This window comes from Heteronotia binoei, chromosome 15 (assembly GCF_032191835.1).
Source record: "Heteronotia binoei isolate CCM8104 ecotype False Entrance Well chromosome 15, APGP_CSIRO_Hbin_v1, whole genome shotgun sequence".
NCBI lineage: Eukaryota > Metazoa > Chordata > Lepidosauria > Squamata > Gekkonidae > Heteronotia > Heteronotia binoei.
The window spans coordinates 60,501,890-60,645,025 of record NC_083237.1 but is presented as its reverse complement, the minus strand read 5'-3'; the positions used below and the strand labels follow the sequence as shown (position 1 = coordinate 60,645,025).

At 49.5% G+C, this 143,136-nt stretch overlaps 1 protein-coding gene across 5 annotated transcripts; it reads right to left on the bottom strand.

The window, feature by feature from the left end:
- Positions 1–26,498: 26,498 nt before the first annotated feature.
- CACNB1 (calcium voltage-gated channel auxiliary subunit beta 1) lies at positions 26,499–131,866 on the bottom strand. Of its 5 annotated transcripts, none has more exons than XM_060256058.1 (14): positions 131,772–131,866; positions 113,252–113,338; positions 77,042–77,161; positions 62,879–63,001; positions 62,581–62,717; positions 60,932–61,008; positions 59,925–60,082; positions 53,864–53,944; positions 51,415–51,473; positions 50,395–50,504; positions 43,535–43,686; positions 38,060–38,155; positions 32,584–32,769; positions 26,499–27,321 (listed from the first exon to the last, which is right to left on the bottom strand). In XM_060256058.1, exons 1-14 carry the CDS (start codon positions 131,856–131,858, stop codon positions 26,869–26,871), a joined length of 1,926 nt encoding a protein of 641 aa, XP_060112041.1. In that variant the 5' UTR covers positions 131,859–131,866; the 3' UTR covers positions 26,499–26,868. The 5 variants fall into 5 exon arrangements, with proteins under 5 accessions (XP_060112041.1, XP_060112042.1, XP_060112044.1 ...); XM_060256059.1 differs by having other exon boundaries at positions 59,925–60,058; XM_060256061.1 differs by lacking the exon at positions 59,925–60,082 and adding an exon at positions 56,120–56,139.
- Between the last annotated feature and the right edge of the window lie 11,270 nt (positions 131,867–143,136).

The window sequence follows — 143,136 nt, the reverse complement described above, 5'->3', positions numbered from 1 at the left end:
ACCAGATCAGCAAAACAAACTGTTCCCTCCAATCTTGGCTGCACAGATGTGCCCAGGGCTTTTTTTTTTGGTAGCAGGAACTCCTTTGCATATTAGGCCACACACCCCTGATGGAGCCAATCCTCCAAGAGCTTACAGGGCTCTTCGTACAGGGTCCAGAGATAGAATTCTAGCAGGGGTTCCTTTGCATATTAGGCCCCACCCCCTGATGGAGCCAATCCCCCAAGAGCTTACAGGGCTCTTAGTACAGGGTCCAGAGATGGAATTCTAGCAGGGGTTCCTTTGCATATTAGGCCCCACCCCCTGATGGAGCCAATCCCCCAAGAGCTTACAGGGCTCTTAGTACAGGGTCCAGAGATGGAATTCTAGCAGGGGTTCCTTTGCATATTAGGCCCCACCCCCTGATGTAGCCAATCCCCCAAGAGCTTACAGGGCTCTTAGTACAGGGTCCAGAGATGGAATTCTAGCAGGGGTTCCTTTGCATATTAGGCCACACACCCCTGATGTAGCCAATCCTCCAAGAGCTTACAGGGCTCTTAGTACAGGGTCCAGAGATAGAATTCTGGCAGGGGTTCCTTTGCATATTAGGCCACACACCCCTGATGGAGCCAATCCTCCAAGAGCTTACAGGGCTCTTAGTACAGGGTCCAGAGATAGAATTCTGGCAGGGGTTCCTTTGCATATTAGGCCACACACCCCTGATGGAGCCAATCCTCCAAGAGCTTACAGGGCTCTTAGTACAGGGTCCAGAGATAGAATTCTAGCAGGGGTTCCTTTGCATATTAGGCCACACACCCCTGATGGAGCCAATCCTCCAAGAGCTTACAGGGCTCTTCGTACAGGGTCCAGAGATAGAATTCTGGCAGGGGTTCCTTTGCATATTAGGCCACACACCCCTGATGGAGCCAATCCTCCAAGAGCTTACAGGGCTCTTCGTACAGGGTCCAGAGATAGAATTCTGGCAGGGGTTCCTTTGCATATTAGGCCACACACCCCTGATGGAGCCAGTCCTCCAAGAGCTTACAGGGCTCTTAGTACAGGGTCCAGAGATGGAATTCTAGCAGGGGTTCCTTTGCATATTAGGCCCCACCCCCTGATGTAGCCAATCCCCCAAGAGCTTACAGGGCTCTTAGTACAGGGTCCAGAGATAGAATTCTGGCAGGGGTTCCTTTGCATATTAGGCCCCACCCCCTGATGGAGCCAATCCCCCAAGAGCTTACAGGGCTCTTAGTACAGGGTCCAGAGATAGAATTCTAGCAGGGGTTCCTTTGCATATTAGGCCACACACCCCTGATGGAGCCAATCCTCCAAGAGCTTACAGGGGTCTTAGTACAGGGTCCAGAGATAGAATTCTAGCAGGGGTTCCTTTGCATATTAGGCCTCACCCCCTGATGGAGCCAATCCTCCAAGAGCTTACAGGGCTCTTAGTACAGGGTCCAGAGATAGAATTCTGGCAGGGGTTCCTTTGCATATTAGGCCTCACCCCCTGATGGAGCCAATCCCCCAAGAGCTTACAGGGCTCTTAGTACAGGGTCCAGAGATAGAATTCTAGCAGGGGTTCCTTTGCATATTAGGCCCCACCCCCTGATGGAGCCAATCCCCCAAGAGCTTACAGGACTCTTAGTACAGGGTCCAGAGATAGAATTCTGGCAGGGGTTCCTTTGCATATTAGGCCTCACCCCCTGATGGAGCCAATCCCCCAAGAGCTTACAGGGCTCTTAGTACAGGGTCCAGAGATAGAATTCTGGCAGGGGTTCCTTTGCATATTAGGCCTCACCCCCTGATGGAGCCAATCCCCCAAGAGCTTACAGGGCTCTTAGTACAGGGTCCAGAGATAGAATTCTAGCAGGGGTTCCTTTGCATATTAGGCCCCACCCCCTGATGTAGCCAATCCCCCAAGAGCTTACAGGACTCTTAGTACAGGGTCCAGAGATAGAATTCTAGCAGGGGTTCCTTTGCATATTAGGCCACACACCCCTGATGTAGCCAATCCTCCAAGAGCTGACAGGGCTCTTAGTACAGGGTCCAGAGATAGAATTCTAGCAGGTGTTCCTTTGCATATTAGGCCACACCCTTGTGATGGAGCCAATCCCCCAAGAGCTTACAGGGCTCTTAGTACAGGGTCCAGAGATAGAATTCTGGCAGGGGTTCCTTTGCATATTAGGCCTCACCCCCTGATGGAGCCAATCCCCCAAGAGCTTACAGGGCTCTTAGTACAGGGTCCAGAGATAGAATTCTGGCAGGGGTTCCTTTGCATATTAGGCCTCACCCCCTGATGGAGCCAATCCCCCAAGAGCTTACAGGGCTCTTAGTACAGGGTCCAGAGATAGAATTCTAGCAGGGGTTCCTTTGCATATTAGGCCCCACCCCCTGATGGAGCCAATCCCCCAAGAGCTTACAGGACTCTTAGTACAGGGTCCAGAGATAGAATTCTAGCAGGGGTTCCTTTGCATATTAGGCCACACACCCCTGATGTAGCCAATCCTCCAAGAGCTGACAGGGCTCTTAGTACAGGGTCCAGAGATAGAATTCTAGCAGGGGTTCCTTTGCATATTAGGCCCCACCCCCTGATGGAGCCAATCCCCCAAGAGCTTACAGGACTCTTAGTACAGGGTCCAGAGATAGAATTCTAGCAGGGGTTCCTTTGCATATTAGGCCACACACCCCTGAAGTAGCCAATCCTCCAAGAGCTGACAGGGCTCTTAGTACAGGGTCCAGAGGTAGAATTCTAGCAGGGGTTCCTTTGCATATTAGGCCACACACCCCTGATGGAGCCAATCCTCCAAGAGCTGACAGGGCTCTTAGTACAGGGTCCAGAGATAGAATTCTGGCAGGGGTTCCTTTGCATATTAGGCCACACCCCTTGATGTAGCCAATCCTCCAAGAGCTGACAGGGCTCTTCGTACAGGGTCCAGAGACAGAATTCTAGCAGGGGTTCCTTTGCATATTAGGCCACACACCCCTGATGTAGCCAATCCTCCAACAGCGTACAGGGCTCTTAGTACAGGGCCTGCTGAAAGCTCCAGGAGGATTGGCTACATCAGGGGTGTGTGGCCTAATATGCAAAGGCCTTCCTGCTACAAAAAAAGCACCCTGGATGTACCCACCAACAACAATGCACACTGACCTTGACAAGGGCACTCCACTGTGCCTTCACTCTGCACCTCTGCAGTGCACATGAACGCTTATACCCAGGCTAAAACTTTGTTGGTCTTAAAGGGGCCTCTGGACTCAGACGTTGTTCTGTTGCTTCCGACCAACACAGAGCCAGTTTGGTGTGGTGGTTAAGTGCACGGACTCTGATCTGGGAGAACCGGGTTTGATTCCCCCCCTCCTCCACTTGCACCTGCTGGAATGGTCTTGGGTCAGCCATAGCTCTGGCAGAGGTTGTCCTTGAAAGGGCAGCTGCTGCGAGAGCCCTCTCAGCCTCACCCACCCCACAGGAGGGAGTTGTGGAGGGAGAAGATATAGGAGATTGTGAGCCGCTCTGATTCAGAGAGCAGGACGGGGTATAAATTCACGGTCTTCTTCTATCAGTCAAGACTGGGTCTTGCCATGATTGTACTTTTCCCGTATTCATACATTTCTGATTTGATTGTTGTCATGGTATCACATCTGGGGTATTTTCATGCCTTGCTTCGATTCTGTCTGTATTCTTTGTAACTTTGTATAAGTAACCGTTCTGCATTCCTTTTCTGAGTTGTGAAGGTCACCGGTTATCTACATGGCTTGAGAGTCTCAGACCGATTTTGCATTCACCTTATGCCACTATCACATTCGTCTTCTCAGCGCGGCTTCCTTCCGATTTCACACTATCTGCCTTGGGGCTGCAGCAAGCATCGGCGTTTTTGTGCAGCAAATAGAAACTGCTAAAACCAAGTTTGTTTGCTGCGTGAAAACACCAATGTTTTCTACAGCCCCGAGGCAGATAGTGGGAAATCGGAAGGAAGCTGTGCTGAGAAGACAAACGCAAGAGCGGCGTAAGGTGAGTACGGAATCGGTCTTAGCTTTTGCTTTTAAGAAGCTGCGTGAACTGTGGGGGAAAGAAGGCGTCTTTCTTTGAATATTAAGTCCGCCAGAATTTAGGCACCTAAGGGGCCTGCTTAATTAACAGCTTTGTATAATCTTTAAAAGTGTGACCTGATCAGAGCAGGTCAGTTTTAGCAAGACCCATCTTGCTGTGAACAGTTAATCATTAGATAAACTCTAATCTGATTTATATCGAAGAAGTGAATCAAAGTGCTGGCGAGAACTTGACACTACCCAGCTGAATCTAACTTCTGGACCTCTAGAGACACACCCCACCCCCGTCAGTGCTTTCCTGATGTGTCCATCTCAGTTGGTATTACAAATTCTCCTTTGTCTTCCATGAATGCAATGCAGAAGAACCCCACAAAGTTCCAGAGAGCTTTGCAGGATCACAAGCTCAACCTTACACATGAAAAGAACAAAAGTCCTGTAGCACCTTAAGACTAACGAAATTTGTGGCAGGGGAGGAACTCAGGGGTGGAGAGCCAGTTTGATGTAGTGGTTAAGTGTGCGGGCTCTTATCTGGGAGAACCGGGTTTGATTCCCCACTCCTCCACTTGCACCTGCTGGAATGGCCTTGGGTCAGCCATAGCTCTGGCAGAGGTTGTCCTTGAAAGGGCAGCTGCTGTGAGAGCCCTTCCAGCCCCACCCACCTCACAGGGTGTCTGTTGTGGGGGAGGAAGGTAAAGGAGATTGTGAGCCGCTCTGAGACTCTTTGGAGTGGAGGGCGGGATATAAATCCAATATCTTCTTCTTCTTCTTCTTCTTCATGAGTCACTGCTCACTTCTTCAGATATGCATGAGGCAGCGCCTGCTCTTCAGATGGTCTGTGATCTTTGCAGTCTCCACTAAGCCCACCTCGAAAGGTATCATTGTCCGATTTATAAAAGGGGGAGGTATACCTCGCAGCCATTCTCCTGAGAGCCAGTTTGGTGTAGTGGTTAAGAGCACGGATTCTTATCTGGCAGGTATGATTCCCTACTCCTCCACATGCACCTGCTGATGTGACCTTGAGTCAGTCACAAGTTCTCACAGAGCTGTTCCTCTCGAGAGCAGTTTCTGTCACAGCTCTCTCAGCTCCACCGATGTCCCAGGGTGTCTGTTGTGGGGAGGGGAAGGGAAAGGAGATTGGGAACTGCTCTGAGACTCCTTTGGGTAGTGAAGGGCGGGCTATCAATCCAGTACCTTCTTCTCTTTCTTTGATGCATGTCTTCCTTATTTCTTTTTCCGCCTCACAATCGCCGGCAGAATTTTGGTCAGGCAGATGGTGCGGCCTAATATGCAAATGAGTTCCTGCTGGGCTTTTTATACAAATAAAAAAAAAGCCCCGGGCCTATCTAACTTCTTGTCCACCTCATGATCTGAGGTGCTATCTGACAAACTCACAAACGCGCCAGATTCAGATAGCAAAGGCACATGAAGAGGCGTTCTCGGTATTGGCTCCGTAATTCCTGAATTGCTTTCTTTGGATGAACAAAAAAGGAGTCAAGTGGCACCTTTAAGACCAACTTAGTTTTATTTAAAACGTAAGCCTTCGTGTGCTCTAAGCGCACCAATTCTGAGCCACTGCCTACCAGCTATGTGTGGCTCTGCTCACTGTGCCGGATCCTTCATCTGATGAAGTGTGCTTAGAGCACACGAAAGCTTACGTTCTGAATAAAACGAAGTTGGTCTTAAAGGTGAAATTGACTCCTATTTTGTTCTACTACTTCAGACCAGCATGGCTGCCTACTTGGATCTTTCTTTGGATGGCTCACTAAAACAGTATCTGCTTGCCTGAACCCTGGGCCGCATCCACATTCTCCCCACTTGTGGGCATCCAGTTGATGTGCCCAGTCTGAGCAAGATGCTGCTGCCTTCCACTGAATCAGGCCTTCAGTCCATCAAGGTCAGTCTTGTCTCCTCAGACTGGCAGCAGCTCTCCAAGTCTCCAGAAGCCTTTCACTAGGCCTGTAGCCACAGCGGGGCCTGTGGGGGTACTGCCCCCTGACGTCTGGACCAAGGCCCCCCTGACTTCCAGGGGGCCTTCTGGGGGGCAGCCTACTTTCCTCATTTTGTCATGGCTGAGCCAGAAGCAGCCGGAGCTGTGAGAGCTGAGCAGTGGAGGGACGGTGGCTCAGTGGTAGAGCATCTGCTTGGGAAGCAGGAGGTCCCAGGTTCAGTCCCCGGCATCTCCAAAAAAGGGTCCAGGCAAGTAGGTGTGAAAAACCTCAGCTGGAGACCCTGGAGATCCGCTGCCAGTCTGAGAAGACAATACTGACTTTGATGGACCGAGGGTCTGATTCAGTAGAAGGCAGCTTCATATGTTGGGGAGGGACGGTGGCTCAGTGGTAGAGCATCTGCTTGGGAAGCAGAAGGTCCCAGGTTCAATCCCTGGCATCTCCAACTAAAAAGGGTCGAGGCAAATAGGTGTAAAAACCTCCGCTTGAGACCCTGGAGAGCCACTGCCAGTCAGGGGAGGGACGGTGGTCAGTGGTAGAGCATCTGCTTGGGAAGCAGAAGGTCCCAGGTTCAATCCCCGGCATCTCCAACTAAAAAGGGTCCAGGCAAATAGGTGTGAAAAACCTCCGCTTGAGACCCTGGAGAGCCATTAATGGGGCTGTGGCTCAGTGGCAGAGCATCTGCTTGGGAAGCAGAAGGTCCCAGGTTCAATCCCCGGCATCTCCAAAAAAGGGTCCAGGCAAATAGGTGTGAAAAACCTCTGCTTGAGACCCTGGAGAGCCACTGCCAGTCAGGGGAGGGACGGTGGCTCAATGGCAGAGCATCTGCTTGGGAAGCAGAAGGTCCCAGGTTCAGTCCCCGGCATCTCCAAAAAAGGGTCCAGGCAAGTAGGCATAAAAAACTTCAGCTCGAGACCCTGGAGAGCCGCTGCCAGTCTGAGAAGGCAATACTGACTTTGATGGACCGAGGGTCTGATTCAGTAGAAGGCAGCTTCATATGTTCAGTGCACAGTGCAAAAGCAGCAGGTGGAGAGGAGGGAGGAGGGAGGCAGAGGCAGCTGCATGGGATGGGATGGGATTGGGGGAATGGATAGAGCTGCTGGCTGCAAAGCGTCAGGGTGGGAAAGAGGAAGGGGGAAGGAAACCCCCCCCCCGCTTGCACGCAAGGTGCAGTCGCTTCTTGACTCCAAAGTAGGCTTGCCAATCCCCGGGCCCCGGGGGTTCTTCCACTTTCCCGGTCTCCATCCCGCCCCCAGTCAGCTGGCCGGCGGGGGGAAGCTCCGCCCCCAAAGCCACCATGTGATTTTTCCCCCCCTCCGGAGGCTCCAGTCTCTGATTGGAAAGGCTTCCTCTTGGGATGGGGTGTCTGTGTTACTTGGAAGAAGTTGGCAGCAACTCGTGAGTAGAGAGGCCAAGCCCTCGCTTCAGAGTCACCAGAAACGGGGTGGGGGAGGAACGTCTGCTGAGCACTTCATTATTTCCTATGTGGAGATCGATTCTCATAGGGTATAATGGGGAATCGATCTGGAGGTATCGGGGGCTCTGGGGGAGCTGTTTTTTGAGGTAGAGGCACCATATTTTCCGTATAGTATCTAGTGCCTTTCCCCAAAGTACCCCCCAAGTTTCAAAATGATTGGACCAGGGGGTCCAATTCTATGAGCCCCAAAAGAAGGTGCCCCTATCCTCCATTATTTCCTGTGGAAGGAAGACATTTAAAAAGGTGTGCAGTCCCTTTAAATGTGACGGCCAGAACTCCCTTGGAGTTCAATTATGCTTGTCACACCCTTGTTCCTGGCTCCACCCAAAAGTCTCCCGGCTCCACCCCCAAAGTCTCCTGGCTCCACCCCCAAAGTCCCCAGATATTTCTTGAATTGGACTCGACATCCCTACTCCAAAGTTCTAGGGTTGGCTGCCTCGACTTGGCTGGTTTCGAAGCCTCCAGGGGCCCACCTCTGCAAGCCCCCCACCCCGTAGATGCAGTCCTCAGAGTCAGCAGCGTGGGCTTCCTGGGCGGGCAGGTGTGTTGCCAGCGTTTAGCAAGTACCAGACTTAATCCCATTCGGCGTGCCATGCTTTGAAGCCCCCGGGAGGAAGCAGGAGGACCACCACTCTCCGCCTTAAATACACAAACAAAACGAACGTGCGAACGGGAGGCTTTTATTCTCAGGCCCAGGAGCCATAATCCCCCGGGAATCCAGACAACAGCTGGGCCACTTCTCTGAATGGCTCTCGGCTGCCTTGGCCCTCGGCCACTTCTGGCACCAGCTGATGCGGGGCTTAGGGGCACGTTTGCCTCTCCATTGTCTGGGCAGAGGGCAAAGGTGGCGTGTAACGTTTCCTCTGCCAAGATTCCGGGCGTGCGGTGGATTCCCTGCAGCCGCAGCTTGGAAGGGATGCGAGGAGCGTCGGGCATTTGGTTCCCTCTCCCCAAACAAAACACGCAAACAAAGAAAACGAAGGAAGAGTTAGGCGCCTCTGAGTTGGAAAGATCCTGGTTCTTTGGCAGCCATAAATGAGCCCTCGTTGGGCCAAACTGTGTCAGGCCGGGCAGTAGGCGTACCTGTTTAAGATTAGGTAGCAGAGACAGAAACTTAATAAAGGACACAGACAAACACAACGAAAGAGGGTTTTTTTAAACCCTGAAATAAAACATGCTTAAAATATTAGCCCTCGGGTCTCATGTTTGACACCCCTGCGCTAGAAGGAAGTCGCATCGTGGCTCTTGAAGCACGGCGACTGCGGAAAACTCTGGAAGCACCTTCTCCAAAACAAGAAACTTTTGAAAATGAAATGAATGGCTACGGCAGCTTTATGGCAAAGGATCTTCAGAAACAGACTGGAAAGGGAAATCGCAGAGCTAGAAGTTATTACAACACAGAGAACAAGGGAATCCCCAGGACTGAACAGGGATATTGGTTTCTTCTCTCACTGTATATGCTAGCCCTGTGTTCTCCCCAATCCCTCGGAAGGGCCATAGGTTCTCTTTATTCTATTTCTCACTTGGAATAATAGATTAGGATAGCAGATTGTAATGTAACTTAATGAATAGTAGACTGTAATGTAATTTGGAATGGTCGATTGGAAAGTATTTCTCTGGTCTGGGATCTAGGGAACTGGGCGAAGGAAGCTCTGGCTCTTTCCTTCCTTCCCTAAGGATAGGGGTGGCCAATGGTAACTCTCCAGATGTTTTTTGCCTACAACTCCCATCAGCCCCAGCCAGCATGGCCAATGGCTGGGGCTGATGGGAGTTGTAGGCAAAAAACATCTGGAGAGTTATCGTTGCCCCCCCCTGCCTAAGGAGATCCCATGGGAGAGATACAAAGAAAGCACCTTTAAGATCAACGCGTGCTAATGTTTTAAGCATGTTTTAAGGTGTGTTTTTTTTTTAAATCGTTAATTGTGTTTGTCTGTGTCCTTTATAAAGTTTATATCTCTGCTACCTAATCTTAAATAGGTGCACACATCGCCCGGTCTGACATGGCTCAAGCTGAAGAAGGTTGAAGTCTATTCGTGTGTCTGAAGATCTACCCAGGAGGAAGTGAATAGTTTTAAATGTCCAGGATTATTCTGCAGAATAAAATTGGTACATTTCTTATGAGCAAATATTGTCACAGTCTCGAGCAGTTCTCTTGACACCCGAGAAGGAGTTTGCAGTGTTATAAAAAAAAAATGTGCAGGCCCTTAAAAGCACCCAATGCGAAAAATGCGGCACCTTTAAAGACTATCAAAAGTTGTGGCAGGGGGAGAGGCTACAGTTTCAGGCTGCAGAAAGGGATTCCGGGACACATCCGACCCACACTCCCTTCTTGGGAGCCGGAGAGGAAACAGTGGGCGGTGCGGCAGGGCCGGGGGGGAGGGGCGGCCAGGGCATGGAGCAGGTGCCAGGGGCATTTACACCAGGTCAGCAACTCCTGCAGCTGCCTACTCCGTCTCTGCTTCAGCATCCCAAGAGCTTTTCGGTCTCTTTGCAAGCCACGCCACTCAGCAACTGCTTGAGAAACCTGACAATTCTCCTGAGAGGTGGCGTGAGAGGCAGAAATATCTTTTGGGCTGATGCTCAGGTCTTCCCACTTCAGGAGGTGCTGTGTGATAAACTTAGCGTGCTATAAAAAGAGAACTCAGCCGAGAGCTGGAGAACCTCACTGGATTCAAAGCAAAGAGCTTAGAAGTGAAATGTGTTTGTTTTTTTTAATTGTGTTTTATCACAGGCCTCAGCTGCAAACATCTGTTGGGATTACAGCTGATCTGGATTTCTCTCTCTCTCTCTGGCTGTAGATGGTGTGATGGTTAAGTGTGCGGACTCTTATCTGGGAGAACTGGGTTTGATTCCCTACTCCTCCACTTGCACCTGCTGGAATGGCCTTGGGTCAGCCATAGCTCTCAAACAGTTGTCCTTGAAAGGGCAGCTGCTGTGAGAGCTCTCTCGGCCCCACCCACGTCACAGGGTGTCTGGTGTTGTGGGGGAGAAGATAGAGGAGATTGAAAGCCACTCTGAGATTCAGAGTATAGGGTGGGAATTAAATCCAACTACTACTACGACTTCTTCTTCTTCTTCCCCTCCTCACTTTTTCTCTCTCAGAATTTATGTTTTTTGCATTCTCTTTTTTAAAATTAAACTTTCAAAGACAATATACAACAAGTGCAGTCAAATATTCACAAAATACTTAACTCTTGAAATCCCCCCTCCCCCGGACAAAAACCTATAACAACACGTCTATACCATTATCCTAGGATTAGATTCAGATAGGCAAAGTTCAGGAGGCAGAAACAACAACGAGACAATATGCCCCAAATAAAAAGCTGCATCATAAACCCTCTACACCCAGAATACACACGAACAGAGTTCAAAAGAGCTCCGCTTATAGAACGCACAGGGTGAACTGACTTTCCAGAAAAGGAAGGGGAAAGGGAAACAAACAAGCAAACAAAAACCATATACACAATCAAGCCAAAATGCAATTTGCTTTTAGAAAAATATCAGCTTACGATCAAATTTGTTTTTTTGGCAAAATGTCAAGGTATGTAGCAATAGGAAACCGTAGCTTCACGAAGGCTTCCTGGGATCTGGGTGTGTGTGCTGCAAAACTGTAAGAGGATATTTTTGCAAGTATAAAATTGTCCCAGAGCCGGATTCTCCAGTCATTGACTGAGGGCATCGTGCGGTTCTTCCAATGTTTCGCAAGGGCCAACCTTGCCACAGTTAATAATAGTGTAAACCAAGGGTGGCCAAACTGTGACTCAGGAGCCACATGTGGCTCTTTCACGCATATTGTGCGGCTCTTGAAGCCCCCACCCCACCCCATCAGCCAACTTGGAGAAGGCATTTCTCTCTTTAAACCACTTCTCCAAGCCAAGCCAGCCAGTGGCTTGGAGAATGAATTTAAAGTTGCTTACTTACCACCTCTCTCTCCCTCCTCCATCTATTTGCCCTTCCTTCCTTCCTTCTGGCTCTTATGTAAAGCAAGTTTGGCCCACCCCTGGTGTAAACCTTTCCATTGTTTCAAGCCCACACTCCACAGGCATACAAATGTACACACAAAGATGTCTTTCATGCAGTTCTATATTTGCAGGGTTCCTGACTGAATTCAGAATCTTCCCTAGTTTTTTGTATGGGGCATGAACTAAGGCTGCTATTTCTGGGTCAGGAAATACCTGGAGATTTTGGGGGTGAGGATTACGTTATGATGTCCTATGAGGAAAGGCTGAAGGAGCTGGGTACGTTTAGCCTGGAGAGGAGGCAGCTGAGACGTGATACGATCACCATCTTCAAGTACTTGAAGGGCTGTCATTCTAGAGGATGGTGCAGAGTTGTTTTCTGTGGCTCCAGAAGGTTGGACCAGAACCAGTGGGTTGAAATTAAATAAGAAGACTTTTCCGCATCTGGAGCAGAGGTCCATCAGTGGCTATTAGTCACAGAGAACATAAGAACATAAGAGAAGCCATGTTAGATCAGGCCAATGGCCCATCCAGTCCAACACTCTGTGTCACACAGTGGCAAATTTTTTTGTGTGGCTAATAGCCACTGATGGACCTCTGCTCCATATTTTTATCTAAACCCCTCTTGAAGGTGGCTATTTCGTTGCTCTCTTTTGTTGAGAACAATGACAATAAATTTATCTATCTATCTATCTATGCTTGAGGCCGCCACCACCTCCTGTGGCAGTGAATTCCACATGTTAATCACCCTTTGGGTGAAGAAGTACTTCCTTTTATCCGTTTTAACCTGTCTGCTCAGCAATTTCATCGAATGCCCACGAGTTCTTGCATTGTGAGAAAGGGAGAAAAGTACTTCTTTCTCTGCTTTCTCCATCCCATGCATTATCTTGTAAACCTCTATCATGTCACCCCGCAGTTGACGTTTCTCCAAGCTAAAGAGTCCCAAGCGTTTCAACCTTTCTTCATAGGGAAAGTGTTCCAGCCCTTTAATCATTTTAGTTGCCCTTTTCTGGACTTTCTCCAATGCTATAATATCCTTTTTGAGGTGCGGCGACCAGAACTGCACACAGTACTCCAAATGAGACCGCACCATCGATTTATATAGGGGCATTATGATACTGGCTGATTTGTTTTCAATTCCCTTCCTAATAATTCCCAGCATGGCGTTGGCCTTTTTTATTGCAAACGCACACTGTCTTGACATTTTCAGTGAGTTATCTACCACGACCCCAAGATCTCTCTCTTGGTCAGTCTCTGCCAGTTCACACCCCATCAACTTGTATTTGTGGCTGGGATTCTTGGCCCCAATGTGCATTACTTTGCACTTGGCCACATTGAACCGCATCTGCCACGTTGACGCCCACTCACCCAGCCTCAACAGATCCCTTTGGAGTTCCTCACAATCCTCTCTGGTTCTCACCACCCTGAACAATTTAGTTTCATCCGCAAACTTGGCCACTTCACTGCTCACTCCCAACTCTAAATCTTTTATGAACAAGTTAAAGAGCATGGGACCCAGTACCGAGCCCTGCGGCACCCCACTGCTTACCGTCCTCCACTGCGAAGACTGCCCATTTATGCTCACTCTCTGCTTCCTATTACTCAGCCAGTTTTTGATCCACAAGAGGACCTGTCCTTTTACTCCATGACTCTCAAGCTTTCTAAGGAGCCTTTGATGAGGAACTTTATCAAAAGCTTTCTGGAAGTCAAGGTAAACAACATCTATCGGGTCTCCTTTGTCCACATGTCTGTTTACCCCCTCAACGAAATGTAACAGGTTAGTGAGGCAAGATCTTCCCTTGCAGAACCCATGCTGAGTCTTCCTCAATAACCCGTGTTCATCAATGTGCCTACTCATTCTGTCCTTGATAATGCTTTCTACCAACTTTCCCGGTATTGAAGTCAGACTGACTGGCCTGTAATTTCCACTCTCCAAAGCAGCTCTTTTGTCCAGGGGAACTGATCTCTGTCATTTGCGATCTCCAGGCTCTACCTGAGGGTTGGCAACCCTATATGCATGCAAGTGCCTGGGATCTCCTTGCAAATACCCCCTTCTCGGGCAAATTTCTCCAAAGCTGTGGAAGCAGGATCCAAGAGATTGTGTGTGTGTGTGTATGTGTGTGCTGAAAGACAGTCACCAGGGAAAGGTGACAAATATCTAATGAAAAATACGAACTCAACGGAATGGCATTTTAAAAATGGTTAAAGGGGTTGCTAGCCAGACGTACAACTGCAGTACTGGCCAGAGTACACCAGGGGGTGCTCAAACACTACAGCTATGCCATTCAGGTGGGTTGCTGTGTTGGTTGAGTCCAGGCACCTTTAAGGCCAACGAAGTTTCATTCTGGGTATAAGCTGTTTGTGTGAATGCACACCATTTGGCTCCTCGTGTCCTGCTATTATTTACCACCGTTGGTCATCGTTGCTGTTGTTAGTTAATAACGGGGACTGTAACCCTTGAAGACTGAGTTGACAACCTGAATGAATATGACTAAATCGACATTGGGAAATTGGTGAGCATAGTATAATATCTGGGGTGTTGAGCATGCGGCCCAGGGGCCGAATCAGGCCACCGAGCAACTGGCTGCCATCTGCTTCCTTCTCCCTCTCTCTTGCTTCCTTCAGCATCACAGCTTGCTTTGCAAAACTTGCTCAATGGCACAGGAGCTACAGAGCAAAGCCTCTATTTTCTCCTTGGCTGAGGCTCCTCCCTTGGGAAGGAAGAGGGAGAGGCAGAGCTTGCTTTGCCAGGCTGGCTCAATCACATAGCAGAACTGGAGGTTTCTGCTTGACCAGAAATTTCTTGGATTGAAGCTACACCAAACTGTACCCTAATCTCACCTGTTCAGCACGAGAAACAAGGGCTCTTCCGGCATTCTCATTTTCGTCTCTCTTCGGCGTCCCCAGTTTAAAGGACAAGGTGGCAGGTGATGGGAAAGACTCCAGCCAGAGACCCTGGAAAGCAGCTGCCCGGTCTGAGTGGACAATCACCTTGGTGAGCCAATGGTCTAATTCAGTGGCTCCCAACCTTTTTGGCACCAGGGACCGGTTTTGTGGAAGACAATTTTTCTGTGGACCCATGTGTGCGGGGGGGCAGTGATGGGGTTTTTGCCCCCCCCAGCCTGCCCCCACGGGGCCTTTAAATGGAGAGATTGGGGCTGTTTCTGCCACCTTCCCCTGCTAGGTGGACAGTCAGCAGAAGGTCAATCTGCCTCCCCCTCCCATTTAAAGACCGCCATCAACCAGCTAATCAGCGGATCTATGAATGAGGGGTAGGCTAAGGTCGCAGCAGCATTGCCCCTTCCACTGGCCCAACCCGGATGGACAAAAGAGGTGGTATGGCCTCACTCCAAGGGTGCCTCCCCTGCAAGGGGGGGAAGAAGGAGGAGGAGAATTGCAGATTTATACCCCACCCTTCTCTCAGGGACTCAGAGCGGCTTACAATCTCCTTTATCTTCTTCCCCCACAATGGACACCCTGCGAGGTGGGTGGGCCGAAAGAGCTCTCCCAGAAGCCACGCTTTCAAGGACAGCCTCTGCAGAGCTATGGCTGACCCAAGGCCATTCCAGCAGGTGCAAGTGGAGGAGTGGGGAATCGAACCCAGTTCTCCCAGATAAGAGTCCGCACACTTACCCACTACACCAAACTGGCTCTCTGGGAGGCAGCTTTGGAGCGAGGCCATGTTGCCTCTTTCGTCTGCCCAGATCCAGGTTAGCAGAAGGGGCGGCGGGGCTATTCTGCCTCGCTCCTCAGCCTGGTTGTTAGCAAGCCACGGACTGGTACTGGTCTGCAGCCCGGTGGTTGGGGACCTCTGGTCTAATTCAATATAAAGAAGCTTCGTCTGTGTTCATGAACATATGAAGCTGCCTTATACTGAATCAGACCCTTGGTCCATCAAAGTCAGTATTGTCTTCTCAGACTGGCAGCGGCTCTCCAGGGACTCAAGCTGAGGTTTTTCACACACGCCTGGACCCTTTTTTGGAGATGCCAGAGATTGAACCTGGGACCTTCTGCTTCCCAAGCAGATGCTCTACCACTGAGCCACCGTCCCTCCCCCTTCATGCTGGGCCTCACACATCCTCCTAAGGCAGCATAGCTCTACAGCAAGTCCTTCGTTGGCAACAAGCACATTTCTCCCACTGGCTGGCACAGAGAGTACTATTATGCCCTCTGCACAGTTTATGCAGAAAGGCCACTGGGCAAGCAGCTGGGGACCAAAATACCTATGGGACCACCTCTCCTCAATGGGCTTTATGCTCATTGGACAAGCTTTTAACTGGAAGCCCCCGGCCCAAAGGAGGTCCGTCTAACTCAAGCAGGACCACAGCTTTCGTGGCCCTGGTGGAACAAGCTCGCAATAGAGCTCAGGCCCTGCGGGATGTTACAGGGAGTGGTTCCATCAGGCTTTGGGGTGAGGCAGCAGGCGTCAAGAATCGTTTGGCCCCCTCCTGCTACAGCGTGCTACACTGCTGTGTCACTGGACTACAATGCCTGCGCTAGATCCAACTGAGAGCAACGAACGGTACCAACTGGAAATGTTACGTGGGATGCGGGGTGTGTACTTTCACGTTTGGTGGATGTGTCCAATTATTTCTCATTTTTTGGTCCCAAGTTCTCACAGAAGTTTATTCCTTTGCGGGCCTCTGGATCCTCCAATTCCCCTTCTAAATTTTGGGAGGATTATAAGATTTCTGATCCAAAAAGAGTGCTGTCTTGTTGGCAGCTGCCCAGTCTACTGTTGCATCAACATGATGGTTGAGGGACCCTCCTTCGCTGATAACTTGGTTAACTAAGTGTTGGGATTGCTTCATTTTAGACAAGATTACAGATAAATCTCTCGTAGGAGGCAGCCTTTCCAGAAATCCAGTTTATTAACCAAATGATCGCCTTTTAAAGACTATTTTTCCGTCAGATATTTATAGCTCTCCTGCGTCTTCTTCAGTGTTGGTTTTACATTGGTTTATGTTCTCGTTTGTTTAAATTTGTTAGCGCACATGATTGTAAATATGTTTTTACTACATGATTTGCTGTGACTGAAATTTTGAAACCTAATCAGCACTGCGTTCAGGGACGAAAAATCTATTGTCCATCCCTGGACCAAAAGAAGCCAGGTTGCGTACGACACGAGCCAGGGCCTTCTCGGTGCAGCGCCAGAACACGGGAACGCTCTCCCGGAGGCCATAAGGGCCCTGCGGGATTTGTCTACATTCCACAGGGCCTGCAAGACCGAATTGTTCCGACAGGCCTTCGACATTTAACCGAGAGACAGCTGCCACTGGGACATTATATAGAGCTCCAAGCAGAGTACCGATGGTCACCATCGAACTTTCAGAACCGCTATACTGTACTGTATTAATACAGCACTATGAAATGTTTTAAATAATTTAAATATGTAATGTTTTATATGTTTTATTGGTTTTTAATGGAATTAATGTGATGTTGTGAGCTGCCCTGAGTCCGCTTGCGGAGGAGGGCGGGATATAAGCTTAACATAATAATAAAAAATAAATAAAATGTTATTTTAAAACAAACAAAACTGGAAATGTGACAGTCCCGGCCTCTCCTTTTTTGTCGTCATGCTGGGCTGGGACTTTATAATAATGGTTTCAGAGCATCATCTTCTTTTCAAGGGTTGTTTTTCGAACGTAGAATTGATCTTACTGTTTCTTCTTAAATTTGGTTTTATATGTTGTAACCGCCCGGAGCCCGCATACAGAAAAGGCAGAGGAGAAATTCCATCAATCGATAATTCAAAGGTAGGTGTCAAGGGGGACTCTAGCCATAGTAGATTGGGAGTACTTTCACTTTCCACTGTCTCTGCTTTGTGCCGCTCCTAACAAGTGAAGCATTCTTGCTGCCTAGTCTCGGGGATGGCCAAGGTCGTCTTTGTCTGATTATGCTCGCACCTACAAGAAGTCCGGAAAAGAACTATGGGGGGGAGGGATTGCTCGCTTCGCGCCTTAAGGTTTGAATGTGCAATGGTTTAGTCCTGAACTATAAGTCGAGGGCATTTGCCTGCCAAAGCCAGTTTTCGCAAGGCCATCTTGCTCTGACCTGTCACGTATCAATAAACAGCTATTCTTGCAATGGACTGTCATTGATCATTGAACTGTTGGGGACTTGACAGTAAGCCCTCGTGCTATGCTATTGGATGAACAGCTACCAGATCGTCAGGCAGAGGCTGTGGATCAAAAGCAGAGATGTTTTGCATGTGGACTTGACATTTCCAGTCAAAGGATCTCATGGAGCAGATAATCTGCTGGGAACGATCTGTTTCAGGGTGAGTCCCTGGAACGTCCATGCCAGGATAGGCGATACTGAAGCCTGATAGACCAACGTAAGCCAGCTTCATATGTTCACAACGGCTGGGGTTCTGGTGTGGTATTTTCAGCACTCAAGACGAGATGATGCTTCCGTGTGTTCACACCTGTGGCTTGTTCTGTGCAGAGTACCGTTGTGGGGGTTTTTTGGAGGGGGGGGGAAGGAATATAAGTGGTATCCTAGCACTCCTAATTTCTTTCAGGGTTTTTCAGCCTTCGTATTCATTATTCCTTACTGTCACACAATAAAGAACACCAAGCGGATGGCATTTTACAAAATACTTTTATTCCCATGGTTATTAGAGCACTGACGAATCAAAACCGTGTATATTGATGAGGCAGAGACCTGGCAGAAGTTCTTCTCAGTTGTCGATTGTCTCTCTCCCCCCTGCCCCAGCACAAAAATGAAGGGGGGAAAAAAGAAACTACAGAAGGAATAAAACTGAGAGATGCAAACATAAAGTGGGGGAGGAAGCCAGGCATTTGCAAACACCTGAAAACAGAGAAGCACGTTCTTTGAAATGCCTTTTCCTTCCCTTTCACAGAAATGTGTTCTAATGATTTTGGAGAAGTCATTCACTACAGAAAAAAAAATCCTCAAATCAACCATAGCACATCTGTCTCTTTGCTAGGCTCAATGAAACCATTAAAAAGGTCAAGGTAGTCCCCTGTGCAAGCACCAGTCATTTCCGACTCTGGGGTGACGTCACATCACATCACGACATTTCCACAGCAGACTTTTTACGGGGTGGTTTGCCATTGCCTTCCCCAGTCATCTACCCTTCCCCCCCAGCAAGCTGGAGACTCATTGTACCGACCTCGGAAGGATGAGAGGCTGAGTCAACCTTGAGCTGGCTACCTGAACCCAGCTTCCACCGGGATCAAACTCAGGATGTGAGCAGAGCTTGGACTGCAGTACTGCAGCTTTACCACTCTGCGCCACGGGGCTCCTAATGAAACCATAACTGATATGCAAAAAAGGCTTTTAAATTCCTCAAAGTTCATTAATTTAGGGCCTAAGTACAGCTTTACCTTGGGTCCATCATGAAAGACCTTCAATCGAATCATTGGGTTTTCTGTATTCTCATTTTCCTCACTTTTGTGTTTGTATCCCTTTGGTTCCTCCCCCCCCCCCCTTTCTGTATGCTTTGCTCCCTCTAGTGGTTGATTCAATATTATATGTTTTGACTTCAGGGATATTCGAACTCGTTCGTTATGAGGGCCAGATCCGACATAAATGAGGCTTTGTCGGGCTGGGCCATGCATGTCATGAAATGTAATGCCAGGAAGTGGAGATATAAACTTTATGAAGGACACAGACAAACACAATTAAAGATTAAAAAAACCAGGAGGCGATGTCTGTGCTGTAGCAATCTTTTCCATGGAGCAGAGGTCCGTCAGTGACTATTAGCCACAGCTTATTGTTGGAACTCTGTCTGGGGCAGTGATGCTCTGTATTCTTGGTGCTTTGCGGGGGGGCGGGGGGGCACAGTGGGAGGGCTTCTTGTGTTCTGGCTCCACTAGTGGACCTCCTGATGGCACCTGGGCTTTTTTGGCCACTGTGTGACACAGAGTGTTGGACTGGATGGGCCACTGGCCTGATCCAACATGGCTTCTCTTCTGTTCACACAGTGTTGGACTGGATGGGCCATTGGCCTGATCCAACATGGCTTCTCTTATGTTCTTATGTGACTCAGAGTGTTGGACTGGATGGGCCACTGGCCTGATCCAACATGGCTTCTCTTATGTTCTAATCTTGAGTATGCTGTTCAGGTATGTATCTACAAAACAAAGTAGGAGTCAAGTTGCACCTTTAAGACCAACAAAGTTTTATTCAGAAGGTAAGCTTTTGTGCGCTCGAAGCACCTTCATCAGACAATAGTATGGAATGGCAAGCAGTCCTAAATATAGAGGAAGTGGGCAGTGAATTAGTATGGAAAATCATGGAGATGTTTGTTAGCAGATTAAAAGAAGCGCAATTTGGAGTCTGGTGATCATTAGTTTATATTAACTGGGCTGCATCAACAAGGGGGCAATATAAGTCAGAACAGCAGATTGATGTCTATGTCATTAGGTGTGAAGTGCCATAAGGAGAGCCAGTTTGGTGTAGTGGTTAAGTGTGCAGACTCTTATCTAGGAGAACCGAGTTTGATTCCCCACTCCTCCACTTGCAGCTGCTGGAATGGCCTTGGGTCAGCCAGAGCTCTGGCAAAGGTTGTCCTTGAAAGGGCAGCTGTTGTGAGAGCCCTCTCCAGCCCCACCCACCTCACAGGGTGTCTGTTGTGGGGGAGGAAGGTAAAGGAGATTGTGAGCCACTCTGAGACTCTTCGGAGCGGAGGGCGGGATATAAATCTAATATCTTCATCTTCTTCTTCAATAAATAAGAGTCTGTTGTAACGTTAGCTCTGGGTTTAAAACGAGGGCATTAGTTTCTCAAGAGGTTTAATTTAAACATGTAACAATTAAATTAAATTAATCTGCTAACAAAGATCTCCATGATTTGCATACTAATGCACTGCCCACTTTCTGTATATTTAGGACTGTTTGCCATTCCATCCTATTGTCTGATGAAGTGTGCTTCTAGCACATGAAAGCTTACATTCTGAATAAAACTTCGTTGGTCTTAAAGGAGCACTTGACTCCTACTTTGTTCTACTGCTTCAGACCAACACAGCTGCCCACTTGGATCTATGTATCTCTAAGTTGCAAACCTACTTTTGATTTATTGACATTCATTACAGAAATCTCATAGTCCATGCTTTGAGCCTAAGACCCAGAGGAAAACCTGAAATGGCTGGGCATTGTGAGCTTTTGTACATAAGCTGCTTTATGTGTTGGTCAGCCAATGGAGAAAACAGAGGCTTTGCTCAGCATCTTAATTGAGGAAACCTGGCAAAGCAAGCTGTGTGGCAGAAGGAAGCAAGAGACAGGCAAAAGGAAGCAGATGACAGCCAGTTGCCCGGGGGCCTGATAGGAGCCCTCTGGGGGCCTGATCTGGCCCATAGGCCACACATTTGATACCCCAGGTCTAGCACTGTCTCCTTGCAGATTTAAAGGACTTTTCCATATTCTTATTTTCCTTGCTTGTAAGTTCCTGCTTCTTGGGGGGTGGGGTTTCTGCTTTGCATGTGTTCTGCTCCCTTTAGTGGGCAATTCACTACCAGTTTATGTCCAGCATATCTCCCTGTAGATTTAAACTGTAGGTTTTGTGCCAAGCATAAACTGCTGTAAGACCAAATTGACCACTAGAGGGGGCAAAATACATGCGGAAGAGGTGTGGGGGGAGGACTCTGAAGAAACAGGAACTTACAAGCAGGAGAATAAGAATGCAAAAAAGTCAGAACTGCAGGTTTTCATGCCACACAAAAAGTGATGTCATATCAAATCAACCACTAGAAGGTGCAGAAGAAGGATTGCAGATTTATACCCTGCCCTTCTCTCTGAATCAAGAGACTCAGAGCGGCTCACAATCTCCTTTATCTTCTTCCCCCACAATAAACACCCTGCGAGGTGGGTGGGGCTGAGAGGGCTCTCATAGAAGCTGCCCTTTCAAGGACAGCTCTGTGAGAGCTATGACTGACCCACGGCCATTCCAGCAGGTGCAAGTGGAGGAGTGGGAAATCAAACCCAGTTCTCCCAGATAAGAGTCTCCACATTTAACCACTACACCAAACTGGCTCTCATTCAAGAGACACTTCACTCCCCCAAAGGAATAGAAACACATGAGCGAGGAAAGTAAGAATGCAGAAAAACTGTTGCGGTTTTCATTTTGGAAACTTGACTTATAGGGGCATGGGGGGTCTGATTTGGACTGCTACATGCTGGCGCTTATGCCTCCCCCTCCACGGCATTTTCCAGGCTGAAATGGCCCTATAGAACAGCTATTTGTCCCATCAGAAAAGCCATGCGTTCCAATGGGCTATCCATAAGTTTCTTCAATGGGACAAATAGCAGATCCCGAAGACCATTTCAGGTCTGGAAAACGGTGCAAGGAGGCATAAGGCACCTTCTCCGTGTGCCCTGGCTCCAATCTGAATCAGGCACCCACACATCTGGGAATTGGATTCTTAGTGGGCAGGGGCGGAATTCTAGCAGGAGCTCATTTGCGTATTAGGCCACACACCCCTGATGTAGCCAATCCTCCAAGAGCTTACACAAAAGAGCCTTGTAAGCTCTTGGAGGATTGGCTACATCAGAGGCGTGTGGCCTAATATGCAAAGGAGCTTCTGCTAGAATTTTACCCCTGCCAACGGGGAACCTGCAACACACATCTGACTCCAAGTTCTTGTGACAGACCTTGGCTATGACTTGAGGACTTTGTAATGTGTAGCAAAGTCTGCAGTTGGTATGTCATGGGAGGTGTTATTACGGCTAATTCTCTGAGCTTTTTCTAGCACAGCTCGCTGCGATTGACTGCAAAAAAAAAGAAACGGGCCAAAACAATCCCATCCCAAGTGACGAAGCTAAGAATAAATAAATGAAATGACACTCCTTTCAAAAATCTGAGAAATGACAAATACATGTAACTTGTGGTTCCAATCTTCGTTGTTCTTCCCCGCCCCCCCTCCCCGCTATAAAGTAACAGAACCCCTTCCCCATAACTCTTGCACAACCAGAACTTTAGGGGGGGGGGGGAAACTCCCTGCAAGTATCTCAGTAACTTATCTTCAGTAGCGCTCTAAGCAGATTGGGGGGCTGGGGGAGAGGGAGAGAGAGACAGAGATGTGAAGTCCATCCTTACAACAAAACCTGAAAGTCATGTACTTCAGCGCTACCTTCATTATCGCTTTCCCTGTAAAGTACCCCTAAGGTGCGACAAAAAACTTTTTCGGGTCAGAGGAATCGGCAGTCCGTTCCTACCTCCAAGTTCCACCGTATACCTCATCATGTAGCTATCAAACGTAATTATGGGATTTGCAGAGATTGCTAGACAAACGTTTCAAGCAATGGGGGTCTGATATAAAATGGCCTGTTGGAAAGTGCCGTGGGTGCACAAGACTCCGGAATGAGGGGTAAAGGTAAAGGTAGTCCCCTGTGCGAGCACCGGTCGTTTCTGACTCTGGGCTGACGTCGCATCACGATGTTTTCACAGCAGACTTTTGACGGGGTGGTTTGCCACTGCCTTCCCCAGTCATCTACCCTTTCCCCCCCAGCAAGCTGGGGACTCATTTTACCAACCTCGGAAAGATGGAAGGCTGAGTCAACCTCGAGCCGGCTACCTGAACCCAGCTTCCCCCAGGATTGAACTCAGGTCATAAGCAGAGAGCTCGAACTGCAGTACTGCAGCTTTACCACTCTGCACCACGAGGCTCTCAAGGTAAATACAGTCCCCTGTGCAAGTACTGGGTTGTTACCAACCCATGGGGTAACATCATATCATGATGTTTTCTTGGCAGACTTTTTACGGGGTGGTTTGCCATTGCCTTCCCCAGTCATCTACCCTTTCCCCCCCAGCAAGCTGGGTGCTCATTTTACCAACCTTGGAAGGATGGAAGGCTGAGTCAACCTTGAGCTGGCTACCTGAACCCAGCTTCCGCCAGGATCGAACTCAGGTCGTAAGCAGAGAGCTCGGACGACAGTACTGCAGCTTTACCACTTTGCGTCATGGGGCTCCTCGGAATAAGGGATGGCAGATTAAAATAAAGGGATGATCCTTAAGGTCAAGGATATCAGGCAGAGATCACCCCCACCCAACAGGGATCACACAACAGGACTAAAAGCATCAGACTGGATGCTGCAGGAACTGTAGACAGTATTTTTTCTCCTAAAGGGACCAGAAAGATATTGTCCACCAGTGCCCCACCCACAAAGGCAAGATGCAGCACACACCAGCCACTCTCAGTAATGACAGTATTCTGACATCTCCATAAGTCAGAAGCCCTGTGTCCAGATTTCCAGCCCATTTCTGAATATGCACTACTTCCCAGAGGGGTTTTCCTGCATTCTCATTTTCCTCAAAGCTCTTGTTTCTTCGGGGTCCCCTGCTCCGTTCTGCAAATGTCTGGCTCCCTCTAGTGGTCACTTCCATATTACGTTGGTTGGTGTCTGACATATCTCCCTGTATGTTTTTATGCCACATAAGCTGTTGTAATATCGAATTGACCACTAGAGGGACAAAATGTGTGCGGATCAGAACACCTCCCCACCCCAAAATACAATTTACACGTGAGAAAAATGAGAATGCGGAAAAGCCCCTAGCCTTAAACCAAATAGCTTGTGTTACCCTCTCTGGCGTACCTGGAGACTGTAGTGGTACATTCCATTAGCTGCACCCTCAATAGAATATGCCACGTTCTTCCCTTAGCTTTAGCCAGACTAAGGTTATACCCTAAGGCCTGAAGGAATGATCTAAGGCCAGGTGTCACTGTTTTCCCTGACAAGAAATCAGTTATCAGGAGCAGTATCTCCTGGAAATCTCTACATTCGTGCTGAAGATAGAAATGCTGTTTGAATGGAGGCTGAGGCAGCTTGCAGGTGAGCAATATAAAACCATCCCCAGCCCACCAGTATCACCCACACTCTTAAAGTGTTGCAGACAGAGGCTGAGAACAGAGCTTTAGACAAGAGGGCAAAGTGCACACCTCCAAGTCTGATGTACATCTCCAGCAAGACATACAGGGGAGGGCCTTCAGATGGTCACAGCAGCTTGCGGGGTTCATGCCACCAAGACGTATGAACACAACAATGACAAAAACCCCACACCAAGGTAGCCAAAAGCTCTCCAACCCAAGCACAGTCAAGGATTCTTGTTTCCATCGTCGAATAAACAACGTGGGGTCAATTGTCCCTCAAAGAGAAGGGCGAAGGGACTCAACTAATAGGAAAGGAAGGAAATGCTTTGTGGGGAGAAGGTGGAACATGAAGCTGCCTTGTTTCAAGCACTTGGGCCCAGCAAATGCCAAAGGTGGGTGGCATTTGGAGATGAAGGTTGCTTGTCACATTCTGCACCATGGTGACATCTTTGAATGAAGGACAATCCCTCAAAGTAAGGAGGCCTCAAGCCCTAAGGGCAGGAAGCAAGTTTTGGCACAAGATGGTGTGTCTGGGTGCCGTGGAATCCGCTGGGGGTACGGCTGACATTCGTGAGGGTGAATGACCACAGCTCTCCCCTGTGGTCTGTAGAGCATTGTAAGGCTCCAAGCTGGTCAACTCATGGTCACAGTGGGTCCAACTGGTCACTATCCCTGCGTCAGTCGCAACAAGGTGGCAGTGATGGCAAATCCAAGACTACAGCTAAGAGCTGTGTGGCACATTCAGCCTGTGTGGCACACTCAACTGTGGCTCTCTCCTAGAAGCCACACAGTCTGGCTCTCTAACTTATGCACACCAAAGATTATGTCATGGGTTAGCCAGGGTTTGGTTAGTGATAGCAAGGACTCCTCAGGAGAAGAGGAGCCCTGTGTAGCCAGCCTTAACAGAAACTGACAAGCAGGAAAATGAGCTGCAGGCTTGTCAAGATTCACAACCAATGGCTGCTGCAGAGTCACTGACAGCCCTGATTCAGGTGGTCATTCCCAGCCCACTAGTATCACCCACACTCTTAAGAGTGTTGCAGACAGAGGCTGAGAACAGAGCTACACACAAGAGGGCAAAGTGCGCACCTCCTGGTCTGATGCCAGCTGCTTGCTGAAAACAAAGATGAGCAGTTGCAGGACTGCTTCTGAACAGCTAGCTGCAAGTGTGACCCTTAGGCATGGGCTATAAAAATGTGCCAAGAAAGGCTGCTAGGCATGGAGCAATAGGTAAGAGAGATGCTAAGCCATTGACTCCACCTTGCCTGCTTCTGGACCCCAGACCCTAGACTGAACGACCCCGCCTTGCCTGAAACTCAGAGCCTGCAAGCCAGTACGGATTGCTGTGAGGCTCACCCTAGCAAATTTGCAAGTCATTTTCATCTCATAGAGCAAAAGTTGGCAAATTACCCGAGTCTCACCAGAAAGGCAAGTTACCTTTCAAAGGCCATCAGCAAAAAAGGAAGAGGCAACAGTGGGATGGGGATGGCACTTGGTGCACCCCTCCCTTCCACTGTGACGGAAGGCAGTACCTGCAATAAAGGCAGCACGATGCTGTCTTAGAACAGTCTGAAAAAAATTCGCCTTCCCAGTTCAGAGCAGCGGGGAGTATTTCCCTCCCTTTCATCCGCTGAATGCCACAAGCCAAGTTGTCACGCATGCTGGAAAGGGGTTTTTCACAATCAGTGTTAAGAGCAGGACAACAGCTGGTTACAGGCACACTCAAGGGAGAGACCCCGACGTCTCCTCCTTTGCCGGCCACGGCACACGCCACACACGCATGCAACCTGCAAAACCCAGGATCTCTTCAGCAGAGAAAACGCATCCCAAAGGGTCATGAGCCGAGGCACTGGAGGACGGTTGGGGCGGAGGGCTTAAGGTGACCAGGACAGGACTTCTTTTATAGGCACTGGAGAAGATCTTGCGGATGACTCGATCCCGCGATTGGAAAACTAGGCTTGGCTCTTGCCCCTGCCTTCCGCACCGCCCTCCCCCTGGTGCTCGGGCCGCTGGAGCGCTATCCCGTAGGCAAATTAAGAGATCTACGGCAGCCTCGATTGGCAGAGGGACGCTCGGCAGCTGTCTGGCCGCAGATGGAGTCGGATGGGAAGGCTCCCAAAGAGTATGTAGCCAAACAGGTATGTCCACTGTGACTCTCGCCACAAAGTGTGGGGTGACCCTAGGCACTGATGGAGACTGGCCCGCTCCCTCTCCAGGCCCACAAGGGGGTCCTGAGCAGAAAGAGGGCTTTAAGGTAGATGTGATTTTTTTCTGTTTTAATGACACTGTGAGAAAAGCCCAGGCAGTGCTGGCTGGTCGGGCAAGGGATGGTCAGAGAGGTTTGTTGGCACAAATGGCGAGGCGCAGGGGAGGGGGAGGGTGGGGGGGTCCCCCAAAAGAGAACAGAGAGGAGGGGAGTCAACTCACAGGCCTGGCTGGTGACGGTATGGTCTCTGGGACACAAGCACCGCTCCCGCCAACTGCCACCTGCTGGAGACGAAGACCGAGCCTTTGGCCGACTGCGTCTCTCCCCAGGGGCCACTGCATTCAAGACCGCCACTGACCCCCCCAAGAATGTGAGTGGGAGGAGGCCTTCTCCCCAGCGGATCAAAACCATGCCCCCCCGGGGCCTTAGTGGATGTAAGCATCCCGCCCCCAGTCCTCAACATCGTTTTGGTTGCGGCCAATGGTCTCCTCCTCCTCCTCATTTTGGCCGTAGCGCTCCCGCCCCTTGCCCCGCCCGCGCAGAGGCCGGTTGTGGTTTTGCCGGTCGGGTTCCTCGGCGTCCCAGGAAGACTGGCGCTGGTGGCGGCGGCCCGTGCCGTGGAGGCTTCGGGGCTCTGGCTCCTCATAGGGATCGGTCTCGATGTCCATGCAGGAATCCCCCGGCTCGGTGTAGGCAGAATCCCGACTGCCCTGGGTCTCCGAGTCAAAGGTGTCCTGGCGGGAAAGGCCCCGGGCGGCCAGGTGGGACGGATGCTGCGCTGGCCGGATCTGGCCCCGCACCACCGGCTGCCCCGAGTAGTTGTGAAGGCCGGAGGGCTCGGTGTTGTGAGGCTCCTCCCCATGCACTAGGTAGGGTCCCTGTTTCGAAAGATGCATTCACCGCACACCATGCACAAGAGAGGGAGAAAAAGACAAAGCGAGGTTAGTGGAGCCAGAGAGCTGCAACAGCAGCAGCAGCAAACAGGTTAGAAGCAAGCTTCCCAAACCGTGGCCTGAAGACCTCTTTCGGTTTCAGACAAATCATGGACTAGCTATGCAGTCCTAAACGCGATTGCATCTCTATCGTTGCTTTCGGGACAGTGCTTGTCCCTTGCCCAGGAGGCTAAGAAGGTGAAGAAAGCATGCATTCGGGTTTCTCGGGAAGCTCTGCCAAAAAGTTTCAGATGGCTCAGCTGATAAGAGGGCAGCTTGAGGAGGACCCCTCTCCTGGGTCTCTAGCGTGTTGCCAGAAATTGGCTTTCAGCCTTGGTTTTTGCCTGCACGGCTTCAGAGGCTGCCGCTGCAGAGCCGGATTGACAATTAGGCCAAGTAGGCATTGGCCTATGGGCTCTACGCCTTTAGGGGCCCTGGGCCAGCTTCCCCTCCCCCCGTTTCCCCCCTGCTTGCAGCCCTCCCAGCCTGCAAGTGCAGCCAGCAACTGAGTCGCTCTTTGCCCGACTCGCCTGGTGCGGCTGCTGGTGGCGTCGTCGCCAAGTTTGCCTCTCTCTGCCTCTCCCCTGCAGCTTAGTCAAAGGGGCTTTTGAGAAGGTGGCTGCAAGCTGCGGCGGGGGCCATGGGCGGTGGGGATGATTCTCTGAGATAATTTGCGAGGGGCCCCCCAAGTTTTCAACTGCCTAGGGGCCTCCATAGGGTTTAATTCAGTGCTGCGCAGCTGGGGTTGGGAAATGAACCGGCCTCTTTCTGATTTGGGTGACATTCCGCTCCTGGGGGAAGGGATTCAAAGAGAGAAGCACGTGTCTTCCAGGGGTCACTGCCCACCATTCATAGGTCTGCAGCCCGTGAGCGAGACAGTGGGATGTAGCATCGAGCAGGAGACGTGGCCTGCTAGCACTGCCTCGTTGGCACCATCAGCCTTCGAACGGCACGACACAGAGGCAACAACGCTTATTTTACAAGGCTGGATTTCAGTGTACACCCGTGGCTGCAAAACGTGCACTTTATTCAAATTATGCAGTCTTGCTCACGACGCACGCAAACGCTGCACAACCAGGCGTCTGCGTGAGTCAGTGAATGGCTGGTGGTGGTGAGGAATCACCGTGTCTATATTTTAAGGCAAGGGTGGCGAAACTTGCTTAACGTAAGAGTCACGTAGAATTAAATGTCAGATATAGGAGAGCTGCAAGACAGGAAGGGAAGGAGGGAGGGAGGGAGGGAGGGAGGGAGGGAGGAAGGAAGGAGGGAGGGAGGGAGGGAGGGAGGGAGGGAGGGAGGAAGGAAGGAAGGAAGGAAGGAAGGAAGGAAGGAAGGAAGGAAGGAAGGAAGGAAGGAAGGAAGGAAGGAAGGAAGGAAGGAAGGAAGGAAGGGGAAGGAAGAAAGGAAAGAAGGAAGGAAGGAAAGGGAAGGAAGGAAGGAAGGGAAGGGAGGAAAGGAAGGGAGGGAGGAAGGAAGGAAGGAAAGGGAAGGAAAGAAGGAAGGAAGAAAGGGAAGGAAGGGAAGGAGGGAAGGGAGGGAGGGAGGGAAGGAAGGAAGGAAGGAAGGAAGGAAGGAAGGAAGGAAGGAAGGAAGGAAGGAAGGAAGGAAGGAAGGAAGGAAGGAAGGGAAGGGAAGGGAAAGAAGACCACAGATTTATACCCCATCATTCTTTCTGAAACAGAGTCTCAGAGCGGCTCACAATCTCCTTTCCCCTCTTCCCCCACAACAGACATCCTGCGAGGTGGGTGGGGCTGAGAGAACTCTTCCAGAAGCTGCGCTTTCAAGGACAACCTCTGCGAAAGCTATGGCTGACCCAAGGCCATTGCAGCAGGTGCAAGTGGAGGAGTGGGGAATCAAACCCGGTTCTCCCAGATAAGAGTCCGCACACTTAACCACTACACTTAACCACTAGCTAAGGAAAGGAAAGGAAGGGAAAGGAAAGGAAAGGAAAGGAAAGGAAAGGAAAGGAAAGGAAAGGAAAAGGAAAGGAAAGGAAAGGAAAGGAAAGGAAAGGAAAGGAAAGAGAAATAGATGGGGAGAGAGAAGAGAGAGGTGGAAAGAAAGCAACTTTAAATGCCTTCTCCAAGCTGGCCACCGGGGCAGTGGGGGCTTTCAAGAGCCACACAATATGTGTGAAAGAGCCACATGTGGCTCCAGAGCTGCAGTTCGGCCGCCCCCGTCTTAAGGAGCAGGCTAAGATACAGTAAGCCCGTCGCTGCCTAGTACAAATGCCTCTTTTTTAGGCCCTTGGGGAGATGAATTTGACAGGCCTCAGACTAGCTTGCGACAGTGGTCTGCCATTCCAAGGAACAAACTCAAGTTCTGGGCTGCTGTGGAGGCCTCCCAGCCAAGATAAGGGGAGTAGTTAGCACAACAACTATTAGTGCACCAGGGAGTGAATTCAGGGCATGCTGGCAAAACTGTCAGCTTTTTGTATTTTTATGGGCACGTGTGAGTGTGTGTGTGTGCGCATCTGGAAGACACGGCGACCTCTGACGACTGACACCTATTGGGAGCCTGGAGGATATTCAGGGAGGTGGCTGAATGAAGCCTGCCTCTGCCCTCCCGACTGCTGGTATTCTTTGGAGGCCTCCCATCTAAGTACTTGGTAGAGCTGATCCTTCTTAGCTTCTGAGATCTGACGAGATTGGGCTTGCCTGGGCTATCCAGGTCAAGGCAGGTCTGGCCCTTCTAAGTGATAGAAGAAGACTGCAGATTTATACCCCGCCCTTCTCTCTGAATCAGAGCGGCTTACAATCTCCTATATCTTTCCCCTCCACAATAGACAGCCTGTGAGGTGCGTGGGGCTGAGAGGGCTCTCCAAGCAGCTGCCCTTTCAAGGACAACTTCTACGAGAGCTATGGCTGACCCAAGGCCATTCCAGCAGCTGCAAGTGGAGGAGTGGGGGAATCAAACCTGGTTCTCCCAGATAAGAGAGCTATGGCTGACCCAAGGCCATTCCAGCAGCTGCAAGGGGAGGAGTGGGGGAATCCAACCCGGTTCTCCCAGATAAGAGAGCTATGGCTGACCCAAGGCCATTCCAGCAGCTACAAGTGGAGGAGCGGGGGAATCAAACCCGGTTCTCCCAGATAAGAAAGCTATGGCTGACCCAAGGCCATTCCAGCAGCTGCAAGGGGAGGTGTGGGGAATCAAACCCAGTTCTCCCAGATAAGAGAGCTATGGCTGACCCAAGGCCATTCCAGCAGCTGCAAGGGGAGGAGTGGGGGAATCCAACCCGGTTCTCCCAGATAAGAAAGCTATGGCTGACCCAAGGCCATTCCAGCAGCTGCAAGGGGAGGTGTGGGGAATCAAACCCAGTTCTCCCAGATAAGAGAGCTATGGCTGACCCAAGGCCATTCCAGCAGCTGCAAGGGGAGGTGTGGGGAATCAAACCCCGTTCTCCCAGATAAGAAAGCTATGGCTGACCCAAGGCCATTCCAGCAGCTGCAAGTGGAGGAGTGGGGGGATCAAACCCAGTTCTCCCAGATAAGAGAGCTATGGCTGACCCAAGGCCATTCCAGCAGCTGCAAGTGGAGGAGTGGGGGGATCAAACCCGGTTCTCCCAGATAAGAGAGCTATGGCTGACCCAAGACTATTCCAGCAGCTGCAAGGGAAGGAGTGGGGAATCAAACCCCGTTCTCCCAGATAAGAGAGCTATGGCTGACCCAAGGCCATTCCAGCAGCTGCAAGTGGAGGAGTGGGGAATCAAACCTGGTTCTCCCAGATAAGAAAGCTATGGCTGACCCAAGGCCATTCCAGCAGCTGCGAGTGGAGGAGTGGGGAATCAAACCCGGTTCTCCCAGATAAGAGAGCTCTGGCTGATCCAAGGCCATTCCAGCCGCTGCAAGTGGAGGAGTGGGGAATCAAACCCGGTTCTCCTGCATAAGAGTCTGCATACTTAACCACTACACCAAAGTCATTGCTTGCTGTAAGCCTGGGGGAGCCCTTGTCTAAATCCACCCGGTTGTAAGAAGAATGAGGCGGCAGATGCGGGCAGGACACAATGCCCAGACTGTGACTGCTGCCCACGGGCAACTCTGCCGCATGATGGGCCAGCCCCTGCTGGCAAATGGCGACAAACTTGGCACCTACAATAGCACCTCAAAAAAGATATCATAGCATTGGGAAAAGTGCAGAAAAGGGCAACTAGAACGATTAAAGGGTTGGAACGCTTTCCCTATGAGGAAAGGTTAAAACGCTCGGGGCTCTTTAGCTCGGAGAAACGTCAACTGTGGGGTGACATGATAGAGGTTTACAAGATTATGCATGGGATGGAGAAAATAGAGAAAGAAGTCCTTTTTCTCCCTTTCTCACAATATGAGAATTCGTGGGCACTCTGTGAAAACGCTGAGCAGTTGGGTTAGAACTGATAAAAGGAAGTCCTTCTTCACCCAAAGGGTGATTAACACGTGGAATTCACTGCCACAGGAGGTGGAGGTAGATACATGCATAGACAGCTTCCAGAGGGGATTGGATAAACCTATGGAGCAGAGGCTATTAGCCACAGCTTATTGTTGGAACTCTCTGTCTGGGGCAGTGATGCTCTGTATTCTTGGTGCTTGGGAAGGGGGGCCACGGTGGGAGGGCTTCTGGTGTCCTGGCCCCACTGATGGGCCTCCTGATGGCACCTAGTTGTTTTGGCCACTGTGTGACACAGAGTGTTGGACTGGATGGGCCTTTGGCCTGATCCAGCATGGCTTCTCTTATATTCTTAGAAGTCAGGGTCAGCCCACAGAATCTGCCCTTCAACCCATCATTTATAGCTCAGAGGCCTCTTTCTGTAGCGTCCCAAGATGCATTTCTCCAAGGATGCGGGGAGTAGGGAAGGGGGAGATGGATGCCTGGATGACGTTCACCGAGCCAGAGGTCCTCCTGATGTCAAATCCCATGTAAGATCGAAAGGGGAAGAGGAATCTTTCGTAAGGCACTCTTCGGGAAAAGAGAATCCAGAGCGGGCTGGAGAGACGTCTCCTTTCCCCGGCAGCAGCTCCCAAAAAAAAAGTCCGTTATGGGAAAAGCGGGAGCCTCATCAATGGGGCTTCCTCGGGCTCATTTCTTCTTTCCGGGACGATTTTTTTTGTGGGGGAGGGACTACAATTCGTGCTCTTCCATTCGGGGGCTGAGGACAACTCCGCTCTGCCCCTGCTCCAGGCTGCCTCTCCCTCCCCAGAAGCCCAGGTTGCGCTTCAGGGAAGTCAACACTTGTACCTGGAGATTGGAGACGGGGGCGGGGCTGGATGCCAGGGCGGCTGTCGCCATGGTGCGTGTCAGCAGCGGATTGGGTGGGTTGCTGCTGGGAGGGTGCGTGGCCTTCCAATAGGCTTCCAGGTACTCGGCCAGGTGCTCACAGGCGTCTTCTAACTGGTTCTCGTCCAGGATGATGTCAAACAGTTCCTGCGACGACAGAGATGGAACGGGCAGGAAAAAGGGCAGAAAAGGGGCCATTAAAATAATTAAGAGGATGGAAGAGCTTCCCTACGAAGAAAGGTTAAAGAGGCTGGGGCTCTTAAGGTTGGAGAAACGGCAACTGAGAGGGTTGACGTGTCAGAGGTTTACAAAATTATTTATTTTATTATATTTATATCCTGCCCTCCCCTGACGGGTTCAGGGTGGCTAACGACAATTAAAACTCTACAATTAAAACAACATAAAATTAAATTATTACAATAAAACCACAATAAGCTATTAAAACGCCTCAAACTTTATTCAATTTTAATCCCTAGATGGCGATTATAAATCCTCGATTACTGCTGTTCACTGTGACGTTATTGGATGTTATTGAGCGCCTTGCATTTCTGTTTGGGTCAGGTTAGGATATTAATGCTGTGGGGTGCTGTGGGATGGTGAAGTACTGGGTTAGATGTTTGGGTCGGGTTAGGCTATTAATGCTGTGGGGTGGTGAAGTACTGGATTAGATGGTGAAGTACCATTAGATGTCAAAAGCCTGTTTAAACAGTTGCGCCTTGCAGGCCCTGCGGAATTGTGGCAAGTCCCGCAGGGCCCTGACGCTTTCAGGGAGAGCGTTCCAGAGGGTAGGGGCCGCCACCGAAAAGGCTCTCACTCTGGTGGTGGACAGCCAAGCGTCCTTTGGCCCAGGAATCGTTAAGAAATTCTGTGAGTTTCATCGTAGCGCTCTCTGAGGCTCATGTGGGGAAAGGCGGTCCAGGAGGTAGGCAGGTCCCAGGCCACGTGAAAAAATTATGCCTGGGATAGAGAAGGCAGAGGAAGAAGTCCTTTTCTCCCTTTCTCATCACTCCATGAAATTCATGAGCACTAGGCTTAGGATAGAGGAGACGAAGGACCTTCACCCCAAAGAGTACTTAACACATGGGATGCACTGCCACAGGAAGAGTTTCTGGCTCAACAGTAGGAAGAACTTCCTGATAGTTAGAGAGGTTCCTCAGTGGAACAGGCTTCCTTGGAGGTTTTTAAACAGAGACTAGATGCCTATCTCACAGCAATGCTGATCCTGTGTATTTCCTGCATTGTGCAGAGGGTTGGACTAGATGACCCTGGGAATCTCTTCCAACTCTGTGATTCTAAGAGGTGGCAGCTACAAGCACAGACAACTTCCAGAGGGGACTGGATAAACGTCTGGAGCAGAGGCCCATCGGTATAGATGGAACACTCTGTCTGGGGCAGTGATACTCGCTATTCTTGGTGCTTGGGGGGGCCACAAGAGGGAGGGCCTCAGAAGTGGACCTCCTGATGACACCTGGTTTTTTGTGTGACACCGAGTATTGGGCTGAATGGGCTATCGGCCTGATCTAACATGGCTTCTCTTACATTCTTATGAGGGGATTGGATAAACATCTGGAGCAGAGGTCCATCACGGTGTAGATGGAACACTCTGTCTGGGGCAGTGATGCTCTGTCTTCTTGGTGTTTGGGGGGCAACAGTGGGAGGGCTTCTGGAGTTCTGGCCCTGCTGGTGGACCTCCTGATGACCCCTGGGCTTGGGCCACTGTCAGGGCCAGCGAGCTCACTAGGCAAACTAGGCAATTGCCTAGGGGGACACGAGGGGTGAGTCTCATTGGGCTCCCCCCCTCCCAGCGCCCAAGACAAACACCTAAATTTGCCTCTCCCCCCTGCCGCCACTGCCAGCTCCCTCCCCTACCTTTTGCCACAGCGCTCTCCAGTCCGCCCTCCCCCCTGTGCGATCAGAGGAGTGTGCTGTGACGAGGACTGGCCCTACCAGCTTCGAGGCAACCAGCATCTGAGTGTTCTTTGAAGAGAGAGCTGGAGGAGGCTTCACTCCCCTCTCGGTTCCGGAAAGGAGGGGGGAGAAGCCTCCTCCAGCGCTGTCTTCAAAGAACGCTCAGATGCTGGCCGCCTCGAAGCTGGTAGGGCCGATCCTCTGTTTGATGTGTGTGTGGGGGGGAGGGGTGGCGAAGCGTGGCACTGCGGAGGGTGGGAGGTGGCAGCAGCGGTGGGGGGGGGGGTGGCGGGCAGAGAGCCTGCCTGGGGCAGCATGCGCTCTATGGCCAGCACTGTGTTGGACTGGACGGGCCACTGGCCTGATCCAACATGGCTTTTCTTATGTTCTTCTGTGACACAGAGTGTTGGACTGGATGGGCCATTGGCCTGATCCAACATGGCTTCTCTTATGTTCTTATGTGACACAGTGTTGGACTGGATGGGCCACTGGCCTGATCCAACATGGCTTCTCTTCTGTTCTTATGTGACACAGAGTGTTGGACTGGATGGGCCATTGGCCTGATCCAACATGGCTTCTCTTATGTGACACAGAGTGTTGGACTGGATGGGCCATTGGCCTGATCCAACATGGCTTCTCTTATGTTCTTATGTGACACAGAGTGTTGGACTGGATGGGCCATTGGCCTGATCCAACATGGCTTCTCTTATGTGACACAAAGTGTTGGACTGGATGGGCCATTGGCCTGATCCAACATGGCTTCTCTTATGTTCTTATGTGACACAGAGTGTTGGACTGGATGGGCCATTGGCCTGATCTAACATGGCTTCTCTTATGTTCTTCTGTGACACAGAGTGTTGGACTGGATGGGCCACTGGCCTGATCCAACATGGCTTCTTTCTTATAGCTTGAGGGAGAAAAGTTACAAATTGTCAGGAATGGGGGATGGTGGTGTTAGGAGCTGGTCTTATTCCAAGGATGGGCATCAGTGGGTTCTTAATATTATTTTAGCACTGTGTTAAGTGGTCTCCCAAACAAACAAACAACACTGTTCTCTGCCCTGATGAGAGGACAGAAAGCTGATTTTAGCAAGGGCTTTTTGCATTGCGGCAGGCCAGAGAAGATAATGATGATATTGGATTTATATCCCGCCCTCCACTCCGAAGAGTCTCAGAGCGGCTCACAATCTCCTTTCCCTTTCTCCCCCACAACAGACACCTTGTGAGGTGGGTGGGGCTGAGAGAGCTCTCACAGCAGCTACGATTTCAAGGACAACCTCTGCCAGAGCTATGGCTGATCCAAGGTCATCCCAGCAGCTGCAAGTGGAGGAGGAGGGAATCAAACCTGGTTCTTCCAGCTATGAGTCCGCACACTTAACCACTACACCAAGCTGGCTCTCAGAGAGAGGGGCTTGTAGAGTGACCACCAAGGGATTCTGGACAGGGCAGCGGGAGCATGTTATCTGATGGAGGTCGGGCTGGCTATTGGTAGAGGGGGCAGGGCAAAATGAGCAACACGTCAGATGAGCTGGAATATCACAAGGAGGCAGGAAAATGGGGGCTAGAGCAACAGGAGCAGATGCCCAGAAAGGAGGGGAGGAGCGGAAGGAGCCAAGCCGCGAGGACACCCCATGTGGTACTGTTGGGTTCGGACAACTTCACTTCCTGGAGTCATCAAATTAATTAAGTATTTGTTTATGCATGCTGATGCTCAGCTAGTCTGTGGTAGAACCTATCAGCAGCGCTGCACGTATTTCCCCCGCCAGAAGCACGTATTTCCCCCGCCAGAAGCACGTATTTCCCCCGCCAGAAGCACGTATTTCCCCCGCCATATGCATATTAACCTGTGCTGGTAAACTCTAATTGGGTAATCAACACATTGGGGATGGACTAGGGAGAAAGCACTGGGTTTCGGTTTATGGTCCTTTGTTAAAGTCTCTTGTCTTCCTTGTCAGCTGCTGTTTAGACCGGAGAGAGTCAACCCGGAGTCAGCGAAGACAGATAGGATGCTGAATCCTTTTCTTGTTTTGTAGAACTCCAAGCAACCCTTTCCTCACTAGACAAGTAAAGACTACCGTATTTTTCGGACCATAAGACACACTTCCCCCCCCCCCCCAAAGAAAGTGTGGTGGGGGAAAGTGTGTGCGTCTTATGGAGCGAAGGGACGATAGGACGTACCTTCCTCCGGGGGGGGGGGGGGCGATCCGCTGCCTCCGCCTCCGATCCCGGCGCTTCCCCCGCGCCTGCCTGCCTGGCTCCAGCACTGGGATCGCTCCACGCTGCCCCCACCGCAAACCCAGCGCTTTGCGAGCGCCGGCTGCGGAGGGGGCAGCGTGCTTCCTCCGTGCCTGTCTGCCTGGCTCCATCTCTGATGCTTAAAGCAAGCGCCGGGATCGGAGGGCGGAGGGAACGATCCTGGCGCTTGCTGTAAGCGTCAGAGCTGGAGCCAGGCAGACAGGCACGGAGGAAGCACGCTGCCCCCTCCGCAGCCGGCGCTCGCGAAGTGCTGGGTTTGCGGTGGGGGCAGCGTGGAGCGATCCCAGCGCTTGCTGGAAGCAGAGCTGGAGCCAGGCAGGCGCGGGGAAAGCGCCGGGATCGGAGGCGGAGGCAGCGGATCGCCCCCCAGGAGGAAGGTGTGTCCTATGGTCCGGAGCGTCTTATGGACCGAAAAATATGGGTACTTTGTTAAAGCTTCAACAAGAGCGCCTGGCTGTTTTGCAGTGGGGCTCAGAGGCTCTCACAGCAGCTGCCCTTTCAAGGACAGCGGGCGTCTATTTATCGATCGGTTGGCCTCCCCACTACTGCTCTGTTGCTCTACTGCGCTGCGAGATGCTGTATTGCGGTACTATTTTGTATTGCGGTACTATTTTGTCACATCATCTCGCTGCGCTTTGATGAATGTTGCAATTGGTTTGATTATGATTTTTTTTGTGATTTTATTTCTATTCGCTGTGCTCCGCTCTGAGCCCCCAATGGGGGAAAGGGTAGAATATAAATAAACAAATAATAATAATCAAAGATTTCAGGTTTTCACGGCTGGTAACATCATTGGGGTTTGTAGAATCTTTCGGGCTCAAGTGCCGTGTTCTACTGGAGAAAGTTTTCCTTCCAGACGTTTCGATCTCAGCTGCGGAGAACATCCTCAGTGGTGTTGCAGCCGGAGCAGGCGCTCTGACCTTCTTGGCTGCTGTGAACATCCTCAGTGGCGTTGAGCCGGAGCAGGCACTCTGACCTTCTTGGCTGCTGTGCATTGAGTGAGGCCAGAGCTGCTGCACACCCCCTCCAGCCTAGAAATAGCAGCTCTCCAGCAGCCCTGGCCTCACTCAATGCACAGCAGCCAAGAAGGTCAGAGCGCCTGCTCCGGCTGCAACGCCACTGAGGATGTTCTCCGCAGCCGAGAACGAAACGTCTGGAAGGAAAACTTTCTCCAATAGAACACGACACTTGAGCCCTAAAGATTCTACAAACCCTAATAATAATAATAGTTTACTCTATATAACTCTGCTAACGAAATCTTAACAGGTACTCACCGGAGGGCACTGCGCCAGTTTGTCCGATGCCACCATCTGCACGTTCAGGTGCTTTGCCTGGGATTTGCCCCTTGACTTCACCAATCTCTGCAGCACCTGTGGGGGGGGGGGGGGGAGAGAGAGAGAACGAAAACGTTAAGATTCCCCAGGAGGGAATGAACTGGGACCAAACTAGACCACAAGAGAGTGAGAGGAGGTTATTGCCCCCAGTCAGTGACAAGGTGCACCTCTCTTGACAAGGAAAGGCTCAGACGGCGTCTGAAAAACCCTGCGCGCACTCACCTGGGAGGGAGTCCCACTGTGTTCAGTGGGACTTGCTTCCGAGTAAAGGACAAAGAAAGGGGGTGTCATGATCCTGGGCCTAGTGAGGCCTACAGAGAAGCCTGCCTAGGAGTTGCAAAAGAGCCTACATTTCCCAGGATCCCTTCTGTCCCTCTGATTGGGTAGCAAGGTTTTTGGAGGGAATCTGGCCCAGAGAGGGGTGGGGCCTGGGAGGAGAACATAAAAAGCCCAAACCCAAGCCCAAGCAGGGTGTGTTCTTTTCCTGAAAGGCTGAGCTGGAGGTAGGCTGCAGCCTAGAGAGCTTGCAGCAGGGGAAAGATCCCTCATCCAAGGCAAGGGGTGAGTGTTGGTTATAGAGTAGGGACTATATAGTTAAATGCATTAGGGCTTTTGTTTCTTTGCACTAACCTTTACTGTTTTCACATTCCCTTTGGCACTAAATTGTTGTTACCCACTTATTATTTGAGCACTGCAAATAAACTGTTGTTGTTATACTCCTTGGGTCCTCACGTCACCTTGGTAACAGTTAGGAGGTATTATTAATAAGGAAGACGGGTGGTTGGTTGCTCTGGGCCCTCCACACAGCCCCTTACCAGAGTGGTGGCAGCCAGTAGAAGCCCTGCTAGGCCCGGCTGTGTGACAGGGGGAAAGGGGAAAAACTCAACCCAAATCTAAACAGTGAAATAGAGGGTCAAGTTGCCTGTTAACACAATTCATAAAATGTATCGCATTTAATATAAAACGTATACAAAATGAATGTTAAAACAGTGTCTGAATGTCAGACTGCATAGAATATGCAAACCATATACAATTTCACATATAATTTTGATGTATAATTTTGAGGGGAGGGACGGTGGCTCAGTGGTAGAGCACCTGCTTGGGAAGCAGAAGGTCCCAGGTTCAATCCCTGGCATTTCCAAAAAAGGGTCCAGGCAAATAGGTGTGAAAAACCTCAGCTTGAGACCTTGGAGAGCCGCTGCCAGTCTGAGAAGACAATACTGACTTTGATGGACCGAGGGTCTGATTCAGTATAAGGCAGCTTCATATGTTCATATGTACTTCCAATCACTGCAATAACCATATGCGTTTCGGCCCCTAAGGGCCTTCCTCAGTGGTCAATATATAAAATGTACAAAGACACATTAAAAAAGGTAAAGGCAAGCACCAGTCGTCTCCAACTCTGGAGTGACATTGCTTTCACAACGTTTTCATGGCAGACTTTTGACAGGATGGTTTGCCATTGCCTTCCCTGGTCATCTACACTTTCCCCCCAGCAAGCTGGGTCCTCATTTTACCGACCTCAGAAGGATGGAAGGCTGAGTCAACCTTGAGCTGGCTACCTGAAGCCAGCTTCCGCTGGGATCGAACTCAGGCCATGAGCAGAGAGCTTGGACTGCAGTATTGCAGCTTTACCACTCTGCGCCACGGGGCTCTTACAAAGACACACACCCAGGAATAAAAATGATAATCGGCCAGGTGTTGCTTCTGCTATGACATGTGGTTACTTAAAATCATATAAAGTCAGTCATAGCTGGATGGTCCTGAAGGCTTCACCCACATATCAGAATATTCACATCAGAATGGAAAAAATATCCACACTGATTCTACCCAAGCGCAGCACAACTATGTTGCCAAATGGCTTCCTATCCTCGAAAAAATTGACAACTACCCTTATTAGAAGAAGAAGAAGAAGAAGAAGAAGAAGAAGAAGAAGATATTGGATTTATATCCCGCCCTCCACTCCGAAGAGTCTCAGAGCGGCTCACAATCTCCTTTCCCTTCCTCCCCCACAACAGACACCCTGCGAGGTAGATGAAGATATTGGATTTATATCCCGCCCTCCACTCCGAAGAGTCTCAGAGCGGCTCACAATCTCCTTTCCCTTCCTCCCCCACAACAGACACCCTGTGAGGTAGATGAAGATATTGGATTTATATCCCGCCCTCCACTCCGAAGAGTCTCAGAGCGGCTCACAATCTCCTTTCCCTTCCTCCCCCACAACAGACACCCTGTGAGGTAGATGAAGAGATTGGGTTTATATCCCGCCCTCCACTCCGAAGAGTCTCAGAGCGGCTCACAATCTCCTTTCCCTTCCTCCCCCACAACAGACACCCTGTGAGGTAGATGAAGATATTGGATTTATATCCCGCCCTCCACTCCGAAGAGTCTCAGAGCGGCTCACAATCTCCTTTCCCTTCCTCCCCCACAACAGACACCCTGTGAGGTAGATGAAGATATTGGATTTACATCCCGCCCTCCACTTCGAAGAGTCTCAGAGCGGCTCACAATCTCCTTTCCCTTCTCCCCCACAACAGACACCCTGTGAGGTAGATGAAGATATTGGATTTATATCCCGCCCTCCACTCCGAAGAGTCTCAGAGCGGCTCACAGTCTCCTTTACCTTCCTCCCCCACAACAGACACCCTGTGAGGTGGGTGGGGCTGGAGAGGGCTCTCACAGCAGCTGCCCTTTCAAGGACAACCTCTGCCAGAGCTATGGCTGACCCAAGGCCATTTCAGCAGGAGGAGTGGGGAATCAAACCCGGTTCTCCCAGATAAGAGTCCGCACACTTAACCACTACACCAAACTGGCTCTATTACACAAACTCTTATAACAAGTGTTCTGTCTATAAACATATCTTATTGGTTTAAATTTTGAATGAGGTTTATTATTCTATGCCACTTTAGGATATTTTCTCCCCTCTGAGAGGAGGGGAGCCGCTCTGAGCCTGTTGTCAGTCAATGACAGGATTTTCTCTTCCCCTTTTGTATTTTATTGCAACTGCAATTGCTTACTTTTGGTTTTGTATAATTTATTTTCTGTTTTATAAGGAGCACAAGATGTATAAATCTTTAAGCTTTGTGTTGTAATACTTGGTTGTTTGCAATAAAGTTTTGCTGTTGTTTTTTTAAAAAAAACAATATTCACCATTATGGTTCTCTGGTGCAGAATATCTAACATCACTGGATGGGAAGTAACACATAAACATCTGATGTTTGAGAGGCATAAGACATGAATGTCAGATGTTTGAGGCGAGGGATGGAGGGAGGGAGGTGGATGGATGGATGGATGGACGGACGGACAGACAGGGAGAGGTGGACGGACAGGGAGAGGTGGAAAGACAGCAACTTGAACTTTAAATGCCTTCTCCGAAATGCCTTCTGACAGGACAGTGGGGACTTCAAGAGCCACACCATATGTGTGAAAGAGCCACAGTTTGGCCACCCCTGCTCAAGCTGTTCTCTGGACTGAGGGCTAAACCAGACAGAGATCCTTGATGAGATCTCTGCCCTGTTGTGTTCCTCTAAAGATCCGCCCCTCCAGACCAAGGAAATTAACTCTTTCCCCGTGTCCTTTTTTCATTATGTCCATCAGCCTTCTGATGGCACAGTCTGTTCAACAGAGAAAACAAATGGGAAGGAGGCACAGCCAGCGAGAGAGAGAAGTCTCTCTTCAATCTCTTCTCCCCCTCCTTCTGACTTCCTTCAGCTCTCTAACGGGACCGCTGAGTGCCAGGGAAATGAAACTAATAAAACGAACGGCATTTGATCGTAAGTCAATATACCCATTTGATGTAACGGTCATAAGTGAATGTAATTGAATTGAACTGGCCATTTTTCGATTCATTTTTGTCATTAGCTTCCGAACAAACGCATCTAATGGCTTTCTCCTCCCTGCTACGAGGAACCACCAGCTGTCATGGAACGATGTAAGGTAGCTATGGTCTTTCAATAACTGTGGTGTTTCCAGCGTGGGCCTTATCCCTCTCATCCACAATGGATTCCGTAGAATCCTTAAAGCTTCATCTGTCACCAAAATTCTACAGCAGGGGTGGCTAAACTTGCTTAGTTAGAGCCAGTTTGATGTAGTGGTGAAGTGTGCAGACTCTTATCTGGGAGAACCGGGTTTGATTCCCCACTTCTTCACTTGCACCTGCTGGAATGGCCTTGGGTCAGCCATAGCCCTGGCAGAGGTTGTCCTTGAAAGGGCAGCTGCTGTGAGAGCCCTCTCAGCCCCACCCACCTCATAGGGTGTCTGTTGTGGGGGGAGAAGATAAAGGAGATTGTGAGCCGCTCTGAGACTCTGATTCAGAGAGAAGGGTGGGGTATAAATCTGCCCCCACTTCACAGGGTGTCTGTTGTGAGGGGAGTATATATAGGAGATTGTAAGCCGCTCTGAGTCTCTGATTCAGAGAGAAGGGCGGGGTATAAATCTGCCCCCACTTCACAGGGTGTCTGTTGTGAGGGGAGAAGATACAGGAGATTGTAAGCCGCTCTGAGTCTCTGATTCAGAGAGAAGGGCGGGGTATAAATCTGCCCCCACTTCACAGGGTGTCTGTTGTGAGGGGAGTATATATAGGAGATTGTAAGCCGCTCGGAGTCCCTGATTCAGAGAGAAGGGCGGGGTATAAATCTGCCCCCACCTCACAGGGTGTCTGTTGTGAGGGGAGAAGATATAGGAGATTGTGAGCCGCTCTGAGTCTCTGATTCAGAGAGAAGGGCGGGGTATAAATCTGCCCCCACTTCACAGGGTGTCTGTTGTGAGGGGAGAAGATATAGGAGATTGTAAGCCGCTCTGAGTCTCTGATTCAGAGAGAAGGGCGGGGTATAAATCTGCCCCCACTTCACAGGGTGTCTGTTGTGAGGGGAGAAGATATAGGAGATTGTAAGCCGCTCGGAGTCTCTGATTCAGAGAGAAGGGTGGGGTATAAATCTGCCCCCACTTCACAGGGTGTCTGTTGTGAGGGGAGAAGATATAGGAGATTGTGAGCCGCTCGGAGTCTCTGATTCAGAGAGAAGGGTGGGGTATAAACCTGCAGTCTTCTTCTTCTTCACATAAGAACCACATAGAACAAATGTCAGATGTTTGAGAGCCACAAGACATGAACGTCAGATGTTTGAGAGCTGAAGGGAAGGGAGGGAGGGAGGCAAACAGATGGGAGAGAGGTGGAAAAACAGCAACTTTAACTTGCGATGCATTTTCCAAGCCACCAGCTGGCATGGTGAAGCGAGATAAAGAGACAAATGCCTTCTCCAAGCTGGCTGATGGGGTGATGGGGGCTTCGAGAGCCACACAATATTTGTGAAAGAGCCACATGTGGCTCCTGAGCCACAGTTTGGCCACCCCCTGTCCTATGGTCATCTTAAAATGTCTCCCTTTGGAAAGCAGTGTGAATAGCAGAAGGGGACTCACCTTGGGGGAAGATATCTTGATGTAGACAATGATGGGTGCCAGCGACGTCTTGGACAGCTGAGCTGGGTGGTTGATGGTGTCAGCATCCAGGGCTACGAGCTGCAGCGTGCGGGCCAACTCGAAGATGCGCTCAATTTCACTTTGCACTTCAGCTGCCAAGGCAGGAAGCAGAACACAGGGAAGAAGGAGACAGGGTCAGTGCTGCTGCAGAAAGGAGTTACGGACCGTTCAGACATGTTTTTGCTAATCTAGATTCTGTTCACCACCAGGATTTCACTTCTGCACTCACCTGTAACCTACTCTGGTTCTCCTCAGTGGCAGGCTGAGTATGAAACTACAGCTATCCCTTGCGACACGTACGGGAACTAGGACAGAGGCTGAGCTAGAAAAGGATGTAGTAGCCAACTCTTCGTATCCTGTGGGATACCGGTTGTTCTAATGGTTTCTGAACCAGAAATCAGCCTGACCCAGAGACCTGCGTTTGTCATAGGCAACACCGGGGGTGGAATTCTAGCGGGAGCTCCTTTGCATATTAGGCCACACCCCCCCTGATGTAGCCAATCTTCCAAGAGCTTATAAAAAAGGGCCTTGTAAGCTTTTGGAGGATTGGCTATATCGGGGGTGTGTGGCCTAATAGGCAAAGGAGCTCCTGCTAGAATTCCACCCCTGGGCAACATTACCCTGAGGCAAAGCGAGGCAGCTGCAGTAAGCAGTGAAATGGGATGCCGTTAAAGGAGACAAAGTGGGAGACAGGTCGGTTCCACCCATGGGCTATAATCCACTAGGAAGTTCTCATGCCACAGAAATGAACTGCCACAGAAATGAACCAGAGCTACTCAAGAGCATGACATTGCTGTTGAGAAGCTTCAACGCGTTTTCTGTATGGGAACTTCTGGAGCAGGGAGCCGAATCAGGCCCTCGGAGGGCTCCTATCAGGCCCCCCGAGCAACTGGCTGTCAACTACTTCCTTCTCCCTCTCTCTTGCTTCCTTCTGCATCACAGCTTGCTTGGCCAGGTCTGCTCAATCGCACAGGAGCAAAGACTATTTTCTCCACTGATTGAGGCTCCTCCCTTGAGGAAGAAGGCGGAAGGGAGAGTGTGCTTTGCCAGGCTCTCTCAATTGCACAGCAGAGCTACCGAGCCCAGCCTCTCTTCCTTGGATCCCATGGCAGAAATACAAAGGAAGCACCTTTAAGACCAACAAATGCTAACATTTTAAGCATATTTCAAGGGTTTTTTTAAAAAAATATTTAATTGTGTTTGTCTATGTCCTTTACAAAGTTTATATCTCCGCTACCTAATCTTAAATAGGTACACACGTGGCTCGGCCCAACATGGCCTGGCCCAACAAGGTCTCACTTATGTCAGATCCGGCCCTCATAATAAATGCGTTCAACACCTCTGGTCTAAATCCTGCACTTTCTTAATGCAGTCTTTCCCATCCGAGGAGTACAACAAGCAGTGCCAGAACACAAGACAGATCCACAAATCCTCCTACAGGGAATGAGAGCATACAATTAATTCACTTCTCAACAGAGGGCTATTCCACATTGTCATTTTCCTTTCTTGTGTGTCCCTGTTACGTAGGAGTTTTCTCTGCACGTTTTGCTCCCTCTAGCGGTCGATTTGATATCGTTTTATGTCCCGCATCTATCTCTACCTGCGGATTTAAACTGCAGGGTTTTATGCTGGGCGTAAAGCAATATAATATCGAATTGAACACTAGAGGGGGCAAAACAAAGTGCAGAACGGAGGAAAAAAACACCGAAGCAACAGGAACACAAGCGAGGAAAATGATAATTTTCACTGAGGCCTGAAACTGTTTGATTAGATTTTTCAAAACATTTTCCAATTAGGTTACAACAGAGCTAACAGATCCCCTACTCTTAACTGATGCTAAGTAAATTACTCTTTGCAAACAAGAGTTTTAAATTTAGTTTTTCATTACAATTCATTACAAGTAAATTACTCTTTGCAAACAAGAGTTTTAAATTTAGTTTTTCATTACAATTTCATTACAATTTCATTACAATTTCATTACATTCCAAAGTATGATTCATATTACAAAAGTATTACTCTATGTTTTGGCCTCAAATTCTTATGGATATTTTAAAAAGTATTTTACAGCCAAATGGCTTCTTTTAAATTTTTTGGGGGAAATTATTAAACACAACCATGATTTTGAAATTTTACAAAGTGCATAACTTTCTCAGATTTGAATTGTTAGATTCTGGCAACTGAAAGGCTCTGAAAAATGAATACCTTTTGTGACTCACTGTTTTTCATTTTTCAGATAAAAATTCAAAATGAACAACAAGACATCCTGTTTTGGCAAAACCAAAACATATGTCTTTGTTCTAGCTTTGAATTTTTTCTTTCCTTCTGGAAGAAAAAGCTGTTCAGATGCAAGCCATTCTTATTGATTATCTTTTTTTTTTCCTGTCCAAATTTTAGTGACATTGGTTATCGGGGCATCTGAGAATGCGTGAGGTTAAAGGTTACATACCCAAGACATCTGTAGTATCAGGAGCAGAGAAGGGAAGAAGAGGCGCAGATGGGAGGGAAAGAAAGTTATGGGGAGAGGGGAAAAAAGAGAAGAGTGAGTCATGGTCTTCTCAGAAGTGGTAAAAGGTGCCCCTGAAATCTGACACCACAGCAAAGGGTGGGGAAAAAACACAGGAAATGGCTGAGGAACCCAAACGCTCCTCTCTTGTCATCTGCTTGACAAGAGGTGTTAAGGGCAAGGGTGGAATTCTAGCAGGAGCTCCTTTGCATATTAGGCCACACCCCCTGGTATAGCCAATCCTTCAAGAGCTTACAGGGCTCTTCTTACAGGGCCTACTGTAAGCTCCAGGAGGATTGGCTACATCAGGGGTGGAATTCTAGCAGGAGCTCCTTTGCATATTAGGCCACACCCCCTGGTATAGCCAATCCTTCAAGAGCTTACAGGGCTCTTCTTATAGGGCCTACTGTAAGCTCCAGGAGGATTGGCTACATCAGGGGTGGAATTCTAGCAGCAGCTCCTTTGCATATTAGGCCACACCCCTCTTATGTAGCCAATCCTTCAAGAGCTTACAGGGCTCTTCTTACAGGGCCTACTGTAAGCTCCAGGAGGATTGGCTACATCAGGGGTGGAATTCTAGCAGCAGCTCCTTTGCATATTAGACCACACCCCCTGGTATAGCCAATCCTTCAAGAGCTTACAAATAATAATAATAATAAATCTTTATTTATATCCCGCCCTCCCCGCCTAGGCAGGCTCAGGGCAGCTAACAACATATTCATATAAAAGTTATACAATAGTTTTAAAATCAACATTATCTTAAAAAACCATTCTAATTTACATTTGACACAATTTAACAGTAACAGTGGTGTTCCTGGCGCTATTCTGTCTGTTTGCATGATGGCGAAGTTCACGGAGACAGAAATCGCTTTGGCGGGTCCCTAATCAGCAGTTTGCGAAGGCCAACCTGAAAAGGATGGTCTTGCAGGCCCTGCGGAATTGGTCAAGACTCCGCAGGGCCCGCACCTCTTCCGGGAGCTGGTTCCACAGGCATGGAGCTACGATGGAGAAGGCCCGTTCTGCAATTTCGCCTCCTTTGGCCCGGGGATAGTCAGCTTGTTCTTCCCTGCTGACCTCAGTGCTCTCTGGGGCTCGTATGGGGAGAGACGGTCCCTCAGGTAGGCAGGTCCTCGGCCATATAGGGCTTTAAAGGTAATAACCAGCACTTTGTAGCGAACCCGGTATGTAACTGGCAGCCAGTGCAGTTCACGCAGCCCTGGCTGTATATGCTCCCACTTCGGGAGTCCTAGTAACAGCCTAGCCGCCGCATTCTGCACCAGCTGCAGCTTCCGGGTTCGACACAAAGGCAGCCCCATGTAGAGGGCATCACAGTAATCCAATCTTGAGGTGACCGTCGCATGAATCGCTGTTGCTAGGTCCCGACGCTCCAGGAAAGGGGCCAACTGCCTTGACCGCTTCAGATAAAAAAACGCCGACTTGGCAGTGGCCACTACCGGGGCCTCCATTGATAATGAAGGCTCCAGTAGAACTCCCAGGCTCTTGACTTGGGTGTGTGGCCTAATATGCAAAGGAGCTCCTGCTAGAAATCACATCCCTGGTTAAGGGTATCCTATTTCCATACAAATACAGGAGAGCATGCACTTCAAGCGCCAAAATTAGTACAATCTTGGGGACATTTCCCACATGATCAATTATGACACAGGAGTGTTCTCACAAAAAAAGCGGAACCGCCACCAGTGTTCCCTCTAAGCCGTGTTAGTGTGAGCTAGCTCACAGTTTTTTAGAAGAAAATGATGATATTGGATTTATATCCTGCCCTATACTCTGAATCTCAGAGTCTCAGAGCAGTCACAATTTCCTTAACCTTCTCCCACCCCCACAACAGACACCCTGTGAGGTGGGTGGGGCTGAGAGAGCTCTTACAGCAGCTGCCCTTTCAAGGACAACTACGAGAGCTACGGCTGAGCCAAGGCCATTGCAGCAGCTGCAAGTGGAGGAGTGGGGAATCAAACCCGGTTCTCCCAGATAAGAGTCCGCACACTTCACCGCTACACCAAACTGGCTCTCCGGCTCACACATTTTTGTCTTAGCTCAGGAAAAATAGACCCAGATGAAACTAATTGGTGCAGTAGCTCCCAACTTTAATGCCAGTAAGTCACGAAGTAGGATTTTTGCTCACAAGACTCCACAGCGTAGAGGGAGTATTGACTGCCACACCCTGCATACATCTCCATTATAGATAATTCATCATGTGGCAATTTCACAATGCCGGGCTGAAGGGTGTGAGCTTGTAAGAGTACTGCCAGGAATGAGGAAAGAGGGGGTGATTTGTGCAAGATTATGGGAAATTCAAAGGCGTCTAGGGAAAGTTGCTCTTGGTTGGTTGATACAGAATGGAGCGACGCGGGCTAGGAAAACTTAAAAGGCTCCTCCATCCAAGAAGAAGATGATACTGGAATTATATCCCGCCCTCCACTCCGAATCTCAGAATGGCCCACAATCTCCTTTACCTTCTCCCCCTCACAACAGACACCCTGTGAGGTAGATGAAGATATTGGATTTATATCCCGCCCTCCACTCTGAATCTCAGAATGGCCCACAATCGCCTTTACCTTCTTCCCCTCACAACAGACACCCTGTGAGGTAGATGAAGATATTGGATTTATATCCCGCCCTCCACTCCGAAGAGTCTCAGAGCAGCTCACAATCTCCTTTCCCTTCCTCCCCCACAACAGACACCCTGTGAGGTAGATGAAGATATTGGATTTATATCCCGCCCTCCACTCCGAAGAGTCTCAGAGCGGCTCACAATCTCCTTTCCCTCCCCCCCCCCACAACAGACACCCTGTGAGGTAGATGAAGATATTGGATTTCTATCCCACCCTTCACTCTGAAGAGTCTCAGAGCGGCTCACAATCTCCTTTACCTTCTCCCCCTCACAACAGACACTCTGTGAGTTAGGTAGGACTGAGAGAGCTCTCACAGAAGTTGCTCTTTCAAGGACAGCTCTGTGAGAGCTATGGCTGACCCAAGGCCATTCCAGCAGGTGCAAGTGAAGGAGCGGGGGGAATCAAACCTGGTTCTCCCAGATAAGAGTCCGCACGCTTAACCGCTACACCAAACTGGCTCTCCAGAAGTTAGTGCCATGCGATCACACACAGAATGCAGCTGCTCTCATTCCTGCCTTCCCTGCCCCGGGCTGCCTCCACATGGAGATGATTTGTGGCTGCTGTGAAGACACAGGCAACCAAAAATCCCCACGGCTGTTTCCCCCACACTCTCCTTGCCTCGGTCCACGAAGCCACCATTTCCTCTTCACTCCACCAAAGGGCTATTTAAAACACCCTCAGTGAGAATCGCAGGATCGCTACAGTGTTATAACACTATAATGATCTATTGCAACAGTCCACCGGTTCCTAGCCTTCATTGGGAAAGTAAGCCTATCCCTTTCCTTTGGGAAGTTATAAGGGAAAATGTATAGTCCACATGCTTTGCCTTATAATTTTGCAAGGAAATGAGCCAGAGAATTAATTTTTTTTTAAAAGGTGGAAATTGCAATATATAGTCACAACATTATTGCACTGCAGCCACTTGTGAGTTACTGATTTTTTTTTTTTAAATAGCCCCAAAAGTCCTCTGGTGGTGGGAGGAATGGTGGCTCTCAGGGCTGAACCAGGGTTTTTTTTGGGCAGGGGGGGTGCTGTAGCAGGAACTCCTTTGCATTTTAGGCCACACACCCCAGATGTAGCCAATACTCCAAGAGCTTACAATAGGCCTTGTAAGAAGAGCCCTGTAAGCTCTTGGAGGATTGGCTACATCCGGGGTGTGTGGCCTAATATGCAAAGGAGCTCCTGCTACAGATAAGGCCCTGGGCCGCACACCCCTGATGTAGCCAATCCTCCTGGAGTTTACAGGGCTCTTAGTACAGGGCCTTCTGTAAGCTCCAGGAGGATTGGCCACATCAGGGGGCATGTGGCCTAATCTGCAAAGGAGTTCCTGCTACAAAAAAAGCCCTGGGCTGAAGTAATGCCGCCGATGCAGGTAGGACCCCTTCCGTCCACATGGTGTCCAAGGACCCTTTGATTGCAGTCTTTCTAAAAAGATCATTCCCAACCAGGTTCAGAAGAGGACGCAGCAAAGTGCAGGAAGCCCAAGAAGCTGGACAAGAAGATGGCGTCATGCACGGATGCTCCTGAAAACAGCACTGACACGACTGAGGGAGAACAAAACATCCATGCAGAAACCACTCCAGAGAGAAAAAGAGCAGAGATGGGCAAAAGTCTGAGTTCCTCCTTCTCCCCCCCCCACCCCCCGTGGGATCTCAACACAACCTCACCTAGGCTAGAACGGGTGCTGGAGCGCTCAATGATGGTGTGTTTGCTAGGGTTGTTGAGGACTGAGCGCTTGGCCAGGGAGATATCGGCTGTCACACGTGTGATGGATATTCTGTGGAAGGCAGAGAAAAGTGGGCATCCAACGGAACACAGACAATTCCCCCAGGCATCCCCCAACCTATCAGAGACGTCCAGGTTATCTTTGTTATTGCACTGCCATGCAGGGAACTCTCTTAACATAAACTTGGTCACTTGGTGTTCATTTTTTAAAAGTAAGTTTCTAGAACTTGTGACCGATGAAAAGGGAAGAAGCGCTAGTGAATCTAGCTGTGTATTAATAGAAACTAGGACATCTCACTTTTGGGAGGGGGTTAATTTAAAAAATAAAGGATTTAAGTCCTCATGGTCTAGAAGAGCAGGGAATTATCTAGAAACGGGTTGACTGTGCAACTAAAGAGGATGTATGAAGAAGACGACGACTGCAGATTTATACCCCACCCTTCTCTCTGAATCGGAGACTCAGAGCAGCTTACAATCTCCTTTATCTTCTTCCCCCACAACAGATACCCTGTGAGGAGGGTGGGGCTGAGAGAGCTCTCACAGAAACTTCTGCCCTTTCAAGGACAGAGTCTCAGAGCGGCCTACAATCTCCTTCACCTTCTTCCCCCACAACAGATACCCTGTGAGGTGGGTGGGGCTGAGAGGGCTCTCACAGCAGCTGCCCTTTCAAGGACAACCTCTGCCAGAGCCATGGCTGACATTCCAGCAGGCGCAAGTGGAGGAGCGGGGAATCAAACCCGGTTCTCCCAGATAAGAGTCCGCACACTTAACCACTACACCAAACTGGCTCTCTTGAGTCCAAAGGGTCCCAGGGAGATTAACTCAGTCCCGCTTCTTTCATTCTCTCTGACATTTAGTGAGGTTCTGAAGGCACAAGGATCCAGCCATGAGGATCACAGAGCAGGTAGAAAGTCTCCTATTTCCCCCGCAACCCCCCCGCCTCAAAAGGTCGCTGCTCACACCTGCCATCAAATCGGCGTTTCAGAAAATCGAACAAAGCTTTCTGCATCATGTCCGTCACCTGGGAAGGTAAGGGGGAGTGGGGAGAGGAGGGAAAAGACAGACAGAGAGGAGCAGAAGTCAGTCAGAATCCAGAAGTTGGAATTTGCACGGAGAAAGAAAGAAAAAGAGGGCTTCTATGTGTACGGACGTGGCTTGAGCGTTATTGGTTTGTTTACATTCTTGGCTAACCATTCCTGGCTCTTGATTGCAAGCAACAGGGGTATTCCCAGAACAAAGTAGGAGTCAAGTGTCACCTTTAAGACCAACTTAGTTTTATTCAGAACGTCAGCTTTCGTGTGCTCCAAGCACACTTCATCAGACGAGGAATCGGGTACAGTGAGCAGAGCTACATAGAGCTGGTAGGCAGGGGTTTAGAATGCAAAATGGTACAAATTTAAGATCCAATGACAGAATAGTAAAATTAACAAATTGAGCAAACCTTCGATCTGGGTAGCGTGAGCGTGAGAAAGCAACAAAACAGTAATATGTCAAAATGCGAAAATGTCTATCACTCCGTTATAACAACAGAGTGATGAACGGCCATTCTCACATTTTGACACATTATTTTGACTACCCAGATCAAACGTTTGCTCAATTTGTTAATTTTACTATTCTGTCGCTGGATCTTACATTTGCTCCAGACCAACACAGCTGCCCACTTGGATCTAGGTATATTCCCAATCACGGCTTATGCTGGGATGGCAGGTGGGAAGATAAAGGAGCAGCTGCCCTCCATACCTGAACAATGAAGCTGCTGTATATTGAGCCAGCCCACCGGCCTATCAAAGTCAGTGCTGTCGACACAGACTGGTAGCAATTTCTCCAAGGCCTCACGCAGAGGTCCTCTTTAACGGGAGATGCTGGGGACTGAACCTGGAACCTTCTGTATGCAACTCGGGCATTCTGCCACTGAGCCGTAGGTACTTATATGGAGTCAGACTGTTGGTCCATTATCTCCAACTTTAACGGGAAGGGAATCTCCAAGGTCTCAGGCTGAGGTCTCTCACAACACCTCCTACCCCACCCTTTTGAGTGAAAATGCTGGCAATTGAAGCTGGCGCCTTCTGCATGCCAAGCAGATGCTCTGCCAGAGAGCCAAAGCTCCAACCAATGATACAAGTCATCCCACAACAGTGTAACATGTAATTAGGCCGTGACGGATTTATGACAAGAGTTGCAAAACGTGTAAGAATGATGCTTGAAGGCACCTCAACGAGACGGGCAAACTTTTTTTTAGACTACTTGCCTGGTCCCAATTAAGAGGTGTTTCCCCGACCTCTGGACCAGGGATCCCTCGACACTATTAGTGTGAGCTAGCTTACAGATTTTTAAGACGACTGCAGATTTATACCCCAACCTTCTCTCAGAGCGGCTTACGATCTCCTATATCTTCTCCCCCCAGAACAGACACCCTGTGAGGTGGGTGGGGCTGAGAGGGCTCTCCCAGAAGCTGCCCTTTCAAGGACAACCTCTGCCAGAGCTATGGCTGACCCAAGACCATTCCAGCAGCTGCAAGTGGAGGAGTGGAGAATCAAACCCAGTTCTCCCAGATAAGAGAGCTCTGGCTGACCCAAGGCCATGCCAGCAGGTTCAAGTGGAGGAGTGGGGAATCAAACCCGGTTCTCCCAGATAAGAGAGCTATGGCTGACCCAAGGCCATGCCAGCAGGTGCAAGTGGAGGAGGGGGGAATCAAACCCGGTTCTCCCAGATAAGAGAGCTATGGCTGACCCAGGGCCATTCCAGCAGGTGCAAGTGGAGGAGTGGGGAATCAAACCCGGTTCTCCCAGATAAGAGAGCTCTGGCTGACCCAAGGCCATTCCAGCAGCTGCAAGTGGAGGAGTGGGGAATCAAACCCGGTTCTCCCAGATAAGAGAGCTCTGGCTGACCCAAGGCCATTCCAGCAGTTGCAAATGGAGGAGTGGGGAATCAAACCCGGTTCTCCCAGATAAGAGCGCTATGGCTGACCCAAGACCATTCCAGCAGCTGCAAATGGAGGAGTGGGGAATCAAACCCAGTTCTCCCAGATAAGAGAGCTCTGGCTGACCCAAGGCCATTCCAGCAGGTCAAGTGGAGGAGGGGGGAATCCAACCCGGTTCTCCCAGATAAGAGTCTGCACATTTAACCACTACACAAACTGGCTCTCCTACACCAAACTGGCTCTCCAGCTTGGATTATCCTCTAGCTCACACATTTTTGTCTTAGCTCAGGAAGGATGACCTCAGAGCACACAAATTTATGCAGCAGCTCACAACTTTAACTCCCTGTTCTGATGCTGATTCGATAACACCCTTCCCCAGGGAAGGTCTTGAGAAGCAAACTGACCTCCCCTCCCCCACACTGCCCACCCACTTTAGCACCAATCCCCACCCCTACCCCGTGCACTATCGAGCCCCACCCTAGAAGCCTCACCTCGTAGCCCTTCAAAGAGGGACCCACTAGGATGATCGGCCGCATGGAAGGGACCACATCGTAGGGTGGCACATGCTCCGTCTGATGGGAAGTGGGAAGAAAGTGAGATGTTAGATTTTCTCAGGGTACCTGTGTTACTGGGACAGAACGTTATGAGGCTTCTTCAACCTTAAGGGGAATGCCCATTTCAGAAGCACAGGGAAGGAAACTAGGACAGGGGCAAAGAAAGATGGAAAAGGGTTGCCAGATTGCCCTGGGGTCTCAGCCCTTCAGATCATACTCCCACGTTTGTTTGCATGCTGGACATTCAAGATGAAAGTAACCAGGACTTTTTTTTTGTAGCAGGAACTCCTTTGCATATTAGGCTACACACCCGATGCGGCTAATCCTCTAAGAGCTTACAGGGTTCTTCTTACAGGGCCTACTGTGAGCTCCAGGCGGATTGGCTACATCAGGGGTGGAATTCTAGCAGCAGCTCCTTTGCATATTAGGCCACACCCCTCTTATGTAGCCAATCCTCCAAGAGCTTACAGGGCTCTTCTTACAGGGCCTGCTGTCAGCTCCAGGAGGATTGGCTACATCAGGGATGGAATTCTAGCAGCAGCTCCTTTGCATATTAGGCCACACCCCTCTTATGTAGCCAATCCTCCAAGAGCTTACAGGGTTCTTCTTACAGGGCCTACTGTCAGCTCCAGGAGGATTGGCTACATCAGAAGTCTAGCGTCCAGATCACGTGAAGTGATGGTTTCGCTTTGCTCTGGTAAGACCTCACCTGGAGTCTTGTGTTCAGTTTTGGGCACCACTTTTTAAGAAGGACAGAGACAAGCTGGAACGGGTCCAGAGGAGGGTGACGAAGATGGCGAGGGGTCTGGAGACCAAATCCTATGAAGAAAGGTTGAAGGAGCTGGGCATGTTTCACCTGGAGAGGAAGCGGCTGAGAGGTGATAGGATCACCATCTTCAAGTACTTGAAGGGCTGCCATATGGAGGATGGTGTGGAATTGTTTTCTGTGGCCCCGGAAGGTCAGACCAGAACCGATGGGTTGAAACTAAATCAAGAGTTTCTGGCTCAACATTAGGAAGAACTTCCTGACCGTTAGAGTGATTCCTCAGTGGAACAGGCTTCCTTGGGAGGTGGTAGGCTCTCTTTCCTTGGAGGTCTTTAAACAGAGGCTAGATGGCCACCTGTCAGCAATAAGGATCCCGTGAATTTAGGTATTTGTGAATTCCCTGCATTTTGCAGGGGGTTGGACTAGATGACCCTGGTGGTCCCTTCCAACTCTATGATCTATGATTCTGTGAAGGGCTATCATGTAGAGGATGGTGCAGAGTTGTCTTCTGTGGCCCCAGAAGGTAAGTCCAGAACCAACAGGTTGAAATTAACTCAGAAGACTTTTCAGCGAAACATCAGGAAGGACTTCCTGACCATTAGAGGTTCCTCAGTGAAACAGGCTTCCACAGGAGGTGGTGGGCTCTCCTCCCTTGGAGGTTTTTAAACAGAGGCTAGATGATCATCTGACAGCAAAGAAGATCCTGTGAATTTAGGGGGAGGTATTTGAGAGTTTCCTGCCTTGTGCAGGGGGTTGGACTAGATGATCCTGGAGGTCCCTTCCAACTCTATGATCGGGGGGTGTGGCCTAATAGGCAAAGGAGTTCCTGCTACAAAAAAAGAAGCCCTGAAAGTAACCTACCATTTTCATGGGGTTGGGAGCCATTCTCTGCTGAGAAGTTCACCAGGAGCCAAGGTTCCAGCAGAGGGACAGGGTCTGGGGTTCACATAAACTTCGGCCAGGGCCATCCTTCCACGATCACTAAACCGTTTAGGACAGGGGTCCTCAAACTTTTTAAATAGGGGGCCAGTTCACTGTCCCTCAGACTGTTGGAGGGCCGGACTGCCGTTACTGTACAAGGCCGCGGGCCGTCAGTTCTCCGTCTTCTGCATCTCTCTCCCTTCCCCACACCACACACCCCGGCCTGGGAACTCACCTCACCTCGGTATCACCTCACACTCTGTCTCCGCTGCCTCAGCCCAGTGCCGGAAGTGTGCATTGCTAACGCGAGTTTAGGTCGAACGTCACTTCCGGTCTGATTTTGCCATAACCCGGCGGGCCGCATAAACGTCCTCAGCGGGCCGCATCTGGCCCGCGGGCCGTAGTTTGAGGACCCCTTGTTTAGGAAAAGCTCGCTACTGGGGAATGGTCAGGGCCCACCGGAAACCACCGCCATCGCCAGAGGGACATTTCAGAAGCCTACTTACCGACTTCTGCTTCTGCTTGGCTATGTCCCATGATCGCCATGAATGGGTGGGGTGGGGGAGGGGCACAGGTGGAGCAGGAAAGGAGAGGGACAGGCAAGAGAAAACAAACAAGGCATGCGTGTTACTGACAGCTCACTCCAGCAGAAGCAAAGGCGGCAGAGGAGGGACAAGAAAAACGGGCCCGGAGGACAGCAGTCGAGCAGCTGCTTCGGGGAGCGGGCAAATGGCTCCCCCAGCTGTTGTGGGGGGGAGCCAGCTCTCCTGCCTGAAGGCTAAAGGTCTTTGTTGCAACATCCCTATGAAAATCCATAGGGATGAAAGTATGAAAATACCTGGAGACTTTGGGGATGGAGCCAGGAGAGGGCAGGGTGTGGAGAGGGGAGGGATCTCTGCGTGGTACAGTGCCCTAGTGCGTGGTCCAAGCAGCCATTTTCTCCAGGGGAGCTGATCTCTGCCAGCTGGAGATCAGTCGTAAAAACTGGAGATCTCCAGGCCCCACCTAGAGGCTGGCAACCGTAGCTTCCTCCGGGGTCATTTTGCCTTTCCAGTTCACCCCTGGATATGGGAGAAGACAAAGGGTTGGATCCAAACTAAATTGGAGATTTCCACCTATTCCCCCTGCTGAAAGAGCATGTCCTATCCTAGTAATTATTCTAGCCATTAGATTAGTAATTATACTAGTAATTAATACTAGTAATTATTATTATTAGTAAGAGCTGCCCTTCTTTCTTACAGATGGTACCTGAGGAAGAAAGGGAAGGCCTGTGAAGGCAGACACCAGAACTAGAGGTGGGTAAGGTTGGAGGAGTGAAATTGCTGAGCAGTCGGGTTGGGACAGATAAAAGGAAGTCCTTCTTCACCCAAAAGATGATTAACACGTGGAATTCACTGCCACGGAAGGTGGTGGCGGCTGCAAGCATAGCAGGCTTCAAGAGGGAACTGGATAAGCATACGGAGCAGAGGTCCATCAGTGGCTATTAGCCACAGCGTATTGTCGGAACTCTCTGTCTGGGGCAGTGACGCTCTGTATTCTTGGTGCTTTGGGGGGGGGCACAGTGGGAGGGCTTCTAGTGTCCTGGCCTTACTGATGGACTTCCTGATGGCACCTGGGTTTTTTGGCCACTGTGTGACACAGAGTGTTGGACTGGATGGACCATTGGCCTGAGCCAGCATGGCTTATCTTATGTTCTTCTGTGACACAGAGTGTTGGACTGGATGGGCCACTGGCCTGATCCAACATGGCTTCTCTTGTGTTCTTCTGTGACACAGAGTGTTGGACTGGATGGGCCACTGGCCTGATCCAACATGGCTTCTCTTATGTTCTTCTGTGACACAGAGTGTTGGACTGGATGGGCCACTTGCCAGATCCAACAGGGCTTCTCTTATGTTCTTATGTGACACAGAGTGTTGGACTGGATGGGCCACTGGCCTGATCCAACATGGCTTCTCTTATGTTCTTCTGTGACACAGAGTGTTGGACTGGATGGGCCATTGGCCTGATCCAACATGGCTTCTCTTATGTTCTTCTGTGACACAGAGTGTTGGACTGGATGGGCCATTGGCCTGAGCCAGCATGGCTTCTCTTATGTTCTTATGTCTCCTCAAGCAGTCCAGTTCAAAGCTGGTTCAACCCTTTCTCTCTTGCCTTCTCTAGAACAATGGAGAAAGGGCCACCAGTTAGACCGGCAAGACCCCAGGTGGGCAACTAAACAAAGGAAACAGAGCCAAGGCTGAGCAAAACGTGAGGAGGCTGTGAAAAAATATACTTTGCAAACAATAATTACTAGGATATCACAGCTGAGGAGATAAAATGGCTGCTCTGGAGAGTGGACTCTATGACTTCATACCCTGCTGAGGGCCCTTCCCTCCCCAAACTCCGCCCTCCCCAGGCTCCACTCCCAAAATCTCCAGGTATTTTTCCCAACTCAGAGCTGGCAACCTTAGGGACTGGGGACTCTGAACAATGACATGCTCTTTCAGCAGGGGGAATAGGTGGAAATCTCCAATTTAGTTTGGATCCAACCCTTTGTCTTCTCCCATATCCAGGGGTGAACTGGAAAGGCAAAATGACCCCGGAGGAAGCTAAGATGACTAGGGTTGCCAGTCTCTAGGTGGGGCCTGGAGATCTCCCGCTTTTATGACTGATCTCCAGCTGGCAGAGATCAGCTCCCCTGGAGAAAATGGCTGCTTAGACCACGCACTATGGCACTGTACCACGCAGAGATCCCTCCCCTCTCCACACCCTGCCCTCTCCTGGCTCCATCCCCAAAGTCTCCAGGTATTTTCCTACACAGACCACGCAACACTGCCACCACTGCAAACTGGGAGTCTGGTGCTTCTTAGCAACCGGTCTCTTGGCAACGCTGCCCTTCTTTCTTTTACATGGTACCCGAGGAAGAAAGGGAAGGCCTGTGAAGGCAGACACCAGAACTAGAGGTGGGCAAGGTTGGAGGAGTGGCTAAGAAAAGCTGTTGGAACAACACTCCCTTTTATGCTTATTCCAGGGAGGCTGTGACCTTGCACACGCCCGAGCTCCATGTCCCAACAGGGGACCATTGGTCCACTCTTGCTCCCTACTGGTTTCCTTCTAGACTGTTCAGCTGCAGCAAGATGAGTGAAATGCTCCAACTGTACAGGGAATAGGATTGTCAATCCCCAGGTGGGGCAGGGGATCCCCGGGTTTGGAGGCCCTCCCTCCGCTTCAGGGTCAACAGAAAGCGGGGAGGGGGGGGGGCGGGAACTGACTGCTGGGCACTTCATTATGCCCTTCGGAGACCGATTCCCATAGGGTATAATGGAAAATTGATCTGCAGGTATCTGGGGCTCTGGGGGGGGGGGCCCTGTTTTTTGAGGTAGAGGAACCAAATTTGCAGCATAACATCCAATGCCTCTCCTGAAAAGACCCACCAGGTTTCAAAAAGATTGGACCAGGGGGTCCAATTCTAGGAGCCCCAAAAGAAGGTGCCCTTATCCTTCATTATTTCCAATGGAGGGAAGGCGCTTAAAAGCTGCGCAGTTCCTTTAAACATGATGGTCAACGCTCCCTTTGGAGTTCAATTATGCATGCCACAACCTTGCTCCTGGCTCCACCTCCAATGCCTCCTAGCTCCACCCCAAAGTCTTCTGGCTCCACCCCCAAAGTCCCCAGATATTTCTTGAATTGGACCTGGCAACCCTAGCAAGGAAGGACTTCTACAACTAATTCCCACGTTAAGGGAGGAGGAATGGAGCATACCACTTGCAGCTATTTCAAGGGGCAAAGGAGCAGAATACCTTTCTGGGGTTTGCACTTGGGAAACGGAGGACAGCCGGAGCATCCCATTTTATCTCTCTCGTAGGAGGAACCGCTGTCGCCCTCCCATGGCACAGAAGAAAGGAGGAACGAGGGGAAAGGAGACATACCCGGTTGGATCCGCCCTTTGCGAAGGGCCACACGAGATATGAGTTGATCGCTGACGCTTCCTGTAGCTCAACTCATACATGCACAGAAGGGGGGACCATACCACTGGAACATACCATAACGCCTTGTATGCTCATGCATGCTACAAGTGCAGAATGCGTAACCGCTTTGTTCCCCTGCTCTCCTCTGAGAAGGAACGCCTCTTTCATGTCCCTGGGACTGGCAAACTGCCCTTTCTAGTTGATGCGCCAAGCAATGCAAATATGGCAAGTCACTTGTTCAGATGGACTCTTGGGATATTCCTTTCCTTCTGTCCTGGGTCTAGGCAGAAAGAGCCCCACACACAGGCTGGCATTCCAGAAGCACATGGCAAGCAGGTGTGAGAGGGGGCCAGTGCGCCATTACCTTCTTAAAGAAGGCCATGCGCTTGGTGGCGGAGGGGGGCGTGGTGACGCTGCTAACGCTAGTCTTAGGGGTTCGCTGGTTCTCCTCGGTCGCCTCCTCCTCCTCTTCTAAGTCAAGGGCGTCAGGGTCATAAGCTAAGTTAGTCATGTCCAAGGTACCTGAGGGTGGTGGGGGGAGGAAGGAGGTAGAAAAAAAATAGGGGGGGGGAGAGAGAACACAAACTGAAAAGGCGAGAGAAACCAATGAAAAGGAATGACCAGAAAGGAGAAACCAAAAAACCCAAAAATTGATCAAGGGCAGGGGTCCCCAACCCCTGGGCCATGGACCAGTACCGGTCCGTGGCCTGTTAGCAACCAGGCTGTGAGTTGTATAATTATTTCATTATATATTACAATTCACTGCCACAGGAGGTGGTGGCAGCCACAAGCATAGCCACCTTCAAGAGGGGTTTAGATAAAAATATGGAGCAGAGATCCATCAGTGGCTATTAGCCACAGTGTGTGTGTATGTATAAAATTTTTTGCCACTGTGTGACACAGAGTGTTGGACTGGATGGGCCATTGGCCTGATCCAACATGGCTTCTCTTATGTTCTTATGTTCTTAATATAATAATAGAAATAAAGTGTGCAATTGTATCATCCCAAAACCAGCACCCCCACCCACCCCAGTCTGTGGAAAAACTGTCTTCCACGAAACCAGTCCCTGGTGCTAAAAAGGTTGGAGACCACTGGTCCAGGGGATGAAATGGAAAAATAAATAGAAAGGAAATGCCCATTTGTATTCTGTATGCTAGTGCATATTTCAGGATGGGCGAGTAGGGCAGGGTTTAGGCATTCGGAGGTCTCTTGCAAGATTACTGTGGGAATCTGGCTACAATCGCAATCTTAAACCGTTGCCAAGGGGAGGCCGTTTTCCCTGCTGATGCTTCACACTCTCTTCATTTCGTAAAGCGAGAGGTGAGGTTCCCGGTGGTTACACCGTTCTCTGTTTGGTAGGGCAGCCTTACCACTGGCAGGCGGTGTGGGCCTCCGGGTTCCTGTCACCACGTCTCCCAGACTGGAGGTGGAGTTGTCTCCCGATTTGCTGCAAAGGGAGGAACATTTAGTCAGATGGGGAAAGGAGGAGAGGGAAGGTGGCGTAACCAGGCAAGCGCCGCTTCCCAGAAGCAAGTCTTTCGCTCCCTGGAATGGGCGCAGTATTGCTGAGGAAGTTCGACAATGGGCATTTCTGCATTTTTCTTCTGCTTAGTTCTTGAAGGAAGGTTGAAGACAATTCCATTTTCTTGGAGACTTGGCCAGTGTGAGTTGCAAGAAATAGAAACAAATATATGCTTCTAAGAGCCTGTCAGGGGAGGGTGGGATATAATCAGGTAGGTAGGTAGGTAGGTACAAGATAGATAGATGGGTGGATGATGGATAGATGATAGAAGATAGATAGATGATAGATAGATAGATAGATAGATAGATAGATAGATAGATAGATAGATAGATAGATAGATAGATAGACAGACAGACAGACAGACAGACAGATAGATTGATAGATAGATGATAGATAGATGATAGATAGAAGATTGATAGAAGATTGATAGAAGATAGATGATAGAGAGATGATAGATAGATGATAGATGATAGATAGATAGATAGATAGATAGATAGATAGATAGATAGATAGATAGATAGATGATAGATAGACAGACAGACAGACAGACAGACAGATAGATTGATAGATAGATGATAGATAGATGATAGATAGAAGATTGATAGAAGATTGATAGAAGATAGATGATAGAGAGATGATAGATAGATGATAGATAGATAGATAGATAGATAGATAGATAGATAGATGATAGAAGATTGATAGAAGATAGATGATAGATGATAGATAGATAGATAGATAGATAGATAGATAGATGATAGATAGATAGATAGATAGATAGATAGAGGATAGAGGATGGATGGATAGAGGAAGGATGGATGGATGGATAGAGGAAGGATGGATGATAGATAGATAGATAGATAGATAGATAGATAGATAGATAGATAGATAGATAGATAGATAGATAGATAGATAAGAACAGGGGTGTCAAACTCATTTTGTTATGAGGGCTGACATAAGACACAATCAAAGATTTAAAAAACAAAAACAAAACATGCTTAAAATGTTAGCACTCATTGGTCTGAAAGATGCCTTCTTTGTATCTCCTCCATGGTATCCAGGGAACTGGGCAAAGGAAGCCTTCCTTCCCCAGGGGACCAGGAGGAGGAGGGGCCTCAGCCAATAGAAGGAAAAGAGGCTTGGTTCAGTAGCTCTGCTGTGCAACTGAGACAGCATGGCAAAGCAAGCTCTCCTTTCCCACCTTGGGGAGGATCTTCAGCCACTGGAGGTTTTGCTCTGTAGCTCCTGTGCAACTGAGCAAGCCTTGCAAAGCAGGCTGTGATGCAGAAGGAAGCAAGAGAGAGGGAGAAGAAAGCAGATGACAGCCAGTTGCTTGAAGCGGACTTTTTTGCAATGGGACTTTAAAAAAAAATTGTGTCAATTTCACAGTGTGAAACCAGCCTATGATTCTAAGAGGAGACCCCCTTCTGCAGAGCCCAGGTGATCCTGGGCAATGCAGCGACCCTCTTCTCCTTGGACCCCCATCTCGTCCATCCCCACCTGGAGCTGAGCCGGTGTTGCCGCATCTTTTGCTCCTGGATCATCCTCATGTTCTCCAGTTTGACAGGGCTTGGGATGAAGCCAACTTCACAGCCTTCTTTCACCAGGCGACCGATCCACCAGTCGTTGTTGTATTTCTGAAGGAAAGGGGGCCAAACACAAGTGAAGGAGAACAACATCTCCAGCTTATTTGGGAGGCTGTGGCTACATTTCAGAACTTGTGCAAGGAGTGTCAGGGGTAGGGGATTAACCTCCCCTCAAATGCCATGCCAGTTCCCCCTCCATCAACTGCCCTTACCTCTTTGATATGAAGAAAGTCTTTGGGTTCAAAAGAAATAGACAATCCCTGGACAGGTACATCGTCATTGGGAGAAGGGTTATAGCCGGCGTTCGTCCTCACAGCAAACGCTACTGGCTTGGTCTGTAAGAGAGACGCTATCAGGTGGGTAAAACTGAAGGCGCAGACAACAGCAGGTGGAATTGTGTCCAGGAGACAACCGAGGGAAAAGTAAAACGGCTTTATTGAGATACTGACTTCCATAGGCCAAGATGGTTCTTGTGAAAACTGATTAAATCACTCATAAAATAGATTCCCAAGTACTTTATCTTCTTTTCGTGCTTAAACCCTGAGAGAGGTGCTCTAATACTTCAATTTGATTCTTGTCCATATTTTTCGTTAAAATTTTGGTCTTAGCAACATTCAATCTAAATCCGGATACTCCTCCAAACTCACTTAGTCGCTGCTTTAGAGGAACAATCGATGAGGAGGGATGTTCCAAAGTAATTACAAGGTCATCTGCGAACGCCATAATCTTAAGCTCTATGTTGTTGATTTTGGTCCCTTGAATTTGGGTATCTTCCCTAAGAGGTGGCCTAGCCCTACCTGATTGGAATTTGTATTACAAGGCTTCCTGCATTGCATGGTTGAGAGTTTGGTGCAAGTTGGATAATAGAAAATTATTGACTATTGAAGGGGCCGGCCTGGGTGAAGGTTGGCATAGCTATATGTGGTATCGCGCACCGGTTAAAACTGGCCGCTTTTTTAGACATGAAATAAGAAGATCTCTATACAAGGTTTGGGACGAAATTAAAGATCAATACACTTATACTCCCAAGTGGCTCTCTCCGATAGAAGCTCTGACTCATCCAAACTTGTACAATTGGGACAATCTACAAGATTACACTTACTTGTTGAATGACCAGAATGAACTGATTGAGGAGGAGCTTCCTAAGCTAAGTTGGTGGCTTCAGTGCCAAATTAAATCAAGATTTCGTAAGGACAAGGGAAAAGGCTTCACGAATACGCCGATGGAATTAGATCTTATCTTAGATTCCAAACAGAAGATAATTTCTAAAGTCTATGATTGGCTATTACAAACTAAGATGCAAGATGAGGTGGTGAAAGAAGCATGGATACGTTGGTTGAAGGATTTTGGTTACAGCATAGATTTGGAAGAATGGGAAAAATTATGGAAGCAGAACTTAAAGTTGATTAAGCCAGCAGAATTGAAAGAAAATTTATATAAAATGGTATATAGATGGTATCTCACACCAGACAGGTTGGCAAGAATCTACCCCACGTATTCTGATAAATGTTGGAAATGTCACGAAGCTAAAGGGTCTCTGTTTCATATATGGTGGCAATGTAAAAAGGCTAAAAAATATTGGTCACAGGTTAACATTTGGATTCAAAAAATTTTGGAAGTACAAATTAATCACGTACCGGAACTTTATTTGTTAAATATTTGTAGACAAAACTTACCTCTGTCTAAATTGAAACTGTTGTTGTATATAGTTACTACTGCCAGAATAGTATATGCTAAATATTGGAAAAGTGATAAAACCTCCAGTAGGGATGAATTTATTAATAAGTTGCTGGGCACTGCAGAATCTGATTTAATGTCCGTAAGATTAAGAAATGGTAATGTACAAAAATGTCAAGAGGTTTGGGATCCTGTTTATAAATGGGTTAAAAGTAGAGGCTTCACATTGGAGTAATTATGTTTTTGCTTTTTCTTTGATATTTACACCTCTCCACCTCCCAGTGGTATGGCTGGGCTTAGTTGTAAATGTTAGTTGTTTGTATGTAGATGTTTTGATGTGATTTGTTAGGAATGTATGATTTTTCTTTTTCTTTTTTTGTTCTGTATGTTATGTCTTTTTATTCTCTTTTCTATGTATGTCTATTTTCTTAATAAAAATTCTTCATTGTAGAAAACTGATTAGGGCGGGCTCATGCCCCACACTTATACTCTTTCTATAACCCGGGGGGCCGGATCTGACATAAATGAGACCTCGTTGGGCCAAGCCTTGTCAGCCCAGGCCACGTGTGCACCTATTTAAGATTCGGTAGCAGAGATATAAACTTTATAAAGGATGCAGACAAACACAACTAAATATTTTTTAAAAACTAAAAACTAAATATATATATATATATAGGTTCCGGAATGCCAAAAAGCCCTGGGGAACATCAACAAAACATCTGTTGACTACGCGAGGGAAGCCAGCAGACTTTGTAATGTGTGACCTGGCTACCCGGGTAGAGGTCTTTTTTGAATGGCTGGATATCACACTTTCTTCCACTGGCTGACCGGCAAAGAGAAGCTGGTTAAAATGAACAGATCCCAGCATGAACTGAATCTGGGAGGTCTCTCTCTCCCCCCCCCCCCCCAATCCATGCCCCTGCCAGGCCCTCACACTTAATCTGAGACTGCAGGCAACAGATAGCTCCAAGATTTGCTGAGAAAGGCAAGGATGAAATGCTCTGGCTTGGAGCCCGGGCCTGAATACTAGAGATATTCTGGGTTCCACAAGCCCCTTGCTGTTCTGCCCTGCTCCCCCCTTCTGGGTCATCCTGGCAAGAAGGCACTGGACCGGATTCAAGAGACCAAAACGCTTCAGGCATCTGAACTGTGCAACTGCTGTGGCCGCAGGCTGTGCCAAGTGCCAGGGGGGGAAAAAGGGAGGGGGGGAGCTTGGAGGATAATTAACTAATTGCATCCCTCACAGGAACAAGCCTGTAGCCAAAGCGGGGAATGCTGTGCCAGAGAATGGCTTGAACTGGCAGAGGGGGGTGGGGTATCTAAGTGACCGTTTCTCTGCAGAAAGAGGTTCCTAACACTTGGGAAATTGCACAGGCATTGCCCACCCCCCAACTCTGGTAATACCTTAATTCTGGCACTCTATCCTGATTTAATAATCCGTTCCCACCAACCCCCTCCCACAGTCAGAGGGATAACCTGGGATCCTTGCTCCCCGTGTAGTACTTCTAATCCAGAAACTGTGATCTTCTCCAAGGCATGAAAACACCCCAGGAAGAAGAAGAAGAAGATGATATTGGATTTATATCCCGCCCTCCACTCCGAAGAGTCTCAGAGCGGCTCACAATCTCCTTTACCTTCCTCCCCCACAACAGACACCCTGTGAGGTGGGTGGGGCTGGAGAGGGCTCTCACAGCAGCTGCCCTTTCAAGGACAACCTCTGCCAGAGCTATGGCTGACCCAAGGCCATGCTAGCAGGTGCAAGTGGAGGAGTGGGGAATCAAACCCGGTTCTCCCAGATAAGAGTCCGCACACTTAACCACTACACCAAACTGGCTCTCTATTAGAGCTTTGACTGACCCAAGGCCATTCCAGCAGGTGCAAGTGGAGGAGTGGGGAATCAAACCCGGTTCTCCCAGATAAGAGTCTGCACACTTAACCACTACACCAAACTGGCTCTCTATTAGAGCTGTGACTGACCCAAGGCCATTCCAGCAGGTGCAAGTGGAGGAGTGAGGAATCAAACCCGGTTCTCCCAGATAAGAGTCCGCACACTTAACCACTACACCAAACTGGCTCTCTATTAGAGCTATGGCTGACCCAAGGCCATTCCAGCAGCTGCAAGTGGAGGAGTGGGGAATCAAACCCGGTTCTCTCAGATAAGAGTCCGCACACTTAACCACTACACCAAACTGGCTCTCTATTAGAGCTGTGACTGACCCAAGGCCATTCCAGCAGGTGCAAGTGGAGGAGTGGGGAATCAAACCCGGTTCTCCCAGATAAGAGTCCCCACACTTAACCACTACACCAAACTGGCTCTCTTTGCTGCGACACCATCTTATTACTATACTATAATACAGTGGTTTCTATGCATGGAGGAGTTGCCAGTTGACTGATAACCTCTTTAATAGACATGATACAGGATAGGGCTAAATTATACTGACTGGGGATGGGGCCTACCGGCCCAATTTATATACATCTCTGGATTCCCGCATTAGCACATCATTGGGTCATTCAAACCGATGGGAGCTCGTGATTGGTCTAGGGCTGCAGAGGTTTGGATCCTGCAGCCCTCTGTTCCCAAGTCTCCAAGCTCAGTCCGTATGGCTCCAATGAGCCCGGCAGGCACACCCGAAGTCTTCGCTTGAGTCCACATACACAACATATACCATCACCCATTGTATTTTTATACCATCAGTACACTGAATTGTAGAATGTGCCCAACAGAAGAAGACGAAGCCTGCAGATTTATACCCCGCCCTTCTCTCTGAATCAGAGTCTCAGAGTGGCTTACAATCTCCTTTATCTCCTTCCCCCACAACAGACACCCTGTGAGGTGGGTGGGGCTGAGAGATTTCTCACAGCAGCTGCCCTTTGAAGGACAACACCTACGGCTGACTTGGGCCATTCCAGCAGGTGCAAGCGGAGGAGTGGGGAATCAAACCGGGTTCTTCCAGATAAGAGAGCTCTGGCTAACCCAAGGCCATTCCAGCAGGGGCAAGTGGAGGAGTGGGGAATCAAACCCGGTTCTCCCAGGTAAGAGAGCTCTGGCTAACCCAAGGCCATTCCAGCAGGGGCAAGTGGAGGAGTGGGGAATCAAACCCGGTTCTCCCAGATAAGAGAGCTCTGGCTAACCCAAGGCCATTCCAGCAGGGGCAAGTGGAGGAGTGGGGAATCAAACCCGGTTCTCCCAGGTAAGAGAGCTCTGGCTAACCCAAGGCCATTCCAGCAGGGGCAAGTGGAGGAGTGGGGAATCAAACCCGGTTCTCCCAGATAAGAGAGCTCTGGCTAACCCAAGGCCATTCCAGCAGGGGCAAGTGGAGGAGTGGGGAATCAAACCCGGTTCTCCCAGATAAGAGAGCTCTGGCTGACCCAAGGCCATTCCAGCAGGGGCAAGTGGAGGAGTGGGGAATCAAACCCGGTTCTCGCAGATAAGAGTCCGCGCACTTAACCACTACACCAAACCGCCATCTATGGTCTATGACTTGACCTACTGTTTTATTGTACCGCCTCACATCATGTTGATTTTCGTTGTAATTTTTTATTGTTGTTTTATCCACGTTGTCATTCGCCCTGAGCCCATTTCGGGAAAAGGCAGAATATAAATTAAATAAATAAATAAACTCCAACTGCCCTCGTGTCCGGAAGACGCTAAAATGCAGTGACAGTGAACGGCCAACCGAATCCACTTTGCCCCCTTTCACCTGCTGCTGTTGAGGGTCACTCCTCTCCCAAGGTTGGCCCAAGAATCTGAATGCTGATGTTGTGCTTTGGCCATTCTACTGCACTACCTTCCGTGCTTCAGGAATCCATTCATCTCCCAAGCTACTTCCTGAACCTAAAGGGAGTCCTGCCTTCCAGCCCCAGGGTGGGTAGAGTTGCCATATCCTTGTCAGCTCCAATTTTGGAAACTCCTAGAGAATGGGGGGGGGGGGGGGGGGTGGAGTCTAAGGAGGGCAGGGACCTCAGTGGGATACAATGGCGTAGAACAGGGGTGTCAAACTCATTTGTTATGAGGGCTGGATTTGACCTAAATGAGACCTTGTCGGGTCGGGCCATGTCAGGCTGAGCCATGTGTGTACCTATTTAAGATTAGGTAGCAGAGATATAAACTTTTTAAAGGACGCAAACATGACTAAAGATTTTTTTTTTAAAAAAATAACAAAATAAAACATGCTTAAAACATTAGCACTTTTTGGTCTTAAGAAGAAGAAAAAGACTGCAGACTTATACCCTGCCCTTCTCGCTGAACCAGAGACTCAGAGTGGCTTATAATCTCCTAGATCTTCTCCTCCCACAACAAGCACCCTGTGAGGTGGGTGGGGCTGAGAGGGCTCTCATAGAATATGGCCTTTCAAGGACAACTCCTGTGAGAGCAATGCTGGCCCAAGGCCATTCCAACAGCTGCAAGTGGAGGAGTGGGGAATCAAACCCAGTTCTCCCAGATGAGAGAGCTCTGGCTGACCCAAGGCCATTCCAGCAGGAGCAAGTGGAGGAGTGGGGAATCAAACCCGGTTCTCCCAGATAAGAGAGCCATGGCTGACCCAAGGCCATTCCAGCAGGTGCAAGTGGAGGAGTGGGAATCAAACCCGGTTCTCCCAGATAAGAGAGCCACGGCTGACCCAAGGCCATTCCAGCAGCTGCAAGTGGAGGAGTGGGGAATCAAACCCGGTTCTCCCAGATAAGAGAGCCACGGCTGACCCAAGGCCATTCCAGCAGGTGCAAGTGGAGGAGTGGGAATCAAACGTTCTCCCAGATAAGAGAGCTCTGGCTGACCCAAGGCCATTCCAGCAGGTGCAAGTGGAGGAGTGGGAATCAAACCTCCCAGATAAGAGAGCTCTGGCTGACCCAAGGCCATTCCAGCAGCTGCAAGTGGAGGAGTGGGGAATCAAACCCGGTTCTCCCAGATAAGAGAGCCATGGCTGACCCAAGGCCATTCCAGCAGGTGCAAGTGGAGGAGCGGGAATCAAACCCGGTTCTCCCAGATAAGAGAGCCACGGCTGACCCAAGGCCATTCCAGCAGGTGCAAGTGGAGGAGTGGGAATCAAACCTTGTTCTCCCAGATAAGAGAGCTCTGGCTGACCCAAGGCCATTCCAGCAGGTGCAAGTGGAGGAGTGGGAATCAAACCTCCCAGATAAGAGAGCTCTGGCTGACCCAAGGCCATTCCAGCAGCTGCAAGTGGAGGAGTGGGGAATCAAACCCGGTTCTCCCAGATAAGAGAGCTATGGCTGACCTGAGGCCATTCCAGCAGCTGCAAGGGGAGGAGTGGGGAATCAAACCCGGTTCTCCCAGATAAGAGTCCGCACACTTAACTACTATACCAAACTGGCTGCTTTCTTTGTATTTCTCCCAAGGGATCCAGGGAACCGGGCAAAGGAAGCTCTGGCTCTTTCCCTCCCTCCCCATGGAACCAGGAGGGGGAGGAGCCTCAACCAATGGAGAAAATTGTGGTTTTGCTCTGTAGCTCCTGTGCGATTGAGCAAGCCTTGCAAAGCGAGCTGAGATGCAGAAGGAAGCAAGAGGGAGGGAGAAGGAAGCCGACAAGAGCCAGTTGCTCAGGCGCCTGATAGGAGCCCTCTGGGGGGGTCTGATTTGGCCCTAGGGCTGCATGTTTGTCACTCCTGTCCATAGAGTCCACCCCCCACCCAATGCATCCCTTTTCACCGGGGGAACTGATCTCTGTAGTCCGGAGACGACTCTTTGATTATTGACTGATTATCATATGATTATTTTAAATGGTTTGGATATTTTCTATCGATGTTACCCACCCTGAGCCCGCTCGCAGGAAGGGCGGGATACAAATGGAAATAAATCAATAAAACAACCTGTAATTCCAGGCCTCACCTGGAGGCTGGCATCCCTATGAGATGGGTGGCTTTTCTTGAGCTGGCTCAGTGCCCTTTTCTGCGACGCTTGCCCCAGAATCATGCCAGCCACAAAAGAACAAGTGTAGGGAAATTTGCTGAGTGCCCCCGAGGAAGGGCTGGGGGGTTGCCAGTCCGCAGCGCAGTCCCCTGGCATCCGTGGCATTTCTTTAGAGGGTTTGCTCGCTTAATAAAGAAGACAGCCAAAGCCTCTTCTTCCCTCCTCTGCCTCCCTGATCAATAAATATTACCACGCCATTAGCCAAATGAATCTACTGATGCCTAGCCAGCATGGGGTTTATAGCTCTCCGCAGGCTGGAGCCAAGAGCAAACAGGGCAGAGAAAAACTTGCTCGTGGTAATCGAGGGGAAGAGAGGAAATTGAGACGTTACAGGGTTTCCTCTGGCCATCAAAGGGTTGCCAATCCCCAGTTGGGGGCAGGGGATCCCCCAGTTTGGAGGCCCTCCCCCTGCTTCAGGGTCATCAGAAAGCCGGGGTGGGGGGAGGGAAATGTCTGCTGGACACTCATTATTCCCTATGGAGACCGATTCCCATAGGGAATAATGGAGAATTGATCCACAGGTATCTGGAGCTCTGGGGGGGAGGGCTGTGTTTTGAGGTAGAGGCACCAAATTTTCAGCATAGCATTCTATGCCTCTCCTCAAAAGACCCGCCAAGTTTAAAAAAAAAAAAAATTGGAATGAGGAGTCCAATTCTTTGAGCTCCCAAAGAAGGTGCTCCTATCCTTCATTATTTCCAATGGAGGGAAGGCATTTAAAAGGTGTGCAGTCCCTTTAAATGTGATGGCCGGAACTCCCTTTGGTGTTCAATTATGCTTATAAGAACATAAGAGAAGCCATGTTAGATCAGGCCAATGGCCCATCCAGTCCAACACTCTGTGTCACACAGTGGCAAAAAATTTTATATATATATATACACACACACACTGTGGCTAATAGCCACTGATGGACCTCTGCTCCATATTTTTATCTAAACCCCTCTTGAAGGTGGCTATGCTTGTGGCCGCTACCACCTCCTGTGGCAGTGAATTCCACATGTTAATCACCCTTTGGGTGAAGAAGTACTTCCTTTTATCCGTTTTAACCTGACTGCTCAGCAATTTCCCACGAGTTCTTGTATTGTGAGAAAGGGAGAAAAGTACTTTTTTCTCTACTTTCTCCATCCCATGCATAATCCTGTAAACCTCTATCATGTCACCCCGCAGTCGACGTTTCTCCAAGCTAAAGAGCCCCAAGCGTTTCAACCTTTCTTCATAGGGAAAGTGTTCCAGCCCTTTAATCATTCTAGTTGCCCTTTTCTGGACTTTCTCCAATGCTATAATATCCTTGTTGAGGTGCGGCGACCAGAATTGCACACAGTACTCCAAATGAGACCGCACCATCGATTTATACAGGGGCATTATGATACTGGCTGATTTGCTTGTCGCTCCTTGCTCCTGGCTCCACCCCCAGTGTCTCCTGGCTCCACCCCCAAAGTCCCCAGATATTTCTTGAATTGGACTTGGCCACCCTAGGCCACCAGCAGGAGGGCGGGTCCGGTTATCAGATCCAGGTTGAGAAACCCCTGAAGATTTAGGGGTGGAGCATGAGGAAGACAGGGACCTCAGTGGGGTAAAATGCAACAGAGTCCCCCCTCCTGTTTTTCTAGGGAAACAGATCTTTGTAGTCTAGAGATGAGCTGTAATTCTGGGGGATCCCCAGGTCCTACCTGGAGGCTGGCATCCCTAGCACTTTACCAGCTGCTGTAGTGTAGAAGAAGAAGAAGATATTGGATTTATATCCCGCCCTCCACTCCAAAGAATCTCAGAGCGGCTCACAATCTCCTTTCCCTTCCCCCCCCCCCACAACAGACACCCTGTGAGGTAGATGAAGATATTGGATTTATATCCCGCCCTCCACTCCAAAGAATCTCAGAGCGGCTCACAATCTCCTTTACCTTCCTCCCCCACAACAGACACCCTGTGAGGTGGGTGGGGCTGAGAGGGCTCTCACAGCAGCTGCCCTTTCAAGGACAACCTCTGCCAGAGCTCTGGCTGACCCAAGGCCATTCCAGCAGGTGCAAGCGGAGGAGTGGGGAATCAAACCCGGTTCTCCCAGATAAGAGTCCGCACACTTAACCACTACACCAAACTGGCTCTCAGCTGGGCTACGGTTCAAATCCCACTCTGCCATAGACCTGACCACTGTTCCCTCTAAGTTGCATTAGCGTGAGCTAGCTCGCAGATTTTTTTAGCTTTTGGTTTACGCATTTTTGTCTTAGCTCAGGAAGGATGACCCCGGAGCATACTAATTTATGCAGTAGCTCACCACTTTAATGCCACTGGCTCACAAAGCAGAATCCTTGCTCACGAGACTCCACAGCTTAGAGGGAACATTGGACCTGACTAAGTAACCTTGGGCCAGCTGGTTCATTTCAGCCTAGCCTACCTCATAAGGGTGTTGCGATGACAAAAGGGAGATGCACGGACGCTGCCCTAAATTCTTTGTAAGAAAGAATGATAAACAGACACGGTACTTGAACTCTCAGGGAAACCACGCGTCAAATTATCCTACCAGTACAGTTAGGAGGGTAGAAAGACAGATTCAGTCTACGTGTGTAAATCAAGCACAAACGTGACGGCTGCCCAGGGAACCCTACAGATTCATCGTTTTCTTTCTTTTTTCTTTTTGACAGCTAGTTGCAGCTGACTTATGGCGACCCTGTAGGGCAGGGGTATCAAACATGCAGTTCGGGAGCCGAATTAGGCCCCCAGAGGGCTCCTATCAGTCTCCTGAGCAACTGGCTGTCATCTGCTTCCCTCTCCCTGTATCTTGCTTCCTTCTGCATAACAGCTTGCTTTGCAAGGCTTGCTCAATTGCACAGCAGCTACAGAGCATAGCCTCTATTTTCTCCATTGGCTGAGGCTCCTCCGCCTCCTGGTTTCCTGGGGAAGGAAGGAAGGAAAGAGCCGGAGCTCCCTTTGCCCAGTTCCCTGGATCCCCTGGGAGAAAGACAAAGAAAGAACCTTTAAGACTAACAAGTGCTAATGTTTTAAGTTAAAAAAAAAATTGTGTTTGTCTGTGTCCTTTATAAAGTTTATGGCCGTTTTCCCGCTGAGCTTACCTCTGCGCGGATTTCCCACTAACTGCTCCGAGTAACCAAGTAGAGTCGCGGCTTTTGCATCGCTAACGTAAACTGGTTTTTAGCGGTTTCCATTTGCGACGCAAAAGGTCGGGAACCATTCCAGCAGGTGCAAGTGGAGGAGTGGGGAATCAAACCCGGTTCTCCCAGATAAGAGTCCGCACACTTAACCACTACACCAAACTGAAGAGGGATGTCGCTCCGAGGTAAGCTCAGTGGGAAAACGGCCTATCTCTCTGCTACCTAATCTTAAATAGGTACACACATGGCCCAGCCCATCAAAGTCTCATTTATGTCAGATCCGGCCCTCATAACAAATGATTTTAACACCCCTGCAATAAACCTTTTACTTTTTTAATATGAGAACTGGTGAGTTGGGTCAATAACCAGCAGAACGTTACACCAGCAGCCTGTCTCACACAGAGGCTCACACGGCGTTCCGTTCAAAGTCTGGGCGACAAGACACAGGTTTGCATTCATCTCCTCACCCCCAACCCCCAGGCCCTTTTCTCGAATCTCAAATTGTTCCCTGGAGCGGCTGTATCGCCTTGGGGAAAACATTTAGGCTTCCCATATGTTGAATGTATGTTTCTCTCACTACTCAGGAGATTTCAGAGTGCACCAGTCTGACTGCAAAACACAAAGCGGCAGTGGCGTTTTTCTTCCATTAGACTATTTCAGCCTTAAAAAAAAAAAGCAGAACACTTTATTTGGCTGAACAAACAGTCCGTGTAATGTGAAAGCTTGGGGTTTTTTTTTTTAAGGAACGCAGAGCGCTTTGCTTAAGACCGATCATCATTAACACGATTCTAAAAACGTTAGCCAAACGGAAGCGATACAGTTATCTGGGCAGCTGGTCTGCGGAAGCGCCGCAAGGCTGAGTGATAGGGTCGCCAATCCCCAGCTGGGCGCAAGGGATCCCCCGATCTGGAGGCCCTCTCCCCCATTTCAGGGTCATCAGAAAGCAGAGGGATGGAGGGAAATATCTGCTGGGCACTCCATTATTTCCTATGGAGATGGATTCCCAAACAGCAGGGGTGGCCAAACTTGCTAAACATAAGAGCCACATAGAATAAATGTCAGGTGTTTGAGATCCGGGAGGGAGGGAGGGAGGGAGGGAGGGAGGGAGGGAGGGAGGGAGGGAAGGAAGGAAGGAAGGAAGGAAGGAAGGAAGGAAGGAAGGAAGGAAGGAAGGAAGGAAGGAAGGAAGGAAGGAAGGAAGGAAGGAAGGAAGGAAGGAAGGAAGGAAGGAAGGAAGGAAGGAAGATGGGGAGAGAGAGGTGGAAAGAAAGCAACTTTAACTTTAAATGCATTCTCCAAGCCATTGGCTGCCTTGGCTTGGAGAAGTAATTTAGAGAGATCAATGCCTTCTCTGAGCTGGCTGATGAGGCAGTGGGGGCTTGGAGAGCCACACAATATGTGTGAAAAGCCACATGTGGCTCCCGAGTCACAATTTGGCCACCCCCGCCATAGGGCATGATGGAGAATTGATCCACAGGTATCTGGGCCTCTGGAAAAGCTGTGTTTTGAAGTAGATGCACCAAATTTTCAGCATACCATCTGGTGACTCTCCTCAGAACACCCCCCAAGTTTCAAAAAGATTGCACCTGGATTCTGTGAGCCCCGAAAGAAGGTTCCCCTATCCATTATTTCCAAATGGAGGAAAGGCATTTAAAAGGCGTGTGGTCTCTTTAAATGTGATGGGCAGAACACCCTTCAGAGTCCAGTCATGTATGTCACACCCCAAAATCTCCTGGCTCCACCCCCAAAGTCCCCAGATGTTCCTTGAGTCAGACTTGGCAACCTTACTGAGTGAGGTCAGGGGGCACAGCTGGATAAGAGGACAAAGGGGGGGGGATTCCTGCATGAAACAGGGTTGCCAGCCTCCAGGTGGCAGACCTGGAGATAACCGTGTTGAATTATTTACTTAATAAACAATAATGAACTAGAACCCTCTACTATTAGGCACTGTTGCTGCTTAAATGGATCCATTTATGTAATTAATAAAGAATATGATACAACTTAACATACATCCATATAATATCAAGGTACAAGGATTAACAATACACTTAAAGCATATATGATGGACATTCACAATTTCATTTGTTGGCGTTTATACACACGGAGTCCACCAACACTAAAGAATTAATCCTCTTCTTTACTCTGCAATTTCAAAAGGTGCTAGCGATTCTCTCCAGAGAATCAGTTTGGTGTAGAGAATCAGTTTGGTGTAGTGGTTAAGTGAGCGGACTCTTATCTGGGAGAACCGGGTTTGATTCCCCACTCCTCCACTTGCACCTGCTGGAATGGCCTTGGGTCAGCCATAGCCCTGGCAGAGGTTGTCCTTGAAAGGGCAGCTGCTGTGAGAGCCCTCTCCAGCCCCACCCACCTCACAGGGTGTCTGTTGTGGGGGAGGAAGGTAAAGGAGATTGTGAGCCGCTCTGAGACTCTTTGGAGTGGAGGGCGGGATATAAATCCAATATCTTCTTCTTCTTCTTCTCTCCAGAATAAAAGTGAAAGTGACACGCTTCCAGTACAAAGAGGGGTGTTTCGGTAGCGCCTTCGTCCGACAAATTACTTGGTTATTCTGGAACCAATGCTCAGTTCATTGTGGGCGCAAAATACAGTAAGCAATTTCTCAAGAGGCACTCCTACCGCTAGTGCCCAATGAGCTCTGGGTTCCAGGACTGTTAATCACTGACAGAACGTGGCTTCAACGCCGCATGGGAGAACCTCTTGAGCCTTGTAAAAGTCTAGTCAATATTAGACCACACCCCCTGATGTCACCGTTGTTTCACACAGGGCTTTTTTTTGTACGAAGAGCCCACCAGTAACTCATTTGCATGCTAGGCCGCATCCCCTGATGCCAAGCCAGTGTTCCTGTGCCTTCCTGCTCAAAAAAAAAAGACCCCGCTTACAAGCAAGGAAAATGAGAATGTGGAAAAGTCCCACATTAAGAATCCATTTGTTCACATAATATAGGACACACATACAGCCTGCTTTCGTTGTTACGTTGTGGAGGATATACGATCTAAACCAGACGATAACCGCCGGTCTGTCGTTCCCCACAAACAGTGACCCTTGGGATTGATCCAGACAGGGTTCTGTTCTCTCCTCACCTGCTGAAGCCCAGTCAAGCGCGTGGCTCACTTCAGCATGTACACGTGAACCTATGAAGCTGCCTTCTACTGAATCAGACCCTCCTGGGTCCATCAAAGTCAGCGTTGCCTGCCCAGACTGGCAGCGGCTCTCCAGTTGAGGTTTTTCACGTCTATTTGCCTGGACCCTTTTCAGTTGGAGATGCCGGAGATTGAACCTGGGACCTTCTGCTTACCAAGCAGATGCTCTACCACTGAGCCCCATTCATGGCTCTCCAGGGTCTCCAGCTGAGGTCTTTCACGCCTACTTGCCTGGACCCTTTTTAGTTGGAGATGCCGGGGATTGAACCTGGAACCTTCTGCTTACCAAGCAGATGCTCTATCACTGAGCCACAGCCCCATTCATGGCTCTCCAGGGTCTCCAGCTGAGGTCTTTCACGCCTACTTGCCTGGACCCTTTTCAGTTGGAGATGCCGGAGATTGAACCTGGGACCTCCTGCTTCCCAAGCAGATGCTCTGCCACTGAGCCACCGTCCCTCCCCAATGTAGTATTCTGAAAGCCCTCCCTCACAATTTTCCAAAGACACCTTTGGTTACCTTTGCTTTTTCTAGCTGTGCCAGGGCCTGGCGCTCGGCTTCCTTGCGCAGGGCTTCGCGGTCTTCCTCCAGCGACACATCAGAGTCAGACGGGCGGCTGGTGTAGGACTCAGCTGAACCCTGGAGGGGGAGAGAGAATATGGATGAGTGAAGACTATGCGAGATAGCCAGTCAGAACTATACTACTATTAGGGCCTTCAGTTAAAGCTCTTCTGTAATGCAGGCAGGTCTTGATCGCCTCCGGCTGGCTGCTCGGCCTGTGATGTATGTGTCTTTATATTACGGTGCACTTTTAAGAACATAAGAGAAGTCATGTTGGATCAGGCCAATGGCCCATCCAGTCCAACACTTTTTGTGAGACATTGACCTAGGCCATCAGCCTATCTGGAAACGATGAGAAACCATGAAGAACTACGAGATCTATCTATTTCTTATATATTACATCTATCTGGGGCTTTTTTGTAGCAGAAACTCCTTTGCATATTAGGCCACACCCCTCTGATGTAGCCCATCCTCCTGGAATTTACAGAAGGCCAACAAAGAGCCCTGTAAGCTCTTGGAGGATTGGCTCCATCAGGGGTGTGTGGCCTAATATGCAAAGGAACCCCTGCTAGAATTCTATCTCTGGACCTTGTACTAAGAGCCCTGTAAGCTCTTGGAGGATTGGCTCCATCAGGGGTGTGTGGCCTAATATGCAAAGGAACCCCTGCTAGAATTCTATCTCTGGACCCTGTTCTAAGAGCCCTGTAAGCTCTTGGAGGATTGGCTACATCAGGGGTGTGTGGCCTAATATGCAAAGGAACCCCTGCTAGAATTCTATCTCTGGACCCTGTACTAAGAGCCCTGTAAGCTCTTGGAGGATTGGCTCCATCAGGGGGTGTGTGGCCTAATATGCAAAGGAGTTCCTGCTACGAAAAAACACCCTGCATCTATTTATCTTATACATTACATATCGGCAGATATAGAGCCAAAGAAGTTAATTTTATATATTGTGGTTTTAATAACTGCTTAATGTATTAATTAATAGATTAATGTATTTTCTGAGCCGGTTTGCAGGGAGGGTGGGATACAAATAGAAATAAACAAACAAACAAATAAGTGAGAAGAAGAAGAGAAGAAGATATTGGATTTATATCCCGCCCTCCACTCCGAAGAGTCTCAGAGCGGCTCACAATCTCCTTTATCTTCCTCCCCCACAACAGACACCCTGTGAGGTGGGTGGGGCTGGAGAGGGCTCTCACAGCAGCTGCCCTTTCAAGGACAACCTCTGCCAGAGCTATGGCTGACCCAAGGCCATTCCAGCAGGTGCAACTGGAGGAGTGGAGAATCAAACCCGGTTCTCCCAGATAAGAGTCCGCACTCTTAACCACTACACCAAACTGGCTCTGAGTAAGTAGGAGGGTCTCCATCGCATTTTTATGTATTTAACTTGTTTAGAGTGGGATGGTTTTAGAACTCTCCAGCAATAAATAAAGCTGCTCTGTAAACAACAACTGGGTGGCTGGATCGAAGCGGGCAGCCGTGTTGGTCCGAAGCAGTTGAACCAAGCAGGCGTCAAGTGGCACCAACAAAGTTTTATTCAGAACGTAAGCTTTCGTGTGCTAAAAGCACACTTCTTCAGACGAGGGGAATCATGTACAGTGGGCTGAAATACATACAGTTTGGCCACCCTTGGACTAGCCTCTCTAAGAGCATCTAACAGTTCTTACAGAACAATATGCAAATATAACATGGGATATTTTCTGTGCGAGCAGAGCTGTGATAGCCAGCCCTCTTCCAAAAGTTTCCCCTGCACATATTTGCTCTAGGAAACCGAGAAACGCGCATTACTTTCCCTACATTACTTTGCTGAGCAGACAGGTTAAAACGGATAAAAGGAAGTACTTCTTCACCCAAAGGGTGATTAACATGTGGAATTCACTGCCACAGGAGGTGGTGGCGGCCACAAGCATAGCCACCTTCAAGAGGGGTTTAGATAAAAATATGGAGCAGAGGTCCATCAGTGGCTATTAGCCACAGTGTGTGTGTATATATAAAATTTTTGGCCACTGTGTGACACAGCGTGTTGGACTGGATGGGCCATTGGCCTGATCCAACATGGCTTCTCTTATGTTCTTATGTGACACAGAGTGTTGGACTGGATGGGCCACTGGCCTGATCCAACATGGCTTCTCTTATGTTCTTATGTGACACAGAGTGTTGGACTGGATGGGCCACTGGCCTGATCCAACATGGCTTCTCTGATGTTCTTATGTGACACAGAGTGTTGGACTGGATGGGCCATTGGCCTGATCCAACATGGCTTCTCTTATGTTCTTATGTGACACAGAGTGTTGGACTGGATGGGCCACTGGCCTGATCCAACATGGCTTCTCTTATGTTCTTATGTGACACAGAGTGTTGGACTGGATGGGCCACTGGCCTGATCCAACATGGCTTCTCTGATGTTCTTATGTGACACAGAGTGTTGGACTGGATGGGCCATTGGCCTGATCCAACATGGCTTCTCTTATGTTCTTATGTGACACAGAGTGTTGGACTGGATGGGCCACTGGCCTGATCCAACATGGCTTCTCTTATGTTCTTATGTGACACAGTGTGTTGGACTGGATGGGCCATTGGCCTGATCCAACATGGCTTCTCTTATGTTCTTACGTGACAGAGTGTTGGACTGGATGGGCCACTGGCCTGATCCAACATGGCTTCTCTTATGTTCTTATGTTCTTACGTTCCTTTGCTCCGCCTGGATGTGTGAACTCACGTCTCTCAAGCTTACACTGAAGAAGCACTTTGATGCAATCCTTGCAAATAACTGTTGGAAAACTGAATTCATCTTGCGTGCAATGCCTGCTTCCTTTAGAGATGGGCATCACAAACACGCTCGCAGTTCCATGTTTTTTTTCCCCACGGCTCACTAATGCTCCACTCTGTGCTTAACTACAATGGCGGGAAGTGGCCAGCTAATTGCAGAATGAACTAGTAACCATCAGGACAAAACAACCCTGTACTGAGCATCAACTTCCTGGAGAGGAGGTGGCCAAGAGGTGATAGGATCACCATCTTCAAGTACTTGAACGGCTGTCGTGTAGAGGAGGGTGTGGAATTGTTTTCCGTGGCCCCAGAAGGTAGGACCAGGACCAACGGGTTGAAATGAAATCAAAAGAGTTTCCGGCTCAACATTAGGAAGAACTTCCTGACCGTTAGAGCGGTTTCTCAGTGGAACAGGCTTCCTCGGGAGGTGGTGGGCTCTCCTTCCTTAGAGATTTTTAAACAGAGCCTAGATGCCCATCTGATAGCAATGAAGATCCTGTTAATTTAGCGGGAGGTATCGGTGAGTTTAAGAGCCCCGCGGCTCAGAGTGGTAAAGCTGCAGTACTGCAGTCGGAGCCCTCTGCTCATGACCTGAGTTCGATACAGCAGAAGCTGGTTCCAGTGGCTGGGTCCAAGTTGACTCAGCCTTCCATCCTTCTGAGGTTGGTAAAATGAGGACCCAGCTTGCTGGGGGGGAAGTGTAGATGAATGGGGAAGGCAATGGCAAACCACCCCGTAAAAAGACTGCCATGAAAATGTTGTGATAGGAGCCCTCCGCGTCTGATTCGACCCTCAAATCACGCGTTTGACACCCCTGCTCTATGGCATTGTACCCCGCCGTGGTCCCTCCCCTGGCTTCACCCAGCAGAAAATTCCAGGAATTTCCTTCCCAGATCTGGCAGCCTAGGATAGGCCCTCTCCTATGGGAACGTTGTTTTAAGGGAGCACTCGCTGGAAATTAATTTTTAAAAATAATAAAATCAAACTCTGGAAAATTCACAAAATGCTACAGGCAGAGTAATGGGTGAGGAGTTGTCACTCACTGCTTGTCACGGCACAGGTAATGTCCAATAGGTACCAACAACAACACTTCCGTGGAGGTGAGTGCCCCTATTCAAACCTTCCATGACGATTATATTTAAAAGTGCACTTGACCCATTTTGACCAAGCAGGAAAATCACATTTCTAAAGCGAAACAAAGTATTTCTACATCCACTTCTGTAGCGGTGAAATATTAAGAACATAAGAACATAAGAGAAGCCATGTTAGATCAGGCCAATGGCCCATCCAGTCCAACATTCTGTGTCACACAGCGGCCAAATATATATATATACACACACACACACACACAGACACACACACTGTGGCTAATAGCCACTGATGGACCTCTGCTCCATATTTTTATCTAACCTCCTCTTGAAGGTGGCTATACTTGTGGCTGTCACCACCTCCTGTGGCAGTGAATTCCACATGTTAATCACCCTTTGGGTGAAGAAGGACTTCCTTTTATCCGTTTTAACCTTTCTGCTCAGCAATTTCATCGAATGCCCACGAGTTCTTGTATTGTGAGAAAGGGAGAAAAGTATTTCTTTCTCTACTTTCTCCATCCCATGCATTATCTTGTAAACCTCTATCATGTCACCCCGCAGTCGACATTTCTCCAAGCTAAAGAGCCCTAAGCGTTTCAACCTTTCTTCATAGGGAAAGTGTTCTAGCCCTTTAATCATTCTAGTTGCCCTTTTCTGGACTTTCTCCAATGCTATAATATCCTTTTTGATATCCTTGCAGAAAATGAGAGAACATCCCATCATAAAAGTATCTAATGAGTCTCTAGCTTTTCTCACAACCCAGTCCAGTAAACATTTACTCAGAATTAAGGATATAAGAACATAAGAGAAGCCATGTTGGATCAGGCCAATGGCCCCTCCAGTCCAACACTCTGTGTCAAAGAAGAACATAAGAGAAGTCATGTTGGATCAGGCCAGTGGCCCATCTAGTCCAACACTCTGTGTCACAGAAGAACATAAGAGAAGCCATGTTGGATCAGGCCAATGGCCCCTCCAGTCCAACACTCTGTGTCACAGAAGAACATAAGAGAAGCCCTGTTGGATCAGGCCAATGGCCCCTCCAGTCCAACACTCTGTGTCACATAAGAACATCAGAGAAGCCATGTTGGATCAGGCCAGTGGCCCATCCAGTCTAACACTCTTGTCAAACAGTGGCAAAAAAACAACAACCCAGGTGCCATCAGGAGGTCCATCAGTGGGGCCAGGCACTAGAAGCCCTTGCACTGTTGCCCCCCTCAGCACCAAGAATACAGAGCATCACTGCCCCAGTCAGAGAATTCCATCTATACCCTGTGGCTAATAGACATTGATGAACCTCTGCTCCAGTTGCTTATCCAATCCCCTCTTGAAGCTGTCTATGCATGTAGCTGCCACCATCTCCTGCGGCAGTGAATTCCATGTGTTAATCACCCTTGGCTGATCACTTCCTTTTATTCATTCTAGCCTGACTGCTCAGCAATTTCATGCAAATTCTGCGAGTTCTCGTATTGTGAGAAAGGGAGAAAAGTCCTTCTTTCTCTACCTTCTCTATCCCATGCATAATCTTGTAAACCTCGATCATGTCACCCCTCAGTTGACGTTTCTCCAAGCTAAAGAGCCTCAAGGGCTTTAACCTTTCTTCATAGGGAAAGTGTTCCAACCCTTTAATCATTCTAGTTGCCCTTTTCTGGACTTTTCCCAATGCTATAATATCCTTTTTGAGGTGCGGTGACCAGAATTGTACACTGTACTCCAAATGAGGCTGCACTGATGATTTACAGAGGCATTAAAGTAAGTTCCATGGGATTTTTTTTTTCCTGAGCAGGTACACGGAAGATTGCAACTTTCATTTAATTAAACTGGTAATCTTATCTATTGTTGCTGAATTTCAGAGTCTCCTTAAGCCGGAATGCAACAACCAGTATACGTTCGACATCCGTTCACGTCAATGTTGCACAAAGGTATAATCTTTCTTCTTAAGGAAAATTATTTCTGGATTTCCTATTAATCTATAAAGGTAAAGGTAGTCAGTCCCCCGTGCAAGCACCAGTCGTTTCCGACTCTGGGGTGACGTTGCTTTCACAACGTTTTCATGGCAGTCTTTTTACGGGGCGGTTAGCCATTGCCTTCCCCAGTCATCTACTCTTTCCCCCCAGCAAGCTGAGTACTCATTTTACCGACCTCGGAAGGATGGAAGGCTGAGTCAACCTTGAGCCGGCTACCTGAACCCAGCTTCTGCCGGGATCGAACTCAGGTCGTGAGCAGAGGTTAGGACTGCAGTACTGCAGCTTTACCGCTCTGTGCCCTGGGGCTGCTCTTATTTATCCATAACCCACCATTACTCTGACAAATCTTAGTAGCTGTTTAAAAATATGTCTTCTGGTGGATGGATCCTTAAGATGCGGTCCTCCGTTTTTCCTAGGCAGGGTTCGATTAACTGGGGAGAGAAGAAGGGGCTGAAATGTCATTGCTAATTAGCATTCCCCCTCTGAGGCTTGTCTGAAGAGCTGAAATCACTGCAAAGGCTGAATACCCCGTTGGGAGCCAGACTCCCACAGGGCACCTGTCAATTGAGAGCCACATAAAGACCATTTCTTGGAAATAAAAGGAAACTGGCTAATATCTGTTCACCGGAAGTGGCTTGCTTTGAAAGTGTGTTTCGAGCTCCGACAGATGCTACTCAGTCAATACATGGCAATTTGCCGCCAGTTTCTACAACAGCATATCCTGTTGATGTGAAATGTGCAGGGGGAAAAGGGTAAGAAGGGCATTACCAAACAGAATCCTGAGGAAATGAAGGGCAAAAGCCCAAGAAGCGCATCCTGCTTCTATCCAAATACAAACACGGCAGTGGCATGGGTGATGAGGCTGCAGGGAGCATGACATGGAGAAAAATACTTTCTGTTCCAGTGGCCCAGAGGAAAGAGAGCCCAGAGGCTGGTTATAGGGGTTGCCAATTCCCAGGTAGAGGCAGGGGATCCCCCGGTTTGGAGGCCCACCCCCTGCTTCAGGGTCATCAGAAAGCGGGGAGGGGGAGGAGGGAATGTCTGCTGGGTACTCCATTATTCTCTATGGAGGCCAATTCCCATAGGGTATCATGGAGAATTGATCTGAGGGTATCTGGGGCTCTAGGGGGGCTGTTTTTTGAGGCAGAGGCACCAAATTTTCAGCATAGCATCTGGTGCCTCTCCCCAAAAGTTTCAAAAAAGATTGGACCAGGGGGTTCAATTCTATGAGCCCCAAAAGACGCCCCATCCTTCTTTATTTCCAATGGAGGGAAGGCGTTTAAAAGGTGTGCAGCCCCTTTAATTGTGGTGGCCAGAACTTCCTTTGGAGTTGAATTATGCTTGTCCCAACCTTGCTCCTGGCTCCACCCTCAAAGTCTCCTGGCTCCACCCCCAAAGTCCTCAGATATTTTTTGAATTGGACCTGGCAACCCAAGCGGGCTATATGCCCCCCTCCAACCCCCCCCCCCCCCAAAAAAAAACACTAGGGAGAAAGGCCACTTCATGCAGCCAGGGCAGCATGAACAATAGCGGCTAAAGGTAGAATTATAGAATCATAGAGTTGGAAGGGACCTCCAGGGTCATCTAGTCCAACCCCCTGCACAATGCAGGAAACTCACATATACTGCCCCCTAAATTCACAGGATCTTAATAGCTGTCAGATGGCCATCTAGCCTCTGTTTCAAAACCTCCAAGGAAGGAGAGCCCACCACCTCCCGAGGAAGCCTGTTCCACTGAGGAACCACTCTAAACTCACAAACACCTCCCCCTAAATTCACAGGATCTTCATTGCTGTCAGATGGCCATCTAGCCTCTGTTTAAAAACCTCCAAGGAGGGAGAGCCCACCACCTCCTGAGGAGGAAGCCTGTTCCACTGAGGAATCGCTCTAACGGTCAGGAAGTTCTTCCTAATGTTGAGCCGGAAACTCTTTTGATTTAGTTTCAACCCATCGGTTCTGGTCTGACCTTCTAGGGCCACAGAAAACAATTCCACACCATCCTCCATACAGTAGCCCTTCAAGTACTTGAAGATGGTGACTAAACATGCCCAGCTAAACATGCCCAGCTCCTTCAACCTTTCCTCATAGGACTTGGTCTCCAGACCCCTCGCCATCTTTGTCGCCCTTCTCTGGACCCGTTCCAGCTTGTCTATATCCTTCTTAAAATGTGGTGCCCAAAACTGAACACAATACTCCAGGTGAGGTCTTACCAGAGCAGAGTAAAGCGATACCATTACTTCAAGTGATCTGGACACTAGACTTCTGCTGATACAGCCCAAAATTGCATTGGCCTTTTTTGTCACCGCATCACACCGTTGGCTCATGTTCAGCATATGGTCTGCTAAGACCCCTAGATCCTTTTCGCACATTCTACTGCTAGATGGAAAGGTTCAACTGCAAAGCATGGGGTCCATTCCCTTCTCAGATCTCACAAATCGGCACGCACACTTTGCATCACATACTGTTTTCGTCTGCTGCCACAACATTGTTTTGCACTTCTACCAGCACCCCCCATTGTCCAAAACCAGCAGCGGGCAGTGCTGAGCAAAACCTGCTTACCACACTCTTCCTGATCTACAACACACATTCTTGGAATTAAAATACCCACCTCATATAATAAGGAAACAGATTAACAAAGCCAGAACACTACCATGGGATAACCTGCTACAAGACAGGCCCAAACGAAACAACAGATTTATCAACGGTGGTGGTCACATAAAGCTTTCTGCTCACACTGGTTCAACATATCATTAACGACTGACACAACCTATGCTGGACAATGATACTCCCCTCTCACAGGCATTGGGAGGCAAATCTTTTCCTTAAACGCCTTCTCCCACACAAGCAATAGCTTTCCTAAGTTGGACATTGGGACCACGGCCTGCAACGAATCCTACTTAGCTTCAGGAGGGGGACTCTTCTTGGGGGGCTCTGATTATCATAAAGTTTTTTCCAAAGTGATAAAGCGGGGGGGGCAAGCTTGCTTAATGTAAGAGCCACATAGAATGATCGTCAGATGTTTGACAGCAAGAAGGAAGGAAGGAAGGAAGGAAGGAAGGAAGGAAGGAAGGAAGGAAGGAAGGAAGGAAGGAAGGAAGGAAGGAAGGGAGGGAGGGAGGGAGGGAGGGAGGGAGGGAGGGAGGGAGGAGGAGAAGAAGATGATGATATTGGATTTATATCCTGCCCTATACTCTGAATCTCAGAGTGGTCACAATCTCCGTTACCTTCTCCCCCACCCCAAACAGACACCCTGTGAGTTGGGTGAGGCTGAGAGAGCTCTTGCAGCAGTGCCCTTTCAAGGCCAATTCCTACGAGAGCTATGGCTGACCCAAGGCCATTCCAGCAGCTGCAAGTGGAGGAGTGGGGAATCAAACCCAGTTCTCCCAGATAAGAGTCCGCGCACTTAACCACTACACCGAACAGGAAGGAAGGAAAATAGATGGGGAGAGAAGCGGGAGAAAGAGGTGGAAAGAAAGCAACTTTAACTTTAAAAGCATTTTCCAAGCTGCCAGCTGGCTTGGTGAAATGGTTTAAAGTGAGAAATGTTCCGGTGCTCTTCGGGGGGGTGGGGGGGCGTGGCTCCCCCAGTAGCCAACTTTAGGGTGGCGGGTTGGGAGAAAGAGAGGGACTGCTTGTGTAAACCAGATGCCTGCCCCACAGAAATTAGCCACCTCAGCCTGATGCCCACCAGCATCTGGAATTGAAATCAGGGGAACCCCCGGCCCCGACAGGAGGTTGGGATGCCTAGCAACAAACCAAGATGTCAACACTGAGAACACAACAACCGGACCTAACAACACCAGCTATACCCTCTCAGGTTCAGTCACTCAATCATCTTCCAATGTTAGATAGGCCATCAAATGTCAGCAGTGCCCTTCCACTCTCTCCATTGGATGAACATCACTCCCTAAACGGACATAAATCCAACGTTAAAAACCACAACGCTCAAAAAAGTGAAAACAATTTCATCTTTCAAGCCATTCCATCGCTGACCTAAAACTGGCAGTCCGCAAACAAAGAAGCTTCAAGGGGAAATTGCAATGTGGGATTGCTGAACTTGAACACATTCACAAGTTCAGAGCAATGTCGCTCCCAAGGCCATTCTTATCTTGCTGAAGAGGCTAATTTCTGACTGCAAGCATTTCCCCTCTCCTCTGCTCTAACCAAGCTGATTACAATACGGATTGCCCCTTGCATCCTTTAGAAGCATCCTTTACGAGTGTTCTTTCCCAACTTTCTGATGGGGATATAAAGACTCAGAGATCTTCATTCCTACTTGTGTCTGATGAAGGGAGCTTAGACTCTTGAATACTTACAGCATGAAAATCTTATTGGTCTATCTGGGGCTACTGGACTTGCATCTAACTGTTCTACCGCAGACCAACATGGCTGTTCTCTGAAACAGCCTTCCAAGGAAATCCTGCTGCCAATAGGATGCAATGGAACTTTTGCCAGTTCATCTTAAGGGGAAGCAGCGATGGAATTCTAGGAGCTCCTTTGCATATTAGGCCACACACCCCTGATGTAGCCAATCCTCCAAGAGCTTAAAAAAGTAAAGGTAGTCCCCCCCTGTGCAAGCACCAGTTGTTTCAGACTCTGGGGTGACATCTCATCACAACGTTTTCATGGCAGACTTTTTACGGGGTGGTTTGCCATTGCCTTCCCCGGTCCTCTACACTTCCCCCCCAGCAAGCTGGGTACTCATTTGACCGACCTCGGAAGGACGGAAGGCTGATTCAACCTTGAGCCAGCTACCTGAACCCAGCTTCCACTGGGATCGAACTCAGGTCATGAGCAGAGAGCTTCGACTGCAGTACTGCATCTTTACCACTCTGTGCCACAGGGCCCTTCCAAGAACTTACAGGACTCTTATTCCAGGTCTACGGTAACCTCCAGGAGGATTGGCTACATCAGGGGCGTGTGGCCTAATATGCAAAGGAGCTCCTGCTAGAATTCCATCCCTGAGGGAAAGTGATTCCAAATAGTGGTTGCTTTTACAAATTAGAGCTCAGAGAGAGAAAGAGAGAGAGAGAGGCTGTTTGTGTTAACCAGATGCCTGCCCAACAGAAATTAGTGTGGTCCAGTCAGTGTTCCCTCTAAGCTGAGTTTGTGTGAGCTAGCTCACAGTCTTTTAGCCTCTGGCTCATTCATTTTTGTCTTAGCTCAGGGAAAATGGCCCCAGAGCAAGCTAATTTGCGCAGCAGCTCACAGCTTTTAATGTGAGACTCCACAGCGTAGAGGGAGTATTGGTGCGGACACCTCAGTCTGATGCCCACCAGCGTCTGGGATTGAGTAGGGTTTAGAGCAGCTTCATCTGCGATAAGGAACACAAAACCCCACGATAAGGAACACAAAACCCCGCTTCATCTGCGATAAGGAACACAAAACCCCTGCAATCTGGAGGAGGTGACGCCAAGACAAAAACCTGGGCCAAAATCACCAGCAGTAAATGCCAACTATGCAACAATATAGTTGGGAGTTAAAAAGCAAACTTCTGGTGCAGAGCAAAAGAGGTGAGAGAAGGTGGGGTGGGGATCACAAAGAGCTGATCACCCCCCCCCCCCACTTGCATCCCTGCAAAATCTTCTATCCCTTTTCTTCCCCAGCAAGAATACTGTAAGAATAAAAAGGTAAAGGTAGTCCCCTGTGCAAGCACCAGCCGTTTCCGACTCTGGGGTGAGGTCGCATCATGACGTTTTCGTGGCAGACTTTTTAATAGGGTGGTTTGTCATTGCCTTCCCCAGTCATCTACACTTTCCCCACAGCAAGCTGGGCACTCATTTGACCGACCTCGGAAGGACGGAAGGCTGAGTCAACCTTGAGCTGGCTACCTGAACCCAGCTTCCGCCGGGATCAAACTCAGATCGTGAGCAGAGAGCTTCAACCGCAATACTGTAAGAATACCGATGCACATTTGTTTAGAGCTGTCATGTCCCTTCACAAATGTTTCTATAGGAGGTGAGCATTCTTGAGAAAAAGGACAGAAAGGAGGATCAGATTGGTGGAAGTGGGGAAGACATCTGGGGGGGCTGCGTACAAAGAATCAGAAAAAGGGTGATGGTTTAGGAGGGTGGGGGGCAGTGTTCCCTCCAAGCTGAGTTAGTGTGAGCTAGCTCACAGATTTTTAGCCTCCAGCTCACACCTTTTTGTCTTCGCTCAGGAAGGGTGATCCCAGAGCACACTGATTTTGGCAGTAGCTCGCCACTTTTAATGCCACTAGCTCACAAAGTAGAATTTTTGCTCACGAGACTCTGCAGCTTAGAGGGAACATTGGTGGTGGGGGGGCTTTCCCATGAGGAGCCAGTCACGGGCAGACCCCACCCCGGTGACGCCAGGGGAGAAACTGAAGCAGGCAGGAAACGGTACTTACCCCCTCGGAATCATCATCCAGCTCATACAGGTACATCCCAGCCCACACCTGTGACCAGGGGGGGGCAAGGAACAGCTCAGAGGAAGCGCCAGTGGGGAGGGGAAGCCAGGGCTCAATCTCTCAGAAGCAGCCCCCAAATGCTTGAGAGCCAAGGACGGGCAATCCTGCAGGAGAAGTTGTCCTGCCCCGCTGGTGGAGAGAGGGAGGCAGGGGAACCCAAGGGAGAGGCCTGTTGCTAATACGGCTTTTTTCAGACTTCTGGGCATCGGATCCACAGACCGGAGTTGGAAACAGCTCAGAGACGCTGACGTGCCGGAGAGATGCAATTGGCTTATTCACTTATGTGTCATTTATTAGCCAAACCCGGCGTGTGGCCCAGTTGGATGCGTGTGTGCGTGGGAGGCTCTCAGTGGTTCAGAAGTTGCTTTGGAGGGATGGGGCGCTAGAGGGGCTTGAATGTGGGGGGACAGGGCAGTCCTTTGCATGTCAAGGGACAAAGAATCTTTGGCATGTACGGAAATATTTTGAAGAAGAAGAATTGCAGATCTATACCCCGCCCTTCTCTCTAAATCAGAGACTCAGAGCGGCTTACAATCTCCTTTATCTTCTCCCCCCACAACAGACACCCTGTGAGGTGGGTGGGGCTGGAGAGGGCTCTCCCAGCAGCTGCCCTTACAAGGACAACCTCTGCCAGAGCTATGGCTGACCCAAGGCCATTCCAGCAGGTGCAAGTGGAAGAGTGGGGAATCAAACCTGGTTCTCCCGGATAAGAGAGCTCTGGCTGACCCAAGGCCATTCCAGCAGGTGCAAGTGGAGGAGTGGGGAATCAAACCTGGTTCTCCCGGATAAGAGAGCTCTAGCTGACCCAAGGCCATTCCAGCAGGTGCAAGTGGAGGAGTGGGGAATCAAACCTGGTTCTCCCGGATAAGAGAGCTCTGGCTGACCCAAGGCCATTCCAGCAGCTGCAAGTGGAGGAGTGGGGAATCAAACCTGGTTCTCCCGGATAAGAGAGCTCTAGCTGACCCAAGGCCATTCCAGCAGGTGCAAGTGGAGGAGTGAGGAATCAAACCTGGTTCTCCCGGATAAGAGAGCTCTGGCTGACCCAAGCCCATTCCAGCAGGTGCAAGTGGAAGAGTGGGGAATCAAACCTGGTTCTCCCGGATAAGAGAGCTCTGGCTGACCCAAGGCCATTCCAGCAGCTGCAAGTGGAGGAGTGGGGAATCAAACCTGGTTCTCCCGGATAAGAGAGCTCTGGCTGACCCAAGGCCATTCCAGCAGGGGCAAGTGGAGGAGTGGGGAATCAAACCTGGTTCTCCCGGATAAGAGAGCTCTGGCTGACCCAAGGCCATTCCAGCAGGTGCAAGTGGAGGAGTGGGGAATCAAACCCGGTTCTCCCAGATAAGAGTCCGCATACTTAACCACTACACCAAACTGGCTCTCAAGAAGTCAAGGGCTTGCTGTTCCACAGCCAAAAAGGGGAACCGTGTGTGCGCGCGCACGCATCTCACACAGCCCTGACCTGGAAAAACTAGGCAAGCCCAATCTCACTAGTTCTCAGAAGCTAAGAAGGGCCAACCCAACCAAGTACTTGGATGGGAGACCTCCTTGGAATACCAGGAGTTGGGAGGCAGAGGCAGGTTTTATTCAGCCACTGCTCTGAACATCCTCCATACCCCCCAGTAGGGGCCAGTCCCCAGGAGTTGCCGTGACATCCAGGTGCACACACACACACAAATACAACCACACCCCACAAAAAAAAAAGCTGCATCTCACGCAACTCTGAGAACCACTGCCTTCCATTTTCGAAAACCACTTTTCAGCTCTCACATTTCCAACAGTGAAAAGGAGCACAGCGATGTAAAGGCAGCGGGGAGGCTCCTTGCACCTGAAGAAAATAGCACTGCTAGCAGAACACATTTTTGCGATCCAGCTAGGGCTGCCAACCTCCAGGTGGCACCTGGATATCTCCAAGCAACCAAAATCAGTTCCCCTGGAGGAAATGGCTGCTTTGGAGGGTGGAGTCTATGGTGTTATACCCTCCCCAAGACCCGTCTGAGACTGCACCCTCCCAGGCTCCATCCCCAAAATCTCCAGGTACTTCCAAACCTAGAGCTGGCCCAGATCCCAAACCTAGATCCAGCCCAGAGCGTATGAAAAGCTAAAAGGATCTGGGTAGACACTAGGGTTGCCAATCCCCAGGTGGGGGCAGGGGATCCCCCGGTTTGGAGGCCCTCCCCCCGCTTCAGAGTCGTCAGAAAGCGGGGGTGGGGAGAGGGAAATGTCTGCTGGGAACTCTGTTATTCCCTATGGAGATTTATTCCCATAGAAAATCATGGAGAATTGATCTGCGTGTATCTGGGGCTCTGGGGGGGGCTATTTTGGGGGGCAGAGGCACCAAATTTTCAGTATAGCATCTAGTGCCTCTCCCCAAAATACCCACCAAATTTCAAAAGGATTGGACCAGGGGGTCCAATTCTATGAGCCCCCAAAGAAGGTGCCCCTATCCTTCATTATTTCCTATGGAAGGAAGGAATTGAAAAGGTGTGCGGTCCCTTTAAATGTGAGGGCCAGAACGCCCTTTGGAGTTCGATGATGCTTGTCACAGCCTTGATCTTGGCTCCACCCCTAATGTCTCCTGGCTCCACCCCCAAAGTCCCCAGGTATTTCTTGAATTGGACTTGGCAACCCTAGTGGACACGGTTTAAATATTCCCCACCCACAATACCAGGAACTAACCGCTCTGCTTCCAGACGTAACAGAAAGCGCACACTGGGATACTAGTTTGTACAAACGGTGCACACAAATAAACAGGTCAAAGCTTTTGTGGCTGAAGCACCAAGCAGTTTTCTCCCTGGGCAACCTTGCAAGCAAGAGCACAGCATCAAAACGGTTCCTTTACATTTTGGATGTTAGTAACTGCCCACTAAGCACGCTGGTGCCTTTACTTACATTTTATCCATTTCTTTCCTGCCCTAATCCAAGGGCTGTTCCTCCAGCACTGTGACTTCCCTGAAACCAGCCTGTGTGATTTATCACTAAGCAGGAATTTGAATGTGAGCATCTTTCCTCTAGACCAGGGGTATCAAACGTTTGGTGGGGGGCCAAATCAGGCCCCCAAGCAACTGGCTGTCATTTGCTAGCTTCTCCCTCTCTCTTGCTTCCTTCTGCATCTCAGCTTGCTTTGCAAGGCTTGCTCAATGGCACAGGAGCTATAGAGCAAAGCCTCTATTTTCTCCATTGGCTGAGGCTCCTCCCTTGGGAAGGAAGGGGGGGGGGTAGGCAGAGCTTGTTTTTCAGGCTCTCTCAATTCCACAGCAGAGCTACTGAGCCAAGCCTCTCTTCCCTTTTATTGGCTGAGGCTTCCCACATCCCCTGGGGAAGCAAGGAAAGAGCCAGAGCCTCCTTTGCCCAGCTCCCTGGATCCCATGGGAGAAATACAAAGAAAGTACCTTTAAGACTAGCGAGTGCTAACATTTTAAGTTTTTAAATATATATGTGTTTGTCTGTGTCCTTTATAAAGTTTCTCTCTCTGTTACCTAATCCTAAATAGGTACACACGGGCCCGACACGGCCCGGCCCAACAAGGTCTCATATATGTTAGATTCGGCCTCATAACAAATGAGTCTGACACCCCTGCTCTAGACACTTCATGCTGCCTTACGCTGAACCAGACCGCTCGTCCATCAGGGTCAGCCCTGTCTGCTCAGACTGGCATTGACTCTCTGGGGTCTCAGGTAGAGAAAAGTCTTTCACACCACCGGCTGCCTGGTCCTTTACACAGGAGACGCTGGGGATGGAACTCAGGACCTTCTGCATGCTGAACAGATGCCCTTCCACTGAGCCATAACTCCTCTAAGATAATATTCTCTCCTCCAACCCACAAGAGCTCACATTCCCTCCGGTTCTCCTTTATCCAGGGTGATGGGATCCTAAATCACCTCCCTGCAGTCTTTCCACTCTTCTAAGCCCCTCATAAGGAGCCCCGTGGCGCAGAGTGGTAAAGCTGCAGTACTGCAGTCCAAGCTCTCTGCTCACAACCTGAGTTCGATCCCAGCAGAAGCTGGGTTCAGGTAGCCAGCTCAAGGTTGACTCAGCCTTCCATCCTTCCGAGGTCGGTAAAATGAGTACCCAGCTTGCTGGGGGGAAAGTGTAGCTGACTGGGGAAGGCAATGGCAAACCACCCTGTAAAAAGTCTGCCATGAAAACGTCGCGATGTGACATCACCCCAGAGTCAGAAACGACTGGTGCTTGCACAGGGGACTACCTTTACCTTTTACCTTAAGCTCCTCATCTGTCTTACCCCTTCCAAAATCCTGAAGTTCACTAAAAGAACATAAATGGAGTTTGACAATCTGCATAATTTATTCCAAGTAAAGAATTTCTGAATCCTGGAAGGGTGAGGCTTTTTTAATTTAAAGTCCTGGGTCGTTTTCGCACTCACCTTAATCAGCAGCGACGACCCTCTTCACTGCGCAGGATCTGCGCGGATTTCGCACTAATTGCCGCGGAGCGCCCAGAAGAGCCGGAAAGCCCCGGCGCTTTTGCAGCGCAAACGGAAACTGGTTTTTGGCGGTTTCCGTTTGCGCCGCAAAAGCGCCGGGGCTTTCCGGCTCTTCTGGGCGCTCCGCGGCAATTAGTGCGAAATCCGCACAGATCCTGCGCGGTGAAGAGGGTCGTCGCTGCTGATTAAGGTGAGTGCGAAAACTTTCCTGGATTGTTTCTGCACAAGCGATGAAAATGCCTTTTGAATTTATTTCATGGTATCTGAGCCACAACTGAATGATTTTTACACACCAAGAACTTCAGAGGTAGATTTTATCCTTGTAAGGTAGATTGTTTTCATAACAGGCGGATAAAAAGAATTGCTGATTTGAATCTCAGGTGTGAGGACTGCCAAAGCACCATCTGCTCAGCACCTCTGCCAATGAGAGGGAAAACATGGATCTCCCCTCCCCCCCCCCCCGTTTAATAAGCTTTATTATCAAATCCAAGCAATACGAAAATGGATTAAAGCAAATTATACTAATAAAGAAACATATCGGCAGTACAGTATTATACTTCAAAGCGTTGACTTCAAAAGGAAGAATAACTGAAATAACTGGGGAGGGACGGCGGCTCAGTGGTAGAGCATCTGCTTGGTAAGCAGAAGGTCCCAGGTTCAATCCCTGGCATCTCCAAAAAGGGTCCAGGCAAGTAGGCGTGAAAAACCTCAGCTTGAGACCCTGGAGAGCCGCTGCCAGTCTGAGAAGACAATACTGACTTTGATGGACCAAGAGTCTGATTCAGTAGAAGGCAGCTTCATATGTTCATATGTACTTACGGTCACACTCTAAAGACAATAGGTTCATGTAGGTCAAAACCGAAGTTCCAAAATACAGCAGATGTTCATATGGTCTGTTTTTAGGAAGAACCTTTTCAGTGCTAAGATAATTAACGATAGGAAACCAAGTAGCTGTTCACCTAGATTCCCGTGCTTCTGAGAGCAAATCGGAAACATTAAAAGAAATTTTATGCTTTACAAAGTTTTCCCAGAGTTTGTTTTGCCAATCTGCAATTTTAGGAGGTGATTTATCCGACCAGCATGTTGCTATGGAGGTACGGGCAGCTGAAATAAGAATGTGGACAGTTTCTGTCTTCTGTTTGTTATGAGTGGGATCAGTCCATTTCCCTACAAGAAATATTTCGGGAAGCAAATAGATACAATTTCCGCGATTTCCTGAGAAATTTGGAGCCAGAATTGCCTAATAGAACAGCAAGACCACCACAGATCTTCTGTACAGGGGGTTGGATCTGATTCCCTGGCTGGTGAAAAAGGTACCCACCAAAAAGTCTATGCTGGAGATTGTGGGACTCAGTCAAAAGTGATGTGAATTGGAGCTGTAGTAAGGAAAGGAACTTGGTAAGATTTGAGCGCGAAAGCTGAACCTAAAGAGCCCATCAAGGATACGGTTGCCAGCTTTGGGTTAGCAAACACCTGGAGATTTTGGAGGTGGAGCCTGGGGAGGGTGGGTTTGGGGACGGGAGGGACCCCAGTGTGGTATAATGCCAATAGTTAGGATAGCCAATCCCCCAGTGGGGGCAGGGGATCCCCTGGTTTGGAGGCCCTCCCCCCGCTTCAGGGTCATCAGAAAGCGGGGAGAGGGGAGGGAAATGTCTGCTGGGCACTCCATTATTCCCTATGGAGACCGATTCCCATAGGGTATAATAGAGAATTGATCTACGGGTTTCTGGGGCTCTGGGGGGGGGGCTGTTTTTTGAGGTAGAGGCACCAGGTTTTCAGCATAGCATCCGATGCCTCTCCCCAAAATACGCTCCAAGTTTCAAAAAGATTGGACCAGGGGGTCCAATTCTGTGAGCCCCAAAAGAAGGAGCCCCTATCCTTCATTATTTCCAATGGAGGGAAGGCATTTAGAAGGTCCCTTTAAATGTGATGGTCATAACTCCCTTTGAAGTTCAATTCTACTTGTCACAACCTTGCTCCTGGTTCCACCCCAATGTCTCCAGGCTCCACCCCAAAGTCTCCTAACTCCACCCCCAAAGTCTACAGATATTTCTTGAATTGGACTTGGCAACCCTAAATAGAGTCCACACTTTGAAGCAGCCATTTTCTCCAGGAAAATTTATCTCTGCCACCTGGGGATCAGTTGTAACACAAGGAGATCTCCAGGGTTCACCAGGAGGCTGGCAACCCTAAGTTCAAGTACAACACAAAATCACTAGCGCATAACATGCAACTGAAGAAAGGGAAGGAGGGAAGTACGCCCTTTTAGCACTTCTAAATACAAAAAAAGCCCCCCCAAAGGTGTATGGGGGGGGAGAGATACATATCCTTCAACACAGCACCTAATTATGGGTGATACTATGGCAAGAGTACCAAGTAATCGGTACGCGGAACTCTCTTTCGCTAAAGAAACCCGGGAACACAAATTTAAGACAATGCATTTCCCCGTCACCCGGAAATCTCCCATTTTTATGTCACTACGAAATCAAAATTCAAAGCAACCCGAGGTTAGTCACCTGCAAATGAAACCGGTAATCTAATATTCCAAACTAAACTAAGAACGTCAGAAAGCAGTACGCATCAGGTAGGAAAACGACCGTACCTACTCCAGCAATACTTTCGAATGGTAAGAAGAGATTGACAAGGGATGGAATACTCTATGGACAAGCAGGTACGAACACTGAGAGCAGGTATGGGGACTCAGAAGTTGCTGGTGTATGGGGGCCAAGCCAGGGACAGAAAGGGGGGAGTCTCTCCCTATGGGGGGGGCCTTCCACAGCTGAGAGGGACAAGTGCTCACCAAAACGGGCCTGGAGCCTTTTCCGCTGGGCGTCTCCATGCTGGCCGGGCCTGGCGTTGTGTGGGCAGAGGTAGCTGTGCCCGAAGGCTGTGGGGCTCCGGTTACAAGCATACTGCTACATTTGCAAACTGCTGGGGTATATTTAGCCCAGGGACTGGACATCCCAGAAGTGGGGGCAGAGGGGAAGGGGGGTGAGGCTGAGCCAAGAGTCATTCCGGTTGACTCCTGACTAGGAACTAGAGCTCTGGATTGGGGGGGGGGGGGGAACAGGCCCGTAGTCAGGATTTTTCATTTGGGGGCCCCACAGCCAGGATTTTCATTTGCTGATGTAACTAACACCAATTTGAGCAGACTTCGGAGGACGGTGGAAGACAAGACAGCCTGGCGTGACTTTGTCCATGGGGTCGCAAAGAGTCACTCGACTGTGCGACTGAACAACAACAAAAAATTTTTTGTTTAAATATATTATACCTAAAATAACGAATAAATAATTCAGACAAGTCATTTATCACTCAAAAGATGTTTGAAGTTTATTTTAAAAATGCTAACCATTACCTATGCAATGAATACTATTAATGTTTCTGGTGTATCACTAAGACACTAAGCATTACAGATATAATGAAGGCAAGTAAAAACGTTTTGTCTGTATTATGTTCCTCCAGTTGGCTGGCAACAAACACTGTAGGTCCCCTCCCTTTTTCACACTGACTGGAGATTGAGCTTCTGGCCTTCAAAGTTTATAGATAAGGATTGTAAGGATTGCTGGTTATCACCTTGAAAGCCCTATATGGCCAAGGACCTGTCTACCTTAGAGACCGTCTCTCCCCAGACGTTCCCCAGGCCAGAGGGTACTTAGATCCGGAATGCAAAATCTATTATCGATCCCTGGCCGAGGGAGGCTAGATTGAAATCCACCGGAGAAAGAGCCATCTCAATCACTGCCCCTTATTGGTGGAACCAACTGTCGGAGGAGGTTAGATCCTTGCGGGACCACGCCCAGTTCTGCAAGGCCTGTAAGACTACACTTTTCCGGCTTGCCTTCAATTGATCCTAAAATGCCGATATAGTAATAGGAAGAGTATCCAATAAGTATTGAACACCACGGGAACTGAAAGGATATTATGATATTAGCACCATATGTTTTAAATTGTTCTAGATTGTTTTAATTAATGGCTGAACTGTTGAAATTGTTTAATGTAATTGTTGGCTGAATTGTTATTGTGATTTTTTTGGTTGTGAGCTGCCCTGAGCCTGCCTTGGCGGGGGGGGGGGGGGAGGGGAGCAGGATATGAATCTAATAAACTTAAACTTTAGCATCTGTTTATTGCACCATAGACATAGACAAAGCAGCACCAAACACATGCAAAACGTCTCTTGCAAAGTGCTGGGGACTGAAAGGGTGGGGGAGGGGCATAATGGTTCCAAAGAGATTTGATTGGTAGGGCCAGTAACCCTCAGGCCCACCCCCTTGCTATGGGCCTGGGGGGGAGTAGGAAGCAGAAAAAGCAGCATCTCCTGGGGAGCCAAGCAAGTGAAGCGGAACCCCCCCACCCTCTTGTTGTGGAATGCTAGGAATCAGGACAGTTAACGATTGCGCAGCTTGCTGTTTTAAGTCCAGCTTTCGCATCATAGCTGTTCTCCCCTACCTAACTGGAAAGGGGGGAATTGCCCAACATACCATCAATCATAGAATCATAGAGTTGGGAGGGACCTCCAGGGTCATCTAGTCCAACCCCCTGCACAATGCAGGAAACTCACAAACCGCTCCCCCTAAATTCACAGGAGCCTCCTTGCTGTCAGATGGCCATCTAGCCACTGTTGAAAAACCTCCAAGGAAGGAGAGCCCACCACCTTCCAAGGAGGAAGCCCGTTCCACTGAGGAACCGTTCTAACCCTCAGGAAGTTCTTCCTAATGTTGAGCCGGAAACTCTTCTGATTTAATTTCAGCCCGTTGGTTCTGATCCTACCTTCTGGGGCCACAGAAAACAGTTCCACACCATCCTCTAGATGACAGCCCTTCAAGTGCTTGAAGATGGTGATCCTATCACCTCTCAGCCACCTCCTTTTTAATGTTTTGATGCTAACTCGATGTTTTATTACTGTACTGTTTGCTTTTGAGTTGTTAGCCGCCCTGAGCCTGCTTCGGCGGGGGAGGGCGGGATATAAATAAAATTTATCTATCTATCTATCTCCTCTCCAGGCTAAACATGCCCAGCTCCTTCAACCTTTCCTCATGGGACGTGGTCTCCAGACCCCTCACCATCCTCTATATCAGGGGTCCCCAACTCCTGGTTCATGGACCAGTACCTTCTGGGTACCACCCCCTGCCCTCATGGCATCTCCTCCTCCCTCTGTTCTTCACAATTTTAAGGCCTGCGTTCCCAGGATCTTTAAAGGCCAACCCCCCTCCCACCGTCAATCAGCTGATCGGCAGGAAAAACTGCACCGAAGGCTGGGCTCCTATGCCCCTCTGGTGTGCTCACGATCAGCTCCTTCAACCTTTCCTCATGGGACTTGGTCTCCAGACCCCTCACCATCCTCTATATCAGCACACCCCTCTGGTGTGCTCACGATCAGCTCCTTCAACCTTTCCTCATGGGACTTGGTCTCCAGACCCCTCACCATCCTCTATATCAGGGGTCCCCAACTCCTGGTTCATGGACCAGTACCTTCTGGGTACCACCCCCTGCCCTCATGGCATCTCCTCCTGCCTCTGTTCTTCACAATTTTAAGGCCTGCGTTCCCAGGATCTTTAAAGGCCAACCCCCCTCCCACCGTCAATCAGCTGATCGGCAGGAAAAACTGCACCGAAGGCTGGGCTCCTATGCCCCTCTGGTGTGCTCACGATCAGCTCCTTCAACCTTTCCTCATGGGACTTGGTCTCCAGACCCCTCACCATCCTCTATATCAGGGGTCCCCAACTCCTGGTTCATGGACCAGTACCTTCTGGGTACCACCCCCTGCCCTCATGGCATCTCCTCCTGCCTCTGTTCTTCACAATTTTAAGGCCTGCGTTCCCAGGATCTTTAAAGGCCAACCCCCCTCCCACCGTCAATCAGCTGATCGGCAGGAAAAACTGCACCGAAGGCTGGGCTCCTATGCCCCTCTGGTGTGCTCACGATCAGCTCCTTCAACCTTTCCTCATGGGACTTGGTCTCCAGACCCCTCACCATCCTCTATATCAGCACACCCCTCTGGTGTGCTCACGATCAGCTCCTTCAACCTTTCCTCATGGGACTTGGTCTCCAGACCCCTCACCATCCTCTATATCAGGGGTCCCCAACTCCTGGTTCATGGACCAGTACCTTCTGGGTACCACCCCCTGCCCTCATGGCATCTCCTCCTCCCTCTGTTCTTCACAATTTTAAGGCCTGCGTTCCCAGGATCTTTAAACGCCAACCCCCCTCCCGCCGTCAATCAGCTGATCGGCAGGAAAAACTGCACCGAAGGCTGGGCTCCTATGCCCCTCTGGTGTGCTCACGATCAGCGCTGGGGGCAGCAGTGGCGAGCGACCCACTGAAAAAGCAGCGCCGCTCCTGCCTCCTCCAAAGTTCTTTGAACGCAGCGCTTCACCACCCCTTCCGGGTCTTAAAATTGTGAAGACCGGAAGGAGGAGGAGGCTGGGAAGGCAAACAAGGATTTGCCTAGGGGTGGGGGTGAGGCCAAATTCGGTGCCCCCGCCCTGCCAGCCCTGGGGCCACGGTGGGCTGGCCATGGGGTCTCTGAGTGAGGCAGAGACCTTCACCTACTCCATGGGGGCACAGGGATGGGATGGGGGCGGCCTGGGCCAGCAAAAACCCTAGCACCCCCACCCCACCAGTCCATGGAAAAATTGTCTTCCACAAAACTAGTCCCTGGTGCCAAAAAGGTTGGAGGCCATTGCTCTATATGACAGCCCTTCAAAGATTTGAAGATGGTGATCATTGTAGGACCATAATATTTCAAGGACGAGGTTTCAAGGGTCACTCTCTGTCTCTGTATACAGACTGGCCAGCAGCACTTCCCTGGGAAACTCAAGTTCATCTAAGTCCCTAAGTAGAAGGGAAGAAGAGGAGACTGGATTTATACCCCGCCCATCACTACGTGAAGGAGTCTCAGAGCGGCTTACAGTTTCCTTCCCTTCCCCTCTCCACAACAGATACCCTGTGAGGTAGGTGGAGCTGAGAGAACTCTTGACAGAAACAGCTCTTTGAGCAAAACAGCCTCTGAGAGAGTTATGACTGACCCAAGGTCACTCCAGCAGGTCCATGTGGAGGAGTGGGGAATCAAACCCAGTTCTCCCAGATAAGAGAGCCAGTTTGGTGTAGTGGTGAAGTGCATGGACTCTTATCTGAGAGAACCAGGTTTGATTCCCCAGTCCTCCACTTGCAGCTGTTGGAATGGCCTTGGGTCAGCCAGAGCTCTGTTATCCGGGAGAACCGGGTTTGATTCCCCACTCCTCCACTTGCAGCTGCTGGAATGGCCTTGGGTCAGCCAGAGCTCTGTTATCTGGGAGAACTGGGTTTGATTCCCCACTCCTCCACTTGCAGCTGCTGGAATGGCCTTGGGTCAGCCAGAGCTCTGTTATCCGGGAGAACCGGGTTTGATTCCCCACTGCTCCACTTGCAGCTGCTGGAATGGCCTTGGGTTAGCCATAGCTCTGTTATCTGGGAGAACCGGGTTTGATTCCCCACTCCTCCACTTGCACCTGCTGGCATGGCCTTGGGTCAGCCAGAGCTCTCTTATCTGGGAGAACCGGGTTTGATTCCCCACTCCTCCACTTGCACCTGCTGGAATGGCCTTGGGTCAGCCATAGCTCTGGCAGAGGTTGTCCTTGAAAGGGCAGCTGCTGGGAGAGCCCTCTCCAGCCCCACCCACCTCAGAGGGTGTCTGTTGTGGGGGAGGAAGGTAAAGGAGATTGTAAGTCGCTCTGAGTCTCTGATTCAGGGAGAAGGGTGGGGTATAAATCTGCAATTATTCTTCTTCTTTTTAAAATCCTGGCTACAGGACTGCTACTTTGAAGGGTGCATTCTATGGCATTGGACCTTGCTGAGGTTCCTCCCCTCCCCAAACTTTGCTTGTCACCAGGTTGTCCCACAAAACCTCCAGGTATTTCCCCATCCAGAGCTGGCCAAGCTACAAGAAGAAGAAGAAGATGAAGATATTGGATTTATATCCCGCCCTCCACTCCGAAGAGTCTCAGAGAGGCTCCCAATCTCCTTTCCCTTCCTCCCCCACAACAGACACCCTGTGAGGTAGATGGAGATATTGGATTTATATCCCGCCCTCCACTCCGAAGAGTCTCAGAGCGGCTCACAAGCTGCTTTACCTTCCTTCCCCACAACAGACACCCTGTGAGGTGGGTGGGGCTGGAGAGGGCTCTCACAGCAGCTGCCCTTTCAAGGACAACCTCTGCCAGAGCTATGGCTGACCCAAGGCCATGCTAGCAGGTGCGAGTGGAGGAGTGGGGAATCAAACCTGGTTCTCCCAGATAAGAGTCCACACACTTAACCACTACACCAAACTGGTACCAAGTCACAGCACCTCGGACAAATACACTAGATTGGCTCGCTCAAGGCCATCCAAAGAATTTCACAGCCGCTCAAGGATCTTCAGCCGAGCCTCCACCCCCAACACCTGACATCCCACTGGCTCTCCTGGCCTGCACACTCAGTGCCTCAAAAGACCCCAGGCCCAGCTCGGTATACAACAGAGGTGGCCAAACTGTGGCTCAGGAGCCACATGTGGCTCAAGCCCCCATCAGTCAGCTTGAAGAAGGCATTTGTTTCTTTAAATCACTTCTCCAAACCAAGCCAGTCAACGGCTTGGAGAATGCATTGAAAGTTAAAGTTGCTTTCTTTCCACCTCTCCATTCCTTCTCCAACCCATCTCTTTATTTTCCTTCCTTCCTTCCTGTCTTGCGGCTTTCAAACATCGGATGTTTATTCTACGTGGCTCTTACATTAAGCAAGTTTGGCCACCCCTGGCGTACAAGGAAGACAAGGAGAGAAGAGGAGATTAAGTCATGTTTCGGGTTGTGGGTCACCACACTAGGATCAAAAACTCCTTCACTTACAATGAAACAAACACCGCGTTTCCCCGAAAATAAGACCCTGTCTTATATCTATTTTTTCTCAAGAAGACACACTAGGGCTTATTAGAAGAAGAAGAAGAGGAAGAAGAAGATATTGGATTTATATCCCGCCCTCCACTCTGAAGAGTCTCAGAGCGGCTCACAATCTCCTTTCCCTTCCTCCCCCACAACAGACACCCTGTGAGGTAGATGAAGATATTGGATTTATATCCCGCCCTCCACTCCGAAGAGTCTCAGAGCAGCTCACAATCTCCTTTACCTTCCTCCCCCACAACAGACACCCTGTGAGGTGGGTGGGGCTGGAGAGGGCTCTCACAGCAGCTGCCCTTTCAAGGACAACCTCTGCCAGAGCTATGGCTGACCCAAGGCCATGCTAGCAGGTGCATGTGCAGGAGTGGGGAATCAAACCCGGTTCTCCCAGACAAGAGTCCGCACACTTAACCACTACACCAAACTGGCTCTCAGGGGATGTCTTATTTTTATTAAGTGCAGATAAAAGGTATTTCAGTCTTCCTTACCGCTCCGCGCCGAAATGCATGGTGTGGCTGTGCAGATACGCTGCATAGCCACGCCCGTCGCTAGGTCTTATTATCGGGGTAGGGCTTATATTTAACAAATGCATAGAAATCCTGCTAGGGCTTATTTTTTGGGTAGGTCTTATTTTTGGGGAAACGCGGTAGCAGCAGCACCATCCACCCACTAGGGTTGTCACACACACCCCTGGCCGCTGACAGTGGTTGGGGAGATAGGGTTACTAGCTCCAGGTTGAAAAATTCCTGGATATTTGAGGATGGAGCCTTGGGAGGTCAGGGACTTCACTGAGGTACGATGCCGCAGAGTCCACTGTCCAAAGCATCCCTTTTCTCCAGGGAAACCGATCTCTGTAGTCTGAAGATGGACTGTACCTCCAGGGATTTCCCAGGTCCCGCCTGGACGATGGCATCCCTACCGCCCGCAGAAAGATTCCACCCTCCCCCCCAATTGCTGTTTAATTTCCAGCCTGATTTAGAGTTCTGGAGAACTCTGAAGTTCGCACACTGTCACAAATTTCGCACTGGACCTTTAATCCTGGTTTAGCCCTGTCCCCAAACTGACATTCTACACTAGAATAATAGAATCAGATAAACCAACTCCACGACTTTATGATTCTATGATTTTAGTGTAGAACGTCAGCTTAGGGACAGGGCTAAACCAGGATCAGAGGTCTAGTGCGAAATTGGTCTGTGTTATATTTTAGTTGGTCTTCAGCAAAGTTATCGTCCGGCTCTTGGTTTTGAATTCTGCTATGGACAAATGTGGCTGCCCCAAGGCGCAGAGTGGTAGTTGGAGTACTGCAGTCCAAGCTCTCTGCTCACGACCTGTGTTTGATCTAGGGTTGCCAATCGCCAGGTGGGGGCAGGGGATCCCCCGGTTTGGAGACCCTCCCCCCGCTTCAGGGTCATCAGAAAGCGGGGGGAGGGGAAGGAAATGTCTGCTGGGAACTCTATTATTCCTTATGGAGATTTATTCCCATAGAAAATCATGGAGAATTGATCTGCGGGTATCTGGGGCTCTGGGGAAGCTGTTTTTTGGGGTAGAGGCACCAAATTTTCCGTATAGCATCTAGTGCCTCTCCCCAAAATACCCCCCAAGCTTCAAAGAGATTGGACCAGGGGGTCCAATTCTATGAGCCCCCAAAGAAGGTGCCCCTGTCCATTATTTCCTATGGAAGGAAGGAATTGAAAAGGTGTGCCATCCCTTTAAATGTGATGGCCCGAACTCCCTTTGGAGTTCAATTATGCTTGTCACAGCCTTGATCTTGACTCCACCCCTAATGTCTCCTGGCTCCACCCCCAAAGTCCCCAGATATTTCTTGAATTGGACTTGGCAACCCTAGTTTGATCCCAGCGGAAGCTGGTTCAGGTAGCCGGTTCAAGGTTGACTCAGCCTTCCATCCTTCCGAGGTCAGTCAAATGAGGACCCAGCTTGCTAGGGGGAAAGCATAGGTGACTGGGGAAGGCAATGGCAAACCACCCCGTAAAAAGCCTGCCGTGAAAACGTGATGCGACGTCACCCCAGAGTCGGAAACGACTGGTGCTTGCCCAGGGGACTACTTCTACCTTTTTATGGACAAATGTGGCCGCCCCCCATGTTTTTTGCCTTGAAAGCTGTCCTACGAGGGAGGGCAGAACAGAAATTTTAGAACAAAGCAGGAGTCAAGTCGCACCTTTAAGACCACCGAAGTTGTATTCAGAATTTTAGAAATGAACGAACGGTAGATTATCTGCTGCCCTCTGCTGGGCCAGGCTGAGAAACACAGTTCCCAAAGGAACCGTAAGGAGAGGTGACCTACCCTGGGGTCAAGCGGCTCAGACTCTAATTGGGGCTTACGATTCATCTCCGAGTCAGCCTGAACCTGTCACCTTCCCTTATTCACATCACCCTCCCAGACTGCCTTCTGGTGGGTGTTCGAAAATAACCCTCTGCCACGGCTCATCCCTATTCCCCTCCCACTCGATTGCAGAGCAGAGTTTAAGACGACTCGAGTAAATGTCTTCTGGTGCTCTGCTAGAGGCCTGCTCCAGGAATCTCCTCCATAGCAACCGCCTCCTACGTCATCACTATGGCAACGGCAGTCCGGGTCACTGCTCCACTCCTTCCTCCTCTGTTTCCATGGTCCTAACAGTTCCGTTTACACTGGAGAAGAAGGATGGGGGTTGGGGGGTAGTGTCCCCTCGAAGCTCAGTTAGCGTGAGCTCGCGCACAGATTTTTAGCCTCCGGCTCACACCTTTTGGTCTTAGCTCAGGAAGGACGACTCCAGAGCACACACATTTACGCAGAGCGGTAAAGCTGCAGTACTGCAGTCCAGACTCTCTGCTCACGACCCGAGTTTGATCCCGGCGGAAGTTGAGTTCAGGAAGCCGGCTCAAGGTTGACTCAGCCTTCCATCCTTCTGAGGCTGGTGAAATGAGGACCCAGCTTGCTGGGGGGAAAGCGTAGAGGACTGGGGAAGGCAATGTGATGCAACATCACCTCAGAGTCGGAAATGACTTCCTTTACCTTTTTTTTTTTTTTTTTAGCTCACAACTTTAATACCATTAGCCCACAAAGTAGAATTTTTGCTCACAAGACTGCAGCTTAGAGGGAACATTGGTGGTGGTGGAGAGAAAGAGATTACAAGACCTGGGGTGGACGTATAAATGGTCCCAATCCTGCACCACACCAGGCTGATTTTTTTTTGGGGGGGGAGTGGAAGTTATAGCAGACTTACGGTGACCCCAGGGGGTTTTCAAGGCAAGAGACAAAACACAGATGATTTGCCCTTGCCTGCTCTACACAGCAATCCCAGTTTCCCTTGGTGATCTCCCACCCAAATACTAACCAGGGCTGACTCCTGGTTAGACTAGGCTGAGCTATTTCATTTATTTTATTTTATTTTTAACCCACCCACCCCCTTCCCCTTTTTCAGGATGGTCTTTGCGGATTGCTGATTGATGGATTCGCCTCAGTGACTTTCGCCATCAGCCAACTGACAGAATAGCACCAGAAATGTTTACTGTTAATTTATTGTCAATTTTAAACTAGAATGGTTTTAAGACTAATGTTGATTTTAAAAGTTTGTATAATTATTGTATGGACATGTTGTTAGCCGCCCTGAGCCTGCCTAGGCGGGGAGGGCGGGATATAAATAAAATTATTATTATTATTATTATTATTATTATTATTATTATTATTAATAATTTCCATAGAACAGGCTCAGGGCGGGTTACATCATAAAAACCATCAACAGTAAAAAACCCAGGGGTGGAATTCTAGCAGGAGCTCCTTTGCCTATTAGGCCACATACCCCCTAATGTAGCCAATCCTCCTAGAGCTTACAAGAAAGAGCCTTGGAAGCTCTTGGAGGATTGGCTACATCAGGGGGTGTGGCCTAATAGGCAAAGGAGCTCCTGCTAGAATTCCTTACTTGGCTCTTCGTACAGGGCCTGCTGAGAGCTCTAGGAGGATTGGCTACATCAGGGGGGTGTGGCCTAATAGGCAAAGGAGGTCCTGCTAGAATTCCTTACAGGGCTCTTCGTACAGGGCCTACTGAGAGCTCCAGGAGGATTGGCTACATCAGGGGTGTGTGGCCTAATAGGCAAAGGAGGTCCTGCTAGAAATCCTTACAGGGCTCTTAGTACAGGGCCTACTGCAAGCTCCAGGAGGATTGGCTACATCAGGGGTTTGTGGCCTAATAGGCAAAGGAGGTCCTGCTAGAATTCCCTACAGGGCTCTTCGTACAGGGCCTACTGAGAGCTTCAGGAGGATTGGCTACATCAGGGGGGTGGGGCCTAATAGGCAAAGGAGGTCCTGCTAGAATTCCCTACAGGGCTCTTCGTACAGGGCCTACTGAGAGCTTCAGGAGGATTGGCTACATCAGGGGTGTGTGGCCTAATAGGCAAAGGAGGTCCTGCTAGAATTCCTTACAGGGCTCTTAGTACAAGGCCTACTGTAAGCTCCAGGAGGATTGGCTACATCAGGGGTGTGTGGCCTAATAGGCAAAGGAGGTCCTGCTAGAATTCCTTACAGGGCTCTTAATACAGGGCCTGCTGTAAGCTCCAGGAGGATTGGCTGCATCAGGGGTGTGTGGCCTAATAGGCAAAGGAGGTCCTGCTAGAATTCCTTACAGGGCTCTTCTCACAGGGCCTACTGGAAGCTCCAGGAGGATTGGCTACATCAGGGGAGTGTGGCCTAATAGGCAAAGGAGCTCCTGCTAGAATCCCACCCCTGAAAAAACCCATTTAAAATATACAGAATCTATCCAGGCCAGAGAGATTAGTAATGGCAAAACTAGAAGCGATGGGGCCTTATTGTCCTCTAGGATTCCCATCTGGACCACGTTTTCATTTGGGTTGCCACTCTGGGAACTTTTAAAAATGTTTAAAATGCAGCCGTGGGCAAATCTACTCCTGTATCCACTTTGGCACACTTATTATGCCCCTATCCTAAATGGGTTTATATTCAGATAAATCCCACAGAATCCTCACATCTGCATAAACTGTAGCCTCAGCTTTCAACAGCAAGTGTTGACTCCATGGTGGCGGAAAGTGTCGTCAGGCCATAGTCAACGGATAGTGACCCCATAGGAGTCAAACTCATTTGTTATGAGAGCCAGGGCTTTTTATGTAGCAGGAATTCCTTTGCATATTAGGTTACTCCCCCCCCCCCCGATGTAGCCAATCCTCCTGGAGCTCACAGAAGGTCCTAGAATAGGAGCCCTGTAAGCTCTTGGAGGATTGGCTACATCAGGGGTGTGTGGCCTAATATGCAAAGGAGCTCCTGCTAGAATTAAGAACATAAGAACATAAGAACATAAGAGAAGCCATGTTAGATCAGGCCAATGGCCCATCCAGTCCAACATTCTGTGTCACACAGCGGCCAAATATATATATATATATATATATATATATATATATACACACACACACACACACACACACACACACACACACACACACTGTGGCTAATAGCCACTGATGGACCTCTGCTCCATATTTTTATCTAACCCCTTCTTGAAGGTGGCTATGCTTGTGGACGCCACCACCTCCTGTGGCAGTGAATTCCACATGTTAATCACCCTTTGGGTGAAAAAGTACTTCCTTTTATCCGTTTTAACCTGTCTGCTCAGCAATTTATCTCTGGACCCTGTACTAAGAGCCCTGTAAGCTCTTTGGGGATTGGCTCCATCAGGGGTGTGTGGCCTAATATGCAAAGGAGCTCCTGCTAGAATTCTATCTCTGGACCCTGTACTAAGAGCCCTGTAAGCTCTCGGAGGATTGGCTACATCAGGGGTGTGTGGCCTAATATGCAAAGGAGTTCCTGCTACAAAAGAAGCCCTGATGAGGGCCGGACTGACATAAATGAGACCTTGTCGGGCCAGGCCATATTGGGCAGGGCTGGACCATGTCGAACTGGGCCATGTGTGTACCTATTTAAGGTTAGGTAGCAGAGATATAAACTTTATAAAGGACACAGACAAACACAATTAATGATTTAAAAAAACCACCTTAAAACATGCTTAAAACATTAACACTCAAAGGTCTTAAAGGTGCTTTCTTTGTAGTTCTCCTGTGGGATCCAGGAACTGGGCAAAGGAAGCTCTGGGGATGAGGAGGGGGAGGAGCCTCAGCCAATAGAAGGAAGAGAGGCTTGGCTTAGTAGCTCTGCTGTGCGACTGAGAGAGCCTGGCAAAGCAAGCTATTCCTCCACCCTTTCCTCCCCAAGGGAGGAGCCTTAGCCGATGGAGAAAATAAGAGACTTTGCTCTATAGCTCCTGTATGATTGAGCAAGCCTTGCAAAGCAAGCTGTGATGCAGAAGGAAGCAAGAGAGAGGGAGAAGGAAGCAGATGACAGCCAGTCGCTCGGGGGCCTGATAGGAGCCCTCTGAGGGCCTGATTTGGCCCCCGGGGCCACATGTTTGACACCCCTGGCTTACGCACAGTATAGATACAATGGTCCTTTTCAAATTTTAAAATGTGACAGTAAAGCCAAGGGATGAGGGACAAAAAGGGACAGCAATTAACTTCTACTGTGATTGTCGGGTGGCCGGAGAGCCACTGCCACCATCCCCACCCCAAGTACAGAGCACGGCATGTTGATTCCAGCTGGTAGAGAGGTGGGAACACCTGCACCAGCTTTCCATCTGTCCGTCCAGGCCTGGCGGCTTTGTATAGAGAATACAGTGTGGATTCTGTGCTGAGAGATGAAACGAAGGCTCATCTCCCTCCAAGGCAAAGATGTTTCTCCCCCTTGGCTTACCAAATGCATTTTCCAGACAGAGCGGCTTCGCTTATTTAACAGTCAGGCCAGACACCCAAATGAAGGGCGAGTTACCATGGCAACTTCACTGCTTCCCTGTGCGGTGGTGGCGGGGAGGAAGGGGAGGGTTCGGCTTGGGTTTAATTTGCCGAGGCCAGAAACTGATAGCGACGTTCAAACCAACACTGTGCGTGTACGTGTGTGTGTGTGTGTGTGTGTGAGATCCCTATATTCTTTAGGCCAGATGACACATTTCCCCCGCTTTGAGGACAACTGGAAAACCGCAGCGTCTGCATCCGCTGGAAGAGGGTGCGTTCTTGACTGCAGATGAGTCTACATCCAGCTGGTACAGCCACTGTGCATGTGTGAATGGCTGTGGATAGCTGGACAATATAGGAAGGTGAAGGGGGAGGGACGGTGGCTCAGTGGTAGAGCATCTGCTTGGTAAGCAGAAGGTCCCAGGTTCAATGCCCGGCATCTCCAACTAAAAGGGTCCAGGCAAATAGATGTGAAAAACCTCAGCTGGAGACCCTGGAGAGCAGGGGAGGGATGGTGGCTCAATGGTAGAGCATCTGTTTGGGAAGCAGAAGGTCCCAGGTTCAATCCCTGGCATCTCCAAAAAAGGGTCCAGGCAAATAGGTGTGAAAAACCTCAGCTTGAGACCCTGGAGAGCCACTGCCAGTTTGAGTAGACAATACTGACTTTGATGGACCGAGGGTCTGATTCAGTATAAGGCAGCTTCATATGTTCATATGTTCAACGGAAATTCTCTAAGATTTGAACTCTCATCATCTAAAAGGGCAAATGCAATTCTGGGCTGTATCAAGAGAAGTATTGTGTCCAGATCACGTGAAGTGATGGTATTGCTTTACTCTGCTCTGGTAAGACCTCACCTGAAGTATTGTGTTCAGTTTTGGGCACCACATTTTAAGAAGGATATAGACAAGCTGGAATGGGTCCAGAGAAGGGCAACGAAGATGGTGAAGAAAGGCTGAAAGAGCTGGAGATGTTTAGCCTGGAGAGGAGGCAGCTTGAAGGAGAAGATGAAGATATTGGATTTATATCCCGCCCCTTTCCCATCACCTCTGTGCAAGAGTCAAGCCATCCAGTTTGGTGTAGTGGTTAAGTGCACGGACTCTTCTCTGGGAGAACTGAGTTTGATTCCCCACTCCTCCACTTGCACCTGCTGGAATGGCCTTGGGTCAGCCACAGCCCTTGCAGAGTTGTCCTTGAAAGAAGAGCTTCCAGGAGAGCTCTCTCACCCCCACTCAGCTCACAGGGTGTCTGTTGTGGGGGAGGAAGGTAAAGGAGATTGTGAGTCGCTCTGAGATTCAGAGTGGAGGGCGGGATATAAAACCAATATCATTATCTTCATCAAAATGCCGTTTCTGTATTCTGAAAGCACCTGGGCCCTCCATATGCTGCCGCTTGGGATTTCGAAGCATCCAAAACCGCCTGCCTGCCTGGCTAGCTTTTTTTTTTTTTGAGCTCAAAACACCTTGAAAGAGGAGATGTGATGGGCAAGTTTGGATTAGGCCTTAATTCAAGAATCCCTTTTCGATCTTTCCCTGTAGTTGGTTTTGCCGGGGGGGCGGGGAGAGGGGGAGATAATGGCAGTAGCTATCAGCAAATGGAAATACAATGGGAAGCAAGAGATGCCAAGCGCTATGATGGAAACTAGAAGGAAGAAGGGAGGAGCCTCTCCCCATATGTAGCCCAGAGAGCACTACGTTCAGAGTCCCAAAATCTTCTTAAGATCCCCGGACCGAAAGAAGCTCGATCGTCCACCACCAGAGTCAGAGCGTTCTCAGTAATAGCCCCTGCTCTGTGGAATGCCCTCCCTAAATCAATAGGGCCCAGTAGGATCTGCCAGAGTTCTGCAGGGCGTATAAGACCGAACTGTTCAAACTTGCTTTCAACGGTTAAGGGGAGGTGGCCCTTATCCCACAGCACTGACAATCTCACTGAACTAACGTAATTGAAATAACTGAAACCAGAACATCAACGTTCACCTCAACAAGGATATTATAGCATTGGAGAAAGTCCAGAAAAGGGCAACTAGAATGATTAAAGGGCTGGAACACCTTCCCTATGAAGAAAGGTTGAAACGCTTGGGGCTCTTTAGCTTGGAGAAACGTCGACTGCGGGGTGACATGATAGAGGTTTACAAGATAATGCATGGGATGGAGAAAGCAGAGAAAGAAGTACTTTTCTCCCTTTCTCACAATACAAGAACTCGTGGGCATTCGATGAAATTGCTGAGCAGCCAGGTTAAAACGGATAAAAGGAAGTACTTCTTCACCCAAAGGGTGATTAACATGTGGAATTCACTGCCACAGGAGGTGGTGGCGGCCACAAGCATAGCCACCTTCAAGAGGGGTTTAGATAAAAATATGGAGCAGAGGTCCATCAGTGGCTATTAGCCACAAGAAAAATTTGCCACTGTGTGACACAGAGTGTTGGACTGGATGGGCCATTGGCCTGATCTAACATGGCTTCTCTTATGTTCTTATGTGCATCTTGATCTTTTAATGACTATAAAATGTATGGAAATGATTTTATTGTATATTTCGGGGGGGGTTTTAATTTTATGTTGCTTTTATTTGTTGTTAGCCACCCTGAGCCCATCAGGGGAGGGCGGGATATAAATCTGATTAAATAAATAAATACCCCGCCCTTTACTACCCGAAGGAATCTTGGAGCAGCTTGCAATCACCCTCCCTTCCTCTCCCCAAAACAGACACCCCATGAAGTAGGTGGGGCTGAGAGAGCTCTGAGAGAAGCTGTGACTGACCGAAGGTCACCCCAGGAGTTGCACGTGGAGGAGTGGGGAAATCAAACCCTCTTCTCCAGATCAGTTTGGTGTAGTGGTTAAGTGTGCGGACTCTTATCTGGGAGAACCGGGTTTGATTCCCCACTCCTCCACTTGCACCTGCTGGAATGGCCTTGGGTCAGCCAGAGCTCTGGCAGAGGTTGTCCTTGAAAGGGCAGCTGCTGTGAGAGCCCTCTCCAGCCCCACCCACCTCACAGGGTGTCTGTTGTGGGGGAGGAAGGGAAAGGAGATTGTGAGCTGCTCTGAGACTCTTCGGAGTGGAGGGCGGGATATAAATCCAATATCTTCATCTACCTCACAGGGTGTCTGTTGTGGGGGAGGAAGGTAAAGGAGATTGTGAGCTGCTCTGAGACTCTTCGGAGTGGAGGGCGGGATATAAATCCAATATCTTCATCTTCTTCTATCAGAGTCCACGGCTCTCAACCACTACACCAAACGAGAGGTATTACCCCAAAAAACAGGGGGAGAGGAAAAAACCCTAATTCTGCACCAAAGAAATCTATAGAAGGCGATCAGAAGAAATGTTTTCAAATTGCTCTTTTGTAAAATAAAAAATGTGCTGATGTACATTGACGGCAGATGAAAGACAAAATGAAGGAGGCGTGAGTAAATGGGGAAGGAGAGAGAGGAAAACGATGGAGGAACTAGGGATGTGTACTTGGGAGGGAAGCCCACCCAAGTCCACCGAAATCCGCAGTCCATCTGGCTCTCATCCCTTGAGTAAAACTAGCCCCTTGCACTTGTAACAGTCGGAAAGAAACAGCAAAACTTGCAGTGAAAATGGTGTCCGCTAGGAGGAGACAATCCAAAAATCCCAATACATCACTAATGGAAACATGAAAGGGCCATAGTTTACTTTTCTTCCCACATGCCCTGAACAAAGAAGCAATTAACAAAGTGGGAGGAGAAACAAATTTCCTCACTTAAAAACCGCCACAGCTTCTTCCGGCGGCCTGTTTCGACCCAGTTCCCGCTCCTTCCGCATGCTCTTACCTGCCTGACGAAACTGTTGGAAGTCGTGTCCGAAGAGGTGCTGCCGTCGGAGCGTTTGAAGCGGCTCTTCCGCTTGCTGTACTTCCCCTACGAAGTCAAAGAGGATGCAGAAAATTAGCGGCGATGTACATGCGGCAGGAAAGCAAGATCCGTCGGCAACAAGTGTGCGCAGTTCACTGCTCACCACAGCACTCCAGCTATGGTCTGAACCTAAAGCATTTGGCACAGCTCTCCATAGTATCTAAACTGAACAAAAAATGCATCTTGACCTCGCAGGGTTGTCGGGTCCCCCGTCGGCCACCGGTGGTGGTGGGGAGGGTTATAGCTCCAGGTTTGGAACTGGAGGGACCGCCTTTCCCCATATATGCGCCAGAGGTCGTTGCGATTGGTTATGCAACATCTCCTGACCACCCCTGGCCCAAAGGACATAAGAACATAAGAGAAGCCATGTTGGATCAGGCCAACGGCCCATCTAGTCCAACACTCTGTATCACACAGTGGCCAATAATTTATATATACACACTGTGGCTAATAGCCACTGATGGACCTCTGCTCCATATTTTTATCTAACCCCCTCTTGAAGCTGGCTATGCTTGTGGCTGCCACCACCTCCTGTGGCAGTGAATTCCACATGTTAATCACCCTTTGCGTGAAGTAGGGTTGCCAAGTCCAATTCAAGAAATATCTGGGGACTTTGGGGGTGGAGCCAGGAGACTTTGGGGGTGGAGCCAGGAGACATAAAAGCTCATACCTTGAATAAAATTTTGTTCATCTGAAAGGTACCACTGGATACTAACTTTATTCTATGGGTGAACACAATCAAGCCTATAAACTGGCACGCTTTCACCATTCAGGACTGCCTGATCAGAACTGGCCAGCTTGGGTGTGTTGGAAGAAACAGTTCAGCTGTAGCTAAGGTTGCCAGCTCTGGGTCAGAAAATATCTGGAGATTTTGGGGATGGGGCCTCTTGGGTTAAATGTAAAAAAACCCCAACCATTTGTTTTGAAAGCATAGAAGCTTTACGCAGTATCCCTGATCTTCCACATTTCCCAGTTAAAAGGGAAATGCCGCTCCAACAAATTACAAAGACGACGATTCCGATGGTAACAAGAGAAAGAAATTTTACTTGCAAAAATAGAAGCTGTGACGGAACCGGCCCGATTCTGCCTTCAGACCCAGTCCCGTCAACTCCCTGCTGAGTCGCCAACTCCTGGAGGGAGCTATTTCTCCTCCGCCCACTTGGGCTCGCTGCCACCACCTGCTCAGTCTAGGGGTTCAGATTGAGAGGAACAGGACTCCCAATCCCCCTCTACAGCTCTGAGGCCAGGCCTCAAGGTCCTCTGCCACCCTGTACTTGGGTATCACAGAGACCTCAGCACTTCTTTGGGGAACCCCTGGAGGATTGGCACCTTATCCAACTGCATGCCTTCCCCCCCTTCCCTGGGGCCCCCTTCATAAAGCAGCGTGGTCTAAGCGGTCGGGATCTATGTGGTACAGAGTTTGACTGCCAGCATTCAAAACAGTAAAAAATTTTAATTAAAAGAAAAGAAGAACAAAACAAAAACAGTTGCATGTAAAAGGTTAACACAGCACAGCACCCGCACAGCAAACAGCATGACAAAAAAAAGGTGGTTATAAACGCATCCTACTGTCCCTGGTCTAAACGTGCCCTGCCTTGTGGTTGACTTACGTGGTCTGACTGCCTGGGGTCCTCCTCATCCTGAGTAGGCCTCTCCCACAGTCAGGAGCCCACAGGCTCACAACCTCTCCCTTGGAAGGCCAGCTGCAGACTCCCTCTCTTCCTGCCTACCTCAAATACAAAGAACAAAAGAACTTCCTGCCGCTCTAGGAGGCTTTCCCCCTAGAGGTGCTGGTTTAACTCTGGAAGGGAGGAGGGGTTGGAGGGAGGCTAGGCCAAAGCCTACTTTAGTAGTTTAATGATCCCTCCCAATGAAGCGCCAACATTGACTAAGATGGCGTTTCTCCACAGAAGCACATTGTACATGACACATTCATGGACGCATGTTTAACTTATTGTGAACAGATCAACTTCGAAAACATGAACTTGCTACAGCTCCAAGCCCAAGTAAGAGAGAGAAGAAGAGAGATCCTATACTTGATGAAAACAGAGTCTCAACATCGATGAGAGGGTGGGACCACCTGCTAAGCGCACCCCAGTGAGAATTTCTTGAGCCTTTCCCTCCCAGATTCTCTTGCATGCAGAGTTACAATATCCAGGGGTGGAATTCTAGCAGGAGCTCCTTTGCATATTAGGCCACACCCTCCCAATGTAGCCAATCCTCCAAGAGCTTACAGGGCTCTTCATTCAGGGCCTCCTGTAAGCTCCAAGAGGATTAGCTACATCAGGGGTGTGTGGCCTAATATGTAAAGGAGTGCCTGCTACAAAAATAAAAAGCCCTGGCTATAATCCTCCTTTGCAGCTTTAGAGAAGGGAAAACTGGGGCACAAAACCCTGAAATTTACAATCTGGAAATGGTTCGCGTGCCAAGAGCCCACAAGTGAAACCCAGCGCTAGCAGGGGAGGTTACGGATGCCGGGAGCAACACATTTCAGTCATGGCTGGGGTGGGGGTGGTGTAATCTAATTACTGCTACATCTGTGTATCGTTTTCACATGCTATTTTGGCACGGCGCCCACTCCAGCTTCTGTCAAGGTACGATGATCACTTTAAAATTCACAGCTTCAAATCTGAAAAATGAGTCAACGAAGACTCCTCCTGAACGGATGAGAAATTGCATGCGAAATTGCTAGAATCAAGTGGGGTTTTTTTGTAGCAGGAACTCGTTTGCATATTAGGCCACACACCCCTGATGTAGTCAGTCCTCCTGGAGCTCTCAGCAGGCCCTGTACTAAGAGCCCTGTAAGCTCTTGGAGGATTGGCTCCATCAGGGGTGTGTGGCCTAATATGCAAAGGAACCCCTGCTAGAATTCTATCTCTGGACCCTGTACTAAGAGGCCTATAAGTTTTGGGGGGATTGGCTACATCAGGGGGGCGTGGCCTGATATGCAAAGGAACCTCTGCTAGAATTCTATCTCTGGACCCTGTACTAAGAGGCCTATAAGTTCTTGGGGGATTGGCTACATCAGGGGTGTGTGGCCTGATATGCAAAGGAACACCTGCTAGAATTCTATCTCTGGACCCTGTACTAAGAGACCTGTAAGCTCTTGGAGGATTGGCTACATCAGGGATGTGTGGCCTAATATGCAAAGGAGTTCCTGCTACAAAAAAAGCCCAGGCTAGAATCATATCTTGGTACCACAATCACCTTTCTGGGTCTTTGCCAAGACAACTTTGTACCTTCAATGCTTTTGGAGGGTTTTTTACAGCCCACACTGAATTAGGTTTCCAAAATATTTTGTTCCTTGTACCAGATCTCTTACTAAGAAATTTTAAAACAGGGTTCAAAATTTGATTTTAAAAGCAAAGCAGGCAACGTGACAAGCTGGAGTCACAAAAGAGAGATTTCCCGGAGGCCTGCCTTAAACAGTGCACATTCCCAAATATTTTTGCCACAAAACATATCTCACGCCATACCACAAAATGTATCTCCTGTCACATCAGTGACCTCTTTTACTTATTTTAAATGCTTTTAACCTGCTTTTCTCCTGAGAACAGGATTTGCAAATGACTCGAAAAGAATTTAAAACAGAACCCATTCGATTCATCTTGAAAGCAATAAACTCCACTTCTATGTATATGAAGAAATTGAAATCGGGTTCCGTTTAACAGTCTGAATAACCGAGGAAGATATAATTGAAACGTTTCAGAATATCTGGAATGGGTGTCTTGAAGGCTGAATATACTTTCTGTCTTCTGCCCCTTTATTGGAAATTTATGGACTTAATAGCAATCTTGTATTATGAAAGAAAGTTATTGGGGGAGGAGCAATGGAGATGTTATGCAATGAAGTATTTGTACAACTGGTAATATTGCTACAATTTTGATGTATACTGTTAATGAGTTCTAAATATATATATATATGAATTTTAAGCTCTTGGAGGATTGGTTACATCAGGGATGTGTGGCCTAATATGCAAAGGAGTTCCTGCTACAAAAAAAGCCCTGGCTAGAATAATATCTTGATACCACAATCACCTTTCTGGGTCTTTGCCAAGACAACTTTGTACCTTCAAGGCTTTTGGGTTTTTAAAATATATATATATGAATTTTGATACTGAATATAGTCATATATAGTAGAAATCAAGACACTTTAGTTATTTGTATTTGCATTATATTTGAATGACTAGTGATACTTAGCTGATGTCTAATTTACATAGTCTAGACCAGGGGTGTCAAACTCATTTGTTATGAGGGCCGAATCTGACATAAATGAGACTTTGTTGGGGTGGGCTATGTTGAACTGGGCCATGTCTGTACCATTTAAGATTAGGTAGCAGAGATATAAACTTTATAAAGAGACAAACACAATTAATGATTTTTTTTAAAAAAACAAAAAACTTAAAACATGTTTAAAACATTAACACTCATTGGTCTTGAAGGTGCTTTCTTTGTATCTCTCCCACAGGACACAGGGAACTTGGCAAATGAAGCTCTGGATCTTTCCTTCCTTCCCCAGGGGATGAGGAGGGGGAGGAGCCTCAGCCCATAGAAGGAAGAGAGGCTTGACTCAGTAGCATTGCTGTGCAATTGAGAGAGCCTTACAAAGCAGGTTATCCCTCCTCCCCTTCCTCCCCAAGGGAGGAGCCTCAGCCAATGGAGAAAATAGAGGCTTTGCTCTGTAGCTCCTATGCGATTGAGCAAGTCTTGCAAAGTAAGCTATTATGCAGAAGGAAGCAAGAGAGAGGGAGAAGGAAGCAGATGACAGCCAGTTGCTCGGGGGGCCTGATAGGAGCCGAGCCCTCCAGGGGCCTGGTTTGGCTCCCGGGCCACATGTTTGACACCCCTGGCCTAGACGCTTAGACCACACCCCCTTCCTTCTGTTTCTGCTCATTTTCTCCAGGGAAGCTGATCTCTGCCAGCTCTGCCAGTTGTAAACATGGGAGATCTCCAGGCCCACCAGGAGGATAGCAACCCTAACTGGACACAAGCCTACTGAGGCCAAGTGAAGACACTGAGTCCTGGGAAGAACAAAATAGAAGTCGATTGCAGCTTTAAGACCAACTTAGTTTTATTCAGAACGTAAGCTTTCGTGTGTCCTGTATAAGGAAAAGGATTGCCAGCAGAGCATATTAGGCCTCATGCCCCTGATTTAGCCAATCCTTCTGGAGCTTATAGAAGGCCCTGGACTAAGAGCCCTGGAAGCTCTTGGAGGATTGGCTATCTAAGAGGGGTGTGGCCTAATATGCAAAGCAGCTGCTGCTAGAATTCCACCCCTGATGTAGCCAATCCTCCAGGAGCTTACAGAAGGCCCTGGACTAAGAGCCCTGGAAGCTCTTGGAGGATTGGCTACATAAGAGGGGTGTGGCCTAATATGCAAAGGAGCTGCTGGTAGAATTCCACCCCTGATGTAGCCAATCCTCTAGGAGCTTACAGAAGGCCCTGGACTAAGAGCCCTGGAAGCTCTTGGAGGATTGGCTACATAAGAGGGGTGTGGCCTAATATGCAAAGGAGCTGCTGGTAGAATTCCACCCCTGATGTAGCCAATCCTCTAGGAGCTTACAGTAGGCCCTGGACTAAGAGCCCTGGAAGCTCTTGGAGGATTGGCTACATCAGGGGTGTGTGGCCTAATATGCAAAGGAGTTCCTGCTACAAAAAAAGCCCTGGCTAGAATCATATCTTGGTACCACAATCACCTTTCTGGGTCTTTGCCAAGACAACTTTCAACTGATCTCCAGACTGCATAGGTAGCTGGCTTGTTATTTATTTTGAAACATTTATTCCACTTCTCCAGGAGACAATGGCTGCTTTGAAAGGTGGACTACATGGCGAAATACCGGGGCTGCCAGGTCTGCCCTGGCACCAGCAAGTGATGCGGCCAGATCCAGTTTAGGAAACTCTTGGAGATTTGGGGGTGGAGCCTGGGAAGGACGGGGACTTCAGTGAGGGACAAGAGTCCCCCCTCCAAAGCACCCGTTTTCTCTGGGGGAGCTGATCTCTGTAACCTGGAGATGAGCTGTAATTCCAGGGTATCACCAGGTTCTATCTGGAGGCCGGCATCCCTTCACCGTACCCCGTTAAGGTCCCTTCCCTCCTTCAAACCCACTCTCCCAAGCTTCACCCTCAAACCTCCTAGTACTCCCAAAGATGGCAACCGTAGGCTAAGACGGAAGAACAGACTGAACCGCTTCAGACAGTAGTTCGGTGTTTCTGTACCAGGCTGCTCCTTCCCTTTAAACAGCTCCCTGCAAGCAGAAAAGTAGCACTGCAGGAGACTTGTCCAACCCTTTTCTGTACTCGCTGTGCTAGCTTTCTGTTTCAAGGATTTTTTTAAAAAACCCCACGCCTGGGAGTCCCTTCTAAAACCCGAACTTCCGGCCACATTCTGAGATGACACATTGCATTCTCTATCACAGGGATATCATACTCGTTTGTTATGAGGCCCAAATCTGACATAAATGAGACCTTGTTGGGCTGGGCCGGGCCATGTTAGGTAGCAGAGATATAAACTTTTTAAAGGACAGACAAACACGACTAAAGATTTTTTTTTAACTTAAAATAAAACATGTTTAAAACAGTAGCGTTGGTCTTAAAGGTGCTTTCTTTGTATCTCTCCCATGGGATCCAGGGACCTGGGCAAAGGAAGGTCTGGCTCTTTCCCTCCCTCCCCAGGGAACCAGGAGGGGGAGGAGCCTCAACCAATAGAGAAAATCGAAGTTTTGCTCTGTAGCTCCTGTACAATTGAGCAAGGCTTGCAAAGCAAGTTGAGATGCAGAAGGAAACGAGAGAGAGGGAGAAGGAAGCAGACAGGAGTCAGTAGCTCGGGGGCCTGATAGGAGCCCTCCGGGGGCCAGATTCGTCCCCTGGGCCACATGTTTGACACCCCTGCTGTAACACTTCTTGTCCTCAGGGCTGAGATCTAATCATCAGGAACTTTAAACTGGAATGCCAAGAAACTAAGAGAGCCCTGGGCGGGTGCTCCTGTCCTGTGGATCCATCCACCTACCAGTAGTGGCCAGGAAGATCGTTTCTTCCCCAGGGTTTTCACAGATTTTGCAAAACCCTTCCTTCAAACCTGCGCTTGGCAGCCCTCGGGAGTTCCTAGAGTAGATATTTTGAGTTGAGCTGTCACTTGCGACGCTGACTGGAAAGCTCCGATGCTGTTTTTAGTTCCGCGAATGGCTACCGCTATAGAAACCGTCTGCTTTTTACTTGGATTTAGTCATTATTGCTCATTTCCTCAAGCTGCCTCAAACACAAAAACCTTTCTTTCAAAGGCATACATCCCTGAATGAATAAAACAGGTATTTAAAAAATACAAACTCCCATTTAAGTTCCACACGCCTCTCTCTCTATATAAATAAACACATAGAGGGCTTCCGTTTAAAGAGGACAGAGACGTATCCACAACAATATATCCTTCGGTAGTGTACATGTGTACATACGCACAACCATTCTGCTGTGGACGGTTGCCAACCTCCAGATGGTAGCTGGGGATGACCTGGGAACGCAACCAGTGAGAACCATTTTGGTGTAGTGGTTAAGTGTGCGGACTCTTATCTAGGAGAACCCGGTTTGATTCCCCACTCCTCCACTTGCACCTGCTAGAATGGCCTTGGGTCAGCCATAGCTCTTGCAGAGCTGTCCTTGAAAGGGTAGCTGCTGTGAGAGCCCTCTCAGCCCCACCCACCTCACAGGGTGTCTGTTGTGGGGGAGAAGGGAAAGGAGATTGTGAGCCGCTCTGAGACCTCTTCGGAGTGGAGGGCGGGATATAACTCCAATATCTTCATCTACCTCACAGGGTGTCTGTTGTGGGGGAGGAAGGGAAAGGAGATTGTGAGCTGCTCTGAGACTCTTCGGAGTGGAGGGCGGGATATAAATCCAATATCTTCATCTACCTCACAGGGTGTCTGTTGTGGGGGAGGGGAAAAAAAGGAGATTGTGAGCCGCTCTGAGACTCTGAGATTCTGAGTAGAAGGTGGGGTATAAATTCAATATCATCATTCCCTCTAGGCTGAGTTAGAGTGAGCTAACTCACCGTTTTTTACCCTCTAGCTCACACATTTTTGTCTTAGCTCGGGAAAAACGGCCCCAGAGCAAACTAATTGACGCAGAAGATCACAACTTTAATGCCAGCAGCTCACACGGTAGAATTTTTGCTCACAAGACTCCACAGCTTAGAGGGAGTATCGATTGCAACCGGTCTCCGGGCAATCAGTTCATCTGGAGAAAATGGCCGCTTTGGAAGGTAGAGTCTATGGCATTGCGCCCATCGAAGCCCCTCCCCTCCCCAAACCCTGCCCACCTCAGGCTCCACCTCCCCAAATCTCCAGATGTATCCACCTTGCTTCTGGCGACCACATTTTTTCCTGCATACCAACCACAACAATGCAAAAGTCATGCACACTAACGGCACCTGATGCTTTCCCCACCCGAAGCAGCAAACCTTGCTTGTAGACCGCCAGGGCCGGCCCTAGACTATGCTGACTTCTGTCACCCACCCTGCACTGGTAACACCATGAAGTCACATGGGGGGAGCATCCAATCTGGTGCCCCCAGAAGGCTGGCGCCCTGGACAATTGCCTAGCTTGCTTAACGGCAGGGCTGGTCTTGTAGGACAGGGGAAGGCAATGGAAAACCAGCCCGTAAAAAGTCTGCCGTGAAAACGTCCTGATGTGACGTCACCCAGGATCGCAAACGACTGGTGCTTGCACAGGGGACTACCTCTACCTTTTAAGAAGAAAGAGCACAATAAAATGGAGAGGTTCCGGAGCTCCGCTTCCTCCTGTGAGCTCCTGTCCAAAACGAGGCCTGCTCTTACTGCCCCTTCTTCCCTGCTCAAACCCAACGCTCCCTGCTGGTTGTGGCGCCTCGTCCCTTCCCACACAGAAAGCACGTATCGCCAGGTTGCTCTGCAGAGAGGGGGACAAGGTCCTCTTTTTCACCTGCTTCTCCATGAATCACTCCCCCCACCCATGTCCCCGGGATGCCTCTCGCCCCCCCCCACCCTCTGGGAGAAGCGCGCGGAAAAATCCAGACCCTGCCGAGACACCGTGGGCCTAGAATGAACTAGACGCTTCCCAAGCACGTATCGGGAGTGTGGGGGGGAGAGAGAGGAGGACAGCTGCTCGGGAAGCCAGTTGCTCCCGGAGGCCCCCGCAGACATGGTTGGCGTAGTTCTGAAGCCAGGAGGGGCAAGGCAAGGCAAGGAGGCAGAAGCCGGGTGGGTATTTTTAGCTTTTCCTCCCCCTTGTTCTAATTACGGCACGTGCGTCACTGGAGGCTGCGGCAAGCGGTTGGGATTCACCACCTGGGGGGGGCATGAAGAAGCAGGACAAAGGAAGAGCCTGGAGGAAAGGGGCTGGCTCCTCACCATCTCCCCCCCACCTTTCAAATGCATTCAGCATTGCTCTGGCTCAAGGCTTTTTTTTGTAGGAAAAGCCCAGCAGGAACTCATTTGCATATTAGGCCACACACCCCTGACATCACCATTGTTTCATATGAGGCTTTTTTGTAGGAAAAGCCCAGCAGGAACTCATTTGCATATTAGGCCACACACCCCTGACATCACCATTGTTTCATATGAGGCTTTTTTGTAGGAAAAGCCCAGCAGGAACTCATTTGCATATTAGGCCACACACCCCTGACATCACCATTGTTTCATATGGGGCTTTTTTTGGCAGGAAAAGCCCAGCAGGAACTCATTTGCATATTAAGCCATACACCCCTGACCTCACCATAGTTTTGCACAGGGCTTTTTTGGTAGGAAAAGTCCAGCAGGAACTACTTTGCATATTAGGCCACACCCCCTGACATCACCATTGTGTCACTCGGGGCTTTTTTGTAGGAAAAGCCCAGCAGGAACTCACTTGCATATTAGGCCACACCCCCTGACATCACCATTGTTTCACTCAGGGCTTTTTGTAGGAAAAGTCCAGCAGGAACTCACTTGCATATTAGGCCACACCCCCTGACATCACCATTGTTTCACTCAGGGCTCTTTTTGTAGGAAAAGTCCAGCAGGAACTCACTTGCATATTAGGCCACACCCCCTGACATCACCATTGTTTCACTCAGGGCTCTTTTTGTAGGAAAAGTCCAGCAGGAACTCACTTGCATATTAGGCCACACCCCCTGACATCACCATTGTTTCACTCAGGGCTCTTTTCGTAGGAAAAGTCCAGCAGGAACTCACTTGCATACTAGGCCACACCCCCTGACATCACCATTGTTTCACTTAGGGCTCTTTTTGTAGGAAAAGTCCAGCAGGAACTCACTTGCCTATTAGGCCACACCCCCTGACATCACCATTGTTTCACTCAGGGCTCTTTCCGTAGGAAAAGTCCAGCAGGAACTCACTTGCATACTAGGCCACACCCCCTGACATCACCATTGTTTCACTTAGGGCTCTTTTTGTAGGAAAAGTCCAGCAGGAACTCACTTGCCTATTAGGCCACACCCCCTGACATCACCATTGTTTCACTCAGGGCTTTGTTTGTAGGAAAAGTCCAGCAGGAACTCACTTGCCTATTAGGCCACACCCCCTGACATCACCATTGTTTCACTCAGGGCTCTTTTCGTAGGAAAAGTCCAGCAGGAAATCACTTGCATACTAGGCCACACCCCCTGACATCACCATTGTTTCACTTAGGGCTCTTTTTGTAGGAAAAGTCCAGCAGGAACTCACTTGCCTATTAGGCCACACCCCCTGACATCACCATTGTTTCACTCAGGGCTTTGTTTGTAGGAAAAGTCCAGCAGGAACTCACTTGCCTATTAGGCCACACCCCCTGACATCACCATTGTTTCACTCAGGGCTCTTTTTGTAGGAAAAGTCCAGCAGGAAATCACTTGCCTATTAGGCCACACCCCCTGACATCACCATTGTTTCACTCAGGGCTCTTTTTGTAGGAAAAGTCCAGCAGGAAATCACTTGCATATTAGGCCACCCCCCCTGACATCACCATTGTTTCACTCAGGGCTCTTTTTGTAGGAAAAGCCCAGCAGGAACTCCTTTGCATATTAGGCCACACCCCCTGACATCACCATTGTTTCACTCAGGGCTCTTTTTGTAGGAAAAGTCCAGCAGGAACTCACTTGCCTGTTAGGCCACACCCCCTGACATCACCATTGTTTCACTCAGGGCTTTTTTGTAGGAAAAGTCCAGCAGGAACTCACTTGCATATCAGGCCACACCCTCTGACGCCAAACCAGCCGGAACTGTGTTCTTGCTAAAAAAAAAAAAGTCCTGCTGTTGCTAGGGTTTGCTGGAGCTAGATATGGGTGGGGAGTGTTGTCGTGCAGCGAGCTGGGACAGGATCCGTGAGGGGTCCCCTGTTCCAACACTCAGTGAAATCCCTGAGGAAAAACCACACACCTCGTGTGCAACACTTCCTCTGAGCTGCGGAGTCTTGTGAGCCAAAATTCAACTTTGTGAGCTGCCGGCATTAAGGCTGCGAGCAAGCAATCTGGTTCCTGCAAAAATTCGTGTGCCCCGGGGCCATCTTTCCTGAGCTAAGACAAAAACGTAGGAGCCGCAGGCTAATGGTGAGCTAGCTCACACTCACTCAGCTTAGAGGGAACGCTGCTCGTGGCGAGTCTCAAATAGTTTCTCTTCTCCTATGAGAAGCACCGCTTCGGATGCTCCCAACCAGAACAGGCCAACTGAGTTCAAGAACTCTCTGTTAACTGCCACTTAGCCTAAGAACGAGAAAGAGCCCCGTGGTGTAGAGTGGTAAAGCTGCAGTACTGCAGTCCAAGCTCTGCTAACGACCTGAGTTCGATCCCGGCGGAAGCTGGGTTCAGGCAGCTGGCTCAAGATTGACTCAGCCTTCCATCTTTCCCAGGTCGGTAAAACGAGTCCCCAGCTTGCTCTGGGGGTATAGTGTAGATGACTGGGGAAGGCAATGGCAAACCACCCTGTAAAAAGTCTGTCGTGAAAACGTCGTGACATCACCCCAGAGTCGGAAACAAATGGTGCTTGCACAGGGGACTACCTTGACCTTTAGCCTAGGAACAGAGCTAGAAGGGACCCGCAGGGCCATCTAGTCTAACCCCCTGCACGATGCAGGAAATCCACAACTTCTCCCCCTTCTTCAAGTGACCCTCTGCTCCATGCGTAAAGGTCAAGGTAGCCCCCTGTGCAAGCACCAGTCGTTTCCAACTCTGGGGTGACACAGCAGGCTTTTTATGAGGTGGTTTGCACTTTACCCCCAGCAAGTTGCCTAGAGGAGGGCAAAAAACCTCCAGGATCCCTAAAGCCAAGCTGGCCTTGGGGAAAATTCCTTCCTGACTCCAAAGTGGCAACTGGCATTACCCTGGGCATGTAAGAAAGGGCCATAAGATCCAAGCACTGCTTCATCCCTTTCACGATCTACCTCAATTCACTGAATCAGCAATGGAATTATCTCTCAACTCCAACAAGATCCTCCTTTTAGTTGCCCATCAATAAGTTACAGAGACGGGCATCACCGTTCCTTATATCTGACCGGCAGATCAAGGTAGCCAAGTATCCCTAAATCCTCTCAGGCAGGGCCTTTTTTTGTGGCAGGAATGCCTTTGCCTATTAGGCCACACACCCCTGATGTAGCCAATCCTCCTGGAGCTTACAGCAGGCCCTGTACTAAGAGCCCTGTAAGGAATTCTAGCAGGACCTCCTTTGCATATTAGGCCACACACCCCTGATGTAGCAAATCCTCCTGGAGCTTCCAGCAGGCCCTGTACGAAGAGCCCTGTAAGGAATTCTAGCAGGACCTCCTTTGCCTATTAGGCCACACACCCCTGATGTAGCCAATCCTCCTGGAGCTTACAGCAGGCCCTGTACTAAGAGCCCTGTAAGGAATTCTAGCAGGACCTCCTTTGCATATTAGGCCACACCCCCTGATGTAGCCAATCCTCCTGGAGCTCTCAGCAGGCCCTGTACTAAGAGCCCTGTAGGGAATTCTAGCAGGACCTCCTTTGCCTATTAGGCCACACACCCCTGATGTAGCCAATCCTCCTGGAGCTCTCAGTAGGCCCTGTACTAAGAGCCCTGTAAGGAATTCTAGCAGGACCTCCTTTGCATATTAGGCCACACACCCCTGATGTAGCCAGTCCTCCTGGAGCTCTCAGCAGGCCCTGTACTAAGAGCCCTGTAAGGAATTCTAGCAGGACCTCCTTTGCCTATTAGGCCACACACCCCTGATGTAGCCAATCCTCCTGGAGCTTACAGTAGGCCCTGTACGAAGAGCTCTGTAAGTTCTTGGGAGGATTGACTACATCAAGGTGTGTGTGTGGCCTCATATGCAAAGGAGTTCCCGCTACAAAAAAAGCCCTGAGGCCACACCCCTCTGATGTAGCCAATCCTCCTGGAGCTTAGAGTTAGGCCCTGTACAAAGAGCTCTATAAACTCTTGGAGGATTGGCTACATCTGGGGTGTGTGGCCTAATATGCAAAGGAGCTCCTGCTGCAAAAAAAAGCCCTGCCCTCAGGTATATTCATCTAGCTGGATCACCCACCCACACCCTTCAGAGCAGAAACCGAGCCACATCCCCCCCCCACCCCCGATGCCGTCAGGCTTGCGGGTCCCCTTGATCTGTTGCCTTCCACCACCTCGGTCTGCTCGCAAGACTCACCCACGCTTGGCATGTCTCACGCTACCTAAAATAAACAGAATACATTAAACCAAACTCCTCGCTGGTCTGCTCTCTTCCCATCCCAGTGCAAACCCGTCTAACGATGTCACAACGCTCTGCAGCTAGATCAGGCTTCACCATCTCCCACAGTGCGGAGGCAGCTCTACTAAGGAGCGAGTCCCCATTTTTGGTCACACGCACATGAACACATGAAGCCGCCCTATACTGAATCAGACCCTCGGTCCATCAAGGTCAGTCTTGTCTAATGTTCTGTCTAAGCCAGGGGTGTCTAACTCATTTGTTATGAGGTTCATGTTGAGCTGGGCCATGTTTGTACCTATTTAAGATTAAGTAAAAAAACCTTAAAACATTAGCACTCATTGGTCTTAAAGGTGCTTTCTTTCTGTCTCTCCCATGGGATCCAGGGAACTGGGCAAAGGAAGCTCTGGCTCTTTCCTTCCTTACCCAGGGGGCCAGGAGGGGGAGGAGCCTCAGCCAATAGAAGGGAGAGAGGCTTGGCTCAGTAGCTCTGCTGTGCAACTGAGAGAGCCTGGCAAAGCAAGCTCTACCTCTCCCCCTCCCTGCCCAAGTGAGGAGAAAATAAGAGGTTTTGCTCTGTAGCTCCTGTGCGATTGAACAAGCTTTGCAAAGCAAGCTGTTATGCAGAAAGAAGCAGATGATAACCAGCTGTTTGGGGGCCTGATAAGAGCCCTTCAAGGGTCTGATTCAGCCCCTGGGCCACATGTTTGACACCCCTGCTCTACGCTGTGAAGTCTTGTGAAGCAATAATTCTACTTTGTGAGCTACTGGCATTAAAGTTGGGAGCGAGTGATCTGGCTACTGCATAAATTAATTGGCTCTGTCTGGGGCCATTTTTCCTAAGCTAAGACAAAAATGTGCGAGTTGGAGGCTAAAAAAACTGAGCTAGCTCACACTAACTCAGCTTAGAGGGAACACTGATCTTGTCTACTCAGACTGGCAGCAGCTCTTCAGGGTCTCAGTCAGAGGCCTTTCCTATCACCTACTGCCAGGTCCTTTTTAAGTGGAGATGCCGGGGATTAAACCTGGGACCTTCTGCATGCCAAGCAGATGCTCTGCCACCAAGCCACAGCCCCTGGTCCATTGGGCTTGCTCCCAGGACACTGTTCTTAGGACCACAGCTATGGTTTCCCAAGTCCAATCACCCGCTCTCTATAAGAGAAGGGAACTGTTGATTGTGCTCCGCCAGCGGACCCCCTCCCCCTGGCCCACCTTTTGTTGGATGGTCTAGTGTCTGCCAGCTAGTTTGGTGTAGTGGTTAAGTGCGTGGCCTCTTATCTGGGAGAACCGGGTTTGATTCCCCACTCCTCCACTTGCACCTGCTGGAATGGCCTTGGGTCAGCCATAGCTCTGGCAGAGGTTGTCCTTGAAAGGGCAGCTTCTGGGAGAGCACTCTCAGCCCCACCCACCTCACAGGGTGTCTGTTGTGGGGGAAGAAGGTAAAGGAGATTGTGAGCCGCTCTGAGACTCTGAGATTCGGAGTGGAGAGCGGGATATAAATCCAATATCATCATCGTCATCTAATGCGATTCTTGCAAAGAAAGCTAGACTAGGTGGACCACGGTCTGATCTGCTCTCCTTAGGCAAGAGTGTGGCTGCAAGACCATTTAACACGGATTAGCTACGTTTGAGCTTTTGCGGGATCCTGAGGACTTCTTCTTGCATTGTAAACGTCAAACATAATGACAGCCCTTGTGGATTCTGGTGAAAACAAAAAAGCAAGACAGAACCCAGCCTGTCCTTCCCGAGAACCTTCCGTCTAACTATTCAGGTTTTTTGGGGGGTTTTTTAAATGGACTCTTCTGACACATTGGGGTGGGACGGTGGCTCAGTGGTAGAGCATCTGCTTGGTAAGCGGAAGGTCCCAGGTTCAATCCCCGGCATCTCCAACTAAAAAGGGTCCAGGCAAGTAGGTGTGAAAAATCTCAGCTTGAGACCCTGGAGAGTTGCTGCCAGTCTGAGGAGACAATACTGACTTTGATGGACCAAGGGTCTGATTCAGTATAAGGCAGCTTCATATATGCTCATATCCCTACCAGCGTTCTCTCTGAGCTAAGTGTGAGCTAGCTCAGTGTTTTTTAGCCTCTGGCTCATACATTTGTGTCTTAGCTCAGGAAAGATGGCCCCTGAGTTAACCAATTTATGCAGTAACCAAACTGCTTGCTCGCAACTTGGATGCAGGGTAGCTCACAAAGCAGAATTTTTGCTCACAAGACTCCACAGCTTAGAGGGAGTCTCATACTTCTACTGATTTTACTGGTGGACTCTTCGGCTGGTTGCAATAACTGGAGAAGTAAAAGCTCAGGGTGATCTTCTCAGTTGTCACACCTCAAGAGCCACGTTCCCTCTAAGCTAGGGGCCCCCAAGCCACAGACCGTGGCCTGTTAGCAACCGGCTGCGGAGTGAGGCAGAGACCTTCGCCTACTCATTTAAAGACCCCCATGGGGGCAGGAATGGGGTGTGGGGGCAGCCAAAACCCCAGCATCCCCACCAGTCCGTGGAAAAACTGTCTTCCACAAAACCGGTCCCTCGTGCCAAATAGGTTGGGGGGCCACTGCTCTAAGCTGCAGAGTCTTGTGAGCAAAAATTCTACTTTGTGAGCGACTGGCATTAAAGCTGTGAGCTCCTGCATCAATGAGTGTGCTCTGGGGTCATCCTTCCTGAGCCAACACAAAAACGCGTGAGCCAGAAGCTAAAAATCTGTGAGCTAGCTCACGCTAAGTCAGCCTGGAGGGAACACTGCTCAAGAGATAAAGACAGCCCAAGCTGGACCACAAAAGCTGCGAGGAGCCACCCAAGTTCCCTGCTGTCCGAGTTAATTGGAAACTGAGTCACAGGAGGCGACTGTCTAAGAGAGCACTGGCCAAGCGGCCTACTTTTCTCACCCAGAAACCCAGCTCCAGGCTTTCCGATGCTCTGCCCACCCCACGCAACGACCCCTTGCTGTTTCTCCAGATAGGTACAATCCCCTCCGCCCCTGAAAAAGTCTCTCCGGTCTGGCCTTGCCTTTGTGCTTCTGGAAGGCTGCTTTAATCCCATTTGCTCATCTGCAAGAGAAGGCAGAGCTGCAGCTGTTCAAGGGAAAGTGGAAAAAGAGCTCTCGGCTAGAGAGCAGGCGCTCCTGGGGTCTGGGAGCGGTAGGGTTGCCAATCCCCAGGTGGGGGCAGGGGATCCTCCGGTTTGGAGACCCTCCCCCCGCTTCAGGGTCGTCAGAAAGCGGGGGGGAGGGGAGGGAAATGTCTGCTGGGAACTCTATTATTCCCTATGGAGATTTATTCCCATAGAAAATCATGGAGAATTGATCCGCGGGTATCTGGAGTTCTGGGGGAGGCTGTTTTTTGGGGTAGAGGCGCCAAATTTTCCATACAGCATCTAGTGCCTCTCCTCAAAATACCCCCCAAGTTTCAAAAAGATTGGACCGGGGGGTCCAATTCTATGAGCCCCAAAAGAAGGTGCCCCTATCCTTCATGATTTCCTATGGAAGGAAGGCATTGAAAAGGTGTGCCGTTCCTTTAAATGTGATAGCCAGAACTCCCTTTGGAGTTCAGTGATGCTTGTCACAGCCTTGATCTTGGCTCCACCCCCAAAGTCTCCTGGCTCCACCCCCAAAGTCCCCCAGATATTTCTTGAATTGGACTTGGCAACCCTAGAGAGCAGGGATGGCCCTACACTGTCTGGCACCCTAGACAAGGCTAACATCTGCCCTGCTTTGCACTGGTAACATCGCAGAGAGGTGCCCAATTCGGTACCCCCTGGAAGGCCAGCGCCCTAGGTGATTGCCTAGTGCCAGCGCTGGCTCAATCGGGGACGTCACTTGGGAACGTGCAGGGGAGGGAGCCAACAAGGCCTCGGTGATTCCCAAGGGGAAGGAGAAAGCGAGCTCTGCACGTTACATTCCTTCCAAAGCCCCCCTGTGTCACCCCCAAATACGCAAGCTGCTTTCTTCAGCCGCTGACCACCCCCCTCCAAGCCTAGGGGCTCCACTAGGGATGCTCAGACAGGGCCCAAAGCAGAAATCCAAGCCAGGGGAAAAGACCATCCCTGTCTGGACGGCGCAATTCCTTCAACTGCAGGCAAAGCGGGCCCAGGAAAGAAACTAATTTCGCAAAGCCGAATTCTGCAAGGAGCGGCTGCCGTGCCCGTTGGGGGCCGGCTCCTCCAACGGAACCCCAAAAGAGAAAAGGGAAAAGCACAATTCCTGTCGGGACAGCGCAGTTCCTGCAATTGCAAGCAAAGCGCGCCCAAGGAAAGAAACTAATCCTGCAAAGCAAAAAACCTGCAAGGGGCGGCTGCCGGGGCAGCTCCCGCTTACAAAGCACCCCAGCCTCTCCCCCCGCCCACCCCAAGGTAAGGGAACCAATCCTGCAAAGCCCAATTCTGCAAGAAGCGGCTGCCGTGCCCGTTGGGGGCCGGCTCCTCCAATGGATCCCAAAAGAGAAAAGGGAAAACACAATCCCTGTCGGGACAGCGCAGTTCCTTCAATTGCAGGAAAGAAACTAATCCTGCAAAGCAAAAATCTGCAAGGGGCGGCTGCCGGGTCAGCTCCCGCTTGCAAAGCACCCCAGCTTCCCCCGCCCCCCACCCCAAGATAAGGGAACCAATCCTGCAAAGCCCAATTCTGCAAGAAGCGGCTGCCTGCCGCGCCCGTTAGGGGTCAGCTCCTGTTTCCCGAGCGCCCCCCTTCCCCTAACAAAGCACCTCCGTTCCATCCCAACGTCTGTTTTTTTGCCCCCCCTTTTGCTCGCGCCAGATCGCCCTCTCCCGCCCTCCCCCCGGCCTTCGACTCACCTGGAGGCCGGGATTGTCGAAGACCTCCATCTGGATGTCCTGGCTGGAGCTGTAAGGCGTGCGTGACATGCCGCCCTCCTGCACCATGGAGCTGCCCCCCGTGCGCCCTGGCCGGCTGTCCTTACGCCAGACTCATGGTGGGGTGGTGGGGGGGGAAAAACACACACGAGACCGAGCTGGAGCGCGCCTCCCCCGCTGCGCCCGAAGCCGGGCCGTCTCCTTCAAAGCCCCCGCCTCGCCATGGCTCCCTACTCCCGGGGAGACCCCGCCAGCCGGCGCGCCCCGCACGCGCAACCGCCCTGCTGCGCCCGCCAGTCCTAAGGCATCGCCTGCAAAGGGCTTCCCGGCAACTGGCTGCTGCTGCTGCCGCCGCCGCCTTCGGCTCCCCGGGGGAAGCAAGGGGTGGGTGTGGCCTGAGCCACAGCGGGGCCCAGCAGATGGCGGGGAGGGAAGATGGAGACGCCCGGCCTGCATTTGCAGCCAGCCAGCCACCGTTTTGGAGACCTTGGCGAGGTCCACCTGCCGCTGACGCAGGCTGCCGGAGTCGAGAGGGGAGGCGGAGGCAGGAATCTGGGCCGGCTTCCCATCCAGATCCAACCGGGCTCCCTGTCCGTGTGATGCCTGCCCAGCCGCCCCTAAGCAAACATGGGTGGGAGGGGGAGGGAGTGGAGAAGAACATAAGAGAAGCCATGTTGGCTTAGGCCACGGGTGGCCACGCTTGCTTAACGCGAGCCACCTAGAATACTGAGCCACGCAGAATATAAGGAGAGCCAGTTTGGTGTAGTGGTTAAGTGTGCGGACTCTTATCTGGGAGAACCGGGTTTGATTCCCCACTCCTCCACTTGCACCTGCTAGCATGGCCTTGGGTCAGCCATAGCTCTGGCAGAGGTTGTCCTTGAAAGGGCAGCTGCTGTGAGAGCCCTCTCCAGCCCCACCCACCTCACAGGGTGTCTGTTGTGGGGGAGGAAGGTAAAGGAGATTGTGAGCCGCTCTGAGACTGTTTGGAGTGGAGGGCGGGATATAAATCCAATATCTTCTTCTTCTACTTCAGATGTTTGAGAACTGCAAGACATGGACATCGGATGCTGGAGGGAGGGGGGAAGGGAGGAAGGGGAGGAAAGAAAGAAGATAGTAGGAGGGATGGAGAGACAGAATCATAGAGCTGGAAGGGACCTCCAGGGTCATCTAGTCCAACCCCCTGCACAATGCAGGAAACTCACAAGTACCTCCCCCTCAATTCCCAGGATCCTTATTGCTGTCAGATGGCCATCTAGCCTCGGTTGAAAAACCTCCAAGGAAGGAGAGCCCACCACCTCCCGAGGAAGCCTGTTCCGCTGAGGAACCGCTCTAACGGTCAGGAAGTTCTTCCTAATGTTAACTCTTTTGATTTAATTTCAACCTATTGGTTCTGGCCTGACTTTCTGGGGCCACGGGAAACAATTCCACACCATCCTCTATATGACAGCCCTTCAAGTACTTGAAGATGGTGATCCTATCACCTCTCAGCCGCCTCCTCTCCAGGCTAAACATCCCCAGCTCCTTCAACCTTTCTTCACAGGACTTGGTCTCCAGAGCCCTCACCATCTTCATTGCCCTCCTCTGGACCCATTCCAGCTTGTCTAGATCCTTCTTAAAATGGGGTGCCCAAAACTGAAGACAGTACTCCAGGTGAGGTCTTACCAGAGCAGAGTAAAGTTGATACCATCACTTCACCTGGACACTATACTCCTGTTGATACAGCCCAAAATTGCAACTTTAACTGTATCCTCCAAGCCGCTGGCTGGCCTGGCTTGGAAAAGCAATTAAGAAATGCTTTCTCCAAATCGGTCAATGGGGTGGGGGGTGGGGGCTTTGAGAGCCACACAATATGTATGAAAGAGCCACATGTGGCTCCCAAGCCACAGTTCGGCCACCCCTGGATCAGACCAATGGCCTATCCAGTCCAGCACACAGTGGCCAGAAAACCAGGTGCCATCGGGAGGTCCACCAGTGGGACCAGGACACTAGAAGCCCTCCCACTGTTGCCCCCCACAAGCACCAAGAATAGAGAGGATCACTTGCCCCAGACAGAGTTCCATCAATATGCTGTGGCTTATAGCCACTGATGGACCTCTGCTCCACATGTTGATCCAATCCCCGCTTGAAGCTGTCTATGCTGGCGGCAGCCGCCACCTCCTGTAGCAGTGAATTCCACGTGCTAATCGCCCTTTGGGTGAAGAAGGACTTCCTTTTATCAATTCTAACCCGACTGCTCAGCCGTTTTGTTGATTATATATGCCATTAAATGTCAACAATGTCCTTCAGTTCTCTACATAGGGCAAACAGGACAAACCCTGTGCCAAAAGATAAATGGACACAAATCTGACATTAGGGATTACAGAACTGAGAAATCTGTGGGAGAAAACTTTTAACCTTCCAAAGCGTTCAGTGGGTGACCTCAAGGTAGCTGTTTTACCGCAAAGGAACTTCAAGAACAGACTGGAGAGAGGAACTGCTGAATTACAAATTATTATGAAACTTGGAACAAACACCTCCCCAGGACTGAACAGAGATAATGGTTTTTAAAATCTCATTACATATGCTAAACCCACTCTCCGTGAGTATAGCTAGACATCCACAGTATTCCAATGTATTTCTCTTTTAGAATAGTGTATCAGAATAATGTTTTATATTGACATACTCAAATAAGGGATATTGGCTATTCATCTCATTACATATACCTAACCCATTTTCATTTTATGAACCTATGAAGCTGCCTTATACTGAATCAGACCCTTGGTCCATCAAAGTCAGTATTGTCTTCTCAGACTGGCAGCGGCTCTCCAGGGTCTCAAGCTGAGGTCTTTGCCTGGACCCTTTTTTGGAGATGCCAGGGATTGAACCTGGGACCTTCTGCTTCCCAAGCAGATGCTCTACCACTGAGCCACTGTCCCTCCCCAATGTATGCATTCTTTATGTATTCTTGTTTTCTAATGACAGACTAGAATGATGTTTATAATGTATAGATTGATGCTGATAAGTAAATGAGGTAGCCTACAACTAGGAAATACATGTCCTTCTGTGATTTGCAAAAACACCAATTGGCAGGGCACTTTATTACCTTTTATGGCTATCCAGACCAAATGGCCAAGCCACACTGTTTTATCATGTGACCACAGCCAGTTTGCACTCTTAAACAACAAACTGCATGTATTTCAGCCCACGATACCTGATCCCCTCGTCTGATGAAGTGCGCTTAGAGAGCACACGAAAGCTTACGTTCTCAAATAAAACTTGGCTGGTCTTAAAGGTGCACCTTGTCTCCTGTTTTGATGATGTATACAGTTTTTGTTTCTCCCCACCACGCAATTGTTTTTTTATCCTGGTAATCTTCCTGCAGGATCCACTTAGAACTGGATTGTATGCAAAAGGATCCGAGGTTGCAGGCAGACTCCAAATTACTGGATAGCAATATGCTGCTCAGGGGTCATTTTGTAGGAAAAGAGGTGCTGGAGCTCACAGCGCAACTCATTTGCGAAAGCCATTGGCCTATGCCACACACCTGACATCACCAGAAGATGTACTCAATTATATCCACTCAGCATCAACCCTAAAATGCTTCTTGAATGATAATTATCATACTAAAACCTTACCCCCATCATACTTTTAAAATTACTTTCTCCTCTGTGGCCACAGTGGCTTGAGGAAGATTTCCAGCTGTCTGCTTGATATCTTTTGGTTCTTTTCCATTTTTTTTGTTGGGGGGAAATATTAGAAAGTTTGTCAAATCTGAGAGGTCAGCAAAATTCTCACGGGGGGGGGAGGGTTGAGCAGTGGAGCCCAGAAGCAAGGGTTTTTTTTGGGGGGGGGGGCGATTAAGAAAGGAAGAGCACAATACAATTTAGAGATTCTGGAGCTCCACTCCTGTGAGCTCCTGCCCCAAATGAGGCCTGATGCTGCTCCTTAATCCACTTGAACCACCTTGTTCTCTCAATGATTTATACATTTCCTTCATCGTTACACCCCCCCTTTTTCCCCCCTCCCTTTTTTTCTCCCAAATGGCTTACAACATTCTCCTTTCCTCCATTTTATCATCACAACCAGGGATGGCCAAACTTGCTTAACGGAAGAGCCACAGAGAATAAATGTCAGATGTCTGAGAGCCACAAGACATGGGCATCAGATGTCTGAGAGCCACAAGACATGAGCATCAGGTGTCTGAGAGCCACAAGACATGAGCATCAGATGTCTGAGAGCCACAAGACATGAGCATCAGGTGTCTGAGAACCACAAGGCATGAGCATCAGGTGTCTGAGAGCCACAAGACATGAGCATCAGATGTCTGAGAGCCACAAGACATGAGCATCAGATGTCTGAGAACCACAAGACATGAACATCAGATGTCTGAGAACCACAAGACATGAGCATCAGATGTCTGAGAGCCACAAGACATGTGCATCAGATGTCTGAGAGCCACAAGACATGAGCATCAGATGACTGAGAGCCACAAGACATGAGTATCAGATGTCTGAGAGCCACAAGACATGTGCATCAGATGTCTGAGAGCCACAAGACATGAGCATCAGATGACTGAGAGCCACAAAACATGAGCATCAGATGTCTGAGAACCACAAGACATGAACATCAGATGTCTGAGAACCACAAGACAGGGAGGACGGGAGGGAGAGAGAGATTTAAAAAAGCCACTTTAACTTTAAATGCATTCTTCAAGTCATCAACTGGTTTGGATTGAAAAGTGATTTAAAGAGAGACAAATGTCTTCTCCAAGCTGGCCGATGGGGTGGTGGGGCCTTCGAGAGCCACACAATATGTGTGAAAGAGCCACATGTGGCTTCCGAGCCACAGTCTGGCCGCCCCTGATCACGACTATCCTGGGAAGCAGATTTCCCTGAGAGCCTGCCCCTGGCCCAGATTCACCCAGCAAGTTTTGCATGGCACAGCGGAGACTCCTACCTCTGTTTCCCTGATCCTTGTCTGTCATTCTAACTACTATACCGGGGTGGCCAAACTGCGGCTCAGGAGCCACATGTGGCTTTCAAAGTCCCCGCTGCCCCATCAGCTGATTTGGAAAAAACATTTATCTCTTTAAATCACTTGTCCAAGCCAGCCAGCAGCTTGGAGAATGCATTTAAAGTTAAAGCCGCTTTCTTGCCTCCCCTTCCTCCCTTCTGCCCATCTTCCTTCCTTCATTCATATGAACAGATGTAGCTGCCTTATGAATCAGTCCATCAAAGTCAGTCTTGTCTTCTCAGACTGGCAGCGGCTCTCCAGGGTCTCGAGCTGAGGTTTTTCACACCTACTTGCCTGGACCCTTTTCAGTTGGAGATGCCGGGGATTGAACCTGGGACCCCCTGCTGCTTACCAAGCAGATGCTCTACCACTGAGCCACTGTCCCTCCCCTCCCTCCCTCCCTCCCTCTCTTCCTTCCTTCCTCCCTCCTTTCCTTCCTTCCTCCCTCTCTTCCTTCCTCCCTCCTTTCCTTCCTTCCTCCCTCTCTTCCTTCCTTCCTCCCTCCTTTCCTTCCTTCCTTCCTCCCTCTCTTCCTTCCTCCCTCCCTCCCTTCCTTCCTTCCTTCCTTCCTCAAACATCCAATGTTCATGTCTTGAGGCTCTCAAACATCTGATGTTTATTGAATATGGCTCTAACATTAATCAAGTTACCTCTGCATACCATGCTAGGGAATAAGGGGAATTACAGTGTGCTGGTAAGATAGAACTGTGGTTCTTTAAAAATGGGGGGGGGGGGGGGTTAGAATCGGAACACCCACTTTTTCAATGGGTAAAGTTGGAGTCCAGTGACACCTTTAAGACCAACACAGTTTATTTCTGGGTAAAGCTTTGCCCACCCCATTTCCCCCCTCTTTCGTTATATATGTCTGCATATTTGGTAGTTCTTCCATTCCAAGGTGAAAATGCCCAGTCTGGACGCACTGACCATTCTCTCTCCCTCTTCGCTGAGATTTCTTAAATATTGCCAACTGGCAAGCAAGCTAAATTTACCAGCAGCTCCGAGTGTGACACAGCTTCGTTCCTCTGCAAAATGACAAGACGACGTTTTCACCCCCAGCTTGCTAGACCTTAGCAAAACACGTCCGTAAAAATAGCTGAACTCCTTGACACATTAAGATGAGGTTTGCTATAGCTTAGCTGCTAAAACAGCTCAGGAAAGAGGCATTTGTGAGGAAAGGTTGGCTCTAGACTGTCTTGGAACCTAGGCAAAGCTAACTTCTGTCCCTCCCCGCCCCCCCCGCCACACTGATAACATCACTGAGTCACATCAGCTTGCACAATTTGGTGCCCCCAGAAGGCTGGCGCCCTAAACAATCCCCTAGTCTACCTAGTGGCAGGGACAGCCCTGTGTGAATGGATCTTTCAAGATGGCTAGCTGACTTCTAAATTAATTTAAGATATACTTAGTCCAGTTCTGGAATGGTAGCCATTTTTTTTTTGTATTTGTGTGTGTGCGTGCTTGGAAATTATGGTTGACTTCTGGTGACTCTACTGGGACTTGGACATTTCAGAGAGGCGGCTTGCTATTGCCTGCCTCTGCCTTCCGGCCCTGGTATTCCTGGGAGGTAGGGTTGCCAAGTTTTCCCTCCCAAATGGCTAGAGTGTCTGGGAAAACCACAGAGTTTTCCCAGAAACGCCTAGAGCAGCCGATGCGCAACGTTGCCGGCATGATGACATCACTTCCGGGTGATGTCATTACACCGGCGACGTAGGGGGAGGTTCCCCCCCCCCCCCCCCCCGCTAGCCCAATGTGGATTGGGGATTCTGGATTGGGAGTTATTGTGCTTCTCTGTGTCCTTTATAAAGTTTATATCTCTGCTACCTAATCTTAAACAAGTGCACACACAGCGTGGCCCGATACGGCCCAGCCCAACAAAGGTCTCATTTATGTGAGATCCAGCCCTCGTAACAAATGCGTTTGACAGCCTTGATCTAAATGAATACAAACGTCCGGCTAAACTCCAGGCAGTACACATCCGTGATCTTGCAAAGAGGCCTTAACAAACTTTCCCGCAGAGCAAGCACAAACTGATATTAGAACGGATGGCCCTGATTTTGCCTTCGGCATCCTTAGCTCAGGCGCTCTCGCTGGAGCAGCAGAAGGATGAATTAGCACTGAATTTCCGCTGATCGGTGCTTATCCCCTTGGCTCTCTGGGGAGGTGAGCTCATCCCCGGTGAACACGCGAGCGCCTGTGCGCATGCCAACAGGCTCCTCCTCTGCCATTGTTTCCATCAGGCATCCACAAGGAGGAAACCGCCTGCTTGGTGGCAGCTGCAGCCCAGGATTCCATCGCTCTCTATCGCTTCCCCCGCCAGCAGCCTGGCGCTCTCTAGGTAGCAAGCGACAAATGCGAGGTTGCCACAGGAAAGCAGGAAGGGATAAAAGCGCAGAAGCAGTGGAAAGAAGGGCCCTGCGGGTTAGAAACGGTGCGTGGATAAGTGCGCCACTGAATAGTTTTCATCATGCAGCCCACACGGGAAGCACTGGTTCTTCGCTCTGCGAAATCACAGGTCACAGAGGGGGGGTCTTTAGTAAGTTGTAAAACTTATTTATTGCAAAGCAGAGCACTAACATGGTTCCCGACGTTCTTCTAGCGCAGGGCTGCCCTACCTAGATCAGGGCCAGGGTGGCCAAACTTGCTTAATGTAAGAGCCACATAGAATAAAAATCAGATTTTTGAAAGCCACAAGACATGAATATCAGATGTTTGGGAGCCACAAGACAAGGAAGGGAGGGAGGGAGGGAGGGAGGAAGGAAGGAAGGAAGGAAGGAAGGAAGGAAGGAAGGAAGGAAGGAAGGAAGGAAGGAAGGAAGGGTGGCCAAACTTGCTCAACATAAGAGTCACATAGAATAGACATCAGATGTCTTAGAGCTGCAAGACATGAATGTCAGAGGTTTGAGAGTAAGAAGACAAGGAAGGAAGGGAGGGAGGGAGGGGGGAGGGAGAGAGAGAGGTGGGAGGGAGAGGTGGAAAGAAAGCAACTTTAATTTTAAATGCATTCTCCAAGCTGTTGGCTGCTTGGCTTGGAGAAGGGATTTAAAGAGACAAGTACCTTCTCCAAGCTGGCTAGCGGGGTGGTAGGGGCTCCAATAGCCGCACAATATATGTGAAAGAGCCATATGCGGCTCCTAAGCCTCAGTTTGGCCACCCCACCCTAGACTGTCTGTTTGGGATCCTAAGCAAGGCTAACTTCCGGCACCCTCCCCCTGCACCGATAACATCACCGAGTCACATGGATATGTCCAATTCGGTGCCCCCAGAAGGCCACCACCCTAGGCAACTGCCTAGTTTGCCTAGTGGCTGGCCCAACCCTGTTCTAGTGCTCCAGGAGCCCGCTCTTTACTCTTTCGCCCAGTTGGTGGGTGGATGAGTGAGTGGGTTGGGGGAGGTGCCGCATGGAGGTGGGCGGGGCCGCCAGAGCCACGGGGAGAAAAGTGGCAGCGGAGAGAGCGGAGGGGGGGCCAGGGAAAGGTCCGAGGGGGGGGTTGTGTGGGGGGGCCATCCCCCCCCATGGCTACCGGCCTGTATATGTGGCTCTTTGACACATATTGAAGCTCCCACCACCCCGTCAGCTGACTTGGAGAAGGGAATAATGGGAATACAAAACACGCCAGTTAATACACGAATGCAAAAAGTACAGATCAAACCAGACAGCAAGATTTCTGTCACACGAAGGTTAACTAGAGGATATTCCTCAGAAAAACTAAGCTGTGCCTAATACAGGGTCCTACTTATACTTTCTGGCTGTTATCAGTGCCCATCGTTGAACCTGAGCAGTAGGAAGCATGCTGTGGCGGCACACCAGTTTCAGAATAAGTTTGTGTTCTTTATGCTAGATCAGGGGTGGCCAAATTGTGGCTCTTTCACATATTAAGTGGCCGGAGAGCCAGTTTGGTGTAGTGGTTAAGTGTGCGGACTCTTATCAGGGAGAATCGGGTTTGATTCCCCGCTCCTCCACTTGCACCTGCTAGCATGGCCTTGGGTCAGCCAGAGCTCTGTCAGAGGTTGTCCTTGAAAGGGCAGCTGCTGTGAGAGCCCTCTCCAGCCCCACCCACCTCACAGGGTGTCTGTTGTGGGGGAGGGAGGGAAAGGAGATTGTGAGCCGCTCTGAGACTCTTCGGAGTGGAGGGCAGGATATAAATCCAATATCTTCTTCTTCTCTCAAAGCCCCCACTGCCCCGTCAGCCGGCTTGGAGAAGGCATTTCTCTCTCGAAATCACTTCTCTCAGCCAAGCCAGCTGGCAGCTTGGAAGAATGCATTTAAAGTTGCTTTCTTTCCATCCTCCCTCCTTTGAGAGTCAGCTTGGTGTAGTGGTTAAGTGCACAAACTCTTATCTGGGAGAACTGTGGTGTGCTTTTAATGTACCTTTACTAGGTGTTTATCAGCTTTAAAAGTCTCAATTCAGTTCATTATTAGTCATTGACCAGAACATTTCAGTCATCTAGAAAAAAGTCCCACAAATAATCTGCATGTTAGGATTTGATGACCAGGTTTTAGGTCAGCCATAGCTCTCGTAGGAGTTGTCCTTGAAAGGGCAGCTGCGGTAACAGCTCTCTCAGCCCTACTTCCCTCACAGGGTGTCGGTTGTGGGGGCAGGGAGGTAAAAGGAGATTGTGGCTGCTCTGAGACTCTGAGTATAGGGCGGGATATAAATCCAATCACAGTAGCGCAGAGCGGTAAAGTTGCAGTACTGCAGTCTGAAATCTCTGCTCACAACCTGAGTTCGATCCCGGCGGAAGCTGAATTCAGGTAGCCGGCTCGAGGTTGACTCAGCCTTCCATCCTTCCGAGGTCAGTAAAATGAGTCCCCAGCTTGCTGGGGGGAAAGTGTAGATGAACATATGAACATATGAAGCTGCCTTATACTGAATCAGACCCTTGGTCCATCAAAGTCAGTATTGTCTTCTCAGACTGGCAGCGGCTCTCCAGGGTCTCAAGCTGAGGTTTTTCACACCTATTTGCCTGGACCCTTTTTTGGAGATGCCAGGGATTGAACCTGGGACCTTCTGCTTCCCAAGCAGATGCTCTACCACTGAGCCACTGTCCCTCCCCAACTGGGGAAGGCAATGGTAAACTACCCCGTAAAAAGCCTGCCATGAAAACGCTGTGAAAGCAATGTCACCCCAGAGTTGGAAATGACTGGTGCTTGCACAGGGGACTACCTTTACCTTTTTTATAAATCCAATATCATCATCTTCTTCTTCTTCTCCTTCTCCTCCTCCATCTATTTGCCTGCCTGCCTGCCAGCTGTCAAACATCTGACATTCATGTCTTGTAGCTCTCAAACATCTATGTGGCTCTTAAGTTAAGCAAGTTTGGCCACCCCTGATATATACGGGTGGAGCCTGAGGAGGGAGGGGCTTGGGCAGGGAACTCAGTGGGGTGTAATGCCACACAGAGTCCACTTTTCAAAGTGGCCATTTCCTCCAGGTGAGCCATCTCTGTTGCTTGGAAAACAGTTTTAATCTGAGGAAATCTCCAGTTACCGCCTGGAGGCTGGCAACCCTACACTGAAAAATCCTGTAACAGCAACACACAGCCTGTATCTGTGCTCAAACAGAAATCATCAATTTACCAGCCCTGTCTCAATCCTACAGCCTGTTCAGCCAGAAAGGGGTCTTGAGCAGATGAATCATCTGGGAAAACCTAGAATTATTTTTGCAGCTGCTCTTTCTGTCATTCAGCCAAGAATGGGCAACCGAGAAACCAGACAATATTGGGCCACGTCATTCATTTCTAACCATTTTTTTTTAAACTAATGGATGGATAACTACCTGTTCTAGTCTGGGTCGCAGCCCACATGCTGAAAGTATATAATACAGCAAGAAATCGAAATCCTTCACATTTAAATCTTTCCACACTTATCAGTCAACTCACCGCCTGATGTAGTCAGCTGCTGAAACGCAAAATTGGGTTTTTGTGAATTTCCAGATTAATAGAGTTAAGAGGTCCAGAATAAAGAGACAAGAAGGCATAGTACAAGGTTGACAAAACTTACTTAATGTTGAGAGCCACATAGAATAAATGTAAGATGTTTGAGAGCCCAAGACATGAATATCAGATGTTTGAGAGTCACAAGAGCAGAAGGGAGGGAAGGAGGAAGGAAGGAAATAGATGGAGAAGGAGAGGTGGAAAGAAAGCAACTTTAAATGTATTATCCAAGCTGCCAATTGGCTTGGCTTGGAGAAGAGGTTTAAAGTGAGAAATGCCTTCTCCAAGCCATCAGATGGGGTCGGAGGGGCTTCCAGTGTGGCTCCCAAACTGCAGTTTGACCACCCCTGCACTAGAACATCCTTATACTGATATACTACTGGAACTAAATGTGTAGCGGGTTCTCTGAATTCTCACTTTT

What these genes read in the sequence shown, in the direction of transcription:
- CACNB1 (XM_060256058.1), bottom strand. Translation starts at nt 131,858, where the DNA reads ATGGTGCAGGAGGGCGGCATGTCACGCACGCCTTACAGCTCCAGCCAG. An exon ending in GCATGGCCTTCTTTAAGAAG is followed by an intron (nt 53,945 to 59,924) that starts GTAATGGCGCAC and finishes ACTTCCCATCAG; the next exon opens with ACGGAGCATGTGCCACCCTA. An exon ending in AACTGGCGCAGTGCCCTCCG is followed by an intron (nt 32,770 to 38,059) that starts GTGAGTACCTGT and finishes CTGTCGTCGCAG; the next exon opens with GAACTGTTTGACATCATCCT.